The 144179-nt window shown below is 44.3% G+C and overlaps 1 long non-coding RNA gene across 1 annotated transcript; it reads left to right on the forward strand.

Moving 5' to 3' along the window:
* The first annotated feature begins 15265 nt into the window (after positions 1-15265).
* On the forward strand, positions 15266-49356 carry LOC141101383 (uncharacterized). Its single transcript, XR_012234959.1, has 3 exons — positions 15266-15521; positions 16064-16107; positions 48992-49356. It is a non-coding gene; the product is annotated as an uncharacterized lncRNA (long non-coding RNA).
* The last annotated feature ends 94823 nt before the right edge of the window (positions 49357-144179 follow it).

Here is a 144179-nt window from a genome sequence, read left to right on the forward strand (position 1 = left end):
AGTGGGAGATCACAGGACAAGCAAGATGACGGTCCTCACCATACTTGCCAATTGACTCCCTTATTAGCTGGATGATTGGTCCACTGATCACGCTCTCTATATGTCTGATCAGCTGGACATTTTTATTAGTCGAAGAGTTGGTGTGTACTTCTGGTTGAACTGTTGAGAGTTTGCACATGAGCCCACCGACACCTCTACGTGTGCCACAGAGGGCACCGCAGCTGTGAGGACTGGCAGAGGACTACATACTGTAAGCACAGAGATGTAAGTATTTGATTAATGCTAAATTCTAAAATATAAATGTAGGGTTGTCCACCTCTAGGAACATTTTTTTTTTACATAATGGCATGTATTGTGGCCTAAAATTTATTTTTATAATCCAGTTTCATTAAAAAGTTTGCACCTTTTGGATTTTACAGGCTCTTTGTTTCACTGCATATTTGTCATGATCCAGGTTGGATTATGATAGATAAATGCACTAGTAACCTTTTTTTTCCTTCAAGCCTTTGCAAACTGTAAAGCGCTGCGGAATATGGTAGCGCTATATAAAAATAAAGATTATTATTATTATTATTAAGGTAGTTTTGCCCCCGGTGGCCATTAGGGTCATTGCACTGTGGTGATTTCAGTTCTAGTTTTGCCCCCGGTGGCCGGTAGGGTCATTGCACTCTGGTTTCTTTAGTTTAGTGCACGTGATTATCACTAACAGGTGTGATTGCTCTGGTTTAACTATATAGGTGTGTCTTGTTCTCTCACTCACTGTTGGTGATATTGCTCATTTCCAACCAAGTCTGGTGGAGGAAGGAACTACTGAGAGGAGTTCCTTGCAGCTCAGGCAGAGCTTTGGTGTGGTAGCTTCAGGTGGAAGCTGATTTCTGGTGGTGGACTCTGTTGCTGGGAGCAAGAGCAACAGAGCAAAGCTAAGTGGTGTTACCCCTGTTTTGTAACTTTCCTTTTGTGTGTTTCAGTGCAGTGGTGGGAATAGTTTCTGCACCGTCCGTTTCACTAGAAAGGGCTAGGTGCAGGGCGAGCTAGGGTTTTTAGGTTCCTGATCAGCGCCCGGTGCGGAACCGGCCTAGGGATAGTTAGGAGTGTAGAGACACTGACTCAGGGGAGTGCACGAGGTCTCCACGTCCCCATTCAATATCGCAGAGCCCTCCATTGTATCAGTTTCCCTGGTGTTTCCCTTTATTATTTAAATTTGCCCTGCTGGAGGCGGTGTATCCAGTTATACGTGTAATTCTGACATTCGCATGCTGGAGGCGGTGTATCCGGCTGCACGTAATATTATTTAAATTCGCCCTGCTGGAGGCGGTGTGTCCAGTCACACGTAACCATCACAATATTCAACTTTGATGTGATCTGTGGTCATAAATCAGCAAAGAGTCTGTCAAAAAGACTTACAAATTCCCCATCAGACCTTTAGTGTGAGCAAAACATTTAAAGAAACCCAATTTCAAAAATGATTTTTAGCCCTATAAACATACATTTAAACAAAACAAGAAAATTGACCCCAAATGGAGGCCATCCACTTTATCAATGGCCAAAATACATTTAGGGACCTTTTGGTTGCAAATATTTTATTGCTAGTAGTATCTAGTAGTAGTATCTAGCTAGCAGTCGTATCCATCACCCGGTCAAAAATGGCCAGGTTTTGATCTTGTTTTTGTCATGATCCATGCTGGATTGTGACAGATAAAGGCACTAGCAACCTTTTTTTCCTTAAGCTGTGTGCTTAAAGTTTGTTTTGCCCCCCCGGTGGCCATTAGGGTCATTGCACTGTGGTGGTTTCAGTTCTAGTTTTGCCCCCGGTGGCCGTTAGGGTCATTGCACTCTGGCTACTTTAGTTTAGTGCACGTGATTATAAAGCAGGTGTGATTGCTCTGGCTTTGACCTATAAAAGAGTGTCAGGTGTTGCAATCACTGTTGATGATATTGGTCATTTCCAACCATCCTTGGGGGAGGAAGGAGCTAATGAGAGTTCCTTGCAGCACAGTCATAGTCCTGGTGTGGAAGGAGCCACGGAAAGGAGTTCCTTGCTGCTCTAACAAAGTTTGGTGAAGTAGCAGCTATTCTGGAGGAAAGCTGTACTGAGGTTCTGGACTGTTGCTGAGAGCAAGAGCAACAGAGCAAAGCTAAGTGGTGTTACCCCTGTTTTGTAAATTTCCTTTTGTGTGTTTCAGTGCAGTGGTGGGATTAGTTTCTGCACCGTCCATTTCATTAGAAAGGGCTCGGTGCAGGGCAAGCTAGGGTTCTTAGGTTCCAGCTCGGTAACAGGTGCGGAGCCTGTATAGGGACTGTTAGGAGTGTAGAGACTGGCTCAGGGGAGTGCAGGAGGTCTCCACGTCGCCGTTCCCTATCGCAGGGCCCTCCATTGTATCAGTTTCCCTGGTTTTCCCTTTATTATTTAAATTCGCCCTGCTGGAGGCAGTGTATCCAGTTATACGTGTAATACTGAAATTCGCCTGCTGGAGGCAGTGTATCCGGCTGCACGTTATATTATTTAAATTCGCCCTACTGGAGGCGGTGTATCCAGGGTCACGTGTGCCATAGAAATTCGCCCTGCTGGAGGCAGTGTATCCAGTCACACGTTGACCATCACAGTTTTATTCACTGATCCCAAGTAATTCATCTGTTTTTAAATACTTTCCAGAAATAAGGTCTTTATATCTAGTTCTTCATTTTCTGGTGTTTTTCAAGGGGCGTGGCTAACAGGATTTTCTAGGGGCATGTCTCTACCCTGCTTTATCTCATTATCCTGAGAGCACCGTTCCCCTTGAAAAGACCGTAAAAAATTGCACTAAATAAAAAGGCTCATGTCTGGAGTTAAAGAAAAATTAAAAAAAAGCTAATTTATATGTCTTTCCAAGAGGGCGTTGCTCACATGGTTCTGCAGGGGCGTGTCTTTAGTCTTCTGAGCATACTTATCCTGTGAGCCACGCCCCTGTTTTAAAGATCATTAAAAAGTAGCACCAAATAAAAAGGCCCCGTATCTCCGGAACCATAAGGCGAATTCATAAAAAACTGATTACCCAACATAGCAGAAGAAATACATTAGGAGCAAAAATGGACACCTTTGACCTGATGACAGGTCCTCTTTAAAAATGTTTTAATTTATTGTCTTACTTTTATACTTAGAGTTTTGACTACAGCGCCATATGCTTAGAGGTTTTTCTCCGCTTGATTCGTTATTCTAACATACATGACTTGAATGGTAATTTTACCTTAAGACCCCCTGACAGCTAAAATAAACAGGCCACCCATTCATTCTCATATTACTGACAGGGATATTATTCTATTTGTTCATGTTCTCAGGACCGGATAGACCATTTGTGACACGTACACATCTCAACTGGCCTAGGAAATGACCCCCAAGGTATCTTTTCATCCAGGATTAACTACCAGGCACTGGAACTCCACATCTTCTGACCCTCCAACCTACTAAAATCAACACTGGGACTGATGTGGGAAAAAAAAGCCTTTTCCTGAAGAAGGCTCTCCAGAGATCTCTAGGGATGAAACAACTCAAGATCGTATTAAATAAGACTAAGAATCTGTAATTGGGCGTCTTATCTGACTTTACGTCGGATGTGGCCACCATATGTTCCTTTCATCTTAACCCTGAAGAAGGCAATGAAGCTGGTTATCTACTTGCCAACAATGAAACAACGTGTCCTGAAGCTCATTTTATATAATTGTGTTTGCAGTACTTCATATGGCTTGTTCACACCCTCCGTTTTTTTTCCTCATGCGGTTTTTTCGCAGAGTTTTACTGTACTAGGAAACTGAATATGATTTCTAAAATCTCATACACAGGCTGATTATTTCTCCCCTGCAGATTTAAACCATTAAAGTGTTTTTTTTTTCAAAATTTGCAACTTGTCAATTCTTTTAATTGTTTTTGCAAAAATTCTCGTATTTTAGGAAGCGCTTTTCCTGCCAACACATCAGGATTTGCAGCAGAACTTTCTGTTGCAAATCCTGAACATGTTCACGTAGCATAAAGGGCATTCCAGCTTTAAAAGGACTGAGCCACAATTGCTGGGCTATTTGTAATTTTTCCACTCATAAAAGTGAATGGAGAGAGTGGCCACTGTGTGACCACTACTCCATCCCCGCCAGTGCTATGCAGGGCCCTGATCTGCAGATAGATATGACTCCTTGAGGTGGGGCACACATCTGTGAATATGCCATGAGTGTCCGAGACAGGAATACCCCCTTTAAAATACTTGTTTTTTCCCATTATTGTGACTTGAAATAGAGTAATGGGGCGCATGCTCAACTACTTCTCCATCCAAACGCCTTCTAGCTGCAGATGAAGGATCAGGGTCCAGGTATAAAGTGAATAAATGCTTTAGCCTTAACTTAAGATACCCCTTAATGATAGCTCAAGAGGGGAATGCCTTTACATTTGTAGTTATTGGGCTGAAAAAGTCCATCAAGTTCAACCTTTTAGGCCTCTTTCACACATCCGTGTCTCCGTTACGTGTGGTGACAGTTTTCACACGTACCGGAGACACTGACACACGTAGACCCATTCATTCTGTGCCCATGTCAGCGTGTTTCCACGGACCATGTGTCCGTGGGAAAAACATGCTAACATGTCCGTTTTTTACTGTCAGCAAAGGCCACAAAACATCCCGGATACGTGCACACGGAGAGCACACATTGATGTCATCCGTGTGACACGCATCGGCACCGGGGAAGAAGCGCTACAGTAAGCGCTGTTCCCCTGCTGAACACGGCTCTCATCATTCTCCCCTGCTCTGCCGGCGATCGGCATGAGTAGGAGAGAATGATGAGAGTTATATTAAAGTCAGAACGATGACAGCAGGTGGGGGCTTTTGGGGATATTACTCTCATCAACCTACACCTACTGCCGCTAAGAACAGTGACAGTAGAAGTGGCTGATGGGTGTATTCCACAGCCAACACCTGCGCTATAACTAAATAAATGAATGAAAAACCCGGCATGGGTTCCCCCTATTTTCTATAGCCAGCCTGGCAAAACTCGCAGCTGGGGGCTGCAATCCTCAGCTGTCAGCTTCAGCAAGGTTGGTTATCAAGAATAGAGGGGTCTCCACGCAGTTTTTTAAATTATTTAAGTAAATAAATAATAATAATTTAATAAAACGGCTTGTAGTCCCCCCATTTTTGACAACCAGCCTAGCTAAAGCTCACAGCTGGGGGCAGTTATTCTCAGGCTGGTTAAGGAGCCATTGATATAGGCCCCCCCAGCCTAAAAACAGCAGCTCGCAGCTTCCCAGAAAAGGCACATCTATTAGATGCACCAATTCTGGTGTTTTGCCCGACTCTTCCCACTTGCCCTGTATCGGTGGCGATGTCATCTTTGTATGGTCAGATGATATTAAGCCTCGAGGTTAATAATGGACAGGCGTCAATAAGACACCCCCATTACTAACCCCATAGTCACATTGTATGAAACACAGACAACCACAATAAAGTCTTTTAATTGAAAAAATGATGCAGACTCCTTTAATAATCTCAATTAAACCATACTTACAACTTCACCTAATTCCACCGAAGCCCTTGATCTCCTGTAATAAAAGTAAAATAAAAAAAAAACAATATACCATACATGTCTATCCTTCTGTCCCACACCGTAATCCATATCTGGGGAGAAATAGTTTTCAATCTGGACGGTGCCATGATGCAACCGTCTAGGCTGAGAACCACTGGTGAATGAGATGCTGCAAGCGAAGCCTCAGTGACTTCACTGAGACTGCATTCCCAAACGACCTGAACTACAGTGGCCTTAGGACCGTGGGAAAAAGTCAGTGATGAGGTCACGGCAGTTCAAGCTCAGAGTCTTCACAGCAGATCACAGTGAGAGTTTTTCACAGGTTGTAAGTATGGTTTAATTGAGATTATTGAAGGAGTCTGTGTCATTTTTTCAATTAAAGGACTTTTTTGGTCTTTGACCCTTTAGTTTGTTTACTTTTTGCGGAAATGAGACGTAAAATATTAAAAACAAAATTGCTATAATATTTTTATCAATATTTTTTTTTTACCATAACCTTAGCCATACTCCTAGCCTTATCTCTTAATCTAGCCTAACCTTAAATGGGTAATCTAAAATGACTAAAGTGCTTTAGTTAGTTACGCCTTCATGAAAATGAGCAAATTTGCAACTGATTTGCGTTTTCCCTCTGTTGTCATTCTTCTACTGTGAGAGCTTTTATTTCTCATAGTGTACAGCTGATTTCCATGGAGCTTGGCCAGAAGTACCTGCTCAGACCCAGTAGTTACATTCCAGGAGAGGGGTTATCTTCTAATATCCCAGCCACTTCTCTCCAGCTCAATGATTTCTACACAGCTACTTTTCTCCCTTCTCCTACCTCTCAAACCATGACAATAAATCCTATATATCTTGCAGAATCACCAGCCCCACGTTTGTGCCAGAGCAATTTTCTTGATCATGGCTCTCACTGTCCGGAGCTTAGTGTTTGTTCAAATGCCACTGAGAGCTGGATGTGTTACAGCAGAACTTGTGCTGAGCTTTTTACTACTACTAATGCCACGACTCTCCAGAACTGTCTCTCAAGGAGGAGAAGCCTCCCTGCCAAAAAACAAGATGAAAGGAGACTGCATAGATCTGAGCTGCTCAAGAAACAACTTGAGAACATCTCTTTAAGCCTAACCTTAGCTAAGATTAGAAAATGTGTAAAAATATAAAAGCAGCTCATAGTGATGACTAAAGATAATATTGTGCACAGCACAGGATTTAAGACTTACCCAATTGTGATCCCTTATGGATATAATAGGGTGACAGTGATGCGACAAGAATTAGTATCTTTATGATCTCACTCTTCATCAATACATCATAAAACTACAGCACACAGCACATTGGCGCAAACCTTCAATCTGGGAGTAGCCTACGTAGCATGTTGGCACCAGATCATTTTTTTGCTTGCTCAGTTCCCTATAACTTCTGCAGTTCTGTGAGATCCCCCGTCCTTCCAAATACTCAGTGTATTATTCCATTCAGTATGTTAACTCATCATTAACTCTTCAATTAAGACCACCCAGTAAGAGAGTTCACTAGAACTGAGTTTATGCCCTAAAACTTGCCCATTTATTGCCTGGTAACAATTTTGCCTCCTTGTGTTGCTGGCGCTTTATCTATGTGATGTGATTTACAGTACTGGAGTGCATTACTTTCAGTCCATCTGTTCTTACATAAGGATGTTAGCAGCTGGAAACCTTTTTTACAAGCTCTTCCATCCCAGCAACACAATAAAACAATTAGTCGAAGCATTCTCTATGCAACAAAGAGAGGCCTCCAGTCCTGATGAAAGCCGGGGAGCTTTCATATGCCGAGTTTTCCTTTTGCAAATGTAATGATGAGGGTTCTCTATTGTGGGTCAACAATCCCAAGGATTTTCATTTTTTTGGTACTCGATGGCCTGTGATGATCTCTTAATAGCCGTCTTCTTCAGATGGCACACAATGGCGATGTAATTTCTCCGCATTGGCTGCCGATAGGTCATATATCGCAATGTAGTGCAATAATGTGAATCTAATTATTAAGTTAAATTCAAACAACACCATATGCAATCTAGTACAGTTATCGGTGGCGATCTCCGATCTCCGTAATCGTGACTCCTGCGAAATAGAATGACTGACCAAAAAATGCCATAGGCCGCTACTACATCACAGCGTAATGCAGGCGAATGGTTTTGCATTGCGTTCAGCATGGTAGCAGTCAAATTTTGTATTACTTGCTTATTGCAGTACCTTGTGTATCATCAATGGTCAGATGACCTGTGTTGCAAGAGACGTGATTATGGCAGTATACTGCGCCTGCTGTGCCCGGCCTCAGACATTATAAAGCAGACATCCACTCATCGTGGGAATGGGGCTAGGTGAGAATTAACTTTTATGTGCAATTGGGTTTGAATTAAGAGACAATATACTGTGTGTGAAAGGGGTACTGTCATATTGTGTGGGGGGAACACTATGTGGGGTATCATACTGTGGGGGGGACACTGTGTGTGGTGTCAATATGTGTGGGGGGAGCACTATGAGGGCATCATGTGTTGTCATCAAACTGTGTTGGAAACACTGGGGTCACCATAATGTGTATGGCAGGTATATTGTGAACGCTCCATACTGTGTGTGGGGCACTGAGGTCATATTAATGTGTGTAGTGGGTGTATTATGGAGGCTCCATACTGTGTGTGGGGCACTGAGGACATCATAATGTGTGCCGGGGCACAGTGAGGGCAAAATACTGTGTATGGGGGCAAGCTGCAGTGGGGACATTATACTCTATAGAGGGGTATTATGGAGGAATCGTAGTGCATTAGGAAAGTAATGTGGGGGATCATCATGTGTGGAGTATACACTGTGCTTCACTACGTGTGGAGGCACCTTTGGTGCATCATATTATTCGGAGACTGAATTGGCTTCACTAGGGGCACTATTTCTGTTTTAGCGCCCATTAAAGCTGTGGCCAGGCTATGGATATGACTTTGCTGCTCTTTTTCGTGCCTTTCTAAGCTGGCAGGCATGTAGTAAAATAATGGGGCCGATTTATCATCAAACTCCTATAACAAAAAGTCTCTGTGGCCCTTAGCAACCAATTACAGTGAAGGTTTCATTTTTCAACAGAAGATTAAAAAATATAAGTTATGCTGTGATTGGTTGCTAAGAGCAACAAAGAAAACTTTACTATATATATGCACCCCAAGTGGGAATTTGGGATTTATACAAATCTAAAAAGTCTCTTTGACACTTTTCATTCTCTACTCAATCCAAGAGTACAGGCCCCAACCACAGAGCTCCGAGCTGACGATCTGGCCAATTACTTCAAAGAAAAAATTGACCAGATCCGACAGGAAATTATCTCCAAATCCCCTCATACCATGCACTGTCCTCCCTCCCCCACTGCATCTAACTCACTCTCTGATTTTGAACCAGTCACAGAAGAAGAAGTAAGCAGGCTCCTTGCATCTTCTCGCCCAACTACTTGCACCAGTGACCCATTTCCGTCACATCTCCTCCAGTCCCTTTCCCCTGCTGTCACCCCTCACCTAACTAAAATATTTAACCTCTCTCTCTCTTCTGGTATTTTTCCCTCCTCATTTAAGCATGCCATCATACATCCACTACTTAAAAAACCATCCCTCGACCAAAACTGTGCCGCTAACTATAGACCTGTCTCTAATCTTCCCTTCATCTCTAAACTCCTGGAACGCCTGGTCCACTCCCGTCTTATCCGCTATCTCTCAGAAAACTCTGTTCTCGACCCTCTCCAATCCGGTTTCCGCTCTTTACACTCCACTGAAACTGCCCTCACTAAAGTCTCTAATGATCTGCTAACAGCTAAATCAAATGGTCATTACTCCATGCTAATTCTCTTGGATCTCTCTGCAGCATTCGACACTGTGGATCATCAGCTCCTCCTCACTATGCTCCATTCCATTGGCCTCAAGGACACCGTTCTCTCCTGGTTCTCCTCCTATCTCTCCGACCGCTCCTTTACTGTTTCTTTTGCCGGTTCCTCCTCCTCTCACCTTCCCCTTACTGTTGGGGTTCCTCAAGGATCGGTTCTAGGCCCCCTCCTCTTCTCCTTGTACACTGCCCCTATTGGTCAAACAATCAGTAGATTTGGTTTCCAGTACCATCTCTATGCTGATGACACCCAATTATACGCTTCTTCTCCTGACATCACGCCAGCCTTTCTAGAAAACACTGGCGATTGTCTAAACGCTGTGTCTAATATCATGTCCTCACTATATCTGAAACTGAACCTGTCAAAGACTGAACTCCTTGTGTTTCCTCCCGCTACTAATGTACCTACACCCGACATTGCCATTTCCGTCTGTGGTTCCACTATTACTCCCCAGCAACATGCCCGCTGTCTTGGGGTCATACTTGATTCCGAGCTTTCCTTTGCCCCCCACATTCGATCACTGGCTCGCTCTTGTCATCTGCACCTCAAAAACATTTCTAGAATTCGACCTTTTCTTACTTTTGACTCTGCAAAAACTCTTACTGTTTCTCTTACTCATTCTCGTCTCGACTATTGTAACTCTCTTCTAATCGGTCTCCCTCTTACAAAACTCTCCCCTCTCCAATCTGTCTTGAATGCTGCAGCCAGGATCATATTCCTCACCAATCGTTACACCGATGCCTCTACCTTGTGCCAGTCATTACACTGGCTACCCATCCACTCCAGAATTCAGTATAAACTTATTACCCTCACCCACAAAGCCCTCCATGGCTCAGCACCACCCTACATCTCCTTGTTTCAGTATACCACCCTACCCGCGCCCTCCGTTCTGCTGATGACCTGAGGTTAGTATCCTCAATAGTCAGAACCTCCCACTCCCGTCTCCAAGACTTTACACGTGCCGCGCCAATTCTTTGGAATGCACTTCCCAGGTCAATACGATTAGTCCCCAATCCCCACAATTTTAAGCGTGTCCTGAAAACGCATTTATTCAGACTGGCCTATCGCCTCAACACATTAACCTAACCTATCCCTGTGTGGCAGAGCCAAAAGTTTTACCATAACCAGGTTCCCAGCATCATGTTCCCACATGCTTTATGCATCCATTAGCCCTCTGTGTCTGTACTGTTACACACCTAACATTATGGCTGGTCCATACAATCAGGGCAACTGTTACCACCCACCTTTCGTGTCTACCTCTTTCCTCATAGACTGTAAGCTTGCGAGCAGGGCCCTCATTCCTCTTGGTATCTGTTATAATCTATGTGATTATTGTTATGCTGTAATGTCTATTGTCTGTACAAATCCCCTCTGAAATGTAAAGTGCTGCGGAATATGTCGGCGCTATAAAAATAAAATTTATTATTATTATTATTATAAAAAGTCGCTCCTCATGTCATACATTTGATGATTTGCATCTCGCAGTCATTTGCTTGTCCGGCCATTTGTAGACATGCAGCTTTCATGGGCGGCCTCTAGTGTCACCTCATTAAGGCCGATGTATTGACTGGAAGCCATTCAACGCTTCTTTCTGATCCTCGGCCTCTTAGGGGTCCTGCTGATACATAGACTTCAAACAGGACCCTCACTAAGCTCAACGTGCCTCGCGCTGATTGGAGGCGCTAGCAATTCTGCGCCTCAGGCAAACGCCGAATATGTCGTGGTCTCTTGTGTAATGTCCGATAACATGAAGAAATATTAATCCTTTATTTGTTTGTGTAGCAAATAATACATATTACCCATGTAGGAAAGCTGATTGTTTCAACCACCACAATGTCTACTATGTGCGGGAGAGGGGGGTCTTATCTGGATGCTAAGGTCTGGATGAGGGGATCAGCAAGGTGGGAGTGACAGGGAATGTTGCTGAACATTGAGCCAGAAATAACAGATGCTACATGCAGAAATACAGCAGACCTAAAGGACAAATATATTACTTTTTCTGACTTTTTACACTCAGGAGGTCAGATTGCGCCCAAGATGACACTCACACAATACTCCTCCACTCAGTATGATAGCAAAGACGCTCCCACACACAGATTACGATGCCCCATAGTGTCCCTCCAACACATCTTGTTCCCACAGTGATCCTTCAAAACATTATGATGCCCCTACAGATCCCCTTCCACACATCCCCCTCAGTGTATGATGCACACACAATGCCCCTCCACTAAAAATGATGCCCCGGAGATGCTCCCAAATAAACCATATAATGCATCCACAATGGCTCCCTTAGACATTATGATGCTCCCACACAGTATGATGCCCCCTCCATCCACATTATGACACCTTAACAGTGCCCCCCACAATATGATGCTCCTACAGGTATCATGCTCTCATAATTCACCCCACATTATGATGCTCCCAGTGCCCCCACACAGAATGATGCCACTACAGTACACCTCAACACATGATACCGTGAGAGCTCTCCATATTCGCTTATGGAGGCCAATAGTGTCCCCCCTCACCATATGATGCCCCTATGTTATAATTCTCCTAGTTCTCCCCACATCTTTAATGCTGTCATCAGATCTGTGATTTGTTCCTCTCTGATAGTCTGGTATGGGGGAGCCACTGCGCATGACAAACTCCGCTTACAAAGGACTTTCAGAACAGCAGAGAGAATTATAGGTTCCCCCTGCCTAAAATCCAGGATCTTTATGATAAGAGTATTCGATCCCACGCATTGAAAATTTCATCCGATCCCTCTCACCCGGGACACTCCTCATTCCAACTACTCCCTTCAGGACGTCGCTTCAGAGTCCCCAAATGCAGCACCAACCGCCATATGAACAGCTTCTATCCACTCTCTGTTCAACAATTAAATCGTCATGTGTAGACTATATACTGTATCTGTCTTGTTAGATGTTACTTGTTGTATCTGTTGTTATATATTATGTTGCCTCTTTGCCACAAAGAATTCCTTGTATATATGTAATATGTACTTGGCGATAATAAATTTGATTGATTGATTGATTGATATTATGATGCCCTTAGTGCCTCCGGCAATCACTTGTTGGAGCCTAGAGTGTCCCCACACATAGTATGAAACCCCTCTACTCAATGCCACGGGCAATTCCCAGGATGAGCATAGCAGATCTCCACTGTGTGTGGTTGGGATGTAGTAGTTTGTTACACCACACGAGTGGTGGAGTGGGGAGATCATGGCTTCCTGCTCCACCACTAGAATCAGCTGTACTTGCATCGTAAAGCGAGACATGCTGCTGACCTCCTAGGACAGTGGGACAGCTCTACAAGTCCGGCACTGTCATACTGGATGTAGGAGAATTTGAAGGCATGATTCCTATCCCCTCTTATACAGTCATGGCCAAAAGTTTAGAGAATGACACAAATATTATATTTTCACATGATCTGCTGGCCTCTGGTTTTTATGTGTGTTTGTCAGATGTTGTTATCACATACAGAAATATAATTGCATTCATATTATGAGTAACAAAAGGTTATATAGACCGTTAGAATGAGTTAATGCAGCAAGTCAATGTTTGCAGTGTTGACCCTTCTTCTTCAGGACCTCAGCAATTCTCCCTGGCATGCTCTCATTCAACTTCTGGATCAAATCCTGACTGATAGCAGTCCATTCTTGCAAAATCAATGCTTTTATTTTGTCTGAATTTGAAGGTTTTTGTTTGTCCACCCGTCTCTTGATGATTGACCACAAGTTCTCAATGGGATTAAGATCTGGGGAGTTTCCAGGCCATGGTCCCAAAATCTCTATGTTTTGTTCCCTGAGCCATTTAGTTATCACCTTTGCTTTATGGCAAGGTGCTCCATCATGTTGAAAAAGGCATTGTTGATCGCCAAACTGCTCTTGGACGGTTGGGAGAAGTTGCTCTTGGAGGACATTCTGGTACCATTCTTTATTCATGGCTGTGTTTTTAGGCAAGACTGAGAGAGAGCCCATTCCCTTGGCTGAGAAGCCACCCCACACATGAATGGTTTCAGGATGCTTGACAGTTGGCATGAGACAAGACTGGTGGTAGCGCTCACTTGGTCTTCTCCGAATAAGCCGTTTTCCAGATGTCCCAAACAATCGAAAAGGGGATTCATCAGAGAAAATGACTTTACCCTAGTCCTCAGCAGTCCACTCCCTGTACCTCTTGCAGAATATCAGTCTGTCCATGATGTTTTTCCTGGAGAGAAGTGGCTTCTTTGCTGCCCTCCTTGAGACCAGGCCTTGCTCCAAGAGTCTCCGCCTCACAGTGCGTGCAGATGCACTCACACCTGCCTGCTGCCATTTCTGAGCAAGCTCTGCACTGCTGGTAGCCCGATCCCGCAGCTGAAACACTTTTAAGAGACGGTCCTGGCGCTTGCTGGTCTTTCTTGGGCGCCCTGGAGCCTTTTTGGCAACAAGGGAACCTCTCTACTTGAAGTTCTTGATGATGCGATAGATTGTTGACTGAGGTGCAATCTTTCTAGCTGCGATACTCTTCCCTGTTAGGCCATTTTTGTGCAGTGCAATGATGACTGCACGTGTTTCTTTAGAGATAACCATGGTTAACAGAAGAGAAACAATGATGCCAAGCACCAGCCTCCTTTTAAAGTGTCCAGTGGTGTCATTCTTACTTAATCATGACAGATTGATCTCCAGCCCTGTCCTCATCAACACCCACACCTGTGTTAATGGAGCAATCATTGAAACGATGTTAGCTGGTCCTTTTAAGGTAGGGCTGCAATGATGTTGAAATGTGTTTTGGGGGATAAAGTTAATTTTCTAGGCAAATATTGACTTTGCAAGTAATTGCTGTTAAGCTGATCACTCTTTATAACATTCTGGAGTATATGCAAATTGCCATTAGAAAAAATGAAGCAGTAGACTTTGTAAAAATTAATATTTGTGTCATTCTCTAAACTTTTGGCCATGACTGTACTGTTAGATAACTAGACCCAAAAATCATTAAAATGGGGCTTGCAGAGAACGCAAATACTGAACCTTCTTTTTAGGGTGCCAAATCTGCTACAAGAATGGAGGGGACTAATTTTGATCTTCCCTATGGGTATGATGACAGGCCGAAATCATAACTATACAGTGTTGGACTGGGGTGCCAAGGGCCCACCAGTAACATTGACTTTAGGGGACCCACTTTTCACCTGCATATAAAATATTACACTACCGTCATTCACAAATTTACCTATATCCCTATATAATAAACAGTTTGGTTATTGAATGATGCTGCTTGTTTTCTGTACAGAGTGAATTATGCCAAGTACTGCCCGTACAATGGGATTGGGGGCCCCGGCGTGCGCAAGGGCCCACCAGGAGATTACCCTGTTACCCTATGGGCCAGTCCGAGCCTGAAACTATAGGCCAAATGATAAAACTGAAAAATATGCAGATTTTGTCTTTTGAGAAAAACTAGGCTGCCATAGCATAAATCTTCAGTTTTCTTTCTTGCCCGATACATTTTCTACGGATGCTTACTCAGCATATTGCTGCAGAAGTGGCATAGGTTAGCTAAATATAAATCAACATTTAATATATTTTCCATAGAGTATTAAACAACCGATTATGAAAATGAATCTTTTAAAATCATCGTCCAACTGGAATAGGTCCAGGCACCACTTGTGAAATAATTGTATTCTAATTAGGTAGAGCCCCTTAATTGGCCCATAACCCCACTTGTCTTCGAGAAAAACGTGTCAATGCCCTCGACTAAATAGCTGTGTGGAATTGGCGAGGTGTGGGAAAAGTTTGCCAAAAATCTCACAGACCCATTTAGCTCCCCACGCAGACAAGCCTGGTATTGTATACTCGCTGGATTCTCACATTCTTCGGCAGAGTTATCCCTGACACAGACACTAATCATTTACTGAGCTGGTTAATTTTGAAGGACGTCGTTCTTACCATTCTGTGCCGCAGTAATATGTGACATTTTAGCTCGAACAATAACGTTTTCAGATGATGCCAGAGGACGCTGGAGGCTTTACTTAAACTGAAGCAAGACAGATGTGAGCACATTCTCCGGATGCAAACAATGCAGAATTTGCCGAGCAAGAGCGAAATTAGGAAACAAGAAACAAAGAGACGTGTGAGCATCCACGGGTTTTTTTTTTTCCCTTTGTGCGGGGCCTGCGATTTTGCACACATTTTTTATGTTAATTTTTGGAGAGCTGTTTCAGAAAGATTCGACAATGAATCTTTCAAGGTCTATATAGCAATAGAAAAGTCTATGGGCCCGATTTATTAAGAATGATATTTTGTACCTCAGTCTTAAAAAAGTTGTCGGGCCTAAGGCTGCAAGTCTGCAGACACACTATTTTACAGCAGACTTGTGAATCCTCACATTGTGCTGAGTGCGATGTTCCGGATTCTCCAATATCAGTGCGTTTTGTATACTTCTGGCCACATTCCGACTAGACTTCCAAGTGTATGGAGGGAGATAGGACAAGTCTAGCTGGAAAGTGGACAAAAGTATGCAAATTGCATCGGTACAAGTCTGCAGTGACATAGAATGGTTGCTGGTTGGTTGGTGATCAAACACTTATTTCATGCAATAGAATGCAAATTAATTATGTAAAAATCAAACAATGTGATTTTCTGGTTTTTATTTTTAGATTCTGTCTCTCACAGGTGAAGTGTACCTACGATAGAAATTACAGACCTCTCCATTCTGGGTAGGTGAGAAAACTTGCAAAATCGGCAGTGGATCAAATACTTATTTTCCCCACTGAAAAGCACCAAAGATAATAATGGGTATATGTTGCATCCGTTAAAAAAAATGGCTACAACATGTGCGTGCAACACGGACGTGTAAATGAGTCCTAAGAAAGACATGTGTCCAAGCATGCTTATCAATGAATTCCGTTCAAGGACTCCATTGTCTTGTGGTAGAAATGTCATACATTTCATGTAGACACATATAGCATAAGCAACGCTCAACAGAGTAACATCATTTTTTTTTATATCTGAATGACTTCAATTTCTTATCTTGGGATGTTTCTAGCTCAGCTACACCAGAAAGTCATTAGAGAGAGAAACTAGGAGCCTATGTGAACAATTTTATGCAGCTCCATAACTGCCATTATCACAAGGCACACAGGGGCCGAGACTAGCCTTTGTGAACTGGTGAAAACAAAAAATCACTTTGGCAGCTAAACTTTGGTGGAGAATTGTGGTGACCAAGGCCTGGTTTATAGGACCAAGCTTAAAGGGATTGTTTCATTAGAAGATGACCTGTTGTTTAAGTTAGTTTTTTGTGAGGATTTTTTATGAGCATTGTAAGGATAATGTAAAGTATGATGTAAGATTGAGTGGTGAAAGCATACAAACCCAGAGAAAACTCTGAAGTGATGACTAGTTGGTCAACAAGCAGAGATTTCACATACTGAGCTCCTAAATCAGTAAATGTTAATATCTCTGCAATGGAGTCACGCAGCTCAAAACTGAAAAGAATGGCAAAATTGGGGGAGTTTGGGGATTTTTACACCATATTTAACCCAATTTTTTGAGCAAGCGATAGGACCTCTTTACACTGTGATACAAAGAATAATGACTTTAGATTTATTTTTATATGATTGATTGAACAATCATATGTAGCAGAGCTGTGTGTATATGTAGCAGAGCTGTGTGTTTATGTAGCAGAGCTATGTCTGCATGTGGCAAAGCTTTGCTTGTATGTAGCCAAGCTTTGCATGCATGTAGAAGAACTGTGTGTGTATATAACAGAACTGTGGGTGTATTTAGCATAGCAATTCATTCACGTGTATGTAAAAGAGCTGTATGTATGTAAAGAGCTGTGCGTGTACATAGCAGAGATGTGTGTTCATAGCACAGCTGTATACAAAATATGTGTAGGAGAGCTGTGTGTTGATTAAGCTGAGCTGTGTGTATACAGCAGAGCTGTGTGTTGATGTAGCTAAGCTGAGCTGTGTGTTGAGGTAGCAGAGCTGCTGTGTATTTATATAGCAGAGCTGTGGCTATGTACAGCAGAACTGAGTGTGCATGTACTCTGCTTGCAGCAGTATTATGTATACAGTGGGGCAAAAAAGTATTTAGTCAGTCAGCAATAGTGCAAGTTCCACCACTTAAAAAGATGTGAGGCGTCTGTAATTTACATCATAGGTAGACCTCAACTATGGGAGACAAACTGAGAAAAAAAAAATCCAGAAAATCACATTGTCTGTTTTTTTTTTCATTTTATTTGCATATTATGGTGGAAAATAAGTATTTGGTCAGAAACAAGCAATCAAGATTTCTGGCTCTCACAGACCTGTAACTTCTTCTTTAAGAGTCTCCTCTTTCCTCCACTCATTACCTGTAGTAATGGCACCTGTTTAAACTTGTTATCAGTATAAAAAGACACCTGTGCACACCCTCAAACAGTCTGACTCCAAACTCCACTATGGTGAAGACCAAAGAGCTGTCAAAGGACACCAGAAACAAAATTGTAGCCCTGCACCAGGCTGGGAAGACTGAATCTGCAATAGCCAACCAGCTTGGAGTGAAGAAATCAACTGTGGGAACAATAATTAGAAAATGGAAGACATACAAGACCACTGATAATCTCCCTCGATCTGGTGCTCCACGCAAAATCCCACCCCGTGGGGTCAGAATGATCACAAGAACGGTGAGCAAAAATCCCAGAACCACGCGGGGGGACCTAGTGAATGAACTGCAGAGAGCTGGGACCAATGTAACAAGGCCTACCATAAGTAACACACTATGCCACCATGGACTCAGATCCTGCAGTGCCAGACGTGTCCCACTGCTTAAGCCTGTACATGTCCGGGCCCGTCTGAAGTTTGCTAGAGAGCATTTGGATGATCCAGAGGAGTTTTGGGAGAATGTCCTTTGGTCTGATGAAACCAAACTGGAACTGTTTGGTAGAAACACAACTTGTCGTGTTTGGAGGAAAAAGAATACTGAGTTGCATCCATCAAACACCATACCTACTGTAAAGCATGGTGGTGGAAACATCATGCTTTGGGGCTGTTTCTCTGCAAAGGGGCCAGGACGACTGATCCGGGTACATGAAAGAATGAATGGGGCCATGTATCGTGAGATTTTGAGTGAAAACCTCCTTCCATCAGCAAGGGCATTGAAGATGAAATGTTGCTGGGTCTTTCAACATGACAATGATCCAAAGCACACCGCCAGGGCAACGAAGGAGTGGCTTCGTAAGAAGCATTTCAAGGTCCTGGAGTGGCCTATCCAGTCTCCAGATCTCAACCCTATAGAAAACCTTTGGAGGGAGTTGAAAGTCCGTGTTGCCAAGCGAAAAGCCAAAAACATCACTGCTCTAGAGGAGATCTGCATGGAGGAATGGGCCAACAGACCAACAACAGTGTGTGGCAACCTTGTGAAGACTTACAGAAAACGTTTGACCTCTGTCATTGCCAACAAAGGATATATCACAAAGTATTGAGATGAAATTTTGTTTCTGACCAAATACTTATTTTCCACCATAATATGCAAATAAAATGAAAAAAAACCAGACAATGTGATTTTCTGGATTTTTTTTTCTCAGTTTGTCTCCCATAGTTGAGGTCTACCTATGATGTAAATTACAGACGCCTCTCATCTTTTTAAGTGGTGGAACTTGCACTATTGCTGACTGACTAAATACTTTTTTGCCCCACTGTATGTGTCTTGCACTCCACTTCTTTATACCTCTGGGAGAGTTTTAATTAGCAGTAAAAATGTTTTTTTTTCTATTTTCTGCTTTCTAAACATGAACTGCGTCGTAAATTAGGATGCGTCCTACAGGCCAAAAATACAATAATTTTAATAATTTTTGTTCTGCAATAACAATATGGAGACAAACTGAGCCAATATCATCCATACTGAACGCTCAGCTTCTATGTAAAGGTTTTATCCTATGTGCTCCCTCTATATTTATTGCTCTGGGGTGTGACATATCAGTCATTTTATGTTTAGTTGGTTTAACATTTTTCTTTTTTTTATGATAGTCAAATCTGAAATATTTTTACACTTGAGATTTTTTATGTAAAATAAATCCAGCTGAATGAGATGACTCAGTTCTGATACTCTATAAAGTGAAATTGTTGTTTTATGGGACAGATGTCTTCAATCCTTGTAATCCGACAAAATGAGCCCTAAACAAAGACAAGTGTTTTCTGTCAGGTCAAGATGTTAGGCCAAATTCAGACGGCTGTAGCACAACAACGTATTAGTATTATGGCTTCAACAAACGGACCCCACAAGGATTTTCTTAAATGAATTTAGATAGTTCTATGTAAGTGATTACGGTTATACTGCCCCTACTATGCACCCATATTACAAGTTCCAAAATTGGCCAACAGGTCACTGCTTTCTTATAAGCCCTTAAGTCACAAGAAGTTTTCGTATTAAGATTATTCTGATTTTTTTTCCCAGTTTTTGCTTAGCATTTAGTGGAGCCCCCTTCCAGAATTTCAAGGTATATATGTATGGTGCAAGTCAGGAAGGGTTTGTATAGAACGGGATCCGTACCCAAAATAACTCCATATACAGTGGAAGCCAATAGAGATATATAGCCAGACGTTTTCCCCTTAGTTCTACAAGGTGCCAGTGAGTTGAATTCCCCAGGTCAGCCATCTTTGTAGTCCCATTAACCCCTTCACCCCCAAGGGTGGTTTGCACGTTCATGACCGGGCCAATTTTTACAATTCTGACCACTGTACCTTTATGAGGTCATAACTCTCGAACGCTTCCATGGATCCCGGTGATTCTGACATTGTTTTCTCGTGACATATTGTACTTCATGTTAGTGGTAAAATTTCATTCAAATAACTTGCGTTTATTTGTGAGAAAAACGGAAATTTGGCGAAAATTTTGAAAATTTCGCAATTTTCCAACTTTGAATTTTTATGCCCTTAAATCACAGAGATACGGCACACAAAAAACTTGATAACTAACATTTCCCACATGTTTACTTTACATCAGCACAATTTTGGAACCAAAATTTTTTTTTGTTAGGAAGTTATAAGGGTTAAAAGTTGACCAGCGATTTCTCATTTTTACAACACCATTTTATTTTTAGGACCACATCACATTTGAAGCCACTTTGAGGGGTCTATATGATAGAAAATACACAAAAGTGACACCATTCTAAAAACTGCACCCCTTAAGGTGCTCAAAACCACATTCAAGAAGTTTATTAACCCTTTAGGTGCGTCACAGGAATTTTTTTGAATATTTAAAAAAAAATGAACATCTAACTTTTTTTCATAAAAAAAATACTTCAGGTTCAATTTTTTTTATTTTACCAAGGGTAACAGGAGAAATTGAACTGCAAAAGTTATTGTGCAATTTGTCCTGAGTACGCAGATACCTGATATGTGGGGGGGAACGACTGTTTCGGCGCATGGCAGAGCTCAGAATGAAAGGAGCGCCGTTTGACTTTTTCAATGCAAAATTGGCTGGAATTCAGATTGAACGCCATGTCATGTTTGGAGAGTCCCTGATGTACCTAAACAGTGGAAACCCCCTACAAGTGACCCCATTTTGGAAACTAGACCCCCCAAGGAACTTATCTAGATATGTGGTGAGAACTTTGAACCCACAAGGGCTTTACAGAAGTTTATAACGTACAGCGGTACAATTAAAAAATCATATTTTTTCCACAAAAATGATCTTTTCACCCCAATTTTTATTTTCCCAAGGGTAACAGGACCCTAAAAGTTATTGTGCAATTTGTCCTGAGTACGCTGATACCCCACATGTGGGGGTAAACCACTATTTGGGCGCATGGCAGAGCTCGGAAGGGGAGCAGCGCCATTTGACGTTTTTGGCTGGAATTGAGATCGGACACCATGTCGCGTTTGGAAAACCCCTGATGTACCAAAACAGTGGAAACCCCCCACAAATGACACCATTTTGGAAACTAGACCCCCTAAGGAACTTATCTAGATGTGTGGTGAGAACTTTGAACCCCCATGGGCTTCACAGAAGTTTATAACATAAAGCCATACAATTAAAAAATCATATTTTTTCAACAAAAATGATCTTTTCACCCTCAATTCTTATTTTTCCAAGGGTAACAGGACCCTAAAAGTTATTGTGCAATTTGTCCTGAGTACGCTGATACCCCACATGTGGGGGTAAACCACTATTTGGGCGCATGGCAGAGCTCGGAAGGGAAGCAGCGCCATTTGACGTTTTTGGCTGGAATTGAGATCGGACACCATGTCGCGTTTGGAAAACCCCTGATGTACCAAAACAGTGGAAACCCCCCACAAATGACACCATTTTGGAAACTAGACACCCTAAGGAACTTATCTAGATGTGTGGTGAGAACTTTGAACCCCCATGGGCTTCACAGAAGTTTATAACATAAAGCCATACAATTAAAAAATCATATTTTTTCCACAAAAATGATCTTTTCACCCTCAATTCTTATTTTTCCAAGGGTAACAGGACCCTAAAAGTTATTGTGCAATTTGTCCTGAGTACGCTGATACCCCACATGTGGGGGTAAACCACTATTTGGGGGCATGGCAGAGCTCGGAAGGGAAGCAGCGCCATTTGACGTTTTTGGCTGGAATTGAGATCGGACACCATGTCGCGTTTGGAAAACTCCTGATGTACCAAAACAGTGGAACCCCCCACAAATGACACCATTTTGGAAACTAGACCCCCTAAGGAACTTATCTAGATGTGTGGTGAGCACTTTGACCCCCCCAGTGCTTCACAGAAGTTTACAACGCCCGGGCGTGAAAATAAAAAATTCGTATTTTTTCCACAAACATGATCTTTTAGTCACCATTTTTTTATTTTCCCAAGGGTACCAGGAGAAATTGGACCCCAAAAGTTGTTGTCCAATTTGTCCTGAGTATGCTGATACCCCATATGTGGGAGAAAACTACTGTATGGGCACACGTCGGGGCTCGGAAGGGAAGTAGTGACGTTTTGGAATGCAGACTTTGATGGAATGGTCTGCGGGTGTCATGTTGCCTTTGGAGAGCCCCTAATGTACCTAAACAGTGGAAACCCCCCACAAATGACACCATTTTGTAAACTAGACCCCCCAAGGAACTTATCTAGATGTGTGGTGAGCACTTTGACCCCCCCAGTGCTTCACAGAAGTTTACAACGCCCGGGCGTGAAAATAAAAAATTCGTATTTTTTCCACAAACATGATCTTTTAGTCACCATTTTTTTTATTTTCCCAAGGGTACCAGGAGAAATTGGACCCCAAAAGTTGTTGTCCAATTTGTCCTGAGTACGCTGACACCCCATATGTGGGAGAAAACTACTGTATGGACACACGTCGGGGCTCGGAAGGGAAGCAGTGACGTTTTGGAATGCAGACTTTGATGGAATGGTCTGCGGGTGTCATGTGCGTTTGGAGAGCCCCTGATGTACCTAAACTATTGAAACTCCCCACAAGTGACCCCATTTTGGACACTAGACCCCCCACGGAACTTATCTAGATGTGTGGTGAGCACTTTGAACCCCCAAGTGCTTCACAGAAGTTTATAACACTCGGACGTGAAAATAAAAAAATCATTTTTTTCCACAAAAATGATATTTTTGCCCCCAATTTTTTATTTTCCTAAGGGTAACAGGAGAAATTGGACCCCAAAAATTGTTTTGCAATTTGTCCTGAGTAGGCTGATACCCTACATGAGGGGGTAAAACACTGTTTGGGCGCATAGCAGAGCTTGGAAGGGAAGGAGCACCATTTGACTTTTTCAACTCAGAATTGGCTGGAATTGAGATCAGACGCCATGTTGCATTTGGAGAGCCCCTGATGTGCCCAAATAGTGGAAACCCCCAATTCTAACTCCAACCCGAACCCCAACACGCCCCTAACCCTAGCCCTAACCCTAGCCCTAACCCTAGCCCTAACCCTAGCCCTAGCCCTAACCCTAACCCTAGCCCTAACCCTAACCCTAACCTAACCCTACCCCAACACACCCCTAGCCCTAACCCTAGCCCTAACCCTAATGGAAAAATGGAAATAAATACATTTTTTTTATTTTATTATTTTTCCCTAACTAAAGGGGTGATAACGGGGGGTTTGATTTACTATTTATGGCGGTTTTTATGTTTGGCGGCTGTCGCACGCTAAAAGACGCTTTTTATTGTAAAAATAGTTTTTGCATCACCACATATTGAGAGCTATAATTTTTCCGTATTTTGACCCACCGAGTCATGTGAGGTCTTATTTTTTGCGGGACGAGTTGACGTTTTTATTGGTACCATTTTTGGGCACGTGAAATTTTTTGATCGCTTTTTATTCCGATTTTTGGGACGCAGAATGAACAAAAACCAGCGTTTCATGAATTTCTTTTGGGGGGGGTGCGTTTACACTGTTCCACGTGCGGTAAAATTGATAAAGCGGTTTTATTCTTCGGGTCAGTACGGTTACAGCGATACCTCATTTATGTCGTTTTTTTATGTTTTTGTCGGTTTTATGCAATGAAAACTATTTTATATAAAAAATAATTATTTTTGCATCGCTTTATTCTGCGAGTTATAACTTTTTTATTTTTTCGCTGATGATGCTGTGTGGCAGCTTGTTTTTTGCGGGACAAGATGACGTTTTCAGCGGTACCATGGATATTTATATGCGTCTTTTTGATCGCGCGTTATTGCACTTTTTGTTTGGCGGTATGATAATAAATCATTATTTTTTGCTTCGTTTTTTATTTTTATTTTTTAAGGGGTTCGCTAAAGGGGTTAACTAATGGGACAGTTTTATAGGGCAGGTCGTTACGGACGCGGCGATACCTAATATGTGTACTTTTATTGTTTTTTTTTATTATTATTTTAAAAAAATGAATTTATTGGGGAATATTTTTTTTTTTTTTACTAATTTATTTGGCGATTTTTTTAAATTTATTTTTACACTTTTTTTTTAATTTTTTTTTACTTTATTACATAGTCCCAGGTGGGACATCACTGTCCTGTGACAGATCGCTGATCTGTCACATCACAGATCACTGTGACAGATCAGCAATCTGTCACAGGCAGTGCACAAGGCTTCCTCATGCCTGCGCTTTGCAGGCACTGAGGAAGCCAGCTTCCCCAGGCCCCCGAAGGCCCCCGTCGCCATCTTGGATTCGGGGACCTGGAGGATAGGAGCCCCCCGCAGCAGCGCTGCACATTGCGCTGCCGTGGGGGGCTCAGGGAAGCACGGAGGGAGCCCCCTCCCTGCCGATGCTTCCCTTTAACTCCCGGTACACCGCGATCGCGTTTGATCGCGGTGTGCAAGGGGTTAACGTGTCGGGGGTGGTCCGTGACCGCCCCTGACACATTGTGCCGGGTGTCAGCTGTGATAATCAGCTGACACCCGGCCGCGATCAGCGGCGCTCACCACGTGGGCGCCGCTGATCGCGGTAGACGTACTATCCCGTCCCCGGTCATACGGGCCCGGGTACCGTGGACGGGATAGTACGTCTCATGTCAGGAAGGGGTTAAAGGGGGTTATCCAAGAATTTATAAGCAGGTAGTTGCTCACTACCTGCCTGTTCTGCCTGCCGCCGATCTCTGCCAGCACAGATTGGTCATGGACCTCTCCTGCTGATGATTCAGCGGCACATGCTGATTGACAGCCGGCTCCCTGCTGCCTAACTGCGGGAAGCCAGCTGGCAATCAGCCCACTGAGAGAGCAGCCCAGAAGAAGAAGAGCTGCTCTGTTGATGTGGAGCAGCTGAATCCCCTGCAGGAGTGGTCAGTGACTATTCTGAGCTGGCGCCAGATAGAACAAGCAGGTAGCTGCTAACCAGTTAGCAACTACCTGCCTGTTACTTTTTTAATTCATAGTAAAATAATAAACTCTTTGAGTCTTTAAGCAATAATGGCAGTGTATTGTAAAAGTAATCATACAAAACCCTTAAGGGGGAGATAAGCTTGGAAAATGTTCAAAAAAACAGGCTTCCTTTTTTTGTTTCCTCACTTCCACCAAAAAATTGAAAATTAAAAATCTATGCGTAACCCAAAATGGAATCAATAAAGACACAGCTTGCCTCACAATACATCAGAACTCCAGTAGTAGTAGTAGTAGTAGTAGTAGTGGTAAAACACAACAAAACACAATAAAGTTAACAGGTGATTTTAACCACACAGTGAATGCATTAGAAAAAAAAACAAATCCCCCTAAGAATCCACCAAAAAATTCAGAATTTCAGTTCTTTTTTTAATGTAATATATTAAACTGTAAAAAATGGTAATATAAGTATAAAAATACAACTGATCCTGTATAAAGAAACCCAAGAAATAATGTGGCTGAGTTGACAGATGCTTTTAGAAGACAGCTATAAAAGATAGAAAAGTAAGGCTATTTCCTTTTTTGTTATATTGCGTAGGTGGATCTGGGTCGCCCTCCCAGGGCTGTGGGGTACTCGGTACCGGGCCCGATGAGCTTCAATGGGAGATGTCACGGCAGCTGGGACCCGGCCCGTGGCCTTGGGCGCCCATTGTAAAAGGGGAATGTTCAGTGTGCTTATGATGATCAAAGTTTATGAATGAATGAGTCGTGACACCACCTGTGGTGTTCGGCAATGAAGATGTTAAGCTGGCGCTGCAGACAGATCCTCTGGGACAGATGGTGTGGTGCATCAATGATGTTATAGCCCTCCACAGGCAGGGCTGTAGTCCCAGGGCAGAGTAGGTGAAGTGACCCGTAGATGGTGTAGTGTCAGGCGCAGGGGATGTAGCAGTGCCGGGCAGGTTGACGCAGGAATAAGTGGAGGACACCAGGGCGTGTAGTTCCAAAACTTTACTCACAGTCTGTTGTGGTACAGGAGCCTGCATCTGCACCATGTCCTCCGGGTCAGGAGATCAGCCAACTTCCAGGCAAGATGAAGTCCTCCGTTCCAACACTCCGCCAACATATGTGCCTTTTCTGAACGTCTCCCTCTTAGCGCCTTGAGTGAAGTACTCACAGTACTGAGTTACACTGGAGTTCCTCCTGTCAGATGTTCCTATGAACTCTACTTGTATGGCAGGCAGCGGTAGCCTGCTTCGGGGACTCCTTACTACCTAGTCCCGGCTCACTCACGTTGCTGTTGTGCCCCAAAGTCTTGTTTGGGAATAAACTGGTGACAACTACTATTCCTCCGGTGTCTGCTGCAGGACCATTAGTATCCATACAACCTCGGGGACCGGACCCCGGCCATGCGCTTAGAACTGGGAAGGGTTCTGCTCTAACCTTAGTCCTTAGTTCTCTTCTTCTCCTTACGTTCCGTTCTAATCTTTCTTTCTTCTGGAGAATTAGGCTTTCTGAATATCTCTTTCCTGTACCAGCAGACCCAGGTCACTGGAGACTGCTGCAGCACTTCCTTCATCCATCCCACTCAGGAGATCTTCTTTCACAGACTGACCTCATCAGACTCCTGTGACTAACTACCCAAATCCTACACTCTTCCCGCTCTTTGAGTGCAAACTAAACTCCACCCGCCTCCCAGCACGCTTCCTTGTTCCAAGCAGGGAGCCACCAAAGGGTGCTTTGCTACACTACTATGTTGTGTGAGATGAAGGTGTTGGAGCGTGGTCAGGTATCTCCACCTTACCTGGATGGTGGGGTACCACACCTTAGGAGGAGGTGCAGTACCTTTGTGGCGACTGAACCCTCAGGGAAGCTACAGATCTAAATTGAAAAAGTCTTTCAAAAAGTCTTAGCTTTTTACAGCTTGTAAGGCAGCTGCCGGACACATACTTGATGGGAGGTTTGTATCACAGAGGTGGTTGTCATCTGTGATGTAATCCTGGAGTTTGGCTCCAGTGCACACATTGCACTAAGAGGCTTGCTTGGTGCATGTGGGCCAAGTTTTACAGGCAGCCTGAGAGACGGGCGAGTCTGGCTGCCTACATACCCCACCTCTGGGTGTGGTTAACCTGTTAAGATGGAGTCTGTAGCTTGTTACATGATCTGTGTGTGGAGGAAGAAGGCTCTCTTCTGCGTGTTATATCCAGACTGAGCCGGTATACAGGATGCTACCAGCCTCAAAGACCAGGACTGGCTTTCACAAGACTTTGCCAAATAACTGTTTACTTTGTTTTGTTTGCACGGACGGATGTTTATTTTTTCCTTTTCTTAAGGCTGGTTAATGCAGCAGCAATAAACCAGCATGGACTTTTAAATGGATACGCTTCCTCTTTTGCCTCCCGACGCACCCAAGTAAGTAGCATTCCAACCAGCTCCAAATGCAGACTGCAGAACTATGATGTGTGTCCATAGTAACAGACTACAAACAATCCCTGAGTAGTCAGGTCTGACACTCATACTCTTCTATCTGTTCCTGACTTCTTACTGACTGGGATGAATGTGGGGGAGAGAAGGAAAAGGACTATGGCTGCAGAATTGGACTACAGAGTGTTTATTATCTATTACCATGGAGATACATAGGTCGACACAGGAGTTTCATACTCTAAATGATAGGGAATGCTTAATAAAGACTATTTGTAAACTTATTCTATTTTTTTATTTTAGATATATTACATGATGTAGTGTCATAGTACCAATGTGTTCTGACAAGCATTTTTTTTTCTAAAATAAAGGGACAAACAGAGACCCCCAAAACACTACTTACATATATATATATATATATATATATATATGAATTGGGGTCTTACACAGAATATGGAGATAATATTGGGGGGGGGTTATTGATCACTGTGGCAACCCTATACTTACAAATCGATTCTGTAATCGAGCCGCGGGAAAGGAACACGCCATTCCTCTGTACACAGCAGTATACATCCAGGATAATGCATTTCCCCATAACGCTGACCCACAGATCCCATAACAATGCAGAACAACCAATCTAGTGGCGTCTCAAAAAACTTCAAATGATATCTGATCCTTCTGGGAAGACAAAAGTAGGTTAACCAACACTGGAAGCTTGGAAGACTATGGATGTTATGGGCGTAAAGCTGCTTCATCGTCTCCCTGGAATTAAGATATAGCAAAAACTTAGAACAACATCTGGCAAAAAGAATTCCAGCAGCAAATACAAGAACCCGAGCTCAATTTTATGTCAGTTTGGGGATCTTAAAGGAAATGTATCATCAGAAAAGTATATATTGTTTACATCAGCATTCTTTGGGAGCATATGTTATTAAAAATATTTGTTTTTACAGTACACATAATAAACATACGGTCCATCGTTATCCAGCGCACACAAAGTTGAAAATTCTTTTTTTCTTTTGCTATATAGACTAGGACAAAATGAAACCAAAAGGAGATACCCCGTATAGTGGACAAGAAAAAAATAATAATAGGACAAATTTTCAATTTAAATAAAATGACTTTATTTAATCAGAAAATGGCAAAACGGTAGTAGCATACCAGAACATGTGCCCGTATTCGGAGTATATATAAGGTTAGAATCCATATATACACAAAGAAAATCTATATGGTTAAATATACATAAAATAATACAAGCGGTGGACCAAAACAAAGGGAAGTTATGGTTTAAAAAATTATGATCGTATGAACAACATTATATAAAACAGTAACAAGGCCATATGTCATGATAAAAAACCCTCTTCATTTCATTATGATGTTTGGGCCAAAATGCCATTAATGTACTTGGGACAAAAAAAGAAAAAAAAGAAAAAAGAAAAGAAAAAAACAAAAATGAGGGGAAAATTTACCAAAAGAAGTGTGCAGAGAATGATTTGAATATGGTAAATATATGTCACAAAAATCAAACGGGGGTAAATACACCCAGGAGTGAATAGACAAAGTGTGAGAGCGCAAATTGTAGTACGAGATCGAGAACAGCACATATAGTGCTCAATATACAAAATTGTGACAAAAAATAATCAAGGGAGAAGAGGAATAACACAGCACATATTGTACCTATAGTGCAAGTGCAGAAATAAATGAAGATAAAAGGGGGAGTAAAGAAGAGGCCTATACCTTCAGGGTCCAAATGTGAAGCACGCCCCGATGCGCGTTTCGGATTGAGATTATTTTTTGTCCCAAGAACATTAATGTCATTTTAGTCGACATCTTAATGAAATGAACAGGGTTTTTTTAAATAATGTACATATGGCCTTTTATTTAAATTGCAATTTGTCCTATTATTATTTTTTTCTTGTTCACTATACGGGGTATCTCCTTTTGGTTTCCTTGTTTGTGTGGGTTTCACACCTTTTCACAAAGCACCGGTGGTATTATTGGAATATTTGTGAATCATTTTGATACCATACCATTGAATTGCAGGTGTTTTATTCTATCTGAAATTTAGGACAGAATGAGCAGAGTCTTCTCAAAAATATTGTGTTAATAACCTCCATTAAAGATGGAAGAATAGCACAGCATGAGCATTAATCTAGCAGTCAAAATGTATGTCTTTATATTACTTGTTCAAATAGCACTATCACAATTCGCAGAGCTTTACAGATAGCATTATGATGTCAAAATCACTGCTATTTTGAAGGAACCATGATTATAGATTAATATTCAACATGTGAATCAAAAACCAAACACATTTAAAGGGATTGGACATTTTTTTAAAAAGCCATTTAAATATACCCAATAGTGAGAAGGTGTATCACTGCATTCTTCCTCCATGCTGGGATGCCAGCCTAACCACTGCCCCGGCCCTCTACCTTGTCCCCCGGCGTGCTCCTGCTTCCTGTCACTTCCTGCTGTGCATGCTGCACTGTGTCTCAGTGGCGTGCCTACATTGTGTGTGCGCGCTCCCCTGTTGTTAAAGGGGTATCGCGAGCATGGTAAATGCCCCCAGCTTCCAGCTTGGAGGTATATAGTTAATGAATGTTCACCTGCAAGTTGTCTCTCAGCCATTAACCAACTGTATGTTGCCAGGTCCATCATGCCTAGTCTGTTATACTCATTCCCGTATTGTCAGTCCTGTTAGTATAGTATAGTCTATCCTTGTTCCTGTAAACGTTTCGGTCGTGTCCATTAGGGTGACAGCAAAAAAATCGATGTTGGAATTTTGTCCGTCTGGACCCCACAAAACGATTCCCCTTTCCAGATATTGAGATAGCCAAAATTTGAGCTCGATCAAACGACGTTAACCCGTGCCGCTCGTCGCTCAAAGTTTGAAAAAATCCAAATTGAGGTATTTTAAGATTTAGGTATTTTGCATAGTCTGTTAGACTATAAAGAATGTGACAACAACATTGCAGAAATAGCCCTGACCAAATTTTCGAACCATTTGTGGTATTTGAATGCAGAGTTGGTGGGATTATCGTTTTTTGATCCCACCATTACAGACAATGAAAAGTTGTTAATGGCTAATAAATTGCTCAGTAGCACAGATGAACCATCAGAGCACGCTAGGGTTGTAAATCCAAAAGTTAGGAAAGAAAAATTAAAAGAGGTAGGAAGTAACCGACTTTAACGACCTTCTGACAAAAGATGAAGAACAAAAGCAATATGTCCTGCAAGTTGTAAGCAAATGCCGAGCATTATATTCTGACGTTTCAAAAACTACTTTAACAAAAGCTCTAGAATAGATTAGATAACTATGTAAAATTATCAACTCATGTAGGTTAGCGTGCTCTGATGGTTCATCTGTGCTACTGAGCAATTTATTAGCCATTAACAACTTTTCATTGTCTGTAATGGTGGGATCAAAAAACGATAATCCCACCAACTCTGCATTCAAATACCACAAATGGTTCGAAAATTTGGTCAGGGCTATTTCTGCAATGTTGTTGTCACATTCTTTATAGTCTAACAGACTATGCAAAATACCTAAATCTTAAAATACCTCAATTTGGATTTTTTCAAACTTTGAGCGACGAGCGGCACGGGTTAACGTCGTTTGATCGAGCTGAAATTTTGGCTATCTCAATATCTGGAAAGGGGAATCGTTTTGTGGGGTCCAGACGAACAAGATTCCGACATTTTTCCCCCCCCATATGAGATCCGGTCACCCTAGTGTCCATATCCTGAAACAGCATTTGCAGTACTACTATAGTCTCCTACTGTGGGGGCTGAATGATCAGGCCTGAACTCTGAGCCAGTAACCGTGTCTGCGATATCCGTACCCTGTGGCTGCATCGACGGTACCAGAACTGTTTTGTAGGGTCGGTGGGCCGAGCTGGGGGGTGGTCCCTCTCTTTACCGCGCAGAGATAAAAACAGAGACAAAATGGAGGCAGATTCTGGGTGCAACAGGTCCAAGTTTATTTTCGCTCGCCGTCCGCCTGACGGCCTCAAAAGCACACCGCACTTCCTTCAACTCACGGCCCTCCGTTTCCAGGGCCGCTTCTCACACACCGTACGTTACACTGGGGACGTGTATGCATACACCGTCCCCTCTTCGCTCGTCGACGCTCCTGACAGGTCCGTCACTGTGGCCGCCTTAGGCCCATAAACCAACAGCACTTCCACTGATCAGTCATCGTGTCAAATACGGTGTCTCACACCCAGTGCCTCGTCCCTTCTGCGGTTCTTCCTGTCAGGACCACCCCCCTGACGTTCTCTCTCCTCAGTCCCCCTGGTTTAGATTCTCCTCACAGCGCACAGACTGTCGCAGTCCTCCTGTCACTGGAGCTCCCCCTGGGGACTGGAACCTTCTGGAACCCTCCCTCAGTATTCATAGCTCTCCCGGTCCCCTGTCACTGTAACCCCGCCCCCCATGACCAATGGTTTCTAAAGCCCTAAGCTGTTGTCAAGTCCTTTGCTCACACTCCTCCCTGCCATCTAATGGTCAACCCAAGGTACTGCACGTCCACTACACTTTCCTAGCTGTTTCCCCCACTGTAATAACTGACACCTACCTACACTGTGCAAACCTTTCCTTCTTCACTCTGACTAGTCCATCCGTCCGTCAGGTCACCTTCCCTACACTCTCCCTTCCTTTGTCCATTGTCGTCCTCGACAATCGTCATCCCTACCTTCGTCGTTCTGAAGCTACACCTACATTCTGTTGTCAGACCAGCTGTTGAGCCAAACCCACTATCTGCGGGGGCCGAACCATACTGGGAGCACTATGCTCTGAGCAGCCTACTGCTACTCACCAGCGCGCACGCCACATGACAACGTCTTTCAAATTGTGCTAGGTACACCCATATTCTCTCTATGGTGTGTACCTTCCCCTACTCTCCCCTACTGTCACCTTCCACTATTCGATACGCCATGATCGAGGTCTCTTACCTTCCAGATCATTACCAGTGCCCGCCTTCCTCCTTCAGGGGTGTCCGTGGTGTTGGGGACCTGACCTAGGACGGCTGTCTTTCTCACGTCTTCCAACTCATTTTCCTTTCTTTCAATAACATGTCATGGTCGGCGTCCCGGTCTCCCAGACCTCCTCAACTCTTAGATCCCTACCGGATCTCACACTTTCCTTTGGTCCCGCAGACCTTCCCTTACCCGGACCTGTTGAATTTTACTTTGGCATATTATACATTAAACAACTTTATAATAGCACAAGTACCCATTTTTATATTTTTTTTTCATTTTCTTTTGCTCATTTTAAAACCAACATATAACAACATAACATTGCATGTCTTCTTTCTCCCCCCTTCCTTGGACCTGAACACTCCTCCACTTCTCCGTATCCCCGTTCTGTCAAGTTTCAAATCAGCAAATAACATCCTGTAAGAGGAACATATTAAAAACAAACTCAGCACATCAAACATTTTTTTTTTAAAACTAGAACTGTTCTCCAGAACCTGCACTACAGTGCACCGAACTCTCGACAGTCTACTTCACTACGTAGTGGCTAGTAGTGAGGGACCCCACAGCCGTGGAGCCCCCGGGGATACTGAGGGTGTCCATTCAAGTCCTCTTCTTTTCCATGCCGGCCTCTCCTTGAGTGTGGAGCAGGTTCCACACTTCCTGCTCCCGGGCCTTCTTCTTCCTGATCACCTCCGCTACCCACACGGAGGGAACAGCACGGGCCCTGGAGTCCGGTGGGTGGGACTCCGCTGAAAAAGACCGCAAGACAGAAATGGCCGAAGATTTCTGTGGCCCAGCAGCCGCTGGGGTCAGGTGGCAAATGGGGACAACCGGGTCCTCGGGGGCTGGAATCACAGGGCCCGCTAAGTCGGCCGCGGCCGACTCCAGCAGCGGCATAACCGCGGCCTCAGGACAGGCCGCATCCACTACTTCCAATGGAGCTGGAGTAACGGCCGATTTCAACGATGCAGCTGCTATTAGCAGGGAAAGCGCAGCAGCGTCTTCTTTGGGTGAGCTCTGCACTGGTGACTCCGGGCGGGGTAGTTCGGGGACATGAGCGGGGGGCCTCGCTCAGCTCCGCATACACCACGGGGCCCGTGGTAACTAGGCCTTCCGGTGCGCAGGGGGCCGCGTGCTGCAGCAGAATGGTGGAGGCCGCTTGCGGAGGCACTGGTAGGGCCGGGGGTACTCTCACCTTCCCCGGCGCTGCGGCCTCCGTCCCATCATCACGCGGTTTCCCCCGCAGCCTCCGTTTCTTGCTCCACTCTCCTGCGGGCCTTCCCTCTGGACTCGGGGGCTCTGCTGAGAAGTCCTCTGCTGGTATTGGTGGCGTCCATTCTCGCTGACTCCGCTCAGGCTCTGCTCCCCGGCTCAGCATCCCGCTGCCTGCCCGTGGTTCTGAAGATGACTTCTGGTGCAGCTCCATCTCTCGCCGCCATTGCCACTCTAGGCGGCCGATGCCCCGACACCCGCAGCGTCTCATACCGTCCGTTGGGCAGCACTCGAATGGTGTCAGACAGCCGCAGCCAAGTTTTTCTTCTGTGCCACTCCTCCTGCTGGGTGGGGCGTTGGCAGACCTTTCCACCCATCTGCCAGGGTCCAGTACATGGGAGCGTCGGCCTCCGGGCACATACTGCTGTCCACGGGGGTACGTTGGAGGGGGCACCAGTCCATTCAACACGACTGCAAACACTCGGACCTCTCCCCTGCGCTGTAGTAATGCCACCATCTTGCGCAGCATCTGGTACCGCCCCGGATCTTCTGTCAGCACCACTGAGTCACCACAGCGCTCCCAATTTGTAATCCACAGGTAAGCCAGTTGTAATCCACAGGTATTTATAATCCAAGCAGCACAGTCCAAGTCCTTCTCCATCCTTTAAGGCAGGCCTGCCGCAGAAGATGATGTATTAGCGACGGCGATCCTGCCGACTACGCCAAATGTAGAGGTCGGTGGGCCGAGCTGGGGGGTGGTCCCTCTCTTTACCGCGCAGAGATAAAAACAGAGACAAAATGGAGGCAGATTCTGGGTGCAACAGGTCCAAATTTATTTTCGCTCGCCGTCCGCCTGACGGCCTCAAAAGCACACCGCACTTCCTTCAACTCACGGCCCTCCGTTTCCAGGGCTGCTTCTCACACACCGTACGTTACACTGGGGACGTGTATGCATACACCGTCCCCTCTTCGCTCGTCGACGCTCCTGACAGGTCCGTCACTGTGGCCGCCTTAGGCCCGTAAACCAACAGCGCTTCCACTGATCAGTCGTCGTGACAAATACGGTGTCTCACACCCAGTGCCTCGTCCCTTCTGTGGTCCTTCCTATCAGGACCACCCCCCTGACGTTCTCTCTCCTCAGTCCCCCTGGTTTAGATTCTCCTCACAGCGCACAGACTGTCGCAGTCCTCCTGTCACTGGAGCTCCCCTTGGGGACTGGAACCTTCTGGAACCCTCCCTCAGTATTTATAGCTCTCCCGGTCCCCTGTCACTGTAACCCCGCCCCCCATGACCAATGGTTTCTAAAGCCCTAAGCTGTTGTCAAGTCCTTTGCTCACACTCCTCCCTGCCATCTAATGGTCAACCCAAGGTACTGCACGTCCACTACACTTTCCTAGCTGTTTCCCCCACTGTAATAACTGACACCTACCCACACTGTGCAAACCTTTCCTTCTTCACTCTGACTAGTCCGTCCGTCCGTCAGGTCACCTTCCCTACAGTTTCTCAAGTGGCCGTCCTGTCTGCACAGTCTGAATCTGTCCCAAGCGGCCGTCCTGTCTGCACAGTCTGAACATATGTGACTCTCAGATTTTGTATGATTCTATGCCTGATGGAGAGGCCTGAGTAGTCTTGAAAGCTTGCAAATTGTTACCCTCTTTTCAGTTAGCCATTAAAAGATATGAACCACTGAGGACTCTCAATTCTGAATATTTTTTAGGATATATAGAAATCATTGTGACCACCCTATGTAACCCTATGTAAATGCAAGTATGTCCAAACCATTCATTTGCGTGGTTATTTTGGTATTAGAAATGAGTGAATTAATCCCTAAAAAAAAATTAAAATTTGCTGCAAAAATTCCTCAAAATTTTGAATTCTGGAGAATTTGACATTTTTGGGATTTGATTACCACAAATCCAGCAAATCGGCAGCTGTCCGGCTGTCATTTTGCTGTCTTATTTTAAAAGAATTAGAATTACACATTACATTATACTCACCTGTCCTTATGCCACTTCTACAGCTTCCCAGTCATCTGCAACAGGCATTCTTCTGATGCTCCTGTGCGTTGCTGAGGCCAGTTATTGACCTGACATGGTCACTTGAGGTGTCGACACACATCTTTAACGTCAGTAATGGGCTTCACCATCCACATGACCATGTGAGACTTAAAACTGAGGACAATGGATTTGCATGACTTGCCTCACCTCCTGAAAAGAGCTCAGGAAAAATCTAAAGGGTGTTTTACACATAGCGATATCGCTAGCAATATCGCTAAAGCATCACCGATTTGGTGACGCAGCGATATCGCTACATGTGATACTTACCTCTGACCGGCTCCCCCGCTGTCTGTTGCTGATCGTGCGAAATCGCGCTGCTCCATTTCTCGTCGGGCGCTTCCTGCTGGCGCCGACGAGTGACGTGTTGACGCGCGCGGGAGGACGTCAGGATCGCCTCGTCTGAAAGGTAAGTAACGACTGCTGTATCGCTGTGAGATCTGCCTGTGTGGCAGCTCACTAGCGACCATTTAGCGATGCACCAGCGATCCTGACCGGGTTGTATCGTTGTCGGGATCGCTGGTGCATCGCTAAATGTAAAGGGGACTTTAGAGTGGTGCATAGGACCAGGAGATCTTTGGTGGCGGTCAAGATGGCATAGGGATAGGTTAAGGCCTAAGACAGGTGAGAATAAAGTATTTTATTTGTTTTTAACACCTTCCCTCTGTTTATGGGGTATGATGAGAGAATAATTAATATCTTTTAATGGCAATCTGGACACTTTCGAGTCAGACCAACTTTGTTCAGATTTAAAGAAAACCTGTCACCTCGTTTTTAGCTACTAAACTGGTCCCAGTGTGCTGTTACTGATGTAATGTGCATCACTGACATGTTTTTGTCAAAGAAAAGCTCCAAGTATTAGGGTTAAAAACACTTTATATCATTAGGAGATTCCCTCACATACCTTTTCCCTCATGGCACCCATGTAACAAATCCCGCTCGGGCGCACTGCCCATCCGCTCCCCGGGCATGCTTCGTGTCAGATACTCACATATGCTGGAGCGCAGAGTGGAGGGGGACACAGTAGCGTGCATATCGTGCGCGCTCACACATCATGTGGCCACTGACTCAAAGCAACTCCGGCGCATGCGTGCATCTGACATGAGTCTGGGGCTGTACACTCAGTCAGTGCGCATGTCCGGCAAGTGGATGGGCAGTGTGCATGTGCGGAATTTGATACATGGTTGCCGTGACTTCAAGGAAGGTGTAAGAGAATCTGACGGCCCCATACTCATTAGACTTATGTCAGTCAAACCCATCTATGTTGACGGGTTCGGCTGATGGTCTAATGTGTTTTGGGGCACTGGTCTACGGATGGTCAGGAGAGATCTTGATCAGGTATGACCGATTTCAGACAGCCAATCACATTATTCTCTATGAGATAAGACACCGGCCCACATGTCAGTTGGCAGCTTTCTCAAAGAGGACACCGGAGTGCTTGGCATGAACGAGGGCTCCTCTGTATGTGAAAGTTGGATGATATGGCTGTTGGCCAACCGATGGGCCAAAGCATGATTCGACCATGAGCCAATAAATGTGTATGGCTGGGCTAAGAATATCATAATCACCAGTGTGCCAAAGGGCTTGTCTCCAAATCTTGAGACATCTTCTTTAGATTGTTTTATCTAATAGAACACTTGGTAAAAATTGATCAATGTTGACTGAAACATTGACTTGACCATCATGAGACACATATACAGTATGTTGATAGACGATATACACAAAATGAAAAAAACATGTCATTTTCTTCTAAGGATCTTCAAATCTTCTCTAGCATTCTGAAAGTTCCCTCTAGACAGTTTGTTTAAAAATAGGATTTTCACTGGAAAAACTGAAATATTTGCAAATGCCTCAGAAACAGTCTAGTAATGTTTTTTCTTAAATATTTGCATAATCTGAAAAAAAAAAATAAGCAGAAAACATCAGCAAAGCGAGCGGAGATTGGGCACCTACTCTTGGCTCTTACTAAATGACCTGTTGATTGCACTTCATATGACTTTATTTCCCAGAAATCACGGCTGCTAGAGCAGACAGCTCAGCCTGTTCTATGAAAAGAAAGTTTCATGGCCGACAGAATGATGCAACTATAGGTTGTTGGCTTGAACCCCTCCCCACATAGTAACTATTAAAAGATTTACAGAATTACATTTTAATTTGTTATTTTCTTGTACTTAGGTGTAGCTTTATATTAGCTATTTTCTTTTACATAGGGGGCAGTATTATAGTAGTTATATTCTTGTACATAGGAGCAGTATTATAGTAGTTATATTCTTGTACATAGGAGCAGTATTATAGTAGTTATATTCTTGTACATAGAGAGCAGTATTATAGTAGTTATATTCTTGTACATAGGGGGCAGTATTATAGTAGTTACATTCTTGTACATAGAGAGCAGTATTATAGTAGTTATATTCTTGTACATAGGGGCAGTATTATAGTAGTTATATTCTTCTATATAGGGGCAGTATTATAGTAGTTATATTCTTGTACATAGAGAGCAGTATTATAGTAGTTATATTCTTGTACATAGGGGGCAGTATTATAGTAGTTACATTCTTGTACATAGGGGCAGTATTATAGTAGTTATATTCTTGTACATGGAGCAGTATTATAGTAGTTATATTCTTGTAAATAGGGAGCAGTATTATAGTAGTTAAATTCTTAAACATAGGCGCAGTATTATAGTAGTTATATTCTTGCACATAGAGAGCAGTATTATAGTAGTCATATTCTTATACATAGGGGCAGTATTATAGTAGTTATATTCTTGTACATAGGGGGCAGTATTATAGTAGTTACATTCTTGTACATAGGGGCAGTATTATAGAAGTTATATTCTTGTACATAGGAGCAGTATTATAGTAGTTATATTCTTGTACATAGAGGGCAGTATTATAGTAGTTACATTCTTGTACATAGGGGGCAGTATTATAGAAGTTATATTCTTGTACATAGGAGCAGTATCATAGTAGTTATATTCTTGTACATAGGGGCAGTATTATAGCAGTTATATTCTTGTACATAGGGGCAGTATTATAGTAGTTATATTCTTATACATAGGGGCAGTATTATAGTATTATCAGTATTATAGTAGTTATATTCTTGTACATAGGGGCAGTATTATAGTAGTTATATTCTTGTATATGGGAGCAGTATTATAATAGTTATATTCTTGTACATAAGGGCAGTATTATAGTAGTTATATTCTTGTATATAGGGGCAGTATTATAGTAGTCATATTCTTGTACATAGGGGCAGTATTATAATAGTTATATTCTTGTACATAAGGGCAGTATTATAGTAGTTATATTCTTGTATATAGGGGCAGTATTATAGTAGTCATATTCTTGTACATAGGGACAGCATTATAGTAGTTATATTCTTGTACATAGGGGCAGTATTATAATAGTTATATTCTTGTACATAGGGTGCAGTATTATAGTAGTTATATTCTTGTACATAGGAGCAGTATTATAGTAGTTATACTCTTGTACATAGGAGTAGTATTATAGTAGTTATATTCTTGTACATAGTGGCAGTATTATAGTAGTTATATTCTTGTACATAGGAGCAGTATTATAGTAGTTATATTCTTGTACATAGGAGCAGTACTATAGTAGTTATATTCTTGTACATAGGGGCAGTATTATAGTAGTTATATTCTTGTACATAGGGACAGTATTATAGTAGTTATATTCTTGGACATAGGAGCAGTATTATAGTAGTTATATTCTTGTACATAGGAGCAGTATTATAGTAGTTATATTCTTATACATAGGAGCAGTACTATAGTAGTTATATTCTTGTACATAGGAGCAGTTTTATAGTAGTTATATTCTTGTACATAGTAGCAGTATTATAGTAGTTATATTCTTCTACATAGGAGCAGTATTATAGTATTTATATTCTTGTACATAGGGGCTGTATTATAGTAGATATATTCTTGTACATAGTGGCAGTATTATAGTAGTTATATTCTTGTACATAGGAGCAGTATTATAGTGGTTATATTCTTGTACATAGGAGCAGTACTATAGTAGTGATATTCTTGTACATAGGAGCAGTATTATAGTAGTTATATTCTAGTACATAGGAGCAGTATTATAGTAGTTATATTCTTGTTCATAGTAGCAGTATTATAGTAGTTATATTCTTGTACATAGGAGGAGTATTATAGTAGTTATATTCTTGTACATAGGGGCAGTATTATAGTAGTTATATTCTTGTACATAGGAGGAGTATTATAGTAGTTATATTTCTGTACATAGGGGCAGTATTATAGTAGCTATATTCTTGTACATAGGAGCAGTATTATAGTAGTTATATTCTTGTACATAGGAGCAGTATTATAGTAGTTATATTCTTGTACATAGGGGCAGTATTATAGTAGTTATATTCTTGTACATAGGTGCAGTATTATAATAGTTATATTCTTGTACATAGGGACAGTATTATAGTAGTTATATTGCTGTACATAGAGCCAGTTTTATATTTTCAGAGTTATATCTTGTAATAAGCTGTGCATCTGTGTTTTCATCATAGGATCAGGACTGATTTTTGGAAGTAAACAATGAAGGCTCCTACTGAATGAATGAAGCAATGAGCTGTCCAGTCACAAGGAATTGCGATAGAAATGAACTAGGAAAGTTCTATAACTTATTATTACACAGTGTATTTGCTGATACTGTGATTCCCTTAATGTACTGTTGTTTGAAGGCACAAAAAAAGTTAGATTTATTATCACTTAGGGCTCCTGAATCTATGGTAGATATTCACTTGGAGTTTTGGAAATGAAAATCTGACAGCCAATACCTATATGTTTGGAGCGGATTAACAGAATTGAATCCTAAATGTGGAGCAACAGGTTCATGTTATAGTTGTTATTAATGTACAGTCTCTTCTGTCAGTCTTGGGGGCTATAAAACACCAGGTGTCCCGTGTCTCATGTCCCGCTGACATCCACACATAAACTGAATTTACAGTATTAACCAATATGTGATTTAGGACTAGATTTGAGTAATGAGAAACACATGACAATGGGGTCTTAGTGATTGAAGAACACTCTGCAGTCAATGACATGGAAATAAACTGGATAACACAGAGTTTAGCTTCATTTGTGTTCATGTGTCCAAAATTAAGGTTAGCTAGCTCTGGAGGATAACTCTACCCAGCTATGGCACTTTACCTTAGAACACATTTGTATTGTCCAAAATATTATGGCTCATTACACATAGATTAAAATCATCCAAATCCGTCAATTTCGGCAGGACTGGACGTCTATGTAATGTCCAAATCAACAGCTTTCTAGAAATGCCCGTATATATTTGTGTATAAGCCGACCCGAGTATAAGCCGACCCCCCCTAATTCTGCCACAAAAAACTGGGAAAACTTATTGACTCGCATATAAGCCTAGGGTGGAAAATGCAGCAGCAACTGGTAAATTTCAAAAATAAAAATAGATACAAATAAAAGTAAATTTAATTGAGACATCAGTAGGTTAAATGTTTTTGAATATTCATATTGAATCAGGAGCCCCATATAATGCTCCATACAGTTCATGATGGCCCAATAAGATGCTCCATACAAAATACACCCCATATAATGCTGCACAAAGGTTAATAATGACCCCATAAGATGCTCTGTAGAATAATATGCCCCATAAACTGCTCCATAGATTATGCCCCATATGCTACCCTATAAAATGCTCCATAGATTATGCCCCCATAAGATGCTCCATAATTTATGCCCCATATGCTGCTGCATAGATTATGCCCCATATGCTGCCCCATAAGATGCTCCATAGAATAGGCCCCATATGCTGCCATTGCTGCTGCAAATAAAAAAAAATTACATACTCACCTCTAGTCACTGGGGCCAGGTGCTGGTGTCACCGCTGGCTCACGACCCTGGCACTGGCGATATTTACGGATCCTTGCTCCAACGCTGCGTGCCGCTCTGTCTTCCGTGTCCTGTGTCAGTGACTGTAGTATAGGTAATGGGGTGCTCACCACAATAAAGTGGGTGCCCAGGGGTAAGGTAGATACTAATAGAAAAGATAACCCCGGCACACTCGTTTGAATTACGAGAAAACAATGCACATAGCTGCTCTTAATTTTTATTTAAAGCGGACCAAAAAATGAAAAATACAGACAAAATTATCCAACGTTTCGGCTCGCAGGCCTTTATCAAGGAATTATCTGTAATGATAAACAAATCTTTCAAAACCATGCAAATATTCTTATGCACTCGAAAAAAATGATAAAAAAATTAATAATAAAAGGTCCATATAGTACATTCAAGTATCAAAATCAATTACTCATTATAACATAAAAATTGTCAAAATACAGTGAAAACATTTCCACAAGAGAAGATGTACATATACAAATATATTTTTCTCCACCCCAATATATAAGTATCTCATAAGACAAGATTAATGCAAATTGTATTCAATACCTGTAAATAGATAGAAGACAAACGGGTCCTAAATGCTGACTGGATCAACGTTCAATAGTGACCCATAAGAGTCACCTACTACAAAGCAAAAAAACATAGAGAAAGTAGAGAAAGTATAGAAAGTATATATACCTGTGCCACAAAAAAAGGGGACAAAACGATCCAAGATTGTAACATACCTATTCCATAAGTGCATATCTCAGACGTCAGGAGAAAGTGCGGTAGCGTGGTGCGCTGTGGACGCCCTGTGCTAACACCGTCCCTTAAATACACACACAAACAAAATACTTCCGGGTGGAGAGCGGCGTTACCCGCTGTGTACTGCGCACGCGCCACCAAGCCGTCCCTCACCAGACGTAAAAGAAGCCGGGCAGAAGAGGGCAGTGAAGAGCGGCGTTACCCGCAATGTACTGCGCACGCGCCACCAAGCCGTCCATCACCAGACGGGAAAGAGACAGGGCAGAAGAGGGCAATGTGGCCTTATAAACTGCGCACGCGCCACCCACGGACAGCATGAGCGGCCAATAGGAATGAATCCTCCCAGAAGTGCAGTGACGTGATGAACAGTGTTGGAACCTTTTGCACCAAAACGCTGTGACCGGATGCTATTATTAGGTTATCTGAAAGATAGAAATAGATGTTTATAAAATAAAATAACAATCTCTGATAAAAGACTAATTAGTATATAGAGTTTACCAAATAAAGAAATAGAAGGATAAAGAATAAACCAAAATACAAAAAATAAACCAAAATACAAAAAACAAAAAACAAAAAATACCTACACCTACAAGAAAATACCAGCACCTACAAAAAAATATAAATAAAATCCCTATTATTAGATTTTAAATTTATAAATGTTAATAAATGTTAATACACACTAATACAGAGAAAGGAGGGACAATATTAACCTGAAAAATAATCAATGATAAGAGACCTCATATTCTCTATTTAGACCTAATGGTGCTAATGTTTGAAGCGTGTAAATCCAAAAGGATTCACGCTCCTTCAATCTCTTTAACCTATCGCCACCCCTTCTTGATACCTGAACTTGGTCAATAACCTGGTACCTCAGCTGGGCAACAGAGTGGCCACATGATAAGAAATGAAACGGAATGGGTAATAAAGTACGTCCGCACCTGATAGTAGACTTATGCTGTGAAATGCGGTCGCGGACATGCTGGGTAGTTTCCCCAACATATCCGAGACCGCACGGGCACTTAATGAGATAGACCACATATGATGAATCACACGTGAAATATCCCTTAATGGGATAGTGTCGTCCTGTCCTAGGGTGAGTAAAAGAATTCCCTTTAACAACATTAGAGCACTGCAGACACCCCAAACACGGAAAGGTCCCGTTACGGGGTGTGGTCAATGTCCTTTGAATGGGTTCCTTCCTACTCGAACCTATATCGGCCCTTACCAGGAAATTTTTTATATTATTAGGACGTCTGTAGCACATTATAGGTTGCATAGAAAATTCAGAAACATTAGGATATGATTCCCCAAGCAAATGCCAATGCTTCAAGATGCATTGATTAATCAAATGATTGAATGGATGGAATGTGCTTACAAATGCTAATCTGCATCCTTTCTCCCTAGATTGGGTGGGTCCATGCCCACGTTCGAGTACAGAATTGGGATAACCTCTATTCCGGAAACGTTCCTCAGTTTCCTTTAATCTCATATCCCGGACCGATGGATCCGAGACTATCCTCTCGATTCTAACAAATTGCGACCTAGGTAATGCTCGTTTAACATGTTTAGGGTGACAACTATCAAAGTGCAACAGGCTGTTCCTATTGGTAGACTTAACATATAAATCAGTATCAATGGAGCCATCGGACCTTATTATGATCAAAGTATCCAGAAAATTAATGGAGTGACAATCATGGTGAAGAGAAAAAGATAAGCCGGTAATACACCCATTTAAATAATCCAAAAATTGAAAAAGAGTTTCCTCATTACCTGTCCAAATTAAAAAAACGTCATCAATATATCTTTTCCAATATATTCCAAAAGATGTAAATAAATGATAATTATAAACAAACGAATCTTCAAAATGTGCCATAAAGATGTTGGCATACAGGGGTGCCACATTGGACCCCATGGCTGTCCCCCTCTTCTGTATGAAAAATTGATCCTCAAATAGAAAAAAATTTTTGGTCAAAATAAGTGAAAGTAAATCCCTACAGAATTCAATCTGATCTCCTGAAAAGGTCGTATTTTTAGATAAAAAATCAATCATAGCGTGTATGCCTTCCTGATGTCCAATGCTAGTATACAGGCTATTCACATCTAATGTTACCAATCTGCTCCCAGATGGAATGGGCCCAATGGCTTTAATACTCTCTAAAAAATCAGAGGTATCCTTAATAAAAGATTTAATTAGAGGTACATAGGGGGTCAAAATCTTCTCTAACGTAATTGACAAAGGGGAAAGAATAGAGTTAGTAGAGGCGACTATCGGTCGTCCAGGCGGTTTTAACAGATTTTTATGTATCTTTGGAAGGGTGTAAAACACCGGTACAGTGGGATTAGTGTTGACAAGATACTCGCTGAGCTTAAGATCAATAATGCCTGACTGGCAATAGAAATCAACAAATCTCTTAATACACCTTGCTATATCATATGTAGGATTATATGAGATTGGAATATATGTATCAGTATCATTCAATTGAGAAAGAATCTCAGCTACATAATATGACCGATCCATGACAACCAATGCCCCGCCTTTATCGGCTGGTTTTATAACCAATTTCTTATTCTCTTTTAGATCATTTAATGATCTTTTCTCTTCCAATGTCAAATTATTTTTAATACGTAAATGACCCCTACTAATCACCTGTAATGCCTCGTTAATATCACGCTGTACCAGGCTGACAAAGGTCTCTACCGGATGATAAATCCGTGGTGGCATAAAATTACTCACAGACCTCAGTTTCAATGATGATAATGTAAATTTAGCAAACATATCAGTGGTGTCCAAACTCGTAACAGGACCTCGATCAGAAAAATGTGCCCTAAGTCGCAACGTTCTATAAAACCTATGTAAGTCCTGATCCACCTGGAATGCATTAAATGATGAAGTAGGACAGAAACTTAAACCTTTTTCCAATAAAGTCATTTCCGAAGGGGAAAGGTTTTCAGACGAGATGTTATATACGATGTTATCTCTTTGTCTCCTACCTGTGATCTCGTTGTCATTCTCGATTTTTTTTTGTAAAATAAATTACATACTCACCTCTAGTCACTGGGGCCAGGTGCTGGTGTCACCGCTGGCTCACGACCCTGGCACTGGCGATATTTACGGATCCTTGCTCCAACGCTGCGTGCCGCTCTGTCTTCCGTGTCCTGTGTCAGTGACTGTTCAGGCAGAGGGCGCGGTGCGCACTAACAACTTCATCGCGCCCTCTGACCTGAACATCACAGACGGAGGACGCAGAGGACAGAGTGGCGCGCAATGATGGAGCGGGGACAGGTGAATATCGCATATACTTACCCCCTCCTGGCACGGTCTCTGCAGCCCCTCCTGGCGCGGTCTCCGGCAGTTATTCCTTCCTTCAGCGGTCACGTGGTACCACTCATTAAAATCATGAATATGTGCATATTCATGACTTTAATGAGCGGTACCATGTGACCGCTGAAGGAAGGAGCCTGAGATCGTCGGAGAAGCGAGGGGGCTGCAGAGACCACACTAGGGGGGTAAGAATGATCTGACACCCCTGCTCCCCCTCCCCCCGCCGACCCTCTGTTGTATATGACTCACGTATAAGCCGAGAGGGGGACTTTCAGCCCCCCAAAAATGGGCTGAAAATCTCGGCTTATACGCGAGTATGTACTGTAAATATGAGTAGACAATAATAACACATTTTGAGTTTGAAAAAGCCCCCCTCCTCCTCTTCCTCTTCCTCCTCCTACTGCTCTTCCTCCTCTTCTTCTCATCAAAGTTTTTATCCTCTTGATATATTGCAATCATCATATTGTATAGCACTGTGCACTTACAGTTGCTCATTTTGCCTTTCTACAAATCTTTTTTTCTCTTTTCTCTGCTTTATGTAGAAACAGAATGTCTCTTTATCCTGCAGAAATCAATCTTCTCTTCAACTCCAGACCAAGCTACTCTCTTCCTTCTCCCTGCCATAGACTTTTGCAGTGATTGATGACTTGTGCAGAGAAAATTGACCTCTTGGCAAATAGAGCTCAGAAGGATTTATTTCATCTGTTATTAATCACGTGATGTCATAGACTTAATGGAAAAGAGAAAAATTAGATTCATAGAAAGCCAAAATGACCAATTGTAAGTGCACAGTTATATATAATATGATGAGTGCACTATATTAAGAGGATAAAAATGTATACCTTTATTGGACACTGATTGAGTTCAAAGTTCAAATACTTCCCCAGAAATCAAACTTGACTATTATTATTTTTTTTAAGCACCATGTTTCTATGGTTTGTCTGACTTTTACTGTTAGCCAGTGATGTAACATGGCTTTGCAGTGCTTGGGGCTAAGTAAATATTTTGTGTCCCCAGTCTTGTGAATTGTTAGTTCCTTCCACCAGTTGAAGCCCAGATATTGTAATTTCAAGAAAATACTGATGTTATTGTGACACCCCAGAGTCCGGATGTCAGTGACATTGCCTCCCTCTAATGGGTAAAGTCATGCTTGGAGGCAGAAAAGGGACCCCCATGCCAGACAGCATAGATTAAATCACAATTTCCTGCTGCAGGTTAGGAAAAGGAGATGCCTTATAAATTCTGGCCAGCAGAGGGGGTTGGTGAGTCAGCTAGAAGTCAGCTGAGGGAGTTGTCATGGAAACGAGAACAGCTGTGAGCTGTGAGGAAAAATGACAGTTAAACGTGAGGATGTGAGGTAAAAGGATCTTTCTGGAAGATTCTGTCAGTTCAAGACAGGCAGCTGATCTGTGAAGAAGGAAAAGGACACAAACAGAGATAAGAGGCTCTGGGAAAGCTAAAATGCTGCATATTGCAGACCCCTGAGCGAAGCACTAATAGGGAGAAAAGGGACATCAGAGTCCATGGTGGTCAGAAGCTGTATATTCTGATCGCCGAATCTGAAAGTACAGAGAATTGTAAATTCCTGTGCGACATTGAACACCTGAGGGCACGACAGCAGATAAGGAGCCCGGGGCCGATGGTGAAAAGGACGGTACCCGTGGAATAGGCTCATGCTGACAGCCGTACAGGTTAGTGAAATCATCACGCCTTTCGTTGTGGAGAAAGAGAAAAAGCAGGATGGCACTCACCGTTGACGTGAATCAAATCACTTTATTTCACATACACAAGGCATCGGCATAGGCACGGGAGCAATGTGCTGGAAGAAGGACAACAGTCATTTTGCGCTCAATATGCTTCAACCTCTTTAAGCGTACTGAGCGTGAAACGGCTGTTGTCCGTCTTCCAGCACATTGCTACCGTGCCTATGCCGATGCCTTGTGTATGTGAAATAAAGTGATTTGATTCACATGAACAGTGAGTGCCATCCTGCTTTTTCTCTTTCTCCACAATGAAATGTTCTGTTTTTTCAATATGGGATTGAGCACCCGTTCCAAGTGGGATTAAGGTGTTTTTTATTAATGTGAAAAATATATGTGCAGACATTCAGGGTATTTTTCCACACAACGGTGCCGGATATCTATTTTCTCAATTTGTGGAAATCATCACGCAATTGAGGGTCCCAGCATAGTTATATACAGCGGAGAACCATACACAAAGCGCAGAAGGAAGGTCCTAAATCCCCACCTGGCAAGGTGGATCCCCTGAATGCCTCCAGGCGAGCCGGACTCATTCCATCACCTGTATGTGGTACTCCGGACTACAATCACTTTCAAGTAAAAGGTAAAGAAACCGCACCTCTCTGTGTCTTTCTCTCATTTCTCTGCACCCTAATGTTCACAGCCATTTTGACTATTAATTTAACATCTTTGCCCTGGGACTACAGCCCTACCTGTGGAGAGCTATTTTCACCTCAGTTGCGACACACCAACAGTCTCAGGGGAACAACACCGCAGCGCTGGTCACCTCTGACCAGAATACCACAGGTGGCGTCACGTATTTAACCATCCATAAACTTTATCTTCATTTTTACCACCTAAATACCACACAACTTTCCCCTACTTTACTAATGGACGCCTCTGGGCCACGGACCGGGTTGCCGCCGCCATGACACCGTCCCCCATTGAAGTCGACGGGTCCGGTACCGAGTTCTCCCAGGCCCCGCGAGGCGCTCCATCCGCTCCATTATCACAGTTTGGACTTTGACCCCCCTTTTTTTCTTGCTTTTTGGTAAAATAAAAATTATTACATTTTTTTAGGACATGATTTTATTACCCTAGCCCTATTCTCTAACTCTAGACCTAAGCCTAATCCTAACCCTAGCAACTTTTTTCCCAGTACACTTTGGTGCCCAAGGCAACTGCTAACCCCGACCTCACTCTGACGCTGCATCACTTCCGTTGACTTACCTTGGCCCGTGTTCTGTCTTTGTGCAACTCCTGTATGAGCATGTGGACTCCATTAAAGGGTAAGCATGTCTGATAGAAAGCAGCCATGTTTTTCTAATCCTGCACAACCCCTTTAAGCAGTGTTGTTTATTTCTTGAGCAGGGATCTTGTGCTTCTTGCTATAGTTCTCTTATTATGACATTCTTCCGATTTTGACATATGTCCACAAACGCGACTCTCAGCCTTTTGTCTTTCCAGGAACTTTCATGTAGTTCTCTCCCTTATTGGCTGAAGAGTTCGGTTTATGAGGAACGCCTGTAATTTGAAGGTGAAAATGTTAGACCGGTCTGTTATGTCTCCCGTGTAAATGAAAGTCGAAAGATAGAAGAATTAATTAATCATCCGCCACTTTGGAGAACTTCTGAGCAGCCAGATGGGATTTCCTAGAAAACTTAATTGCAGTATTGGACAAAAAAGCGTAAAAGCTCAAAAGAAAAAGTGTTGCTATAAAGATTTATTGGAAATCAGCCGGGCTTAATCTCTGCCTCACATTTTATTCTTTTATGTACTTTAATAAAAAGGAAATTAATTAAATGAAGGACTGGAATAATCAGCTGCAACCTGCATGGGGGATTATGCAAAAAAACATCCCGGAGCAGCTTTCTGTGCAGCAGACGGACACTGAGGCTTTACTTCGGATCACTCTTAAAGGAGTACACCCTTCTTGAAGGTTTTTTTTTCATATAAAGGCAGGAAATGTCCTAAAACACAAAAACAAACATTACTAATTAATTACCAATTAGCTTCCCTGCAAATCTAGTGCAGCTGCTCTGGTGGTCTTCTCTGGTTCCCACCAGTCTTTGTTTACTTCCTAACAGATGAACACATGGTATCAATCCGTGTGACCATAGCAGCCAATCAGTTAATTTTGTAGGGAATCTGTCAGCAGGTTTTTACTATTTAATCTGATAGCAGCATCATATAGAGCAAGAGCGCCTTATTCCAGGGATGTGTCACTTATTAGCCTGTTTGCTGTAGTTCTATGTTTTACCAGCAGTAGATTATCTTTGCAGGACTAGCTCTCACGTGCAGTCCAGTCCTGCTAATATGTGTAATCCCGCCCCCACAGGAAGCTGCCAATCAGTAATGTGGGAGTGGCTATACACAGCTCAGCATTCCGACCTCTGCTAGATCTGCAGCAGAGAGAACAGGAATTCTATCCAAACTACAGCAAGAAGCCCAGTAAGTGACACATTATTGGACTCAGGCGCATTATTGTGCAGCTTTCAAGTTACATAGTGAAAAACCTGCTGACAGATTCCTTTTAACAGGGACTCCTGTCTGTTTGGCAGCAGTGGTCACCTGAATGGACAGCAAATAAATATCTGTAGAAAAGTAAACAAAGACCACCAGAGCTGTGGTGCTGTAGAAAAAGGGGAATGAAGGGGTCAATTTTTGTTTTTCTTATTAATAATAATAATAATAATAATAATGATAATAATAATAATCGTTATTTATATAGCACCAACATATTCCACAGCGCTTAACAGTTTAACAGTTTCAAAACACAAGTCATAAGTAACAACGTTAACAATACAATAATTAAAGCAAAATAAGCCGCCCCTGCTCGTGAGAGCTTACAATCTACAATGAGGTGGGGGAGATACAGAGTACAGGTGTGTATTTACAATGGTGTATTTACAATGATGGTCCAGCCATCTTGAGGGAGTGAGGAATGGATGGAGATAGTGAATGAGCTGCACACGCACACTTACACATAAAATGACTTTGATTAGTGAATGTGATAGGCCGCTTTGAACAAATGTGTTTTGAGGGAGCGCCTAAAACTATGCAAATTGTGGATAGTCCTAATTTCTTGGGGTAGAGCATTCCAGAGGAATGGTGCAGCACGGGAGAAGTCTTGGAGTCGGGAGTGGGAGGTACGGATATGTGCAGAGGTTAGTCGAAAGTCGTTTGCAGAACGCAGCGGTCGGTTAGGCCGATAGACAGAAATGAGGGAAGAGATGTAAGGGGGTGCCGCACTGTGGAGAGCTTTGTGGATGAGAACAAGTACTTTGAATTGGATCCTATAATGAATGGGCAGCCAATGTAACGACTGCCGAAGAGCGGACGCGTCCGAGTACCGATTAGCCAGATGGATGACCCTGGCTGCAGCATTAAGGATGGACTGGAGAGGGGAAAGTCGAGTAACGGGGAGGCCAATTAATAGAGCATTGTAGTAGTCCAGGTGGGAGTGGATCAAGGCGACAGTAAGGATTTTTGTTGTTTCCATGGTGAGAAAAGGGCGGATTCTAGAGATGTTCTTTAGGTGTAAGGCTAGTTTCACACTAGCGTTTATTCCACGCAGCGCACAGCGCTGCTAAGCCCCGCCCCCTGCCGGCTCCCTGCCCGCCCCATCCGGTCATCACCGCCTACTATCGCACATGGACGCTTGCGATCTGCGCACCCTATCTTTAGCATCGGGTGCGCAGATCGTGCGCTGGCCGTGCACTAGTAGGATTTTGGCATGCGCTGCGCACTTTTGAAGGTGCGCCCGTGTGCGCCAAACGCAGCATGTTGCATTTCGGCGTGCCCGGCGCACCTTCGAAAGTGCGCAGCGCACGCCAAAATCCTACCAGTGCACGGCCAGCGCACGATCTGCGCACCCGATGCTGAAGATAGGGTGCGCAGATCGCAAGCGTCCATGTGCGATAGTAGGCGGCGATGACCGGATGGGGTGGGCAGGGAGCCGGCAGGGGGCAGGGCTTAGCGTCGCCGTGCGCTGCGTGGAATAAACGCTAGTGTGAAACTAGCCTCAGTGGCAAGAACAGGTAAGAGTTGTATATGGGATGTGATTGAGAGATTGGTTTCAAACATAATACCCAGACAGCGCGCCTACTGCCGGGGTGTTATTATGGTGCCACCCACGGAGAGGGTAATGTCAGGTTTAGGAAGGTTAGTAGATGACGAAAGCAGAAGAAGTTCAGTTTTGGGGAGGTTGAGTTTCAGACAGAGAGCGGACATGATGTTGGATACCATGGATAGGGGCCTGAGGAGGGAGTGGAAGGTGTCAAAAAGTTTCTTGAGGTTGTTGGATAGTGAGGAGATCAGGGTGGTGAAATAGGTCTGTTTGGCGAGGTGAAGGGCAGAGTTATAGGTTCTTAACATAAATTTGAAGTGGATGAAGTCTTCTGGTGTGCGAGTTTTCCTCCAAAAATGTTCAGCGCTCCTAGAGCTTCGCTGAAGAAGTCGAGTTTGTGATGTGAGCCAGGGCTGTTTTACTCTGTGTTTGGAGGTTCTGAGGGTGAGGGGAGCTACTTGGTCAAGCGTGCTTCTGAGTGTGTCATTGTAGTGATTTACAGCCAGATCAGGACAGGAAAAAGAGGAGCTTGGGGATAGTAGATTTTGGGTTCCAGTACCATCTCTATGCTGATGACACCCAATTATACGCTTCTTCTCCTGATATCACGCCAGCCTTTCTAGAAAACACCGGCAATTGTCTAAACGCTGTGTCTAACATCATGTCCTCACTATATCTGAAACTGAACCTGTCAAAGACTGAACTCCTTGTGTTTCCTCCCTCTACTAATGTACCTATACCCGACATTGCCATTTCTGTGTGTGGTTCCGCTATTACTCCCCAACAACATGCCCGCTGTCTTGGGGTCATACTTGATTCCGAGCTTTCCTTTGCCTCCCACATTCGATCACTGGCTCGCTCTTGTTATCTGCACCTCAAAAACATCTCTAGAATTCGACCTTTTCTTACTTTTCATTCTGCAAAAACTCTGTTTCTCTTATTCATTCTCGTCTGGACTATTGTAACTCTCTTCTAATCGGTCTCCCTCTTACCAAACTCTCCCCTCTCCAATCTGTCTTGAATGCTGCAGCCAGGATCCTATTCCTCGCCAATCGTTACACCGATGCCTCTACCTTGTGTCAGTCATTACACTGGCTACCCATCCACTCCAGAATCCAGTACAAACTTATTACCCTCACCCACAAAGCCCTCCATGGCTCAGCACCACCCTACATCTCCTCTCTTGTTTCAGTATACCACCCTACCCGCGCCCTCCGTTCTGCTGATGACCTGAGGTTAGCATCCTCAATAATCAGAACCTCCCACTCCCGTCTCCAAGACTTTACACGTGCTGCGCCAATTCTTTGGAATGCACTCCCCAGGTCAATACGATTAGTCCCGAATCCCTACAATTTTAAGCGTGCCCTGAAAACGCATTTATTCAGACTGGCCTATCGCATCAACACATTAACCTAATCTATCCCTGTGTGGCACAATCAAAAATTTTACCATAACCAGGTTCCCCGCATCATGTTACCACATGCTTTATGCATCCATTAGCCCTCTGTGTCTGTACTGTTACACACTTAACATTATGGCTGCTCCATACAATCAGGGCAACTGTTACCACCCACCTTTCGTGTCTACCTCTTTCCTCATAGACTGTAAGCTTGCGAGCAGGGCCCTCATTCCTCTTGGTATCTGTTATGATCTATGTGATTATTGTTATGCTGTAATGTCTATCATCTGTACAAATCCCCTCTGAAATGTAAAGTGCTGCGGAATATGTTGGCGCTATAGAAATAAAATGTATTATTATTATTATTATTATTATTATTATAGTGATGAGTGCAGGGAGTCTGCAGATGTATGAGGGTTAATGGCTTGTAAATTTCTGAATGTGTGGTAGGTAGGAGTGTGCTGGGGTGGGCAAGGATTTGGGAGCGTGAAGGAGAGAATGTTGTGGTCAGAGAGGGGAAGCGGTGAGTTATTTAGGTAGGAGATTGAACAGGGCAGGACAAAGACCAGGTCAAGGGTGTTACCATCTGTGTGGCTCAGAGGTTGAGAGCTGTCATGATCCACGACTCGGAAATCATACAACATTGCATTGTTTCTGTTTCATTGCTATGTAATCAGTTTGCCTTTTAGAAGTTTGTCCTCCCTCTCTCCCTGTAGCTCTCATGTAAGTAAATACTGACTTCGTCTTTCTCAGATAGTGTATGTTGATATCTACACAGCTCTGGTTTAGAACTGTCTTTTCAACTATTGTAATTGTGCATAACTACAAGAATTCAGCTGGAAAATAAATCTTCTTCTGGAATCTTCATATGTGCCTCTGCAGTCGAGTTCAGCTTTCTGATGAAATTTCTTTGCGTGAGTACTGATACATAAAGATATCAATAGAAACATTGTCTCAGAGCCCCACACTCGCAGCCTAGTTATGGAGTCAGAATATCATCTACAGCATTTCCAGCCTTTTTGTTTCTCCTGGACAACCCTTTTAGGCATCTATGGCATAGTAAATATGCATTCTCTATCTGATAGGGTCATTTCACATATCAGGGCCTTAATACTTTTTCATCTCATTGAGCCTCGTAAACTATAAATGTCAAAATCTCCATAGAGTTCAATGGACAGATGTCCGTCCTTGTGGAAAGAGCCTAAAATTGAACATTACTAGGATGGGACTATCAGATTTGAGTAACAATATTGATAAGTAAGAAGTAGGGGTAGATCATGGTGTCATTGAAGAGTTAGGTTCAATATAGAGTCACTGCACGCGTTGATTGTATTCAAAGTGAAATATTTTTATTATTATTAGTTGATGGTAAGGAAGTGACAGCTGACGTTTCGGCCTGACAATGGCCTTTATCACATAGTCGCACTTATAGATGAGGGTCTGTGGTCACCAGGTAATGGGTGTCACTGCTAGACAATATTTCGCAAATGTTTGTGGATAATCCGAAGTGGCCAATGATCCTGATTCCTGAGGAGCCAACGTGGAGCAAGTATGCCAGAGGATCATCGGTGGCACAGTGGAGGAAGCAGGCACCGCCGTGCCTGAGCAGTGCTTCATCCACTGCGCTGTAGGGAAGGTGACCTGACGGACAGACTTGTCAGAATAGAGAAAGGAAGGTTTGCACAGTTTAGACAGGTGTTAGTTATCACAGTGGGGGAAACAGCTAAGGAAGTGTAGTGGATGTGCAGTACCTTGGGTTGACCGTTAGAGGGCAGGGAGGAGTGTGAGTGAAGGGCTTGACATCTGCTTAGGGCTTAGGAAACCGTTGGTCATGGGGGCGGAGTTACAGGGAACCGGGAATGATATAAATTTGACAGGAGGGTTCCAGAAAGTTCCAGTCCCCAGGGGGAGCTCAAGTGACAGGAGGACTGCGACAGTTTGTGCACTGTGAGGAAAACCAAACCAGGGGGACTGAGAAGAGAGAAAGTCAGGGGGGTGGTCCTGACACAAAAGTACCTCAGTATAGACGAGGCACCGAGGTAAAGCATACCATATTGAGAGAGACGACTGATCAGTAAAGGTACTGTTGGTTTACGGGCCAAAGGCGGCCACAGTGACGGATCTGACAGGAGCGTCGAAGAGTGAATAGGGGACGGCACGTATATGAACGTCCCCGATGTAAAGTACGGTGTGCGGGAAGCGGCCCTGGAAATGGAGGGCTGATAAGTGAAGTGAATTGGTGAATTGAAGTGCGGTGTACTTCTGAGGCCATCAGGCGGACGGCAAGAGAATAAACTTGGACCTGTTGTACCCGAAACCTGCCTCATCTTGTGTCTGTACGTCACTGCGCGGTATACAGAGGGACCACCCCCCAGTCCGGCCCAGCACTTCTACAGCGCCACCAATGGTCCTCTGGCATACTTGCTCCACGTTGGCTCCTCAGGAATCAGGATCACTGGCCACTTTGGATTATCCACAAACATTTGCGAAATATTGTCTAGCAGTGACACCCATTACCTGGTGACCACATACCCTCATCTTATAAGTGCTACTATGTGATAAAGGCCGTTGTCAGGCTGAAACGTCAGCTGGCGCTTCCTCACCGTCAACTAATAATAATAAAAATATTTCACTTTGAATACAATCAGCGTGTGCAGTAACTCTATATTGAATCTGGACTTCTGGGACTATTGGTTCCTTTTCACTAGCACCGTATACATAAAACCCTTCAGTCGAGTGCTATCCATCCCTATTATCTATTGATAGTTAGTGCACAGTTTTGGTCCCGTCCCCTTTGCTTTTTGGGTAATAAGGAGCTGTTCCTTCACCGGAGAATTAAATTGGTAGTAAGCAATGAGTGAGGAATTGAGGAGCATAACAAGGCTTGTAAGCCTCCTCACACTGGCATGTCAGGCTTTTCAATCTCCAGAAGGAGAAATCTTTCCCCTTAGATCCCATTAAGAAGCCTCTCATGTACCTTAATCAGATCTCATACTTCGCACTGACAAGTGGCAATACCGTGATACACCGCACCTGCAAACTGAGATACATATTGCAAGGCTCATTAAGGGTCGATAGTGACATTCAGGATTGCTTCTTCCAATAGGTGGTGCTAGAGTTCTAGTCCTCTTCCTCTCCAAAGAGGCAAATGGCAGAACTAACCCAAGGCTCCTGGAGGGTTAAACAAATACCAGGCTCCTCTACCCTGGGTGGCACACATAATGAAGACCCCATCACACATGCACCCTTTTATAACGATGACGAATCTGTACAAATATCTCAGGATAATAGTTTAGTTATTCCCTGTTAATGTCATAAAACTTCAAAGAGACTGAGGACAAAATGATGATAACTAACCATGTCGCTACGGGAGTCGGAGGAAATCTGTGCCTGAGGGTCTCTGCAGCTCTATTGATTGATCATTGGTCACGCACTGTTGTAGACATTTCCGACCTGTGCAAAAAAAAGTTTTGGAAAGCACAAAACACTGTGAAGAGTGACAGAAAAACCTCAGTATTAGGTATTCTGCAGGCTAAAAAAGTATCTAAAACCCAGGGAGAAATTTCCAAAATAATAGAATTGCTTCCCTCTGCTCTGTCATTTGTTTGACCAATTGCCGGAAGTGCCATGTGTCCGTAATCTAAGAGCTTTGGGTGCAGACATATAAAATGCACCAGGCATGTCCTATACATATGACCACCGCTGATGTTGAATTTTGCCAAGTACTGCCCATATAATGGGGTTGGTAGCCCGTGTCTGCTGAACAGGGGTCCACCGGGGATTTCCCCTCTTACCCTATGGGCCAGTTCTGCACATAAGTCTTTATGGGAGTTGTATGCACAATATTTAATGGGATTTACAATCCAGACAATTATTCTAAAACTATCTCTCCATTCATCCATATCATTTACATTTCGGTAATTATATGCATGTAACACGTTTATGTGTCTTGTCCGCTCTGATTCCTTTTGTATATTGAAATCTACACACAAGGAAACGATATATTTTTCTTCTGACAAGATGATTGAATATAATTCTGTAAAAATATATTTCTCCTGACTACACAAATTATTACTCCCACTGTTTATCCTCCGGTATCTGGGTCGCTATAAGCCCTGGGATGTAATTGTAGGGAAACCACATTTATTTTATCAGTTTTTATTTGTAAATTGCTGCGGTTTTGTAAAATTGACAGATCGTTGGTATGACACGCCAGAGTTAGAGTACCGTAGGACACAGAATAAAAATGGTCGATGCGCCCACATTTCCTGCAATCTTTATTTTGACATATTTCATCTACTTGATACATAATACAGGCTCCAGCTGCTGCAGAACCTCTTCTCATCTCAGGAAAGGAGAAAAGGAGTAAAGGGGAAGAAAAAAAAGAAAGAAAGAAAGAAAGAAAGAAAAAGAAAGAAAGAAAGAAAGAAAGAAAGAGACTGTTTTGCTGCTGTATAGGAATCTGGGTCAGGCTAATTTATCAGTGTTTTGATTGACAGCTTGGACATCCAATCTGTTACTGAGAGATGCAAGACTTTCTCCAGGTGTTCTCTGTTTTGGAAATTGTCCAGCTACTTAACTTAGCTGTCTGCTGCTGATCCCTGCCAGATGTAATTTGTGCTTCCTGGTGAGTGTTTGCCTGATTGTGTTGTGCTGAGTTCTGATCTTCCGCTACCTGACCCTTTGTACCATGTTCTGACTATCCCTTTGTCTTGTCCTTTTGCTTTGATCTGCTATCTCCTGGTATTTTGACCCCAGACATTGACCTGACTTATGCCTTTCCACTTGGTTATCTATGTGCTCTCTTGGTACTGACCCTGTTACATCTGACTTCTCAGCCTCTTGGGCTGTATGTGAATAGTGACTAGTACCACAAAGGGAAAAAAAATTGAAAGAAAAAAAAGGGTAAAATAAAAAAAAATGAGGAAAAAAGAATGAAAAATAGAAAGGCATAAACAGAATCACAGAAAGAAAGAAGAAAAGAATGGAGAAAGAAATAAAGTTGGAGCAGTCATGCTGATTACTGTTAGTGCTTCTCGAGTACCCGCCATAACCTCTGCCCATATAAAGAAGTACAGAACCCCTGAAACCGTGTTACAGGTGGTCATGGCTTGGGGAAGACTATTGAGAGACCCAGCAAAATGTGAAGACCCAGGGAGAGAGGCAAACCTATTGGATAAATGATGTTGAGATGTGGAGTTAGAGGGGGTGAGCATGTGGCATAGTATTGGTGGTAGTGCTGGATCAAGTGCAAGAAGAAGCCATAATCTGGAAAAAAAAAGGCTGCTTAACGGGAACCTGATATGTCCTCAAACACTATTCACCCGTAGGTATAGGGTTAATCTGTAGGTCAATAGCATTACAACGCAGTTGTCTTACCTGGCTGTCCTCCTTAGGCTGAGTTTCCATTGCGACTATTTGATGTGTTTTTTTTTATACTGTGTATTTTTGTGCGAAAAAAATGTAGTTCTGGGAAAGAGGACAGGGTTGGAAAGAATCCCGCCGGGAAAAATGACCCAGAAAATGCCAAAAAAAGTTACTAAACACTACAACAACAAAAAAGTGAAAAAAAAAAGAAAACAATGAGTCATATGATTTTGTTACTGGGATAATATACTCATGGCTCTTGGAATTCTTCTGTGAAGAAATGAAGATAAATTGCTGGAGCCAAAATGGGCTAGATCCTAAAGGGTTAATTAATTTTCATTGGTTGCATTAGGAAAAAATATTCTTCTGGGATGTAAAAACTTATAAAAAAAATACTTTGATATGGGTCACCTTCGGGTTGTGTTATTCTCGGAAGTCAGTCATGTGTCAGTAAAGGTATCAACAGGGTTTTTTTTTTATTCTTGGTCGTTTAGTAGCACGAAATGTTTGAGATTAAGGACAATAGGATTTAAGTAATCTCCCATGGTCATTGTAGAATGAAGAAGCCAGGAGGACCCCCATATGGACACGGGGAAGGCAAATCCAAGGCAAGCCAATGACCGTGCAAACCACGAGCCACCACTCTGATCACACGAGTGGAAAATGTGGACAAATGCATTAGACCGAATCACAACTTTTGGGGATTTTTGAGTGAAAAAATATATGAAGATACTGTATGCTGCAGTGATTTCATTTTTACACCATCCTAAATTATTCACGAACCTCCAAATACAAGATCTTATACAGTTACATCAATGGAAAATTTAGAGGAAAAATGTACTCCACCTAAACTGGATGTTAAAAAATTACAAAAGAAGGATTACTGACTCTGGAATCCCCCATGGATCTGATAATTTAGATTGTGAGCCCCAAACTGTAAAGCGCTGCGGAATATGTTAGCGCTATATAAAAATAAAGATTATTATTATTACTCCACTGGTCCCACAGTAATGATTTCCTGTCCAACAGTAATGTGACCACTGCAGTCAATCACTGGCAATATCGATCATGTGCTGTACATGCCCACATCACCAGAGACCATTGATTTATTGTGACACTCACTTAACTGACGGACAGGATGTCATCCATTTTACTGCCAGCATAGCGTCCAACTGTCCCGATTTGAGGGCTGAGTCCTGCATCCCGTCATGTCAGGGCTTTTGTCTCTTCATCCTTGCTCTGTAGCTCCTCCTCCTCAAGGGGGGCAGGGCCACTTCTCTCTGTCCAGTGCATAAATTAAATTATATATCCACTGCTTCTCCTTCCTGTGGTCAGTAGAGTTGAGCGAAACGGGTCGGTCAATTTCAAAAGTCGCCGACTTTTGTCAAAGTCGGGTTTCATGAAACGAAACCCGACCCTAGGATGAGGTCGGCCATGAGGTCGGCGACTTACGCGCCAAAGTCGCGTTTCAAAAGTTTGTTTTGCGCTCTTTTTCAGCCAATCAGGATCCACGGACACTGTAGGCAACGTGATGACATAGGCACGGGTCACCACCATCTTTCAGAAGGGCATGCAAGTGATTGGCTTGCTTTGGTGGGCGTCACAGGGGGTATAAAAGGGCGTGCACGCCGACCGCCATCTTACTTCTGCCGATCTTAGCATAGGGAGAGGTTGCTGCTGATTCTGTAGGGAGAGCGTTAGGCAGGGAAGAAGAAAAAAAAACTGCTTCTGCTGCTAGCGATTGTGCCTGTACAACACACCAGTCACTGTGTGTGCAGTGCAAGGGGAGGCTATATTGTGGTGTATCAGTGGTGTTGGTTGTTGGGCTGCCTTCTAAGGCTTCCTGACAGCTGCATTGCTGTTTACCCACTGCTCTGCAAACTGCTTTTTTAAAAGCAATCCCAATTTTTTTTTTTGTCCTGCTGAGGTACTGAGCTGCAAACTGCTTTTTTAAAAGCAATCCCAATTTTTTTTTTTGTTCTGCTGAGGTACTGAGCATGCATTTTTTCACACCATACAGCGGTGTACGCTCCTCACACAGTACCGTGTAACGGCTGTTATCACAGCCACAGTGAAGCTATCTGTGTCACTCTGTGAGAATAAGTCGAGGACATGTTCCGTTCTTACAGACCTGCACTCAAGGGAGATTCCTACTCTGCCCAATTCTACATACACCTTGTAGTTTGTGATACACTAGCCAATTTCTGCCTGTGACATAGCGCTGTGATATTCAGTGGGCCTCACACAATCCAAAAGTGTCCAGTGTCCACAAGTGTGCAGAAATTCAAAATCTCCCTTATCCTCTAGTCACTTTGGTCACAGCTGTGCCATCGAGCCTGTGACAAAGCGCTCAGATATTCAGTGGGCCTCACACAATCCAAAAGTGTCCAGTGTCCACAAGTGTCTGCAGAAATTCAAAATCTCACTTATCCTCTAGTCACTTTGGTCACAGCTGTGCCATCGAGCCTGTGACATAGCGCTCAGATATTCAGTGGGCCTCACACAATCCAAAAGTGTCCAGTGTCCACAAGTGTCTGCAGAAATTCAAAATCTCACTTATCCTCTAGTCACTTTGGTCACAGCTGTGCCATCGAGCCTGTGACATAGCGCTCAGATATTCAGTGGGCCTCACACAATCCAAAAGTGTCCAGTGTCCACAAGTGTCTGCAGAAATTCAAAATCTCACTTATCCTCTAGTCACTTTGGTCACAGCTGTGCCATCGAGCCTGTGACATAGCGCTCAGATATTCAGTGGGCCTCACATAATCCAAAAGTGTCCAGTGTCCACTAGTGTGAGCAGAAATTCAAAATCTCACTTATCCTCTAGTCACTTTGGTCACAGCTGTGCCATCGAGCCTGTGACATAGCGCTCAGATATTCAGTGGGCCTCACACAATCCAAAAGTGTCCAGTGTCCACTAGTGTGTGCAGAAATTCAAGATCTCACTTATCCTCTAGTCACTTTGGTCACAGCTGTGCCATCGAGCCTGTGACATAGCGCTCAGATATTCAGTGGGCCTCACACAATCCAAAAGTGTCCAGTGTCCACAAGTGTCTGCAGAAATTCAAAATCTCACTTATCCTCTAGTCACTTTGGTCACAGCTGTGCCATCGAGCCTGTGACATAGCGCTCAGATATTCAGTGGGCCTCACACAATCCAAAAGTGTCCAGTGTCCACAAGTGTCTGCAGAAATTCAAAATCTCACTTATCCTCTAGTCACTTTGGTCACAGCTGTGCCATCGAGCCTGTGACATAGCGCTCAGATATTCAGTGGGCCTCACACAATCCAAAAGTGTCCAGTGTCTGCAGAAATTCAAAATCTCACTTATCCTCTAGTCACTTTGGTCACAGCTGTGCCATCGAGCCTGTGACATAGTGCTCAGATATTCAGTGGGCCTCACACAATCCAAAAGTGTCCAGTGTCCACAAGTGTCTGCAGAAATTCAAAATCTCACTTATCCTCTAGTCACTTTGGTCACAGCTGTGCCATCGAGCCTATGACATAGCGCTCAGATATTCAGTGGGCCTCACACAATCCAAAAGTGTCCAGTGTCTGCAGAAATTCAAAATCTCACTTATCCTCTAGTCACTTAGGTCACAGCTGTGCCATCGAGCCTGTGACATAGCGCTCAGATATTCAGTGGGCCTCACACAATCCAAAAGTGTCCAGTGTCCAGTATTGTGAGCAGAAATTCAAAATCTCCCCTGTCCTATAGACACCTTGTACCTTGTTTTACATTACTATATAGTTTGTTGGATTTTGTCTACATTTCTACCAAAAATGAGGAAGGCTGTTGGAAGAGGCCGTGGAATTGGGCGGGGGTTGGCAGCTGGTAATGATGGTGTTGGTGGTGGATCTGATGGTAGTGGCAAGAGCAAAATAGGACCGAATGCAGGAGGTGTTGAGCCTGCGTCATCGTCTGGCTCCATAAGGTTTCGAAGGCTTAGTTTTCTAGGAGTTGGCAAACCGCCTTTAAAGCCAGAGCATCAGGAAAAAGTTTTGTCTTACATTGCTGTCTCAGCCTCCAGCTCTATCGCCTCCTTTTCTTCAGTTGTAAAAAGTAAAAGCACTGAGTCGTCATTGGAGGCTCATGTTCATGAACCACACCTTTCCTTGTGTCCTTCACCCCAACCAAGATTGAAGGATGACGCAGGCCATACTACTGATTACTCCATGGAGCTGTTTTCACATACCATGCCTGGATTATCAAGTCAAATGGTGAATTACCCAGGCCAAGATGAATCTGACATGGAGTGCACTGACGCACAGCCGCTGATGGATGATTCTGCTGGTACATTCACTCAGAGCACTACATTGTCCTCGCAGTGTACAGAGCCAGATTCTGACCCTGATGAGACTCAGGTGCCCCTTCCCGCACACTATACCACCATACACGGTGACACAGAGGAAGGTGCACATGACATTGAAGAGGAGGTGATGGATGACCCAGTTGTTGACCCAGATTGGCATCCATTGGGGGAAGAGGGTGCTGCTTCCAATAGCTCAGATGAGGAGCATCCACAGCAGACATCGACATCGCAACAGCTGTTATCTGGCAGGCCCGGAGCACTCCAAAGACAGGTTCCAAAAATCAAAAGAGTTGCTGGACAGCTTGTCCAGAGGGTCAAAAGATCACAGCGTGCTAGGCCGCAAAATGTCTGCCAAAGTAGGAAGAGTGCAGTGTGGCACTTTTTTGAACAAAATCCTCATGATCAGGCCAAGGTTATCTGTAAGAAGTGCGCAAAGACCTTTAGCTGAGGGAAAAATCTGAAAAATTTGAATACCAGTTGCATGCTTAGACTTTTAACCACCATGCACTTGCAAGCGTGGACACAATACCAAACCTCAAGTGCCACATGTGCAACTGATCACAACAAAGGTAGTCAGCAACGCTACATTGTTTCCCCCAATGTAAGCCCACCGGTTAGCACAGCAGCAAATGTTGAGGTGTCGTTGCAAGGCCACAGCAGTCAGGGAATCCCACTGTTGTATCAACGAAAGACTGATTCTAGGCCATCAGAAAGAACACCAACTCCATCACCATCATCAACCCTCTCTCAGTCCGCCCTGTCCACCGCTACTTCCACCATATGCAGCTCTCAAGTCCAGCTCACCCTCCCAGACACTATGAGTAGGTCAAGAAAGTACTCAGTCTCTCATCCGCGTACACTGGGTTTGAACGCCCACATTGCCAAACTAATCTCGTTTGAGATGATGCCCTTTCGGTTGGTGGAAAGCGCAGCTTTCCGGGAACTCATGGCCTATGCAGTACCACGCTATGACCTACCCAGTCGCCACTTCTTCTCTCGCAAAGCCATCCCAGCCCTCCACCATCATGTGAAAGACCACATTGTCCATGCACTCAAGCAGTCAGTGAGCGGAAAGGTGCACCTCACAACTGATGCATGGTCCAGTCGGCATGGCCAGGGCCGTTACGTGTCCATCACTGCGCACTGGGTTAATGTGGTGGATGCAGGGTCCACAGGGGACAGCGGTGGTGGGACAGTGCTGCCTAGCCCACGGTATAGGAAACAGTTGGCTGTAGGCGTTCGACCCTCCTACTCCTCCTCCTCCTCCTCCTCCAGAAGCGAAAGCTCGTCCACAGAGCGCAGTCGTACGAGCACTCCATCTGCAGCTGCCACTGTTGCACACGAGGTGTCCCCCTATCGAGCAGCTAGTGGAAAGCGTCAGCAGGCTATGTTGCAGATGATGTGTTAGGGCGACAGACACACCGCCGAGGTGCTGGCCGAGTACTTGAAGCGACAAACTGAGTCATGGCTGGGCAGTGTACATCTTGAGGCAGGCAAGGTAGTTAGTGATAACGGCCGTAATTTTGTGGCAGCCATAGCCCTTTCAAAACTCAGCCACATACCTTGCTTGGCTCACACCTTGAACCTGGTGGTGCAGCGCTTCCTCAAAAATTATCCGGAGTTAACAGCCCTGCTCCAGAAGGTGCGAAGACTGTGCGCGCACATCCGCCGGTCGCCTGTACACTCCGTTCGTATGCAGAAGCTGCAGCGATTGCTCCACCTTCCCAACCACCGCCTCATTATCGACATTGCAACAAGGTGAAACTCCACCCTGCACATGGTGGAGCGGCTGTGCGAGCAGAGGCAGGCCATAATGCATTTGTGGGAGGATACACGGCCAGGCACTTTGAGAGCAGACATGGAGTTGACAGGTGTGCAGTGGCCGAAGCTGAAAGACCTCTGTAAAGTCCTTCAGTGTTTTGAGGAATGCACACGGCTGGTAAGCGCAGACGACGCCATCCTAAGCATGAGCATCCCACTTATGCGTCTGCTCATGCAAACTTTGACGCACCTTAAGGAGCAGGCTTCTGCAGCCAATGTTGATGAGGAGGAAGAGGAGGAGGGAATCCTTGATGACATTCAGCCATTGTCTGCTCAGGGACCTCTCCTGGACGAGGTGGAGGAAGAAGAGGAGGAGGAGGAGGATGATGGGGATGATTACTTAGGGGAGGAGGATGCATCTTGTGGGACAAGTGAAAATGTTGGCGTTGCAAGGTCTGGTACAGGGTTTGTGCGTGACTGGAGGGATGTGGATTTGCCAGAAAGTGCTCCTCCAACCAGCACTCGCAGTGCATCATTGACACCGGGAACATTGGCCCACATGTCAGATTATGCCTTGCAGATCCTAAAAAGGGACCCCCGCATTGCCAAAATGATGAACGATGACGACTACTGGTTGGCCAGCATCCTGGATCCACGCTATAAAGGCAAATTACAAAACATCATGCCACAGGAGAACCTTGACCTAATATTGGCTAATAAACAAGCAACTCTGGTAAATCGGTTGCTTGAGGCATTCCCAGCACACAGCAGCGGTGATGGTTCTCACACGAGCCGTACGGGCCGGGGGCAGCTTGGCAGAGGTGTTCGTGGTGCACACAGCAGAAGTGGCGTTGGAGACAGGGGTTTCATGACAATGTTGTGGACTGATTTTTCAAGTACCGCTCACACAACTGGTAATACTGCATCGATGAAAAGTGACAGGAGACAACAGTTGTCAACTATGGTTACAAACTACTTTTCCTCCCATATTGATGTTCTCCCACACAGGTCATTCCCCTTTGACTATTGGGCCGCTAAACTGGACACCTGGCCTGAATTGGCACAATATGCCTTACAGGAGCTCGCTTGCCCAGCTGCAAGTGTGCTATCGGAAAGAGTCTTCAGTGCAGCTGGATCAATCCTGAAATTCCTAAAATGAACCATGCATGGGTTTCCAAGGATTTTGTCCCACCTTCCCCTGATGACACATAGGGTGACAGAAAAATGGCTTGCTTTGGTCCACCTCTTCCTGGGACTTGACCTATTTCGCCTTTTGCATCAGCTGTACTATGAGGGGCCCAGTGCCAGTACCGACGCCCTCAAGTGGGCCCCCCTTGCTTGGGCAGGGCCCCAGCATTTGCAATATTTACCTCTCCCTGCTCCTCCGCTGTGTAGTCTGGGTCGTCAAATCCATACTGTGCCTGACACCATTTGAGCCTGCCTCCTGATGTATAGACATATATTTTGAATGTGTACGCTATCCATACATGTTATCTGGGGATACGGTACCCTTTCTAACCTTTGTGCAATCACGTGCAATCCATACTGGGCCTAACACCATCTGAGCCTGCCTCCTGATGTATAGACATATATTTTGAATGTGTACGCTATCCATACATGTTATCTGGGGATACGGTACCCTTTCTCTCCTTTGTGCAATCACATGTAATCCATACTGGGCGTGAGAACGGCTGGCGAGCTGTTAAGCAAGCTACAGCACCTGTGGTTTGCTCACGTAAGTTTTTCATTTTTTCAGGAATGACGGTTAGGCCTAATTCCGGAACTGCGGTTGACCTGCACTTACTGGGAAATCATTGTTCGCGGGTAATAATTGTAATCAGTGATCCCCTTCACTAACGTTGTTCAGCGGGTTATCTGCACCTGTAAGCGACAAACGCTGGCCTTTTCAGTGTAGCGCACATGCAGCCACGGACATGTAAGGGCATGACACACCAGTTATTGGCCAATCTCATGTGCCAGAGCCTCACGTGTCCCTCTAGTAAGCCGGACTCGGACCGCGGGGCATGACGGAGTCTCGTTCGTTAACGGAATTAAGCTTGCAATGTGTGCATCTGTTCTGTAGCTGGCATGGTTGAGGTTTCCCAGGTGGAGTCGAATTTAACCGTAGGCTCCACTCCTGGTGGTGCCCTTCTGGACATTCCTTTAAGGTTCAGCTTTGCAACCATACTGCCCACGTAAAACAAACACTTTGCCTTCATGAACGCTGTTTGGAGGGTCATGACTCGTGGGAATAACGCCACCCAATCAGTTAACCTGCTAGAGAGATCGTTCGTTGCTCCCAAGCATGACATCACACTCCCTAGGAAGAAGGTAATGCCACTGTGGCGACTGTACTCCTGGGGGCGACACAAGTGCACTGATGCCCAGCCACTGCTCGATGAATCTGCTGGTACATTGACCCAGACCACTACATTCCCCTCGCACGCTACACGGCCTGAATCTGACCCTGATGAAACTCAGGTTACCCTTCCCATATACAGTTCCATCTTACACGGTGACAAAGAGGAAGCTGCAGATGAAAGTGCAGGTTCGGCCCACCCGCCATCAGACACACCACCGTACTATCAGGGGCCCTGTGCCAGTGCCGTCGCCAACGAGTGGGCCCCCCCTGCTTGCTCAGGATCACAGCACTTGCAAAGTTGAAATACTGTGCAGTGAGATGGAAGATGGGGACGACGAGGAGTCCAGACAAGTACAGGGATTCCCTAGCGAGGAGACTTGATTGTTTTCAATGTTGGGACAGCAATTTTTGGGGAGCACTATACTCTGGAGAATGATAGATGGGGCCCACCATACACTGGAACATTCCAAAGGTGGACATCAGACACTGGAGCAGCATTTACAGGGCCCATTATACACTAGAGCATTAGAAATGGGGCCCATTATGTTTGGAGCATTATTTGGGCCCATAAGACAGTGGAGCTTCATCCATGGGGACCAACATATACTGTAGCATTATGTGGAGCTCATCATATACTGTTTCAAACATTATATGGGACCAATGATTCTGTATGGAGAAATAGATGGGCCTCGTCATGAGATGTAAAAAGTGAAGTATTTTTCATTGTACTATACCGCTATTTCTCTGCTGTATCGGAGCATGATGAGTTGTGGTATGTGTTAAAGGGGCGCTCTTTCGCCCAGGGCACATGAAAACCTGGAGCCAGCCCTCCCCCCCCACAACTGTAGCCAAATAACCCCCATTTTTCAGTGCGTAACTTGTATTATGAAGTTATTTAAGGTTGACAAGCTTAAGTAAGAAGAATTGATGCTTTTGGCATTCAAATGGGCACTGTTGGTGTGTTTCCTGTCCTCCTCTCACTGCCGACTTTTATTCCCCATTGACTTACATTGGGTTTCGTGTTTCGGGACGACCCCGACTTTTCCCTATAATCGGACGATCTTGCTCGAAACAAAACGCGACCCTAAAAAATCAAAAGTCGCTCAACTCTAGTGGTCAGATCTCTGACTCACATCTCCATGTTTGCTGGCTGCAGCTTTACCAATGAGCCACAGCTTAGAACGATGTAGATAGGAGAATTTGGTAATCATGACCGCTATTGCAGGCAATGAACCAAGAAGCAGATTATACATGTCCATGGAGATACATTGTATATGTTACAATGTATTTATATGGTCCTTGTACACTGAGGTGAAGAAAAAAATTTTTTTGTTCTTATAAAAGTAGTAAAAACAATAAGCAACAATTACAAAAATGTAATTTTCTCTATTGTTGGGAGAATCCACAAACTCAACTTATAGGCAGGATCCTAAACGACTGAGCCTCAAGCTCTGATGATACAGTGCAGAAAATTGTGTGCACTTTATCTGTACTGCAGACCCTGACACCAGAGATATACAGATACATTGTGGACAGCAATCGATTTTTGTTCTAGAGGGAGAATAAGAGATTTTTTCATCCTATAAAATTAGTAAAAAATTATAATGAGAAACACTTGATAATTTATGTTATGTGGAGCCCAAAAAAACACGTAAAAAGCTGTAATTATAATTACCTTTTTAAGTGCAGAATCAAAGCTTTTCTGTATTATAAAAAAAACATTAAAATCGTGGCTTCACATCTGCACTAAAAACGCATCCTCCCACTTCACCTAATTATCATTTCCTCAGTGTCCCTCCTCCCTGCTGCAACTCAATCTTCACCCACCTAGCCTGATTGACATCTCCTCAGTGTCTCCCCTCACTGATGTATTTCCACCCACCTTGTCTGATTGACAGCTCCTCAATGCCCCTCATCCCTGCTGCTGAACGTCCTCCCACTTAGGTTAATTATCACTTCCTCTTTTCCCCACCTCTCTGATGTGGCTGAGATCTCATACTGCTAAATACAAGCTGCAACTGTCAGTCAGGCTTGTTGAGTCTGAATACACTAAAGGCCCCGTCACACACAGCGAGATCGCTAGCGAGATCGCTGATTTTGTGACGCATCAGTGACTGCTGTGTGTGACGGGGATCAGCGACCGGCCCCCCTGCCGTATATCGCTGATCGCGCTTGATCATCTTGGGCCATTTTTTGATTGTTGGTCTCCCGCTGGCCAGCACGCATCGCTGCGTATGGCAGCGAGAGACCAGCGATCAGCGACGCTGCACTCTGGTACCTAAGGTAAACAGTGGGTTTCTAAGAGCCACGCGGCTCTTAGAAACCCGCTGTTTACCTTAGATACCAGCTTGCTCGCTGGTCCTGATCGCTGGAGGGGCTGTCTATGTGACAGCTCACCAGCGATCAGCCTAGTGATGTCCCATCCATGTCGGATCGTTGGTGGGATCGCTGGGACATCGTTATGTGCAACAGGGCTTTAGACTTATGAGCTATTTCAGACTTTTGCAAGACTCATAAAATCACTTAATATCAGGATTATATAGCGATTCTGATAAAACAAATTTCAATCCATGTACAGCAGCCTCATCCGGCCTAAAAAAAATCTATTTACTAATGGATGATTCTTGTATTGTGAAATATACAGGGTGGGCCATTTATATGGATACACCTAAATAAAATGGGAATGGTTGGTGACCCAGATCGTCGCGCTGAATAAGCAGAATGGGCAAAACAAAAATTGGAACAGGATCCTCAGGTTACAACAAACATTATGTTCAGTGATGAGGCAAACTTTTTTGGATGGGCCATTTATATGGATACACCTAAATAAAATGGGAATGGTGACAGTTTTCTTGCGTAGGGTGTCTTGCATTGAAATCTGCCGTAATGACCCGGGTACTGCGTTCACCAGACATCAACACAGTTTCTATCCGCTCCTCACGTGTTAACTTCTGTGACATGTCAATGGCTGTAAACAAAGAGAGACTTGTAATAACTCATGAAAGAATAAAGTTACGTTAAAGTCAAGCACACCATTGTTTTTCTTGTGAAATTCTCAATAAGTTTGATGTCACATGGCCCTCTTCGCATTGGAAAAAGTAAAGTTGGATCCAAAATGGCAGACTTCAAAATGGCCGCCATGGTCACCACCCATCATGAAAAGTTTTCCCCCTCCCATATACTAATGTGCCACAAACAGGAAGTTGATATCACCAACCATTCCCTTTTTATTTAGGTGTATCCATATAAATGGCGCACCCTGTACTGATGGATCCACTTTAGAGAGTACATTTTTTACTAAATGCATATATTTGGGGTTAAAATTAATTTTTGGAATTGGATTTCATTTTGCACAGATTTTTATTTCCTTTTTTTTTTCCTGCACATTCAACTTTTATGTGATCTGCGATCATAAATAAGCTGACTAAATAACATCCTCAGTTAACTCAGTCTGAATCCAGGGCCGGCATTAGGGGCAGGCAGACCAGGCAGCTGCCTAGGGCCACCAGCTAGCGGCACATCACGCAGCCGCTATGGGGCCCCTGTGAGGCAGGGGCGCCTGCTTGCCCCTAGCGCCGACTCCCCCCGCCGCCGCCTTGAACTATACCGGCGTCATAATGCAACAGTGACTGTAGGGCCATCCTCGGGGGGGTGGATGGTGAGCTATATACCATTCTGGGCTGTATTCCATGGTGGGCTATATACCATGCTGGGCTGTATACTGTGGTGGGCTGTATACTGTGGTGGGCTGTATACCATGCTGGGCTATATACCATGCTGGGCTGTATACCGTGGTGGGCTGTATACCATGCTGGGCTGTATACCAGGCTGGGCTGTATACCGTGGTGGGCTGTATACCGTGGTGGTCTATATACCATGCTGTGCTAAATACCATGGGGGCTGTATACCATGCTGGGCTATATACCATGGTGGGCTATATACCATGCTGGGCTGTATACCATGCTGGGCTGTATATCATGGTGGGCTGTATACCGTGGTGGGCTGTATACCATGGTGGGCTATATACCATGCTGGGCTGTATACCATGCTGGGCTGTATACCATACTGGGCTATATAGCATGTGGTACTGTGCTATATACCATGGTGGGCTGTGCTATATACCATGGTGGGCTGTGCTATATACCATGGTGGGCTGTGCTATATACCATGGTGGGGCTGTGTTATATACCATGAGGTGATGGGCTATATACCATATGGGGCTGTGCTACATACCATGTGGGGCTGTGCTATATACCATGTGGGGCTGTGCTATATACCACGTGGTGCTGGGCTATATACAATGCTGTGCTATATATCATGTGGTGCTGTGCTATATACCATGAGGTGCTGTGCTATATACCGTGTGGTACTGTGCTATATACCATGTGATACTGTGCTAGATACCATGTGGGGCTGTGCTATATACCATGTGGGGTTGTGCTATATACCATGTGGTGCTGAGCTATATACAATGCTGGGCTATATACCTTGTGGTGCTGTGCTATATACTGTGTGGTACTGTGCTAGATACCATGGTGGGCTGTGCTATATACCATGTGGGGCTGAGCTATATACCATGTGCTGCTGTGCTATATACCATGTGCTGCTGTGCCATATACCATGTGGTGCTGGACTATATACAATGCTGGGCTATATACCATGTGGTGCTGTGCTATATACCATGTGGTACTGTGCTATTTACCATAGGGTACTGTGCTAGATACCATGGTGGGCTGTGCTGTATACCATGGTGGGGCTGTGCTATATATCATGTGCTACTGTGCTATATAACATGTGCTGCTGGGCTATATACTATGTGGTGCTGGGCTATATACTATGCGGCTGTGTTATATACCATGGGGGGTACATTTTACATTATATTCTATGGGGGAGGCTGTGTTATATAATATGGGGGGCTACATTATATTCTATAGTGAGATGGGCTGTATTATATTCTATTTGGGGCTACATTATATTCTATTGGGGGCTGTATTATATGTATTATATTCTATGGGGGGTGATTGCATCATAATCTGAGGGGGCTACATTATACTATATGAGGAGGCTACATTGTATTCTATGGGGGTCTGCATTATATTCTATGATGGGTTAGATTATATTGTAAGGGGGCTTCATTATACTATGAGGTGGCTACATGATATTCTATGGGGGCTGCATTATACTATATGAGGAGGACTACATTGTATTCTATGGAGGGGCTACATTATACTATATAGGGGGCTGCATTATACTGTATGAGGGGGTTGCCATATATTCTATGGAGGGGCTGCGTTATACTATATGGGGGGCTGCATTATATTCTATGGGGGTTACATTATATTCTGTGGAGTGGCTGCATTATACTCTGGGGTAGCTGCATTATGCTCTATGGGGTGGCTGCATTATACTATATGTGAGCTGCATTATACTGTATCGAGGACTATGGGGAATACATTATATGAAGAACTATGGGGTGCATTATACTATGGGAAGTGAATTGTACTACATGGATGACTATGACGGTGTATTATAGTATATGGAGGACTATGAGGAGTGTATTATACTATATGGAGGACTATGGGGAGTGTATTATACTATATGGAGGACTAAGGGGCACATTATATTACTTGAAGGACTATAGGGTGTAAACTGTAGCTGTGCTGATGATAACATGATACTGTATGGGGACAGATTGATCCATTAGTGATCGTTCTGTCCCCATCATTCTTTCTCAGACGGTGGAAAGAGGCCGGGAAACAAGTGTTGAACGAATTCAATATAGTCGATCACACTCATTTAGCGTCCTGAACTCAGCGCATGTAAATACACCCGAAATGCTTCTGTGTGATGTGCACTATGTTATCATTTTGGGCCCCATTTTAAACTTTGCCTAGGGCCCCACTTTGCCTAAAACCAGCCCTGTCTGTATCCATCAATCAATCAATCCAGAAGCTGAAACTGTGCAATTGAAACCCAATTTCAAAATGATATTTAGCACCAAATTCAAGCATCTAAGTAAAAAAACAAATCCAATAGGTGAAAGGCCCCTTTAAGGGGATAAATGGCTGAAAATGAGAGGTTTCGCTGACTTTTACCAATAGAATGGAAAACAGGGTTGCTTTTACCAGCGGCACTCCTGCTCTTGATCCCGTGGGCTCGAGGGCTGTGCGAGGCGATCACATTTACATCTACATATGTCTCAGTGGGCAGTTAAAGGTCCGTCTGGTGATAGCTAACCTTTCGGTCTGGATGGGGAGCCATCTTTAATGAGAGCTTGCTCTGTCATTGATCACGCTGTAGGCCACTCGTCTCTGGAATGCCGGAAAGTTATGTTAAGTGGGATGCAGCATCATTGTGTTTGGGCTTATTTAAAACCTGAATGCTTTCCAAGCCCATTATTTTGCTGCCGTTAAGCGTCTCCAAAGAAATATTTCTGAAAATACAATAAGTTTCTTGTGTTGTTTGAAAGCCTTTTTTTTTCTCTTTTCCTTTTTTATGGCGAAGCGGTGATTTACATGTGATGTTGCTGCGAGATAAAACAAACCACTGATTCTTAAGTGGCAAAACATTTAATACATCTGGAGAACTCGGAACAATCCTCCATTTATTACCCAGCAGGAGAATTGTTCTTTTGTGTTGTAAGTCTTGTTTTCTCTCACTTTCCAGAATGGTTAAGAGATGCCTTGAAAGTTTTACAGGTTGGCAGCTTTGTCCTTGCCGGGAATGATCCTCGGAGTGGCGGCTCGGGGTGGTTTGACTTCTTACATTTCTCTTCTCCCGGAGTTGTTTCAACATGTGAAAAAGGTCCTGTCTCTACGCACAAGGCCAAAACGCAATATTTCATCACTTATCCTTCTATATTTAACCCCTCCATGACCAGACAATTTTTCCAAGATCCTCTATTTTCATTTTAATTTTCTTTTTTTAAATTTTTCTATTGATATAGCTTTAGACGAGATGAGTTAAAGATTTGAACTACATCATTCCATATTAACATACAGTTTGATTCATTAAGACGAACGTTTCATACTCCATCTTAACAAAAGACATATGATGTACTGATATGTCGTATGCAGGCCAGGGATGGCATTGGGTGGAAAACTGGGCAGTTGCCCAGAGCTCGCATTCCCTTAGAGTCACCCAGCATCCACAGCAGGAGCTGTGAAGCTTCTGATGTGGATACTGTTTCAGGACCTTTGGTGACATCACGACCATGTGACAATGATATCACCACAGATCTTGTGATACGACAGACTCCAGGACTTTTGGTGACCATGGTGTCACTATAGGTCTTGTGCTCTCACAGACCTCAAGACCTTTGGTGACCATGATGTTACCACAGATATTGTGTGCTGAGAGACTTCAGGACCTTTGGTAACCATGATGTCACCACAGATCTTGTGCTCTGAGGGACTTCAGGACCTTTGGTGACCGTGATGTCACTACAGATCTTGTGCTCTCAGGGACTTCAGGACCTTTGGAGACCATGATGTTACAACAGGTCTTGTGCTCTGAGGGACTTCAGAACTTTTGGTGACCATGACGCCATCACAGATCTTGTCCTCTGAGGGACTTCAGGACCTTTGCGACCTTGATGTCACCACAGATCTTGTGCTCTGACAGACTTCAGGAACTTTGGTGACCATGAAGTCACCACAGATCTTGTGCTCTGAGGGATTTCAAGACCTTTGGTGACTGTGATGTTGTGGCGCCTCTGAGGATTCAGTTACCACAGAGTTACTGCACCTCTTCCTGAGGTGTGGTGCCCCACCATCCAGGTAAGTTGGTAAGGTGGTAATGCGGGCCGCCCCAGACCATCAAGAAAATTGCAGATTTTTGGTGTTGCATAATTTGCATGATACCATTGTTCTGGGGTTTCCCTGGTTGCAAATCCATAATCCAGTTTTGGATTGGAAATCTGTGTCTGTGGTGAGTTGGGGTTGTCAGTGTGCTCTTAGTGACACTCCTGTTTTCTCCACCTCTCCCCAGTCGCATGATGTTCCTGACTATTTGGCTGATTTTTATGATGTATATAGTAAGAATAAGTCTGCGTCTTTGCCGCCTCATAGGAGTTATGACTGTGCAATTGAGCTGAGCCCTGGGTGTAAATTTCCCAAGGGTTGACTTTTCAATTTATCTGTACCCAAGCATGAGGCTATGCGATCTTATATTAAGGAGTCGTTGGAGAAGGGTCATATTAGACCATCCTCTTCACCCTTGGGTGCTGGGTTTTTTTTTCGTGGCCAGGAAAGATGGTTCATTAAGGCCTTGTATTGACTATCGTTCCCTCAACAAAATTACTGTTAAATATCAGTATCCGTTACCCCTGATTTCTGATCTATTCTCCAGAGTTAAAGGTGCTTGCTGGTTTACCAAGCTTGACCTCAGGGGGGTGTATAATCTTATTCGCATTAAGCATGGGGATGAATGGAAGACGGCGTTTAATACTCCGGAGGGACATTTTGAGTACCTGATGATGCCTTTTGGGCTCACTAATGCCCCTTCTGCCTTCCAGTGCCTCATGAATGATATTTTACGGGACTTTGTGGATAAATTTTTGATCATCTATCTGGATGATATTTTGGTCTTTTCCAGGGATTGGGACTCTCATGTGGAACATGTTCGGACTGTGTTCCGGATTTTGAGGGAGAATTCCCTGTATGTTAAGGGGTCGAAATGCCTTTTTGGTGTACAGAGGATTTCATTTTTGGGATTTATTTTGTTTCCGTCAACTATTGAAATGGACCCGGCCAAGGTACAGGCCATTAATGATTGGGTTCAGCCCACTTCTTTGAAGGCCCTCCAGAAGATTTTGGGTTTTGCTAATTTTTATCGTAAATTTATAGCTAATTTTTTCTGGTATTGCCAAACCATTGACTGATTTGACTAAGAAGGGTGCTGATGTGCTGAATTGGTCTCCAGAGGCTGTTTCTTCCTTTCAGGAGCTGAAGCGGAGGTTCACTTCAGCTCCGGCTTTGCGGCAACCTGATGTCTCACTCCCGTTTCAGGTAGAGGTGGACACTTCTGAGATTGGTGCAGGAGCTGTTTTGTCCCCAAAAGATCCGGTAACATGTGCCTGTGCTTTCTTTTCCTGAAAGTTCTCCCCATCTGAACGCAACTATGATGTGGGGAATCGGGAACTGTTAGCCATGAAATGGGCATTTGAGGAGTGGAGACATTGGTTGGAGGGAGCTAGACATCAAGTCGTGGTCCTCACTGACCACAAGAATTTGATTTACCTTGAGTCGGCCAAACGCTTGAATCCTAGACAGGTAGGTGGGTCTTGTTTTTCACACGTTTTGATTTTGTGGTCTCTTTTCTTCCGGCCACTAAGAATGTCAAGGCAGACGCCCTCTCTAGGAGTTTCTTTGCTGATTCTCCTATTGTGACCAAGCCTGCTACCATCTTAGGTGAGGGGGTAGTTCTTTCTGCCATCTCGCCCGATTTGAGACGTGCTCTGGAAGAGTTTCAGGAGGACAAACCTGAGCGTTGTCCCATTGGAAAATTGTATGTTCCTGATCAGTGGAGGAAGAGTGTAATGTCTGAAGTTCATTGCTCCGCATTGTCTGGTCATGCAGGTATTTTTGGTACTAGAGATTTGGCGAGTCGGTCTTTTTGGTGGCCCACCTTATCTCGTAATGTCAGGAATTTTGTGCAGTCCTGTGGGACTTGCTCCCGGTCTAAACCTTGTTCTCGCTCTAGTGGGTTGTTGATGCCTTTGTCGGTGCCCAGGAGGCCATGGACCCATATTTCAATGGATTTTATTCCTGATATGCCTGTCTCTCAGAGAATGACTGTTATCTGGCTGATTTGTGATAGATTCTCTAAGATGGTCCATCTTGTACCACTCCCTAAGTTGCCATCTTCCTCAGAGTAGGTGCCCTTATTTTTGCAACAGGTGGTTCGCTTGCATGGGATTCCTGAGAACATTGTATCTGACAGAGGAGTTCAGTTTGTCTCTAGATTTTGGAGGACTTTTTGTTCCAAGCTGGGAATTCAGTTGTCCTTCTCCTCTGCGTTTCACCCTCAGACCAATGGGCAGACGGAGAGAACAAACTAGACTTCGGAGTCTTATTTGAGATGTTTTATCTCTGCTGATCCGGATGATTGGGCCTCATTTTTGCCCTTGTCCAAATTTGCTTTAAATAATAGAGCTAGTTCTGCCACTTTGATGTCACCTTTTTTTGTAACTTTGGGTATCATCCTCGATTCTCTTCAGGGCAGGTGGAGTCTTCTGCCTGCCCAGGTGTTGACACTGTGGTGGAGAGAATGCACCAGATTTGGGACCAAGTGGTGGATAAGATGTCTCTCTTCCAGGAAAAGGCCCAGCGGTTTTCCACCGGCATAGGATCACTGGTCCCCGGTTTAAGGTGGGTGATATGGTTTGGTTGTCATCAAAGAATATCTCTATGAAGGTGGCTTCTCCAAAGTTTAAACCTAGATTTATTGGACCTTGCAAGATTTTGGAGATTCTTAATCCGGTCTCTTTTCGATTGGCTCTTCCTGTTACATTTAAGATCCATAACGTGTTTCATAAGTCTCTGTTGAAGAGATTTGTCGATCCAGTAGTTCCTGTGGTGGCACCTCCTGACCCTGTATTGGTTGAAGGTAATGTGGAATATGAGGTTGAGAAGATACTGGATTCTCGTCTGGCTAGACGGACACTCCAGTATTTGGTTAAGTGGAAGGGTTATGGCCAGGAGGATAATTCTTGGGTCTCTGCATCTGATATTCATGCTGAAATATTGGTTCGTGCTCTTCATCGGGCCCATCCTGATCGGCCTGGTGGCGTGGATGAGGGTTCGGTGACTCCTCAAGGGGGAGGTACTGTTGTGAGCTCATTTTCTCGTTCACCTTTGATGTCCGATGAACTCCCTCTGCTGGTGAAAGGAGGTGGTGAAACTGATTTGGATGGGAGAAACCTGTCACCTGAACAGGTGGATTGCGATTGGACATCCGGAATCTCTGAGTTGATATAAGGCAGCCGACGCCCTGTAGGGTTGCTGGTGATTTCTCTGCTCTGAGCTCTGGCCTCCAGTTCAGTTCCTGTCTTCTAAAGCTAAGCTTTGCTCTGTTATTGTTCCATGAGATTTTGTCTGATTTGCTTAGTTTTGTGTTCTGCCAGCCCCGTCTGGGGCTCTGCTGAATTTCCATTTTTGTCCCTGATCGGTTAAATCTCTTTTGCTCTGTCTTCAGAATATATCGGAGTGCTGATATAGGGATTTTGAAGTCTAGTGACTTCAGGGCCGTTTTTCCTATCAGACGTGTTGGGACATTTTTGGTAGGGTTTTTGCGGATTGCAGCCAGCATCTTTTCTGTCCTTTCCTACCTAGTTAGTTGGGCCCCATCGTTTGCTCTGCCTGTCTTTCTGTCTGTGTTTGTGTTTTCATCTGTTTTCACCGACAATACATGTTGGGGGCTGTCTATTGCTTTGGGGTCTGCTCTGGGGCAGTTTAGATTTTCCCTTTCTTTCTTTAGACTTATTTAGTTCTCCGGCTGTGAAGAGGCATCTAGGACCACTGTAGGAACGCTCCACGGCTACTGTTAGTTGCTGTGAATAGAATCAGGGGTCTGCAATCCGCTAGCTACCAACCTCTCCGGTTTTCTGGACTTAGCTTGCATTTTTGTTTTTCCTCCTCCGGTGACTCATTCTTAACACTACAGCTGTCTGCCGTACAAGTATAGTTCTTGGGAACATCTGTCAGGAGGAACTCCAGTGTAACTCAGTACTAGGAGTACTTCACACCAAAGGCGCTATAAGAGGAGACGCTCAGAAAGGCACATGTTGGCGGAGTGTTGGAAGGGAGCATTCCATCTGACCTGGAGGTTGACTGAGTCCCTGACCCGGAGGACACAGCACGGAGGCAGGCACCTGTTTGTACAACAGACTGTGAGTAAAGCTTTGGAACTACATGCCCTGGTGTCCTCCAATTATTCCTGGGCAAACACACTCTGTACCACTACATCGGGGTACCAGCTTCTACACCGCCTGTGCCTCTCCTCTACCCCTACATCTACACTGCTCTGGGACTACAGCTCCACCTGTGGGGAGCTTCACCATCTTGGCTACAACACACCACCAGTCCCAGAGGATCAGCATGCAGCGTCGGCTTAACATCTCACTTGCCGAATACCACAGGTGGCATCACGAACTATTCATTTAATCAACTACAATCCACCATATCAATTTCCCCATTACTTGGGCGCACAGGGCCACGGACCGGGTCACTGCTGCTGTGACACATCCCGCTGACACCGGCCCGGTACCGAGTACCCCACAGCCCTGGTAGGGCAACCCAACTTGGCATCACGAACAGGATGACGAGACCCGATGCCATCGGGTTCTGTGAGCCTACGATTTATTGAACTTAAAGTTTTTGAAAATGTGCGGAAGACCCAATTTAATAGACTATAAAATGAATGCTAAAAATGGCCGCTGGCACGGTGAAGAAGGGTGTGATAACATGGGAGGTCCTAAGAAAAGACCGCTAACTGTCCTGGGCCTCCCCTGCCTGAATTACTATGCAACCGCGACATGGCCCACCCCCCGAGGGGTTCGTATACTGACTTGGTATGGAAGAGCTGGAAGAAGACGCCGCCCCAAGAAGGAGGAGCGGAATCCAGTGGCGGGAAAGGAGCCGAGACAGGCAGGACGCCAGAACGCCATCTTGGAAGGAGAAGGGAGGAGGCCTGCAGAACGCGAGGAGGTTATGCTGGATCTCCCCGGCGTCATGGCTGAAGGCTCCAACCCAGTGTCCGAGATGAACCGCCAGCAGCTGGAGGACGAAATAGCCCAGCTGACGCGCCGCTTGCAACTGAGGCAGGAAGCGCTATGGACCTTAAATCTGCAGCGCGCCCAGGAGGGGCCTACACCTGCGTTACCCACGACCCCGTACCCGCCGCTGCTGCACTGGATCTATTCCAGGCAGACCCTGTGGAGCCTGCGACCGCTGCCATACCACCGGCGGCGTATATTGTTCCCTCTCTGCCGCCACCACCGGAGGAGTTGTACAAGGCCCTGGGAGCTGAATAGGAGGAAGAAGAGCTCCCGTCCGGATCTGTCTCGGCCACGCCGGTCCCTCCAGATACCCCTGCGGACCCGGAGCTGCCATTAGCTCCACCGCCATCCCCGGTATCCCACCGAGCAGCCTCCACTGCCACTATGCCTGCACCGGAGCAGAGACCGCACCTCCAGGAGGCACCAGGTATATACCCCGGCCCTCCTAATGGGTTGCCCTCCGACTTCACGTTGTCGGAGGCTGGCTTGCGGGAACTCGAAGTGGGGCAGTTGGAAGAGTCAGCTGGGGACACTATGCTGTCGGCGATGGGGAGGTGGAAGAGGTCCCTACTGAGAAGGGTACGGCTGGAGCAAGCGCGCATGATCCGGCATCTTCAGGGCTTGGAGGAGTCTAGGTCGCTTTGGGATATTGACATTGGGATCCCTTGGCTGCAAAGCCCCCGCGTAGCCGCCTACCAGCGCCAACAGGCCGCGGCCTCCCTGGATGTTAGTCTCCGCACCAGGGCAGCGGAACCACCCACCAATGAGGAACAGCTGATGGGCATTGATATGCATAATGGGTTCCCTTTACCACAGCTTCAGTGCCCTAGGCAGTAATCGCACCAGCTGTAACCACCATGCCCTATGGCAAGCAACCAGAAACAGGAGGAAGACACCCAAAGTTTCTCCCCTGGAAGCAGTTCCAGTAACCAGTTTCCAGAAATCCCAGGAGGAGACCACCACTAGCAATCTCAAGCAAAAATAACTCTCGTTACCCAGGAGGTTACTTGCACCGTTGTGCCATTTGTTTTCTATTTGTGATCATCATGGTTTAGTTTTGTTTTTCCAGTGTTGCCCAGTTATATTGGCAGCTTTCACATTGAACTGCAGAGATCATGAACGCTGAATGATCCAGAACTGTTATTGTACATAGTTTGCACCTCTTTAGGTGCCCTCTCTTGGTTTTACATATAGACACTTTGCGAAGATAACGTCTACCTCATCTGGAGCATGACTCCAATCAAAGGACACTGCAAGAGATCCCGGGTGGGAGCGGTGTCCAGCACTTACAAGAATTATTGAAAGTTTTAATGTGAAGTATTTGATAATGTGTCTTATGATAGCTTTCATATAAGCTGTAGGAATGTTTTAATAAAGAGATGAGAGATTTGAGTAAAGAATGAAGATTTGGAAAATGTAGGTGATGAACCAGGTATCAGCGGTTATCACTTTAAGCTAATGACAGAAAGGTAGAAAATGTGAAAAAGGAAAGATGATGAAGAAATAGGTTGATGATGAAACTTGCACTTTTGAATTAAGACTTTAGATAGTTAACTAAGAATTGTTTGCAACGTTCAAGAATGAGTGCCTCTCATATTGATAAGTTTAGATAAGAAATGTTTATCAGCATCATAAAACTTTTGTATGTTCCTGTATTGTCAACTCTGTTTAGTTTGCAGCCCGTGGACGTGCTGTGTTTAACGGGGGGGAGTGTGGGGCCCCTGAGGATTCAGTTGTCACAGAGGTACTGCACCTCCTCCTGAGGTGCGGTGCCCCACCATCCAGGTAAGTTGGAGGCTCCTGACCACGCTCCAACACTTGCATCCCACACAACACAGTAGTTCAGCAAAGCCACATTGCGGCTCCCTGCTTGGAGTGTAGCAGAGGTCCTTTGGTGGCTCCCTGCTTGGAACACGAAACATGCTGGGAGGCGGGTGGAGTTAGAATACATAAAAGAGCGGGAAGGTTTAGGATTTCAGTCAGTTCAGTTTAGCTTTAGTCAGTTCAATTCAGAGTTGGAGGAGAGAAGATCCCTGGGAGAGGGATGGAGGAAGGAGGTGCTGCAGCAGATCTCAGTGACCTGTGTCTGCTGGCACGGGAAAGGAAGAGAAAGTCATTGAACAGAAACCTGATCTTCCATAAGAAGGATAGACTAGTACAGAATGTAGGAGTAAAAGGGAACAGAGGACGTGGGTTAGGAGAGAACCCTGCCTAGAAGTTCTAAGTGCAAGGTCGGGGCCTGGTCCCCGAGGTTGTATGGATACTAATGGTCCTACAGCAGACACCAGTGGAGTAGTGAGCTGTAAATGCACTACTCCCATCTAAGACATGAGGGCACAACAGCAACTTGGATAGTGAGCCGGGACTTAGCAGTGAGGAGTCCCCGAAGCAGGCTACAGCAGTCTGCCGTACAAGTATAGTTCTTGTGAACATCTGTCAGAAGGAACTCCAGTGTAACTCAGTACTAGGAGTACTTCACACCAAAGGCGCTATAAGAGGAGACGTTCAGAAAGGCTCATGTTGGCGGAGTGTTAGAATGGAGCATTCCATCTGACCTGGAGGTTGACTGAGACCCTGACCCGGAGGAAACAGCACGGAGGCAGGCACCAGTTTGTACAACAGACTGTGAGTAAAGCTTTGGAACTACATGCCCTGGTGTTCACCAATTATTCCTGCGCTAACACACTCTGTACCACTACATCGGGGTACCAGCTTCTACACCGCCTGTGCCTCTCCTCTACCCCTACATCTACACTGCCCTGGGACTACAGCTCCACCTGTGGGGAGCTTCACCATCTTGGCTGCAACACACCACCAGTCCCAGAGGATCTGCATGCAGCGTCGGCTTAACATCTCACTTGCCGAATACCACAGGTGGCATCACGAACTATTCATTTAATCAACGACATTCCACCATTTCAATTTCCCCATTACTTGGGCGCCCAGGGCCACGGACCGGGTCACTAATGCTGTGACACATCCCGCTGACACCGGCCTGGTACCGAGTAGCCCACAGCCCTGCGAGGGCGACCCAATGTCACCACAGATCTTTTGCTCTCAGGGACGTCAGGACCTTTGGTGAAATCACAATCAGCCATCATGTGCCTCTAACAGCCGCAGGTGGAGCGGTGCTCATCCTATGACTGTTAACCTGGTAAATACTGCTGTTAATCTTCAACAGCGGCATTTAACACACACCAGCAGGGGAGCGCGTCATTCCACCCTCCCATCGGTGCGCCTGTCATTACGATTTTCCAGTGAATGCCGGCTCGTGGCCAGAGTTCACAGGAGACTGTGATTTCTCCATACACACTGACACACTGCCATATATATCACAAGAAATCAGTTGATCGCAACTTTTAAAAACAGTTTTAAAAAATATGAAAAAAAATGAAAAAAAAATGCAAAAGTTCAAATCACCCATTTTGCCCCATTAAAAATAAAACAATTAAAAAAATAATTTGGTATTACTGTGTTCATAAAAATCAGATCTATCGAAATATAAAGTAAATTAATTTGATCGATAGGTGGCGTAATAAGAAAAAAATCCAGACAGCAGAAGTTTATTTTTAGGTCCAGCATAACATGCAATAAAATGAAGTAAGAGGTGATCAAAACATTGTATCTACCAATACCCAAACCACATAACCTCCCTCTCCAACATCACTGAAGGGAAGCTTAATTGTCTCCTCTCCAAATCGCACCTCACAACCTGTGCACTTGACCCCATCCCATCCCACCTCCTCCCCAACCTCACCACCACACTTATCCCATCCCTAACCCAGCTCTTCAACCTATCACTAACTTCTGGTACCTTCCCTTCTGCTTGCAAACATGCCACAATCACGCCTATCCTTAAAAAGCCAACCCTCGTCCCAACCGCTATGTCCAGTTATCATCCAATATCGCTGCTCTCATTCGCTTCCAAACTCCTGGAGCTGCATGTCCACGCTGAACTTTCCTCCCACCTCTCATCTAACTTGCTCTTTGACAATCTACAGTCTGGTTTCCGCCCCCATCACTCCACTGAGACAGCCCTGTCCAAAATTACTAATGACCTACTTACAGCCAAAGGGAACGGACAATACTCTATACTCCTGCTTCTAGACCTGTCCTCTGCTTTCTACACAGTCGACCACTGCCTCCTACTACAGATCCTCTCCTGATTTGGCATCAAAGACCTCGCCCTATCCTGGATCTCCTCATACCTTTCCAACTGCACATTCAGGGTCTCCCACTTCCACACAACCACCTCATCCCCCCCTCTCTCCTTTGGAGTCCCCCAAGGCTCTGTTCTAGGACCCCTACTCTTCTCAATCTATACACTTGGCCTGAGGCAACTCATAAAGTCCCACGGATTCCAGTACCACCTTTATGCTGATGACACTCAGATCTACCTCTCTGGCCCAGACGTTACCTCTCTCCTCGCTACTCCTCTGCAAATCTCTTCACTGGCTCCCATTCCTTCAACGTATCCAATTCAAATTACTAATACTGACCTACAAGGCCATCTATAACCTGTCTCCTCCTAATAACTCTGAACTAATGTCCCGATATCTTCCCTCACGTAATCTCCGTTCCTCCCAAGACCTCTTTTCTCCTCCACACTTATTCGCTCCTCACCCAACCGCCTCCAAGACTTCTCCCGAATATCCCCCATCCTCTGGAATTCTTTGCCCCAACATGTCCGACTATCAACCACATTCGGATCCTTCAGAAAGAACCTGAAAACCCACCTCTTCAGGAAAGCTTACAGCCTGCAATGACCCTGCTACCTCCTCACCACTACTGGAGATATCACCTCAACCAACACCGGAACTGCTTCGACCCCCCCCAACCTACTGTCTCCTTCCCCATCATCCTGTAGAATGTAAGCCCGGTCCTCTCTCCCCTCTGTATCAGTCATGTGATTGTTAGTTTGTTTACTGTAAGTGATATCTGTAATTTGTATGTAACCCCTTATCTTGTACAGCACCATGGAATCAATGGTGCTATAGAAATAAATAATAATAATATAGATGTGGCAAGTCCCTAGAGGTAACCCCCCCCCAAAAAAATACATCACACCAAGTGAAAGCATATCACTGGAAGATGCTGTCTCTTTGTGATCGGTTAGAGGGGCTAAGCTTTGGCGTAAACACTGATCCAGAAGATGAAGGGCCCATGCAACAGGATCAGGGTTATGTCTTCGTTGTAGCATTTTCTATTTCACATATTATCTTGCTTACTCTCTGGTTGAGTTTCACAGATTCCATTTTTGAACCTTTACATTTGCAGTCCATAGATATAATGTTTGTCTGACCGGCCATTGCTCTATGAGTGGGAGGAGCACACAGCAGCTGTGGGGTCTAAGGTTCACATTCATCAGTAATTTCATTTTACAGAAGATCATTTTTGATATATTGTTAATTAGAGTGTTCCTCTAGATATTTTCCTTGTGAATAGACTGTGGTATAGACTCAATTATGGCATAAAGGAGGCCACTGACAACTGATGGCTGCGGCCTGAGCAATCCTGACACCACCATTAAGATATATGTGCAGCGTAGACAAATGATCTCTTCAGAGAAAACAACCTCAGGAGTAATCTCACTTCCTCCGTCTAGATAAATAAAGTCTAAAAGACTTAAGCAGATTTCAGATGGCCAACATTCTTGGTCCAAGAACGGACCATGATTCGTTGACCATGATCAACAGATCATGATCTTCCGACCGGCCCACCTGAACTCAGGAGACATACATTGCATGAAACGCTTGAGTGCAAGTCATGAGACACATGACTGTTCCAGATATCATGGTCTCTATTCAGGCTATGAAAGTTGAACGTGTTGAAACTGACCTTATTTTTTATTTTTTTAAAAACCAGTATCGAAGTAGAACCGACAAGTGGATTTTTTGGATTGCCAATTTATAAAAAATTATACTCTTTGGGTTCTATTGTCTCCTGATGGCACGTTGAGCAGCTAGATATGGGCAAATAGTACAGAGTTCATCCAAAACACATTGAGAATAGACTTGTTGCTCTGTGTATGGATTTACTATTAAAGGGTTACTGATATCAGGGACATTTATGGTAAATTCACAGGATGTATCACACCATCATTGTAAGGTGCTAGCAGGAACGCGGGATGCAGTGACGAACAGGAGGCAGAACAAGAGTTAAGGGTGTTTTATGCAGAGATTAATCGGCAAACAGTACTCCACGCAGGGAGATTGAGGAAACTTAATGATACAAATACAGGAAAGATGAACAATGTAAATATAACGTTAATAACTATCGGTAAAGGAATGGACCAAACTTATCAGTCTGTAGCTCACAGCCGGTCAGGGTCACATGATTCCACGATGATGATGCAGGTAACACGAGAAGTCTCTGAAGCGATCCCGGATGAAGTCGCAGCAATGTCTCTAGAACAAAGTGGGCGGTTCCTGGCTTTTCCTGATGCGGGCTTCCGGTCCTGGTACACGGTATTGCGCAGGGAGTAGAAGATGGAAAACAATTAGGCCACAAAGTTCTGGAAAGGAGGCCGTAGAGGGGACTTCGGAGTCAGAGCTCTCAGGTGTGGAAGTTTGTTGGGAACTCGGCTCTATATGAACACTGGCTGTGTGCGTAGAAGTGGGTAAGCCATGGCGTCAGCCTGTTGATTGACGTAGAACAGTGGAGACGGAGTCAACCTTCTCCTTGCGTGTTCCCTGTCTTCCCGCCAGAAGTCCCCCTTTCGCGCATTTTATCTCTCCCCCATCCCTGCAGTCAGGTGCAAAGGTCTGCTTTGGTCAGAAAATGGCTTCCCCCCGCAACAATGGTGACAGCCCCGATGGTTCCAGCCCAGACACACAAGAAGCTGCCCCAGCCCGGTCCATTTGCCTACACTACCCCCCTCATCTATTTATAGAATGGAGCCCATCTTGCACCATTAGGAATGGAAAGATGTCAGCAAGTGTGCTGCTGTCTACAATTATTTGTTCCAAAAACTGCCACGTGAGGTTGCCATCTCTCCATTCCCAGTGAGCCACATTCCTGGATAGATGCAGATCATAGTGGAGATTTCATCATACAAATTTTATCTCTTGGTGTCCTCCACATGTCTCCTCTCTTTCATTGCTTACCAGTATTGACCCCAAGCTTCAGATGGTTCCAGAATATAATTTGGGCTAGGTGGTCCTCTAGACTATCTGATACTCACAGGTCAAAGTTACAGTATTGGTCCATATGTCTTCCTGCTTTATTCTCTCATTCATGTTGAATTACTATAGTAACCTACACCTCTGATATCAGGCTTTTTAAGGCCCTCTCAGGTGGCTACAAACCGCCTAAGCTTTCTGTACTGATAACCTGCTTAGTGAAAAGTCAAACTAGCTCTACGATTTCTGGATCCTGCTTCTTGAAAATGTCTGCCTGCAAAGTCAGATATGCTCCATCAATGAGCCTGTCTGCCAACTTGGCACACATCTAATGCCTTGTTGATCAGTCGGGTCTGAGCTCTGACGCCCCATTGATTGTTCAAACCACTGGGCAGAAACTTTAGAGTTTGCAGAGTGGTGTATGGCCCCCATGATTTTCTATTGAGCCTATACACTCTTGGTTTGAGTGATCGGTGGGAGTCTCATAACTTAACTCAGATTCCCATCAATGAGTAATGCATCAGAGGCATAGAATAAATAAAATATTAATAATCTTTCCAAAATTTAATTATACTTTTACCCACCATGAAGTGCCATTCCTTCCGCACACGGATCAGTATTCCGAGCACTGAGACCATAGGTTAAGTTTTTGCTGCAGACATTTCTGCACCAACTCCCAATGAACGCTGAAAGTGAAGGTCAGTTTATTACGAACAATGCGTTTTAGAGTAGAACCAACTCCTTCAATGACTGTTCTTCTCTTTCATCACTCATTGTGAGTTACTGGTAGTGTCCAGAACACCGCATCTTTTTCTCAACGATATTGAGTCTTCTCTTTGTAGAACCTTTGGGTCTCGGAAGTAGTGGCTGGAGCTGCTCCTCAGTGTTCTGCTTGTCCTGCCCAAACTTACCAGGTGATCGGTTGTATTTGCAATGACTCACCGCTTTGTTTTACCTATTGATCCACACATGGAGCTCCTCCATTTATACACACAATTTTATCCCATTCTGAAAGACCTCTAGTAAGGTTTTCTGGCTTGTACAGCTCCTCTAGAAAATCCATTCTCATCTCTCGTCATCCACTATAATGGCACTCCTTGCTATGGTACTACGGTTGCCATTCTTTTCAACGGCAGTCAAAGGTTTGGAAAAAAAAAGTTACAAGAACGTATTAATTCTTTAGCTTAAATGTAATATTTTTAGAGAGCCTCTCTTTAGATTTCAAGCATGTAAACTTTATTTCTCTCTCGTGATAATTAATATGGTAAAATATTCCCGTATTTTTTTTTCTGATTATTTAAGTAAAATTTATATTGTCAACAATAAAATGTTTTGGCGAACGCTCGGAGTCAACATATTAGTCTCTAATAAAGACAAATGTGTCGGCATGGTGCATGGATTCAGTAAATGAACTTTCCCAAATCTAATTATTCACACACATCTCTTGGAAGCCTGGCTGTTGTTTGATGCATCTTCTTGTGAGCCGACCATCTGGAATTATTAAAAATTAAATCAAAACATCTCTCTGTTTTGCTTGTACAATAATTAGGCAGTCTTTGGGAAATCCCTCCGGACAAAACAAAAGGCACAAAAATAATAAAAGATAATAAGATCCTTTAAAGAGTGAACTAGAAGTGACAAAGCACAAAAGGAAATACAACTTCCTGAGAAACTCAATCCGGGAAGCTAAATCCGTCGAATGGCACAATTTTTCAAAATTTCCAAGAAACTCAGAAGTTTTTTCCACACTCATCACTTAAATTGAAGTCAATGGACATATAGGGTATGAAATGGGGTTATGTGCATCATCCCATTATGGATTAGCTAAATAAAAATACGATATCACTGGACACCTGGCAGCATCTCCTCTGTGAGTAGATAATTAAATTAACTAGGAGTCAGCCGATCTACAAGGAGATCAAATGGTCTTTCTGTTTTTCCTCACTAGCAAAGAGGTGCTAATGCATGCAGGGGAAGAACATTGCCCCTAGGTAGACTGGACATCTCCAGAGCATGCCAGGGACATTACATGGCACAGTGGAAATGCAATATTAAGTATAATAATAATAGATAAATGAGATGGGGAGATAGGCCAGTCTAAAGAAATGCGTTTCTAGGCCACGCCTAAAACTGGGCATTAATCGAATTGTCCTGGGTAGAGCATTCCAGAAAATTGACGCAGCACGCAAGAAGTCTTGGAGACAGGAGTGGGAGGTTTGGATTATTGAGGATTTCAGTTTTAAGTCATTAGCAGAAAGAAGGGCACGGGTAGGGTGGTAGACTGCGATGAGGGAGGAGATGTAGGGTAGTGCTGAACGGTGGAGCACTTTTTGGGCAAGAGTGATAAGTTTATCTCCATTGTGATGGTGAAATCCAAAGTCAAACCTATAAAGAATTAAAGAGGGTATCTCATAAATGTCTGACAAATGCGGGTTCTGCAAAGAACACATCCTGTCTCTTACCATCAGAAATAGAGATGGTCAATGATTTCTAGAGAATGGGGAACCTTTCATTAATGAAGCACTCCCATCAAAGTTTTTATCCTATTAATATATTGCAGTCATCATATTATACAGCACTGCGTACTTACAATTTCTCATTTTGCCTTTCTACCCAGATAATTCTTCCATTTTCCATTAGGTCTGTGACTGTCACGCACAATGTGGGAAAGACTAAGTGCAAGACGAAGGGATGAGGGGAAGGAAGCCGAAACACTAGGGAATGGGGGAGTGGCGACCCCTAGGCAGATCTTATAACACCCTGCCTACCCTACCACCCCTAATTTGGTTCCTCACTAATTGCCGAGTAGGAAACCTAAGCCCTGTATATCCCTAGAGCTAGGACCGGGATAGGGAGGGGGAGGGGATGACCACTAGTCAGTCCCCACTGATAACTAAAGCAACAAGGGAGAAAAACAAAGATAGAGGAACTAAGCTAGAGCAGACTTCAGAGTGTTAACACCAAACATCCTTCCTGAGCAACAGAGAGGAAGTTAGCCGACAGCTACACCTCAAAGCCTTCACAAGGGAAATAGTGAATATCACCAGCGACTCCCTGAAGCAGACTGGGAGTTTATAAACACCAAGGTCCAGGTGTGTCACTTAGAGCCAGAGTGAGGTTGCCGCTGGGTCCAACAGTCAGAAGGATTAAGAAGGAGTCTGCAATGCTAAACGCAGAGACCTTCTGCCGCCAGATGTAGAGCGACTGTCTGTTGCATCTGGTACACCGTGACCCGTGACAGTGACATCACGTAGTTAAAATTTAACTAGATGAATCATTCTAAGCTCTCTGTAGAAACAGGAGGTCAATTTTCTCTGCACAAGTCATGGATCACTGTATAAGTCTATAGCAGTGGGAAGAAGTGGAGCAGCTAGGTCAGGAGTTGACTAGGGGAATAATAAATATAGGGACTAGAGACTTCCTGTTTCTACTTAGAGCAGAGAAAAGAGAAGAATTAGCTTAGTAGAAAAGCAAAATAAGCAATTGTAAGTACACAGTGCTGTATAATATGCTGATTGTATTATATTTAGAGGGTAAAAACTTTGATAGGAGTTGCTTCTTTAAAGAAGTACATTGCTATGTTCTATATAGATTTACATTTTAAACGCATAATTTTTTCCAAGTGAACTACCCTTTAACCTCCTCTTATAAAGCTCTATACACAGCACATCAATGTTTTGCAATAAGGACCAAACATGCGTGAACTTTTGGAACTGCTTTATTTTGGCCAGAACATAACAGAACCTCAATGTTTGCCTCTTTAGAAGAAATGTAGAATCTTGATTACTCGCGAATATCAAAGATTGCACCCAGACATGACTCCTTAGTTTATTAGAACCATACTGATGACTACCGGCTCTTTGCCCAGAGCTGATAGACTCCAGATCAATGTGTCGTATCAAGGTTCACTTAAAGAAGCAATGCTCATAGCATTATGATACTTGGACCCAATTATGAAAATTAGCATTAATTGCTGTAGATGGGTTCTTCGTTGCCAAAAGACATTTTTAACCCATAGGAACAATTATACTTCAAAGAGACAAGATATAAAAGGGGGCAAAATCTGATAGCAATCATGGTGGTCTGGCGGGTAGGGGATATTGCCAAACTAGAAGTTGGCACATCAAGTGTTTACAGGCTGATGTTATATAACAACTTTCTTCTGGCAAATTTTTCAGATTTGTGGATGTTTGACAATACAGATATGGGACAGAGGGTCAAAATTCAAGTTCTGAAGACCCCCCCGGTTTAGAAAAAAAAGATAATTCTACAGTGAGTTGGGTTTATTATATGCTCTTGTCTGACTTCTTCGGGCACAATGTTTTTCATCCATATACAATATCTGGGCCCCAAGGAATGATGGGAGATTGGTTGAATTTTTTTGGAAATTAAGGGTTGAGTTATCAAGGGGGAAATATGTTGGTTGGTCGATATTTGCTCATGGCTTGCTGATTATCATCTTGACTGTATCACTTGGCTGAAATATTAGGTCATCTATGATTAGCTTCTAAAATCTATAGGAACTTTTCTATAGTTTAGGAAAAATGTAGCTTAAAATCCAGGGTATAGACAAAGGACAGAGAGCACCCACTGCCCCTGAGTCGGCTATTATGCTCTTCAAGGCTCTCTCACACCACCATATAAATCGGATTAATTCTATCCAACTTATCGGATAGCAAACTGGCCAATGTTATTCAATGGGATAGTGCTGAGGACCTTTTTTTCTTTGACAGAATCTGTCTGGGGAAAAATTGTGATTTCACATTGAAATTGCATGGGTGTGAGAAAAAAATTGGATGTCATACAGAGCCACAGTACGGCATCTGATTTTTGTATGGTTACATTTAAGTTCTGTAATGCAGGAAACTGTAAATGGTCCTGTAGATAATAGCACATGAATGACAAGTGAGAAAACATCATACCACTTTTCTGGATGAAAATCGGACCCATTTTTTTTACACTCACATGTGACCTTAGCATTATGGGGTTATTCCCAAAATCATAATTTGGTCTTATAATAATGTATACATATACTTAATAATGTGTGCCAGCATAACTCATTTTTAAATCTGCCCCGTTTTGCACATATGACCTCCATACTATGCCTCTCCAAGCTCTATTTACTCTCCAGTTGCCATTGGAACTATCCGGCTGTCATTCCAGTGCTCCTGGTCAATCATGCAGAATGCAGTCTCTCTCAGCTGGCTTCCTGCCAGTATAGCTCTGCTCTACCTGTGTCATTAATATACACTGTGTTCTACCTTTACAATACTTTCTCTATGCTTCTGTACAGTCTCCTCCTGCACAGCCCCCAACCTGATATTTAATCAGTATGGGCAGCATGGTGGCGCAGTGGTTAGCGCTGCAGCCTTGCAGTCCTGGGTTCAAACAAAATCTGCAAGGAATTTGTATGTTCTCCCCGTTTTTGCGTGGGTTTCCTCCGGGTACTCTGGTTTCCTCCCACACTCCAAAGACATACTGACAGGGAAGTTAGATTGTGAGCCCCATCGGGGACAGTGATGATAATGTGTGCAAACTGTAAAGCGCTGCGGAATATGTTAGTGCTATATAAAGCTTATTATTATTATTATAGCTGCCTGTGTGTTTTAGGTCACTACTATGTTCGGTAGTCTCCAGCAGAAATAACAGTCCTGCACTCCGTTCTGCTATAACTTCATAATAGAGCTGTTAATAACTAGGCAGTGCAAAGTTGACATACGAGCAGGGCTGAGCTGTGTTTGATACCTGCAGGAGACAAATCAGTGCTGTGAAACGGGAAATGACACTGTGTTGATGCATATGGAAGAAGATAATCCTCTCCCATATGCATCAATAGATGCATGCATATGCATTTGCAGTTTCATGTCACTGATTTATTTGCTGCAGGCATCAAACACAGCTCAGACCTGTTTGCCTCAGCTCTGCTCTGCCTAGTTATTATAAGTTTCATTCTGCAGGCACAATAGAGTGGAGTGCAGGACAGTTGCACTCTGCTGGAGACCAGTTAACGCAGCAATACTGTAAAAGAACATCGGCAGCTAAACTGATGTAGGTGGCAAAAGATCAAATCAGGTTGGCAGATGTTTATACAGTGCACATAAACTAATCTAAGTTTTACACTTAGGGTCCCGTCTCACTAAACGATGCACCAGCGATCCCAACAATGATACGACCTTGTCAGGATCGCTGGTGCCTCGCTACATGATCGCTGGTGAGCTGTCAAACAGGCAGATTTCACCAGCGATCAGGACCAGCAGGTATCCAAGGTACACAGCGGGTAACTAAGCGATGTGTGCGCTTAGTTACCCGATATTTACCTTGGATACCAGCTCCCAGCGTCTGCTTACAGCATCTGCTTACAGCGCAGGGAGCTCGCTGTTCGTTGGTCTCCCGCTGCCACACGCAGCGATGCGCGCTGGCTAGCGGGAGACCAACAATCAAAAAATGGCCCAGGACATTAGAGCATGATCAGCGGGAGGGGGGGAGGCGGTCACTGATACTTGTCACACACAGCAAGATCGCTGTTGCATCACAAAATCAGTGTTCTGGCTAGCAATCTCGCTGTGTGTGACGGGGCCTTTAGATTAGCAGAATGCTAATTCTGTGGTGGATACAGCTGAGCACAGGGTAGCATGACAGAAAGGACACATTCATTAGTCAGATCATGGCTTTCAGGGCAGACCTAAGTCATCAGCTTAAGGTACTGTCACACTTAACGATGTACCAGCGATCCCGACCAGCGATATGATGCGGTCAGGATCGCTGGTACATCGCTAAGTGGTCGCTAGTGAGCTGCCACACAGGCAGATCTCACCAGCGACATCGCTGGGGTCGGGGGTCGCTACTTACCTGTCACACGCGGCGATCCTGACGTCCTCCCGCCCGGCTTGACGCTCGTCGCTCGTCTCTGCACAGGAAGCGCCGCAGGAAGCTGACGACGAGAAACGGTCCAGCCTGTTCTCGCGCGATCAGCGATAACCAGCGGCGTGCGGTCGGAGGTAAGTATCACACACAGCGATATCGCTAGCAATATCGCTATAATGTCACACAAGTTTTAGCGATATTGCTAGCGATATCGCTTAGTGTGACAGGCCCTTTAGAGTAGTGGGGCTTGTCAAAAACACACAGGAGAGGTGGAGGGGTCTGCAGCACTGAAGAGAAGCAAGCTGCTACTGGGAAATCTAGTTTTAGTTTTTCAATAGGACTGCCCATTCAGTTACGTGAAGATGGGTGAACATAGGGGAAAATAGAGATGAAAATACAAATACAAAAGAAACTTAATTTTTTGCTTAATCAATATCTTAAAAATAAGAATGCATTTACTGTACTTTGTGATTAATATTGTAATTGTGGGCATAATCCATTAACATTTAAATAGAGGGAAAAATGCAGGTCATTATGGCATATGAAAGTTACAGAGAATAGTTTCCCACCAGGGATTACCTTGTATGAGCCAGAATGGAGATCGGATGGATTTATACTGTACATGTATTATTTGGGTGGATTATTGAGCTACCTAGCAGACAGCTTCTTTGCTCACCAAAATCATCTGTGATGGCTGCTTCTTTTTGAGAGTGGGTTGCCCATCAGATTTTAAGTGCAGGGTCTGTAGATAAGTGTCTGATACTATTTATTGATCCAAATAATATCTAAGCATAAAAGTAATAGTGATTGGTAAAGGACCCAAGATCTTTACACTGGTCCTCCACTACTTTTATATGGATGGTTTTCCATCAATAACAGATTGCTGGTGGTCCACCACCTGGCACCTCCACTGATCAACTGTTATTATCTCTGGGGGTGGTCAGATGTAAACAGTGCATGAAGCAAAAGGAGGTGATAACAGCTGCTCAGTGGGGGTGCCTTGAAAGCCCAGGGTCTAGATTACTCTCAGTCCTTTCCATACATGTTTCTGTGAGATAAATAGAAAACCTTATGCTTTGATCCAATATCAAGGAGGAGTTGGATCTGTTTGCCAAGTTAGAAGACTTTATCGGTTCTAGGAATCTTTAGCCCCTACTAAGTCATATAAACATGTTATTAATGTTTAGAGTCAATTTGCCAAATTCAAGCTTCAAACATAAAAGAATCAATTCAATATTTCACTTATAACATCAGCCAGATATCCAAGATAATCTTTCCTGCCTGATGTAAATGTGCAAATTACCAAAAGCCTCACACATGTCCCCCTGGTCCACCGATTTTCATAATAATGTATTGCAATGCAGTGATTCCAAAAGCTTAGTAAATTGACCAAAAAATTATTTTCCTTTGAGTAATGATAAATGAACTCATTTACCAATTACAACATGGACATTTAAATTGATATTCAGATTGCTACATGAACTGAGATCCATGTGACAATCTTTATTAAAAATATTCCTATTAAAGGAAAAATTGTTAAAATTGCCAATAGCAAATTGTCGAAATGTCATAAAGATTATTCAATGATGTTATATGTACAATATCATGACAGCCTGATGATGAAGAGTTGACTTTTCTACAGGGATTTTGGGCATTGGAAGAAATTGTTTTGTAGCATTTTAAATTCTCATCATTGCCTTGTCCTAATTTTATGCTGTACTGAATGTCTTATACTGCAACTTATTGATAAAGTGTGGGAAAAGCTTTACAGGGTTATACCCAACTAGTCAAATAGTCCTATAGAGGTAGTCCCCGACTTACATTCGTCCATTATTTATGAAACTGGAATGTTAGAAAACAAACAGCCGACATCTCAGGCTGCTGTCCAGTCACCCTTTTTCCACTTTTTCCCCAGAGGTCACTGCACGTTGTAAGGTCACACTATTGATGTTAGGTGAGGGAGAAGCTAGGTGTACAATAGCGGGAAGAGGATGGGGGAGCCCAAACACTAGGAAAGCGGGGAATGGAGATCCCTAGGCAGATTTGACAACACCCTGTCTGCCCTTACACCCCTAAATAGGTTCCGCACCTATCGCTGTGCAGGAACCTAATCCCTGGCTGCCCCTAGCGATAGACCCTGGATAGTGAGGGGACAGAGTAAGCACTAGACAGACCTCACTACAACTAAAGACAAAGCAGGAAGACAAATGAGGCAATACACTTAGCTTGAGACAACACCAGAGAGCTCCCGTCAGCAATCCTCCTAAAGGCTGCAAGAAGAAGCTAGTCAACTTCTAGCACTTCCAACAGACAGAGATAAATAGAGCTATCACCGGCGCCTTGCTGAAGCGACTAAAGGTATTTAAACATCCAGCAAGGGTGTGTTACTCAGCAGCAGATGGTGGAAATCACCGCTAGGTCTTAGAGGGAGAAAAATATCACTCCACAGCAGAGACACAAGATCCAGAATGTGTCTGCAGAGCCAGGTACAGTGACCTTCTACGTCCAGAACCAGAATGACTGTCTGGCACACCAGACACACCCATGACAACGACGTTAAAACAAGCAGTAATCTCTAAGGCTGGATTTGGCTATAAGTCCTGATCTATTGTGCAGAGTCTGGCGATGTGGAGCTCAACGGTGAAAAGAGGAGAGACACTTATTTCACCATAAATACATTGTACTTTGCAAAATGTCATAAAATATTGCTTTTGTTACTTAATTTAAAGGTAAAACAAATAAAAATTAAAGGACTAGAACCACCACCACCAAACCAGAGCAAATCAGGAGGCAGTGCCTGACCCTATTCAACTACTCTCATATTCCGACCTTGCCGCGGAGGTTGGCACCCTACAGTTGCGTAAGTGGTGCCTCCATTCAATACCGGCTAGCCTTTCTGGCCCTAATAGGCTCTGGTTTTAGAGAGGAAGAATCCAAACAATACTTCACAAGTCTTCACGGTGAAATAATTATTTCTAATAATACTCATACCATATGATCCCAATAGAGAGATAGCAGAATCCTGTTCTCAGGATCAGTGCAAATCCCAGCGATCAGACCCCCAGCAAACAGCACGTTATCGACATGATAGGTGATAACTTGCCAAGTATTCACTCTGCACAATCCATGTTTCTGAAGGACGTCAAAGTCAGCGACCGAAATGTCATACAGTGTATTTTGACTTGTAAATAATATCTGTAAAGCGCTGTGGAAATAATGGCTCTATATAAATGAGTAAAATAAATAAATAAATAATAAATACCATTTTCCACTTTTTTGGAGTACTTGGTTCTTCAAAATTACTTAAGTTGTAGAACCCTATTTATTATCATGTGTTTATTATGCTTTGCTTACATAGTGCCATAAATGCCACAGCACTTTACAAACATCATCACCATCGCTGTCCTCATTGGTGCTCGCAAACTACACTCCCATTCATCGGAATTTGGGAGGAAACCAGAGAACCCAGAGGTAACCCACACAAACATGGAGAGAACATGCAAAATTATTGCAGATGTTGTCATAGAACCATAGACTCATAGAATGTTAGAGTTGGAAGGGACCTCCAAGGTCATCTGGTACAACCGCCTGCTCAATGCAGGATTCACTAAACCATCTCAGACAGATGTCTGTCCAGTCTCTGTTTAAAGACTTCCATTAATGGAGAACTCACCACATCTCGTGGCAGCCTGTTCCACTCATTGATCACCCTCACTGTCAAAAAGTTTTTTTAATATTTAATCTGTCTCCTCCCATTCAATTTCATCCCATTGCTTCTAGTCTTTCCTTGTGCAAATAAGAATAAAGCTGTTCCCTCCACAGTGTGACAGCCCTTGAGATATTTGTAAACAGCTATTAAGTCTCCTCTAAATTTTCTCTTTTGCAAGCTAAACATTCCCAAATCCTCTAACTGTTCCTTAAAGGACATTGCAGACTGGTCACCATTCTGGTCACTCTTCTCTGAACTTGCTCCAGTTTTTGAATGTCTTTTTTAAAATGTGGTGCCCATAACTGAACACTGTATTCCAGATGAGGCCTGACAAAGGAGGAGTAGAGGAGGATAATGACTTCACGTGATCTAGCATCTCTTAATGCAACCCAGAATTGCATTTGCCTTTTTTGCTGCTGCATCACACTGTTGACTCATGTTCAGTCTGTGATCTATTAGTATACCCCAGTCTTTTTCACACATGCTGTTGCTTAGCCCTATTCCTCCCATTCTGTATATGCTTTTTTTATTTTTCTTGCCCTGATGAAAGACTTTGCATTTCTCTCCATTATCAACTATTATGAACTTTTGATCAGGGTCATTTGATGTTTTGGGTTGTCATTATGATTTAAAAAGAGAAAACACAGTAGTTTGACATTAAACGGCTTCACCCAACCACTAACCATGAGTGGAGAAAAAGTTTTGGTGTTATCATTCATATTCTCTGAAAAAAGCCAAGAAAGAAAAAATTCTGTCGGGATATTTAAACTTTTGAGCACAACTGTAGTATAGATCTTTTTGAATCCTCACTCTCTTTTCTAGCGTTAGCTATTCCTCTGAGCTTTGTGTCATCAGCAAATTTAATCAGTTTACCCTTAATTCCTTCATCTTAATAATTGATAAATATGTTGAACAATACAGGGCCCAGGACAGAGCCCTGTGGTTCCTCATGTGAAACATTATTCCAATTGGATGTGCAGCCATTTACGACCACTCTTTTGGTCCGATCACTGAGCCAGTTTTGAATCCACCTGACTGTTGCCGTGTCCATTCCATAATTAGTCATTTTTTCAATAAGGATTGTATGAGAGACTTTGTCAAATGTTTGCTGAAGTCAAGATATACTATATCTACAGCATTTCCCTGATCCACCAATCAGTGATTCTGCCAAACAAGGAAATTAAGTTAGTCTGACATGACTCTTAGTTACAAACCCATGCTGACTCTGTTTAATCACTTCATTCTCATCCAGGTACTTACATACATGCTGTTTAATAATTTGTTCAAAGATCTTTCCTGGTATAGAAGTCATATTCACCGGCCTATAGTTCCCTGGGCCCACTTTCTTTCCCTTTTTGAAGATAGGAACAACATTTGTTCTTCTCCAGTCTTCTGGGACTTCGGTTCTCCGAGAATTTTCAAAGATTATGGAGAGTGGTTCAATAATTTCTTCTGCTATCTCCTTCAGTACTCTGGGGTGAAATTCATCTGGACCTGTAGATGAATTAATTTATGTTAGGTAAGCATTTCCTCACTATCTTTCTGCTTATTGATATTGTGGATTCTTCTATTCCTTCCATGGCACCGTGAAGATCAGTTGGTGTTACATTTACTGTTTGAGAGAAAACAGATGCCAAATCAGAATTTAAAAGTTTGGCCTTCTCAACATCATTTTTTTTACCACTTCACCATTTTCATCCTGCAAAAATCCTATAGCATTCTTGACTTTTTTACTTTTGACATACGCAAAAAATCCTTTCTTATTGCTTTTGACATCTCTTGCAAGCCTTAATTCATAGTCAGCTTTAGTTAATCTGATGTGTACTGTTATGAATGAGTCACCGAAGGAGGAAAAAACAAAAATACCAGCTAAGTCCAGAAAACCGGAGAGGTTGGTAGCTATCGGATTGCAGACCCCTGATCCTATCCACAAGAACTAACAGTAGCCGTGGGGGGTTCCTATGATGCCCTAGACCCCTCGATCACAGCCGGAGAACTAAATAGGCCTAAAGAAAGAAAGGGGAAATCTAAACTGCCCCAGAGCAGACCCCAAAGCAATAGGCAGCCCCCAACATATAATGACGGTGAAGCAAGATGAAAACACTAACACAGATAGAAAGATAGGTTGAGCAAACGATGGGGCCCAAGCTAACCAAAAAGGACAGGATAGAAAAGCAGCTGTCTGCAATCCGTAAAAAACCCTACCAAAAAATGTCCCAACTGTCTGATAGGAAAAACAGGCCCTGAAGTCGCTAGGACTTCAAAATGACTATATCAGCACTCAGGTAAATTCTGAAGACAAAGCAAAGAGACAAACTGATCAGAGACAAAACTGGAACTCAGCACACCCCCAACCAGGGATGGCAGAACTCCAAAAAACAAAGAAAACAAAACAAAACTAATAAGCTCAATAGCAGAGCAAAAACTTATCTTTGGGAAGCAGGAATCAGACTGGTCTCCAAGAATCCAGCAGAGAAATCACCAGTTACTCAGAAGGGCGTCGGCTGCTTTATATCCAGTCAGAAGTTCCTGTTACCCAGTCATCATCTACCAGCTCAGGTGTTTGGTAATCAGCCTAACTACCTTCCTTCACCAGAAGAGGGAGTTCATCAGACATCGACGTGAAGGGGAAAATGAACTCACAACAGTGTACCCTGCAGGTTCTGCAGACAGCATTATATTCTTCTTTAGATATGCCCAGTCTTTCCATTTGATAAACATTTATTTATTTTCCTTTTTAACATGTGTTTAAGTTCTGTGTTCATCCATTCTGATTTCTGACATGTAGATCAGGAGAGCAGACTGTCAGTGTACCACATGTCTCACACTGGTAACGCCCCCTTTCATGTAAAATAAGCTCTGGAGGCAGATTCTCGGGCAGATTTATGTTTGGCCCATAGATCTTAACAACTCATTTACATATTAAGAAAAATGTTGATTTTTCTGGAATAAGAGATCACATTGCAGATATCAAGGTATCGTTTTACTCAGCTTCCTATGACATACATGTTTGTATAAATGGCTTAGGAGGGTTGATCCTACTGATAGATTCCCTTTAAGCCTAATCCTTAAGGAGCTCAACTTTTTTTGTATTTTTTTTTTCCTGTAAAGAATGTTTAAAAGTTTCATAATAACAAAGAAAATTCTACACAAGGAAAATGTCTGAAAAACACAAGCTAATTTTGTTCATTAACACTGTTTATGTGTTTGACTATGAAATAGTCTAATGGTTCTCAACAAAACATATTATTTACAGCAGTCATATGTAACGCATTACCGAGATCACATGGTTTATTTTTTGTAACTACGGATTAATATACTTGGAAACCAGATTGTATTCATAACATTTGCAATGATTCTAACCATAGTGATCTATCTCCAAGGAAGACAGAGAGATTTAAATCCATTGTTATGGGCCCCGGCTCTAGGGTGTTTTTATGTTTTCTGCCCAGAAAACTGATGATCCCTCTGTATACAGCATTATATAAGAATACGATAGTGATGGACACTGTGGAGACAGTACGTTTTTTCCTATGAGGTTTAATTTACCGTAGCTTATTATGGGATCATTGAGCGGAGTCAATCTAAAATTTGTGTTGCACAGTCTAGGTGAATCAACTTCGTATCAATGTGGTCCATAGATTTTTCGTCTATAAAGTTTCTTTCAGGTCGCTCTAACATCTCCACAATATAGTACATTCTTAAAGTCCATTTTGAACAATCATTTTTTTATAAGTTGATCACACGAAGTGTTTTCTGCAGCGCCACCACAGGGCCAATTAAGTATTACACAGTGTCTATTAAAATCGCTGATGTGATTGACACTCTTTGAAATGATTCCCTGCTTTGAATAAAAGATGATTGTTTTGCTTTTGGAACCCCTCTATCATCAATTGACTTGGAAAATTGATTCTGTATACCAGAGAATGTGTAACTAGGGATGTGCGAACGTGCTCGGTGACAGTCGGATATCACTCGAGTATCTGGGTGCACAGCACTCATCGAGCATTGGCTGGTGCTCGGATTTCAAGATGGAATCCCAACCCCTCATGTTTGGCCCCTGTTACACAGCCAATAAGCATGCTGGGATTGCCTGTCAGTCACTGAAATGCCTTATTCATTTTTTTAGAGGCATTACTATGATCGGCTGGCCGTATTACCTCGTCAGGTTGTAATTAGACCGGCGCCACCAAGTTCAGCTCACTGACGCCATTACACAGCTCAGTGACATTTCTGATTGGAGGGAGAGAGCAGTTTATCCAGGCCTTTGTGTGCACAGTTTAACTAATCAGAGTAGTGTTGATACTGGTGCTGATGCTGAACCATCATACTAACAGTCCTTCTAAATGCTAATCTTGTGCTTTGCTGTTTATGTCAAATACAATCTGCATTTAGCCTAGAGACAGTTCCAAGAGAAGGGAGAGTGGCAGAATACAGCCACTAGGCAGGACTTAGGGCTTTGCAGTCGATTGCTAAATATATAGCTGCTGCATGTGACCACAATCTTTTTTTGGAATGGAAAAATTGGCTATATTGTCATCCCTGAGTATTACATGCTTTGTGTTACATTATGGTGGTATATAACACGCAAAAAAAGTAATTTTTTTTCTGGATGTAATTAGTAATCAATAGAGTATTATGTGCTTTTGGTTTCATTTCAGTGGCATATCAGTCTGTATCAGTCTGTCATTGTTAGTTTTGTTCACTGTAAGTGATATTTGTATTGTGAAGTATCCCTGTCTAATGTACAGCACCATGGGAATAATGGTGCTATATAAATAAATAATAGTAATAATATAATGCTCCAAAAAAGTGTTGACATTTTTTTCTGGCTTCAATTATTCATAGAGTATTACATGCTTTGTGTTACTTTTGGTGGTGTATAACACTCCAGAAAAGCAATCAAAAATGTTTCTGGATTCAGTTAGTCATCCATAGAGTATTATGTGCTTTATGTTACATTTTGGTGGTTTATAACACTCCAAAAAAGCGTTGAAAAATGTATCTGGATTCAATTAGTCAACCTTAAAGTATTACGTGGTTTGTGTTACAATACGGTGGTATACAAAACTCCAAAATAGCGTTCAAAAATTTGCCTTAATTCAATTAATCATCTGTAGAGTATTAGGTGATTTGTTACATTACGGTGGTATATAACACTCAAAAAAACATTAAAAAAAATTTTCTGGATGTAATTAGTAATCCATGCAGTGTAACATGCTGAGTGGGTGACAAAGATGGCAGAATCCTGAGGGAGTGACCGGAGAAATATCGGAGCCAGACCATGATTGCGCAAAAGCAGATGTGGCATGAGCTTGTGGTCCAGAAAATGTTGCTTTCCTGAGAAATCAGACTGTTCTTGGGGTTCACCACCTTCTATACGGGAGCAGACGATGGTGCAGGTGACACAGGGGGTTGTTGCCCATTTCTATATGACTGGGGCTCCAGCAATACTTGAAGCTGGGTCACTTACAGCCCAGTCACCTAAGATTCAGGCAGTCTCTCTTTAAAACCATGTGTTCTGGAGTGACTAATAAATAGCTGATTGGCTTTTTAATCATACCCCCAATACAAACTTTCATTTCACATTATACAAAACATATATTTTAAACTTGTAGCTAAATGAACAGTTATAGGATTTGCACAATGTTCATTGGGGGTATTGGATTTTTCAGAATCAAATAAAATCTTTCATACTCACCTGTGAATCCAGCACAGGCTGCCCAGTGTTATAAATGGGCACTAGAAGCAATAACGTAACCATTTACCTGTATCAGGACCGCTGCAGTCAGTGATTGGCTGCAGCAGTTAGGTGACTTGACCAAAGCGCCATTTGTTATTTTCACAGAATGCAAGTCAGGCTCGAGATTTTATTCAGCCTAGATAACCTCTTCATGGCCCAGGTTATTTATCAGTCAGGGCTGGGGGCACAGTTGCAGAGCGTTCACTGAACCTGCGCTGGCACCGGCCCCATGACTGAAATCGGAACGCTGCAAGAGAGAAAAAAGTTAATTCATTCAGCTAAGTGTGGGTGCCAAGCAGGTTAATAACACTATTAACCTGCAGATTAACCCCATTTTTAATCCAAACTGAGTACATTTCAGTAAAAAAAAACCATATAAGGTATCTATATTATTTAAAAGGAATCTGTCACCACTTTTTTGCTACTTCATTGAGAGCAGCAAGATATAGGGACAGAGACCCAGATTCAAGCCATGTGTCACTTACTGGGTGCAGCAGTTGGAATAGAATCTGTGTTTTCTCTGCTGCAGATCTAGCATGGAATGCTGAGCTGTGTATAACCCCGCCCACACCACTGATTGGCTACTTCCTGCTACTCAGTACACTGAGAAAAAGCTGCTAATCTGTCCTGGGGTGTGGTTGGACCGGATGACACAAGATACCTAGTCCTGTAGTGATAATCTCCTGCTGATAAAACACTGATTTTATTGAAACAACACACAGCCTAGTAAGTGATACATCACTGAAATCAGTCTCTGCCCCATATCACAATGCTCTCAGATTACATAGCAGATTCCCCTTCAGTTTCACTGATGCCAGAAATCTGTCTTTTATTAGGAAATAGCAATTTGACAATGTCATATTAATAATACTTAGCAAAACTTTTCCAAGCTGATATTTTCCACTAGTTTATTTATCGGAGAGCTATACATTGTAACACTAGGGGAAAGTCGGCGGGTTTATCCTTTTTTCTTATCCAACCTTCTCTGACATTCAAGCTGAATCCTTAGATTTCCGAAATAATATTGATGACGAGGTATAGTGCGGAATTACACGATCCAATGGAACATACCGTAATTCTAAAAACTGAGTCCAAGCAACAACCTGAAATATTCTTTCTACCTCTCCAATAGTCAAATCCCTACTCAACACATTCCCACCCAATCTTGAGTGATTTTTCTGGAATCATATTAAGAGTATCCCGCACCTTGGACTCTCACTAGTCTGGAGAATGGGGGTCTGGTTATCAGGCGTTGTTCAGCTGTTTCTGCAATTTCTATGGACTTCCATGGGGAGGGTTATACATTGAAGTCATATAGAGAGTGCGGCAGTCAGAAGAACCCAGTTGAGAGTTCCTTAGGTTTCTGAGGATATGGGAATACCCCTTTGAGATATCCAAAACCGCAATGGCCCATGCAAACATTAAACCTATGACCTCATATTTTCTCTTCGATGGGATTATAATGAGATTCTAAACTCTGCCACTAAATTTATGGTTTATGAGCTCAAGAGGTCAATGACTCCAGTAAAGGAGGGAAATCTATAAATGAGGGGTCTTATCACTTGGTGGAATTAATCATCCAAAACTCGAGAGAATCCGTGGGATTCTTCTCACTTCAGGAAATCAAGTTTTGGAGTTTAGAGAGTTCCGAATTTGATGAATCTCCACCAAGTGGGGGAAGGAACCCCCACAGGCGTCTCCTCACCAACCTGAAACTGAAAACCTATGGATTTCAGTCTCGTGTGGGAATAAGTTGTCGAACAGTTTTTGTGAGAAAATTTAAACTCAGCCGTATAATGTTACAAAAGGAAGCGTTTAGTTAAATGAGGTTGCAGAGGTGCCACCAGGGTAGACGGAGCTGATGAAAGACATTGTAGCACACACACACACACACGTTATCAAAGCTTTATGGCTAATATATGGTAATGAAGTGTAAGTGTGCTGGAGAGATGGAAAAGTTTAACTTTTCAAAGTCAATGCAATTTTAGAATTGTGAGTATTTTGTATACTGGAAAACATTAGTGGAACAGAAAAATAGACTTTGTTTCTTTAATCAATTTTTAATTTTTACCACCAGCTGCAATACCAATTCAACATTAGTGTAGAGGAGGCAGTCGTTCCGGGCCCCTGATTTAGAGCGACTGCCACCCTTTACTATAACAGCGTGTATAGGACACTGATACAATTATTCTCTGCAGCGGAGCAAATATATGAAATGTATTATTTATTTTCATATTGTGTGGGGGACATGATACAGTGCAGGGGCTACTAAGGCGTCAATCATACAGAGTGGGGGATACTGTACTAATGGGGCCATCACACAGTATGGAGGGTACTAAAAGAGATTTACTATGGCATGTGGGCTACTAAGGGGGCCATCATACAGTATGGGGGCTACAGTCATGGCAATCATACAGTGTGGGGGCTAATGTGGATGCATTGTACAGTGTGGGGGTTCCAGTCAAATAGGCACACAAGAGTCATTATCTCTAGGGGGCAAAATATAGGTCGTTTTCTAAGGCACTTGCACAGGGCATTTAAGTTTTTAGGGGGCAATTTTATGATCTAACATTTTAGCAACTTTGTAAGGAGCATTATTATGTGGGCCACTAAGAAGAGCACATTTTTTTGTGCCACACAGCAGGTGCAGTAGTTATCGACACAAAAGGCAGCAGTGGCTCATCATTAAGGTGTCAGCAGGATGAGGAGTTTGTGCAGGTGTACCTATGATAAGGGGCTGCCACTATAGCTGTAAAGATGGTTACCTGGTGAGAGATTCACATCTGAGTGGGCCCCTAACCAGGTAACCATGTTTAAAATTACTGTGGCACAACCTAATCGTGGGTATAGGGGAATCTCGGCAGATGAACAAGCTGTAACTGGAAAAAAAAACTATACAACAACTAAGGCCAATATTACCGCCATATGATGACCATGTGGTAGTAGACACCAATTCTGCTGAATATATCAATACAATTGTATTAGGTGACTTACAGGTGACATTCTTTCACTTTTCCCATCTTTTACATCTGTGCCAGACCGCCATGACAACTTTTTGTAGCCATAGCAAAGACATATTTGACTTCTCCCTTTTCACCACTGTCCCCATCTATCCACAATCTGCACAAACTTCTCATCCTACTGTCAACAGAATGCTGCCATATGTGTCCCTATTATTGAACCTGCTGTTTGGCAGAAAAACAGTACTCCTCTTACTATCTCACGTAATAATGCCCACTACTATGCTCCTCACATACTAATAATGCCTTCTTTGTGCTTTCTAGGTCGTAAAATTGTCCCCTAGAAAATGTTAATGCCCTGTGCAAGTACCCTAGAAAACATTGCCTGTTATGATTGAGTCACCGTAGGAGGCAAAAACAGAAATGCTAGCTAGTCCTGAAAACCAGAGAAGTTGGCAACTATCAGATTGCAGACCCCTGAACCTATCAACACAACTAGCAGTAGCCGTGGGGGGTTCCTACGATGACCTAGACCCCTCGATCACAGCCAGAGAGATACATAGGCCTAAAGAAGGAAAGGGGAAATCTAACTGCCCCAGAGCAGACCCCAAAGCAATAGGCAGCCCCCACATATAATGACGGTGAAGCAAGATGAAAACACTTACACAGACAGAAAGACAGGCTGAGCAAAGACGGGGCCCAAAAACTACCTAGATAGGAACGGATAGGAAGGCTGCTGTCTGCAATCTGCCAAAACCCTATCAGAGACAAAAGCCAACAAGCTGATATAAAAAAGGCCCTGAAGCAACTAAGCTTCAAAAACTAAATCAGCACTCAGGTACTTTCAGAAGACAGAGCTCTAGGAACACTGCACACTCCAGCAGGGAGTGGCAGAATCAAAAAGCAAGAAAAACAAAAACAAATCTTAGATGCAAAAAGGCAAAACAGAAAACTTAGCTTTAGGAGAGCAGGAATCAGACTGGTGTCCAAGAGTCCACAGAGAAATCACCCGCAGGGCAGAAAGGGCGTAGGCTGCCTTAAATCCAGTCAGTGACTCCACTCAGCTAATCGTCTTCATTAGTCCCAGGTGCCTGATAATCAGGCTCACTACCTTCCTTCACTAGAATAGGGAGTTCACCAGGCCTCAGTGACGGAGGGGAAAATGAACTCACAACAGTACCCCCCCCTTGAGGAGGGGTCACCGAACCCTCAACAACACTACCAGGGCGATCAGGGTGAGCCCGATGAAAGGCACGCACCAATCTTTTGGCATGAATATCAGAGGCAGAGACCCAGGAATTATCCTCCTGACCATAACCCTTCCACTTAACCAAATACTGGAGTCTCCGTCTAGCCAGACGGGAATCCAGAATTTTCTCTACCTCATATTCCAAGTTACCTTCAACCAATACAGGGTCCGGAGGTGCCACCTCAGGCACAACTGGCTCAACAAACCTCTTCAACAAGGACGTATGGAACACATTATGGATCTTAAATGTGACAGGAAGAGGCAAACGAAAAGAGACCGGATTAATAATCTCCAAAATCTTGTAAGGTCCAATAAATCTAGGCTTAAACTTAGGAGAAGCCACCTTCATAGCAATATTTTTTGATGATACCACACCATATCACCAACCTTAAACTGGTCCTATGTCGGTTGGAAAACCACTGGGCCTTTTCCTGAGAGAGAGATAACTTATCCACCACTTGGTCCCAGATCTGGTGCATTCTCTCCACCACAGTGTCAACACCTGGGCAGGCAGAAGGCTCCACCTGCCCTGAAGAAAATCGAGGGTGAAAACCAAAGTTACAATAAAAAGGTGACATCAAAGTGGCAGAACTAGCTCTATTATTTAAAGCAAATTCGGCCAAGGGCAAAAATGAAACCCAATCATCCTGATCAGCGGAAATAAAACATCTCAAATACGACTCCAAGGTCTGGTTTGTTCTCTCTGTCTGCCCATTGGTCTGAGGGTGAAAAGCAGAGGAGAAGGACAACTGAATTCCCAACTTGGAACAGAACGTCCTCCAAAATTTAGACACAAATTGAACTCCTCTGTCAGATACAATGTTCTCAGGAATCCCGTGCAAGCGAACCACCTGTTGCAAAAACAGAGGCACCAACTCAGAGGAAGATGGCAACTTAGGGAGAGGTACAAGATGAACCATCTTAGAGAACCTATCACAAATCACCCAAATAACAGTCATTCTCTGAGAGACCGGCATATCAGAAATGAAATCCATTGAAATATGGGTCCATGGCCTCCTGGGGACCGGCAAAGGCATCAACAACCCACTAGAGCGAGAACAAGATTTAGACCGGGAGCAAGTCCCACAGGACTGCACAAAATTCCTGACATCATGAGACAAGGTGGGCCACCAAAAAGAGCGACTCACCAGATCTCTAGTACCAAAAATACCTGGATGACCAGCCAATGCAGAGCAATGAACTTCAGACATCACTCTCTTCTTCCACTGGTCAGGAACATACAACTTTCCACTGGGGCAACGCTCAGGTTTGTCCTCCTGGAACTCTTGCAGAGCAAGTCTCAAATCGGGCGAGATGGCAGAAAGAACTACCCCTTCGCCTAAGATGGTGGCAGGCTTGGTCACCACAGGAGAATCAGCAAAGAAACTCCTAGAGAGGGCGTCAGCCTTGACATTCTTAGTTCCAGGAAGGAAAGAGACCACAAAATCAAAACGTGTAAAAAACAAGGCCCACCTAGCCTGTCTAGGGTTCAAGCGTTTAGCCGACTCTAGGTAAATCAAATTTTTGTGGTCAGTGAGGACCACAACTTGATGTTTGGCTCCCTCCAACCAATGTCTCCACTCCTCAAATGCCCATTTCATGGCCAACAGTTCCCGATTCCCCACATCATAGTTACGTTCAGATGAAGAGAACTTACGGGAAAAGAAAGCACAGGGATTCATTTTAGATGTTACCGGATCCTTTTGGGACAACACCGCTCCTGCACCAATCTCAGAAGCATCCACCTCTACCTGGAACGGGAGTGAGACATCAGGTTGCCGCAGAACCAGGGCGGAGGTAAATCTACGCTTCAGCTCCTGAAAGGAAGCAACCGCCTCCGGAGACCAATTCAACACATCCGCACCCTTCCTGGTCAGGTCAGTCAATGGTTTGGCAATACTAGAAAATTTTGCTATAAATTTCCGATAAAAATTAGCAAAACCCAAAAACTTCTGGAGGGCCTTCAAAGAAGTGGGCTGAACCCAATCATAAATGGCCTGTACCTTGGCCGGGTCCATTTCAATAGTTGACGGAGACAAAATAAATCCCAAAAAAGAAATTCTCTGTACTCCAAAAAGGCATTTTGATCCTTTGACATACAGAGAATTCTCTCTCAAGATCCGGAACACAGTCCGAATATGTTCCACATGAGAATCCCAATCCTTGGAGAAGATCAAAATATCATCCAGATAGATAATCAAAAATTTATCGACAAAGTCTCGGAAAATATCGTTCATGAAGCACTGGAAGACAGAAGGGGCATCACCAGGTACTCAAAATGTCCCTCCGGAGTATTAAACGCCGTCTTCCATTCATCCCCATGTTTAAAGTGGATAAGATTATACGCCCCCCTGAGGTCAAGCTTGGTAAACCAGCAAGCACCTCTGACTCTAGAGAATAGATCCGAAATCAGGGGTAACGGATATTGATATTTAATAGTAATTTTATTGAGGGCACGATAATCAATACAAGGCCTTAAAGAACCATCCTTCTTGGCCACAAAAAAAAAAATGGCACCTAAGGGTGAAGAGGATGGTCTAATATAACCCTTCTCCAACGCCTCCTTAATATAGGACCGCATAGCCTCGTGCTCGGGTACAGATAAATTGAAGAGCCGACCCTTAGGAAATTTACACCCCGGGTTTAGTTCAATTGCACAGTCATAACTCCTATGAGGAGGCAAGGACGCAGACTCATTCTCACTAAATACATCATAGTAGTCCGCCAAATAGTCAGGAACCTCATGCGACTGAGGAGAGGTGGAAAAAACCGGAGCCTCACTAAAGGTACACCGGCAACCCCAACTCACCACAGACACAGACTTCCAATCCAAAACTGGATTATGAATCTGCAACCAGGGAAACCCCAGAACAACGGCATCATGCAGACCATGCAACACCAAAAATCTGCAATTTTCTTGGTGGTCTGGGGCGACCCGCATGACCAACTGGGTCCAAAACTGAGGTTTATTTTTAGCCAGAGGGGTAGCATCAATCCCCCTCAAAGGGATAGGCGTCTGCAGAGGTGTCAACGGAAATCCACAACGTTTAGCAAAATCCAAGTCCATTAAGTTTAGCGCTGCTCCCGAATCCACAAAAGCCTTGGCGGAAAATGTGGACAGGGAACAGATCAGAGTAATCACCAAAAGAAACTTAGGCTGAACCCCACCAACAGAAAACGTGTGTGCAAAGCGTTTCTCACGTTTAGGACAAACAGAAATAATATGTGAGGCATCTCCACAGAAAAAACACAGCTTATTACGCCTTCTGAATTCCTGACGTTGCGCCTTAGACAAAACTCTATCACATTGCATAGGTTCAGACGTCTGTTTAACCGGTGGCAACACCTCTCGTGTAATCCTGCGTTCACGTAAACGCCGATCAACCTGAATGGCTAAAGACATAGAATCGTCCAGACCAGAGGGAACAGGAAATCCCACCATAGTATCTTTTACGGCTTCTGACAAACCCTTCCGAAAGAGAGCAGCCAAGGCACTATCATTCCAGGTAGTAAGGACCGCCCACTTTCGGAACTTTTGACAGTACAACTCTGCAGATTCTCGACCCTGGTTCAATGCTAACAGGGTCTTTTCAGCCTGATCAATAGCATTAGGTTCGTCGTACAGCAACCCCAAGGCTTGAAAAAATGCGTTCACATTAGTCAGAATAGGGTCATCTGGATTCAAAGAAAACGCCCAATCCTGGGGATCGCCACGCAGCAAAGAGATGACAATTTTAACCTGCTGCGCGGGGCTCCCTGACGAGTTAGGCTTCAAAGCAAAAAATAATTTACAATTATTTTTGAAACTCAAAAATTTAGATCGATCCCCAAAAAATACATCAGGTGTGGCGATCTTTGGTTCAACAGCATGTGAACGAGCAAGATAGGCAGAAATTCCTCGCACTTCAGCAGCGAGCTGCTCCACACGATCAGACACTTGCTTTATCTCCATTGAGAGAAAAAAAAAAATTCCCCCTACGGCCTCAGAGATATAGAGGAAAGAATATACACACACTTTTTTTTTTTTTTTTTTTTTTTTAAACACAATTCTTTCCTGCTATTGAGTACCCCAGGATCTGCGGTTGGGGGTGATTCTGTTATGATTGAGTCACCGTAGGAGGCAAAAACAGAAATGCTAGCTAGTCCTGAAAACCAGAGAAGTTGGCAACTATCAGATTGCAGACCCCTGAAGCTATCAACACAACTAGCAGTAGCCGTGGGGGGGGTTCCTACGATGACCTAGACCCCTCGATCACAGCCGGAGAGATACATAGGCCTAAAGAAGGAAAGGGGAAATCTAACTGCCCCAGAGCAGACCCCAAAGCAATAGGCAGCCCCCCACATATAATGATGGTGAAGCAAGATGAAAACACTTACACAGACAGAAAGACAGGCTGAGCAAAGACGGGGCCCAAAAACTACCTAGATAGGAATGGATAGGAAGGCTGCTGTCTGCAATCTGCCAAAACCCTATCAGAGACAAAAGCCAACAAGCTGATATAAAAAAGGCCCTGAAGCAACTAAGCTTCAAAAACTAAATCAGCACTCAGGTACTTTCAGAAGACAGAGCTCTAGGAACACTGCACACTCCAGCAGGGAGTGGCAGAATCAAAAAGCAAGAAAAACAAAAACAAATCTTAGATGCAAAAAGGCAAAACAGAAAACTTAGCTTTAGGAGAGCAGGAATCAGACTGGTGTCCAAGAGTCCACAGAGAAATCACCCGCAGGGCAGAAAGGGCGTAGGCTGCCTTAAATCCAGTCAGTGACTCCACTCAGCCAATCGTCTTCATTAGTCCCAGGTGCCTGATAATCAGGCTCACTACCTTCCTTCACTAGAATAGGGAGTTCACCAGGCCTCAGTGGCGGAGGGGAAAATGAACTCACAACAATTGCCCATGTTTTGCCCCCATAAATTAAAAATTCCTCTGTGACGACACAGCATTTTATCTTAACTAACCATACACATTTATTTTCAGTAAGCCAGAAGGAATAGACTGCTATCTATTTGTTGACTTTTGAATTTATGCATTTGTTCTTCAGTTGATCAAGAACCATACATTACTGTTATATGAGTCTTAAATGTTGATTTTTTTATATTTTTGAATGGCTGATGTTTGCCTCTTATATCAGCTCCTGCAACTTATTGTTTCCTATCTTTGCAAGACAGTGATGCAGGATCATTGAACAATGGATGTTTGCTTAATATGTTTAATGACTATTGTGTGGGTCCTGTGGTTTGTGGAGGTTTGTTGACTTTCAAATTATTGGAGTAAAAACTGCAAATTGATTAGTCAAAGAATGCGTATTAACTTCATCATATCTTCCTTTTGACCTCTGGATGCTAGCTTGAAGGACAACAGTTGTGAGTTATATAAGTGGGATGTGCCCTGGTCCATGCAGTTTCGGCTAGGGGACTAGAGCACACACTGACCCCTGTGTCTTTACAGCCCCGTGTGTCCCCTTGGATGGTCACGATAGCGTTTAACATTTAATAATATCCCCTGAGGTATTTTTTGCTACCTTTGTGCCCCGAAAAGAGCTATTTTCTGTTCATGTGTTATCCAAAGAGATCACGGAAGCATATAGCCATAAAAAATGCAACCATTTTATTAAAGTCAATACAAAAGACACAAACATGTACAAAATTAAAAGGAGATGAATATCCAATGTAACACCGCAGAGTCGTATCCAGTATAAAGATAGTGTGCTCGGTGCTAGCACCATACACTTACCCCCCAGGACGAAACTCACGTGAAACGCGCGTCGGGGACTCCAACATCTCAAGGTCGTATGCTTTATTCACCACCCCGTCTTACTGGGATGCCATTTTTCATGTTAGCATGGAGTTCACTTTAATTACTCCTGCTCTATGTATACAGCAACTGTATCCAATAGTTCAGTTCTATCACTATCATTAGCCATTCATCTGGCACTTGCTGCAGGAGCAATTTTGTTTCACGATGATGTTTTTTCTGTATTATACAGGGATATGTGCTGCTGACCTGAAAATTTGCCTTACATGTTAAACTTTTTTTGCTAATATTTATTATCACTTAGGCAAAAATGTATGGAAGCAACTATCCTTTAGCACCTTAATATTGCTCTAGATTTTGTGTGAACTGTACTAGCCCTGCCCACCCTCTTTTTTGGTGGAAATACGTGCAATTATATTATATGGGTCTCACATAGGCGTGATATAGCTGTATTTGTAGTTACTTGAACAAATTTTGACATGTAATGTCTCCCAGATGACGTGTATGGTGCTAGCACCGAGCACACTATCTTTATACTGCATATGACTCTGCAGTGTTACATTGGATATTCATCTCCTTTTAATTTTGTACATGTTTGTGTCTTTTGTATTGACTTTAATAAAATGGTTGTATTTTTTATGGCTATATGCTTCCGTGATCTCTTTGGATGATATTTGTGTTGGAAGAGCCATCTGTTGAGGCCCATCTTTTTGAATTCTTTCTGTTCATGTGGTCTTTGCTGAAGTTTATGACAAACAATAAACTTCTAAAATACTTTGCACCAGAACTAAAAGTGTGTTTATCTTAACTGCTGCAAGAGCAAGTGGATTCTCTGCATTAGTGTAATAACTTTTCAAATCTCTGTACACAGTATAATGACCCCCAAAGCACCACACACAAGAAGATGTCACCACTTCTCCACTATACACAGCATAATGGCCCCCATTACTCTCGTATACACAGCATGAAGTCTCCATAGCTCCTTTAAACACAATGTGATGTGTCCAGAGCTACCATATATACAGAGTGGGCCATTTATATGGATACACCTAAATAAATTGGGAATGGTTGGTAATATCAACTTCCTGTTTGTGGCACATTAGTATATGGGAGGGGGGAAACTTTTCAAGATGGGTGGTGACCATGGCGGCCATTTTGAAGTCGGCCATTTTGGATCCAACTTTATTTTTTTCATTGGGAAGAGGATCATGTGACACATCCAACTTATTGAGAATTTCTCAAGAAAAACAATGATATGCTTGGTTTTAATGTAACTTTATTCTTTCATGAATTATTTACAAGTTTATGACCACTTATAAAATGTGTTCAAAGTGCTGCCCATTGTGTTGGATTGTCGATACAACCCTCTTCTCACTTTTGACACACTGATAGCAACACATAACCCCAAAAGTAAAAGTCTAAGGGTGTCAGATCCGGGGATCGTGGTGGCCATGGCTTGACAGAACCCCTGCTTATCAACCACCGGGGGAATGTTCTATCCAGAAACTCATGAACAATGGTGGTGTAGTGTGGAGGAGTGCCATCCTGTTCAAAGATGACACCTTCTGGAAATTGTGGCACTGAATAAAATTCCGTCTTGTCAAGATACGTGTTTTTGCCGTCACAGACTGCTCCGTGAAAAAAAATGGGCCTATCACTTTATTATGCATCAGGCCACACCACACGTTCACTTTAGGGGTGTTATGTTCGTACAAAACATAGGCATGAGGATATTCAGCAGCCCAAATTCGGACATTATGGCTATGAACATGTTCACAGATATGGAAGGTCACCTCATCACTAAACACAATCTTCTGCAAAAATCTTGCATCATTGTCAATCTCTTGAAGCATATCTGTAGCAAACGTGCATTGTTTGGGTCTATCCCCCGGTTTGATAGCGTGCAACAGCCGCTATTTGTACCCCTAAAACAGAGACGTTTCTTTAACACCTTATGTACTGTAGTCTTGCTTAGGTGCAATTTTCGAGCACACAAACGCACAGATTTTTTAGGGCTCCATAGGTCACTATCTAGTATAGTGGGTCGCCCTCCCAGGGCTGTGGAGTACTCGGTACTGGGCCGGTCTCTCAGAGGGGAATGTCACAGCAGTGGTGACCCGGTCCGTGGCCATGGGCGCTCATGTAAAAAGGGGCTAGAGTGGTGAAATAAAGTTTATGAGTGATTCGTGACGCCACCTGTGGCATTCGGCAATGAAGATGTTAAGCCAACGCTGCAGACAGATCCTCTGGGACAGATGGAGTGGTGCAGCAATGATGGTATAGCCCTCCACAGGCAGGGCTGTAGTCCCAAGCCAGTGTAGATCGGTGTTGGGGAAGAGGGTGCAGTGTCTGGCACAGAGATGTAGCAGTGCTGGAGAAGTTGCAGAAAGAAGGCAAGGACACAGCGGAATGTAGTTTCTTTACCTTTACTTTGTAAGTGCAGTCCAGGGTCCAGATTACAGATGGCACAGGAGCTGATTAGCCTGGAAGCAACTCAGGAATCTCTCTATGCAGATAAGTTGTGTGGTCTCCTCTCTAGCGCTTACTTGAGGTACATGCAGTACTATGTTGCACTGACGTTCCTCCTTCTTCCCTTTTGGATCTACCTCATATGGCAGACAACTGTAGCCTTCTATCTCCTTTGGCTCACATGTCGCTGTTGTGCCTCCGAGTCTTAGAAGGGAATAGAGCATTTACAGCTGCCTATTCCTCTGGTTTCTGTTGCAGGACTGTCAGTGTTCATACAACCTTGGAGACCAGGCTCCAGATCATGCGCTCCAGCTGGGAACGAGCTCTCAACTCTGCTCAGTCCCCCAGCTTCTCTCTCCACATCTACACACTTCACCCTCCTCACAGAAATGACTAATTTTCGCTTCCTGGCCCTCAGAGAGCACTCCTCCCCCAATTCTGGTTCAAAGCTCCCTCTGCTGGCCCGCAGTGGGAACTGTGTTGCATGTTATGGTTAACTGCTAGAGAGACCCTTCATTGCTTCCAAGCCTGACATCACCCTCCCTGAAGGAAGGCAATGCCACTGTGGCGACCATACTCCTGGGGGTGCCACATTCCCCCTAGTGCAATTCAGTACTCCTGGACTGATAAAAAAACACATATGAACATATTAACATATTAACACAAAATGTACAAGATCTAGAGAAAAAAAATGAAAAATACAAAAAACCAAAAGCTCCAAAAATAGTCCAGTGACGATTAGTCCATGCGTCAATGTCCATGGTCCATTTCAGGGCAAATGGTGAACTATGTACAAAAGAAGTTTTTGACCACACCTAGTCCTGTGGCCCAATTGTCCATCAAAACAAACTGGAAAATTCAAAAAGGGGATTTCTGACAGAGTCTCTGTAGGCACAAAACTTAAACGTTACATATATGCATACAATTTAACATTTACATTAACAGATTTATACACGATATCTGAGGGGTGGAATAGCTTGGGTACTACGGACAGACCTACGTAGCTCTGGTGTGGATAAACTGGGTAGTAGCCGTCTACGGACTCTTAGACTCACTATGGGTATGACAGATTCACCACTGGCAAGGCGAGGATTCTCTGGCTCCACTGCTGGTGTGGCATCTGCTACCTGAACTTCCTGATTTTCAGAGTTCTCTTGAGTCACTTCTTCTTGTACTACCAGTTGGGGAAAGGTCAAAACTGGCATGGCTATGGCATTATTCGCTCTAGTCCAATTTGCAGGGAATTCTCCAAGTATAGTGCTGACCTTTTCTTCTTCCTCTATGGGTTGGATGTTGTTTTGCTCTTGCATTCTTTCTTTTAACTGGTCAGGGCACAATTTCAAATGATCCCTTGATACTGCTGCTGAGGTTTCTCCCACATCCTTACTGATAAGGCAAACCTTGGTGTTATCGAAGTTTCATGGTAAGATGGTGTAGGGTTCAGCTTCCCATTGGTCATCTAATTTATGCATCCTCCTCTTCCATTTTAGGACTTGTTCTCCTGGTGACAAGGGAACTGCAGGTGCATGGTGATTGTAGTGCCTTTCTTGTTTTTGTCTTGCCTGAGCTAGACTCTTTTCTTCACACTCTTGTACTCTTTGATATTGTTGCTGCCGTTCTGTATCCCAGTCAGCATCTGGTGATGTTAGCTCAGGTGTAAGGACTCCCATATGCAAATCAATAGGCAACTTGCCAGGCCTCGCTCTCATTAGGTAGGTTGGAGTGCAGTTGGTGGAATTCACAGGAATGTGGTTGTAGAGGTCTACCAGATCTGGCAACTTTTCTGGCCAAAGATTCCTCTCTTCCAAAGGCAAGGTCTTCAGTAGGTCCATCACCACCTGGTTCATCTTTTCACACATGCCATTGGTCTGTGGATGGTACGGTGTTGTCCTGATCTTCTTGCAACCATACAAGTTACAGAATTCCTGTAACACTTCGCCTCAAAGGCTGGACCTTGATCTGTAAGCACTCGCTCTGGATATCCGTGTGGTCTATAAAAGTGCTGTTGGAATGCTCTGGCTGCTGTCCTGGCTGTTTGATCCTTGACAGGCACAACTACCAAGAATCTTGAGTAGTGGTCAACGATGGTAAGAGCATAAATGTAGCCTGAACGGCTTGGGACCAACTTCACATGGTCCAGGGTGACCAACTCAAGTGGTTGTTTGGTTATTATTGGTTGCAAAGGAGATTTCTGCGCAGGTTAGATTGTCCCCACTCCCGGCACCAATTTTCAATGGCTTTCCTCATACCAGCCCAGTAGAATCTCTCTCGGAGCAAGGCCTCCAACTTCTTCCATCCGAAGTGTCCAGCTCCATTGTGGTATGCTTCCAAGACCATTGATGCTTCCTTCTTTGGGACTACCACTTGCCAACCCAACTCATGAATGCAGGCATTGATACTCCTCCGACACAGCTTTCCTTCATAGATGAACAGCCGGACTCTTTCCTTCCATAACTGCTGGGTTTCTTCAGGAACATCCGACTCTGGGCGTGAGTCAGCTTGTGACAGTAGCTCCTTCACCAGGCGGACAGCGGGGTCGCAATCCTGGGTTTCTGCCCAGTCATGATGAGGCAATGGATTTAGGGTGGACTCTTTCATGATAGACTCACTCCTTGAGCACGTTGGGCCGCAATTGGCTGATGGAAGGCAGGTAACTCTATTTCTTCAAGTGCCTCATGGTCTTCTCCTGCATCTGGCAGATTAGGCATTCTGGACAGTGCATCAGCATTGGCATTCTTGTGCCCTGCTCGGTACTTGATGGTGAATTCATAGTTAGACAGCCGAGCCATCCATCACTGCTCCAGTGCACCTAGCTTGGCAGTTTCCAAGTGAGTCAACGGGTTGTTGTCCATGAAGATGGTAAACTTGGCTGAAGCTAATTAATGCTTGAATTGTTCAGTCACAGCCCAGACTATGGCGAGGAATTCCAGCTTGAAGGAACTGTAGTTGTCAGGGTTCCTTTCAGTGGGACGAAGCTTCCTGCTGGCATAGGAGATCACTCTTTCTTTGCCATTCTGTACCTGTGACAGTACTGCTCCAAGTCCCACGTTGCTGGCATCAGTATTCAACACAAAGGGTTGGTCATAATCTGGGTAGGCCTGAACTTCATCTCCTGTGAGAGCCATCTTCAGTCGAGTGAAGGACCTCTCCAGCTCCTCATTCCATTCGAATGTAGGACTCTGCTTTCTGTCCTTCTTGGGCTGACCCACCAGAAGATTTTGCATAGGAGTAGCTATCTCAGTGAAGCCTTTGATGAACCTTCGGTAGTAGCCTACCAGCCCGAGGAATTGACATACTTCATGGAGGTTGCTGGGCTTCTGCCAGTCTCGGATGACAGTGACTTTGTCAGGATCTGGTGCCACACCTTCTGCACGCACTACATGACCGAGGTACTGAACCTTGGGCTTCAGGAGGTGGCATCTGGAAGGCTTCACCTTCAGGCCAAAGTTGGACAAGGCTTCAAACACCTCAGCCAGGTGCTTCAGATGGTCTTCAGAAGTCTTGGAGAAAACAATGACATCATCAAGGTACAACAGGACTGTCTCGAAGTTCTTGTGTCCCAGACAGCACTCCATCAGCCGTTGGAATGTCCCTGGGACAGTGCAGAGCCCGAATGGCATGTAATTGAACTCACAGAGACCCATTGGCGTTGTAAACGCTGTTTTCTCCTTATCTGCCTCTGCCACGGGAACCTGTCAATACCCACTAGTGAGATCCAAGGTGGAAAAATAGTTAGCAGTTTTAAGTGCAGCTAATGACTCCTCAATTCTGGGTAATGGGTAGGCATCTTTATTTGTAATGCTGTTAATTTTTCTGTAATCAATACACATTCTCATGGTACCATCCTTCTTTTTCACAAAGACTATTGGGGCTGCCCACGGGCTACAACTGTCTCTGATCACCTCAGCCTCCTTCATTTCCCGCAACATACCTTTGGCACACTGATATTTTGTTGGGGGTATAGGCCGGTACCTTTCTTTAACAGGTGGATGGTCTCCAGTGGGGATATGGTGTTGAACCCCTTTTGCCTTCCCAAAATCTAGAGCGTGTTTACTGAATACCCGCTCATACTCCTGAGTCACTCGGTAAACCCCATTCTTTTGGTATGAAAGGGTGGAGTCAGTCCCCACCTGCAGTTGCTGGCACCATTCCTCCAGCTGCTTTACAGAGCCATTGTCCTCCCCCTGGTCGGATGAGACCAAGGGCTCTGCTGCTGGTATTGCGTTGTTACTGACAGTAAGCAGCTTAGCAACTGTGGCATACCAAGGTATTGTGGCCTCCTCCTCCCCACAATTCAAGAGGCGTACAGGTACCCTCCCTTTACGGACATCAACTACCCATCTGGCTGTCAGGACAGTGGGCCTGCTATCAGAGTACACTGGTTCTACCATTGCCTGGTAATCTTTTCCTCTGAGGCCTATGGCTGAACGACACCAAATCAACATTTCACATCTGGGGGGTATTGCAATTGGGAAAGAATCACTCACTCTGACACTGCCAATTTCTCCGCCAGAGAGTTCTACCTGCTGTCTTTGCATCAGGGCTCTGATCTCCTTCTGCTGGACTCGTTGTTCACTGGAACCAGCAGTCTCAGTCACCTGTTGCAACAAGACAATAACCTCGGAAAGACAATTTTCAATCACATTGGTACCAAGAGTCATCATTGGGTTACATTCTCGTCGATCAATATCAACAACTATCAGAACTTGAGATTTTAACTCTACTCGACCCACTTTAACAGTAATTTCTTTACTTCCCACTTGCGGTAAAGACTGACCATTACTGGCAACTACTGTGAGTTCATCACTTGGGCCGCGAGTAAGTTCAGAATCAGCCCAATACCGCTTGTAAAGGAAATAGGGCATAGTTGTCATCTGGGAGCCAGTGTCCAGCAAAGCGTTCATGGGGATACTGTCAATTACCACTGGGAGGACCGGTCTCCCTCCAACATACTTAGCTCGCCAGTTCTTTGGGCCTTGTGGTCCTACTCCTGGGGGTTGGCCCTCTGCCCCAGGGGTTGCTCATTTAAATGACAGAATCTTGCGATGTGGCCTGCCTTGTGGCAGTGACGACAGATAGGAAGTCCGTCCTGGTCATAGCGATCATTGCTCCTTCCTCGGAGGGGCGGGATCCTCTTCTTCTTTAGCCACGGGACATCCTCTGGACCGGAGGTGAGCTGGATCTTCTCCTTGGAGGATACCTGCAGGGACTGCATGGTTTTAGCAAGTGCAGCAATACCCTTGGTCAACTCCTGGACCTGAAGATGCAGTTCTGCAGATGGATCTTTGTCTGTGCATCAGCCTCCACAGGGATGGAAGGGAAAGACGTTACTTCCTGGTGGTATGTAATCGCTGGGCGCCTAGGGGGCGCTGGACGGCTGACATTTGGTTCATGCAGCACCCGGATAGCCCTGTCTTTGAAATCAGCAAAGTCTAGGTCAGGGTTTTGTAGGGCTATGATGCGCAGCTGTGCTCTGTGGGTACTGGATAGGAGTCCCTCAATGAATTGCTCCTTTAACAGTCCGTCTCCATCTTTCACACTGTCTGGGTCAATCTGCTTGATGGCTCGCAGCGCCTCCTGCAGTTAAGAGCATAGTCCCGTATACTGTCCTGCGCTTTCTGCTTACACCCAAAGAATCTCATCTTGATTTCAGCTGCAATGCAGGTGTCAAAGGTGCTTCTTAGCTTGGCCAGGATCTTTTTAACAGTCTCTTTATCAGTGTCCTTCCAGGCTTTTACTTCTCTCTGTGCTGCACCTGTTAGCTGCCCAATTAGGATGTTCACCTTCTGGCTTTCAGACAGGGGATACACTTCAAACAAATTGCACAATCTCTCTTTGAAGTCACTCAGGGTATGCGACTCCCCTGAATACTGCGGTAGCCATGCTGCTACCGGTATATAGGGCATGGACAGCGGCATTATGGGGACCGCTGCGGTGGGTGCTATTGGAGCCGCAGACGCGTTGGGCCCTGCATCTTGCGGCACTGAGGGGTTGGCGGGGGTGTCCGCCGCTGCATCGGCACGTTCCTCCGACATTCTCTTCCCCCTAGTTAACGTTAGCGAGGACCCGGGGTTGAGCAGGCTTACAGGCTGCAGCATTGCTGGCTAGATGATCGGGGCTCCAGGCCTCTGCTCCTCCCACCTCTCGCGCGCTGGCCTCTTCCCGCGTGGCACTTCACTTCTTCGCGCTCTTCGGCTGGCTCCGCCCACGACGGCCCGCCTCTTTCGGTTCTCGATTGCGCCAAGCAGCGGGATAATGGCGGCAATGATACAAACAGTCTAATGCACACAGCACAGTCTCTGGCACACAGGACCCAGGGACACCGGGCTCCGTAAATCCTGTTCGTGACGCCAAATTGGGTCGCCCTCCCAGGGCTGTGGGGTACTCGGTACCGGGCCGGTCTCTCAGAGAGGAATGTCACAGCAGCGGTGACCCGGTCCGTGGCCCTGGGCGCCCATGTAAAAAGCGGGTAGAGTGGTGGAATAAAGTGTATGAGTAATTTGTGACGCCACCTGTGGCATTCGGCAATGAAGATGTTAAGCCGACGCTGCAGGCAGATCATCTGGGACAGATGGTGTGGTGCAGCAATGATGGTGTAGCCCTCCACAGGCAGGGCTGTAGACCCAGGGCAGTGTAGATCGGTGTTGGGGAAGAGGGTGCAGTGTCTGGCACAGAGATGTAGCAGTGCTGGAGAAGTTGCAGAAAGAAGGCAAGGACACAGCGGAATGTAGTTTCTTTACCTTTACTTTGTAAGTGCAGTCCAGGGTCCAGATTACAGATGGCACAGGAGCAGAATAGCCTGGAAGCAACTCAGGAATCGATCTATGCAGATAGGTTGTGTAGTCTCCTCTCTAGCGCTTACTTGAGGTACATGCAGTACTATGTTACACTGACGTTCCTCCTTCTTCCCTTTTGGATCTACCTCGCATGGCAGACAGCTGTAGCCTTCTATCTACTTTGGCTCACACGTCACTGTTGTGCCTCCGAGTCTTAGAAGGGAATAGAGCATTTACAGCTTCCTATTCCTCTGGTTTCTGTTGCAGGACCGTCAGTGTCTGTACAACCTTGGAGATCAGGCTCCAGATCATGCGCTCCAGCTGGGAACGAGCTCTCAACTCTGCTCAGTCCCCCAGCTTCTCTCTCCACGTCTACACACTTCACCCTCCTCACAGAACTGACTAATTTCCCTTCCTGGCCCTCAGAGAGCACTCCTCCCCCAATTCTGGTTCAGAGCTCCCTCTGCTGGCCCGGAGTGGGAACTGTGTTGCAAGTTATGGTTAACTGCTAGAGAGACCCTTCATTGCTTCCAAGCCTGACATCACGCTTCCTGGAGGAAGGCAATGCCACTGTGGCGACCATACTCCTGGGGGTGCCACAATAGCCTCTACAGACTCGTCATTGACTGATGGCCTACCAGAATGGGGATTGTGGTGCCCCTGAGGCTCAGTTGCCACAGAGGTACTGCACCTCCTCCTGAGGTGTGGTACCGCACTATCCAGGTAAGGTGGAAGCACCTGACCATGCTCCAACACCTGCACCCCACACCACAAAGTAGTGTAGCAAAGCACCTTCGGCGGCTCCCTGCTTGGAGTATAGCAAACATCCCTTGGTGTCTCCCTGCTTGAAACACAAAACGTGCTGGGAGGTGGGTGGAGTTTAGTTCGCACCAAAAGAGCAGGAAGAGTTGAGTCAGTCAGTCTTTCATTCAGTGAGTGAGTGAAGATGTAGAAGGACGGAGTGTGAGACAGAGAAGATCCCTGGGAGAGGGATGGAAGAGGGAAGTGCTGCAGCAGGCCACAGTGATCTGGGTCTGCTGGCACAGTAAAGAGACAGAGGAAGCTTGATTCTCCATTGGAAAGAAGGATTAGCGTGGAACGTGAGGAGAATAAGAGAACAAGGACCAGGGTTAGAAGAGAACCCTTTTCAAGTTCTAAGCGCAAGGCCGGGGTCCGGTCCCCGAGATTGTACGGATACTAATGGTCCTGCAGCAGACACCGGAGGAATAGAAGTAGTGACCACTTTATTCCCACACAAGACTTGGGGGCACAACAGCAACATATTAGTGAGCCGGGACTTAATAGCAAGGAGTCCCCGAAGCAGGCTACAGCTGTCTGCCATACAAGTAGAGTTCATAGGAACATCTGACAGGAGGAACTCCAGTGTAACTCAGTACTAGGAGTACTTCACTCAAAGGCGCTATAAGAGGAGACGTTCAGGAAGGGCACATATGTTGGCGGAGTGTTGGAAGGGAGTATTCCATCTGGCCTGAAAGTTGACTGAGTCCCTGACCCGGAGGACACAGCACGGAAGCGGGCACCTGTTTGCACAACAGACTGTGGGTAAAGCTTTGGAACTACATGCCCTGGTGTCCTCCACTTATTCCTGCGCCAACCTGCCCAACACCGCTACATCTCTTGCGCCTGACACTACATCATCTAAGTGTCACTTCACCTACACTACCCTGGGACTACAGCCCTGCCTGTGGAGAGCTATAACATCACTGCTGCACCACACCATCTGTCCCAGAGGATCTGTCTGCAGCGTCGGCTTACATCTCTATTGCCGAAAACCACAGGTGGCGTCACAAATCACTTATAAACTTTCACTACCATCAGCACACTGAAACAACCCCTTTTACAATGGGCGCCCAGGGCCACGGGCCGGGTCCCAGCTGCTGTGACATCTTCCATTGAAGCTCATTGGGCCCGGTAACGAATACCCCACAGCCCTGGGTGTGAGGGCGACCCAAATGCCATCGGGTTCTGTGCCTGAGATCTGTTGGACTTAAAACTTTTGGAAATGTGCTGAAGACCTAATTTGATAGACTGTGAGATGAATGTTAAAAATGGCCGCCGGCGCGGTGAAGAAGGGCGTGACAACCTGGGTGGTCCTAAGAAAAGACCACAAACTGTCCTGGGCCTCCCCTGTCTAAACTTCTATGTGACAGCAACATGGCCCACCCCCCGAGGGGTTTGTATACTGGCTTGGTGTGGAGGAGTTGGAAAAAGACGCCGCCCCCAGAAGGAGGAGCGGAAGCCAGTGGCTGGAAAAGAGCCGAGGCGGGAAGAAGAATGCCAGAACGCCATATCGGAAGAAGAAGGGAGGAGAATCTCCCCGTTGAATCTCCCCGGCGCCATGGCTGAAGGCTCCGACCAGGCTTCCAGGATGAACTGTCAACAGCTGGAGGAAGAGATTGCAAGGTTGACTCGTGAATTGCGGGTGAATCAGGAGGCGCTCTGGAGGAGGAAGTGGCAGCACGCCCTGGAGGGGTCTACACCCGCTGTACCCCAGTTACCGGTACCCGCCATCGCTGCACCGGATTTCCCCCAGCCGAACCTTGTAGAGCCTGCGACCACTGCGACCCCACCGGCAGCATCCCCTGCAGTCTTTCCGTCACCACCGCCACTGTGTGAAGCATTGGGAGCTGAAGCGGAGGAAGAGGAGCTCGCGCCTGGACCTGACGCGGCCGTGCAGGTCCCACCAAGAACCCCCGCAGACCCGGAGCCGCTATCTGCTCCACCACCGCTGGCACCTGGACCTGCTACCCCGGTGGATACCCCTGCAGCTGCCCACCATATCAGGCCTGCACCGGAACCGCAACACTGCTGGGAAGCACCAGGTATGCCCATCATCCCTGAAGTTAGGAAAGCCACTGGGTGACCGCAGGCTACGGCGGCTGGACAGGTGGTGCTGGACCTGGTTTGGGACCGGGATATCAGTCCCCGAGGGGAACCACCTGAACCCCTGACCGTGGTGCCACGGTCCACAATGAGCAGGGGCCGGTTCCGGGAAGAGGAGGAGGAAACAGAAGCCCGATGCCAGGAGACCCTCCGCCATTTGGCGGCCGAGCAACGGGAGAGAGAACAGCGGTGGTTGGCTGTGCTGGGCCCTGATCTGGACCGCAAGGAGAGAGCCCGTGCTGGTCACTATGGGTCCCGGGACTCGGCAGGATGGGGCCAGGTCCTTAATGTGAACCACGGGCGAGGGTTCGGTTTCATCGCCGACCCTACATGGATCTCCGACCTGTTCTTTAGCCGGGAGTCTCATCTCCGGAAGGGACACCCCGCTCGAGACTTACAGCTGGGGGAATCTGTGACTTTCACGCGGCATGAAGGACTTCGTGGCTGGTACGCTTTAAACGTACGTCAGATACCCGAGGACTTTCTCGCCACCTTTAAGAAAGAAAAGGCCTGTGCTTCCCAGGTACCTCCCACTGTGATCACCAAAACTGTGTTGGTACCCATGCCCATAAATCAAGCTGTACCAATCCAGTGTCCCTTGGTACAAATTCCTACTGAAGACCAGCGAGTCCTCAGCCCCTAAAGACACCCAGAGTATCTCCCCTGGAAGCAGCCCAAGCATCCAGCTTCCAGAACCCCAGGAGGGGATAACTAACCCTAATAACTAACTTTGCTACTTTGGAGGATATTTGCACCCTTTGTTCTTGTTTTCTATTTTTCTTTTTGGTTATCATGTTTTTGTTTCTTCCCACTTGTTGCCCAGTTTGATTGGCAGACTTTGCACCTGAACTGTGGAGATCATGGACACTGAGTGATCCAGAACTGTTAATGTATATAGTTTGCACCTCTTTAGGTGCTCTCTCTTGGTTTTACATTGGAACCTGCCTTGGAACAAGGACTACCTCGTTATAAGGACATTTCCAGACATGATGGCCGGTCCAATGTCTATTCTTTGCACTTGTTGATAATGCTTAGTATTTTTGCATAAGAAACTAGGAAGTGAAAGTATTAATGACATATTTCATAGGGTTTAATTGAGACAGACATACAGTGAATGTTTTACAATGTTTGAATAAAGATGTGAGAATTGAATAAAGATATGCAGATGACGAATCTAGACAAAAGGAAAAGCGAGTAGAAAATGTGAAAGATAACAGAAAAGAAATGTGTTGCTAGAAAATGTGTTACTCAAGCTGATAGTGAATTTGCTTCTATAGCACTTTAAATTAGGTAGCATAACTTTAAATATAGATAGACAGCTAAATTGTTTGTAACGTTCAAGAATGATTGCCTCTCATATTGAGATTAGATAAGAACTGTTTATTATGCATTACAAAAATTTGTATGTTCCTGTATTGTCAATTTTTGTTTTCTTGCAGCCCATGGACGTGCTGTGTTTAACAGGGGGGGTATGTGGCGCCCCTGAGGCTCAGTCGCCACAGAGGTACTGCACCTCCTCCTGAGGTATGGTACCTCACTATCCAGGTAAGGCGGAAGCACCTGACCACGCTCCAACACCTGCACCCCACACCACAAAGTAGTGTAGCAAAGCACCTTCGGCGGCTCCCTGCTTGGAGAATAGCAAAGCACCCCTTGGTGGCTCCCTGCTTGGAACACGAAACGTGCTGGGAGGTGGGTGGAGTTTAGTTCGCACCAAAAGAGCGGGAAGAGTTGAGTCAGTCAGTCAGTCTTTCATTCAGTGAGTGAGTGAAGATGTAGAAGGACGGAGTGTGAGACAGAGAAGATCCCCGGGAGAGGGATGGAAGAGGGAAGTGCTGCAGCAGGCCACAGTGATCTGGGTCTGCTGGCACAGGAAAGAGACAGAGGAAGGAAGATTGATTCTCCATTGGAAAGAAGGATTAGCATGGAACGTGAGGAGAATAAGTGAACAAGGACCAGGGTTAGAAGAGAACCCTTTTCAAGTTCTAAGCGCAAGGTCGGGGTCTGGTCCCCGAGGTTGTACGGATAATAATGGTCCTGCAGCAGACACCGGAGGAATAGAAGTAGTGACCACTTTATTCCCACACAAGACTTGGGGGCCCAACAGCAACATATTAGTGAGCCGGGACTTAATAGCAAGGAGTCCCCAAAGCAGGCTACAGCTGTCTGCCATACTAGTAGAGTTCATAGGACCATCTGACAGGAGGAACTCCAGTGTAACTCAGTACTAGGAGTACTTCACTCAAAGGCGCTATAAGAGGAGACGTTCAGGAAAGGCACATATGTTGGCGGAGTGTTGGAAGGGAGTATTCCATCTGGCCTGGAAGTTGACTGAGTCCCTGACCCGGAGGACACGGCACGGAAGCGGGCACCTGTTTGCACAACAGACTGTGGGTAAAGCTTTGGAACTACATGCCCTGGTGTCCTCCACTTATTCCTGCGCCAACCTGCCCAGCACCGCTGCCGTGACATCTCCCATTGAAGCTCATCAGGCCCGCTACCGAGTACCCCACAGCCCTGGGTGTGAGGGCGACACATTTTTCTCCACCAAACTGCCGGTTTCCTTCAACTGCTTATCCCACCGACTAAGGTTATTCCTATGTGGTGGCGATTCGTTATAAACGTACCGATATTCACGTAGCACTTTGGTCACGAATTCGAATTTAGTGAACCACAGAACACACTGAACTTTCCTCTGTAACCATCCACATCTCGACTGGCATGGGCTGCTCTGCTGTATACATGGTGTTACGTCATCATCTGCGCATGTGCAAGTGCTGCCACATCATCCTACAGAAACTGGGAGGGTTTTCCTTTTATTTGGTGCAGATTTCACATTTCTATTGTCTTATGTTGGATCATTAGAGTTTACACTCTCCAAAAGAGTGAAAGAGAGGACCTCACTGACCATACAAGCTTACACTCTACAGGAGAGAGAGAGGACCCCGCTGACCATAAGAGCTTACACTCTACAGGAGAGAGGGAGGACCCCGCTGACCATAAGAGCTTACACTCTACAGGAGAGAGAGGACCCCACTGACCATAAGAGCTTACATTCTACAGGAGAGAGGACCCCACTGACCATACAAGCTTACACTCTACAGGAGAGAGAGTGGACCCCGCTGACCATAAGAGCTTACACTCTACAGGAGAGAGAGAGGACCCCGCTGACCATAAGAGCTTACACTCTACAGGAGAGAGAGAATTATCCTGTAACACTGGAGACAGAAAAAGACTCTGCTGCACCAACTGTGCTCCAGTTGCAACTGCTGACCTGTGATGGTCCAGGTACTGACCAACACTGTACATGGTATGATAATCTGCTAGATGTCATAACTGTGGGGCATTATGGGGAGGTCGCTCTATGCAAAAAGACATTAGCCCGCTCACTAATGCGTAAGTAGTTTGGGAAATGGTTTTGCCAAGTTTTTTTGGATGAGGAACGGCGAATCGAAACTCATAGTGTTTAAATTCATTTGAAACCATGAATTTCAGGAAGTACAACTCAAATGTGATCCTCCATGAATTACTCTGAATAGCTCTAGGTCCGATAGCTTCCATATACACAGCAATATGTCTCCACAGCTTACCTATACACGGTATTGTGGGGAGGTTGGCCTGACCAATGAATCTGCTTTCAGTGAGAGGCAGAGGGAATAGCTCAGTGTAAGAATAGAAGCACTGATGAGAGAAGAATAGGGTGCCGTACTGAGTGTGACCATAAGATGGAAGTGGGGAGCACAGAAGAGAGTAGTTATGTAACTGCCACAGGTCAAAGTCACTCTCATTGGTCAAAGGTGACTGTCAGGTGACAGTGGGCGGGGCTATCTAGGCTGGTAGTATAAAGGCTGAGGGAAGGTTCCAGAAGGGTCAGTCAGCCAGGGGAGCTCACTGGATAGGAGGTTCTGCTGCGCAGGGAAAGGCAGTGGAGAACCTCAGAGAGGGCCTGACAGTAAAGACGGTCATGGGTGGTGACCCAAAAGTACAGTAGCATCAGACGGAGACAGTCTGAGCGAATTAAGGGACAGTGTACTCTGAAGGGTGAAGCGCTGTGGTGGAAGTGCCTAGGGCAGCCACAGTGATCAGAACCGCAGAGGACACCACGACGGTGACACAGAGCAAGTAAAGGTACCCGGGTCTGTCTGAAAAGAAATTGTCAAAAGTCCTGCCATGAACTGTGGAAGTCGTCAGGAGGGTGGTGAATAAACACAGACCTGTTGAATGTAAGCTCCTGTTTCAGTCTCCAGTCTGTTTGCTTCAAGATGTGGGTCACCCCCCCAAGTTCTGTGGGATCAGCACACCTCTCCCACCTATCAGCAGCAGCACCACTGCATCATCGCCTCATCTCCCTCAGCCCTGCCCTAACCCTACAGTATGATTGTGCACAAAGCCCCCTATAAACAGAATAAAGCCCTCAAAGCCCCAATCAACAGAAAAATGCCCCCACACAGTATGATGCTCCTAACAGTAGTCCTCATACATGCCTCCAAAGCCACTCTGTATGCAGTATAATACCCCAAATCCCCCTATTCACAGTATAATAACCCCCCAAAACTTATACACATTATATTAGGCAAAAGTCTCCCTATACACAGTGTGATGTTATAGTCATCACTCAGTATAATGGCCCCAAAGTCCCCGTATACGCAGAATTATCCACTACACTATATGATGCCCGCATACAGTATACCGTGCCTCACACTGTACGATGTCGCGCACAGCTTCCTATGCACCCTATACACAGTAGGAAGCCTCCCTATACACTGTATGATGCCCCCATAACTTCCATATAGACAGTGATGAACCCTGTAATATCCAAACGTTATGAAGAATTCAAGGTAGTAAACTTTAGATATGTTTTATTCTTCGTCCTCCAGCACACAGCATAACAGTTGCATTCCCATGCTACACAGAAGTGAAACTGAAACTTCCCTTCTCATCCCTCTTGTCTCCACCCCCCAAGTCCCATAAGTCTGGCTTGCTTAAAGAGACAGATCTAATTATTATACATTACATCATCCCCTCTTTTTTTTTTTTTTTTTTTTTTCTATAAATAACCCATATTACTGATAAATGCAACAACATGAAAACGTCCAAAGAAATCATATGTCCGTTTTGTCTTATTTGTTCAATTTCAAAACTAGAGAAACAAACAAAAAACAAAAAAACAAAACAAAACTGTAATTACACTTCTTCAATAAGCCTCGATGGAGCTCTTCTCTCTCGTGTAGGATAACGTCTGGGCTCATTGAGAGGGTTCATTATTGATGGACCAGCTACCTCTTGTTGGTCCTCTCCACCATCGGATACCAAATCTTCCATCAAAGAGAGTTCATTGTCATCATTCTGCGGTATGACTTTAAAATATGAAGAATTTCGCGTTATGGAGTGTCCATCTCGTTCAGCTGTGACCATGCTGCCTTTCCTTTTAGTAACATAATATTTTGCAGGACCATATACAGGTGAGGTCTTGTTGGTTGGTCTTTGACGTACCACCACGACATCCCCTCTTTCGATGGCACTTGACTGTGTCCTTCGCCTTCTGTCTGCATAACGTTTCATGGCTTGTTTGTTGGAGAAATCTGTGGATCTCACTGAGGAGTCACTCGGTCGGGGATGGCTGGTCACATCAGGGAGACGTATACGCAGGGTTCTGCTGAACATTAAATGAGCTGGAGCAGCATTAGTAGTGGAGTGTGGCGTATTGCGGTAATTACGCATGAATTTGTATAATGACTGTTTCAGTGGGATGTGCTCCAGACTCGCTGCCTTGATACGTTTCCCCAGAGTGCGCATAAAACGTTCCACAATTCCATTGGCTTGCGGCCAGCAAGGTGTGATTTTCCTGTGATTGAATCCCAAGTATTCAGAAAATTGTGTAATCACATGTCCATTGAATGGAGGTCCATTGTCTGTTTTGACCACTCTTGGAATACCATATGCCGAGAAAATGTCGTCCAGCTCTGGTATAACATTATTAGCAGATGTTGAAGAGATAAATGAAATCACAGGGTATCGAGAATATTCATCAATTGTTAAGAGAATGTATTGGCCATTTGGCAATGGTCCATATACACTCACTGGCCACTTTATTAGGTACACCTGTCCAACTGTGTGTTAAGACTTAATTTCTAATCAGCCAATCACATGGCGGCAACTCAGTGCATTTAGGCATGTAGACATGGTCAAGACAATCTCCTGCAGTTCAAACCGAGCATCAGTATGGGGAAGAAAGGTGATATGAGTGCCTTTGAACGTGGCATGATTGTTGGTGCCAGAAGGGCTGGTCTGAGTATTTCAGAAACTGCTGATCTACTGGGATTTTCACGCACAACCATCTCTAGGGTTTACAGAGAATGGTCCGAAAAAGAAAAAAAATCCAGTGAGCGGCAGTTCTGTGGCCGGAAATGCCTTGTTGATGCCAGAGGTCAGAGGAGAATGGGCATACTGGTTCGAGCTGATAGAAAGGCAACAGTGACTCAAATTGCCACCCGTTACAACCAAGGTAGGCAGAAGAGCATCTCTGAACGCACAGTGCGTCGAACTTTGAGGCAGATGGGCTACAGCAGCAGAAGACCACACTGGGTACCACTCCTCTCAGCTAAGAACAGGCATCTGATGGCTACTTTCAGCAGGATAATGCGCCATGTCATAAAGCTCAAATCATCTCAGATTGGTTTCTTGAACATGACAATGAGTTCACTGTACTCAAATGGCCTCCTCAGTCACCAGATCTCAATCCAATAGAGCATCTTTAGGATGTGGTGGAACGGGAGATTCGCATCAGGGAAGTGCAGCCGACAAATCTGCGCCAACTGTGTGATGCCATCATGTCAATATGGTCCAAAATCTCTGAGGAATGCTTCCAGCACCTTGTTGAATCTCTGCCACGAAGAATTGAGGCAGTTCTGAAGGCAAAAGGGGGTCCAACCCGTTACTAGCATGGTGTACCTAATAAAGTGGCCAGTGAGTGTATATCGACTGCCACTTCCTCCCAGACAGCAGTGGGTAACGGAGACATTTGTAATGGCTCTAAGGTTGATGATGGAGTGATTAATTGACAAGTAGAACAGCGTCTAATCTTTTCTTCCACCAAGTGATCCATATTTGGGAACCACACTTTTTCTCTGAGTAACTTCTTTGTGCCAACAATTCCTAAATGACCTTCATGTGCTATCTGTATGACTAAGTTACGCAAAGTCTTAGGTACAACTAGTTTGGTACCTCGAAGAATGAGGTGTTCTTCAGTGACTGATAATTCCTCACATACGTTTGAGAATAGTTTTAACTCTTTCAGATCAATCTCAGAATCAGGAAATTTTTCCTTTTGAATTTCATGCCACCTTCGATTTTGGATGATTTGTATTAGGGCACAGAGTGTCTTGTCTTTTGTTGTTTCATTTATAAATTGATCAAGAGAAAGTGCTTTTGGCACGGCATGATCTGTAACAAAACGTAGGTATTCTTCAATGGAGGAATGCACAGGTATATCATCATTAGTAGGATGTCTTGAAAGATAATCAGCCGGATTGCTGTATTTTCCAGGTTTGTGAACAATGTTATAGTTGTAGTCCTGTAGACGTAGGCCCCATCGTTCAATTCGTGCAGGCATTTTAGCTCTGGGATTTCCAAAAATTGTAAGAAGTGCTTGATGATCTGTGACAATGGTGAAGGGAGCTCCATAGAGAAATAAGTGAAAGTGTTCACATCCCCAGACAACTGCCAAGCTTTCTTTTTCAGGTTGAGAATATTTTCTTTCAGTGTTTGTTAAGCTCTTACTTGCATAAGAAATGATGTGAGGATTTTGATTGTTATCCTTGTACTGCGCTAGAATAGCACCCAGTCCCACGGGACTGGCGTCCACAATCAGTTCAGTTCGAAGAGCTGGATCAAAATAAGCCATAGTGGTTGTCAAGCAGAGTTCATTTTTAATTGTTTCAAAAGAGGCCTGACAGTCTTGAGACCATTGAAAAATACAACTTTGTTTTGTAAGTTCCCGTAGTGGATTTGATTGTTGAAAAATTCGGAATATATCTAGCACAGTAACTTGCCATTCCAAGGAAAGAACGCACTTCACTGGCATCCTGTGGAATTGAGGCTGTTCTGATAGCTTCCACTTTCTTGGGGTCTGGTTGTACTCCTTTTGCAGAGAAGATGTGACCATAGAATTCTAATGAACCCTTGTCAAACTCGCACTTCTCTTTGTTTAAAGTGAGTCCAGCAGAAAGCAGACATTCGAAGATAGCATATAGAGCACGATTATGCTCAGCTTGAGTTTTACCAAAAACCAATATGTCATCACTGTAATTAAAGGCATTTGGGATGTGTTGAATGACACTCCTTATTGCATCCTGAAAAATTTCTGCTGCTGAGCAGACTCCAAAAGTCAATCTTTTATATCTTCTGAGGCCCACATGGGTGGAAAATGTGGTCAAGTATCGGGACTCTGGACTCAGTTCTAATTGATGATATCCCTTATTGAGGTCGAGCTTTGAGAAGACGGTGGCTCCATTTAATAAATGAATAATGTCATCAATCGTAGGTGAGATATGTCTTTCCCTCTGGATAGCGGTGTTGGGCAGGCGCATGTCAACACACAGTCTCACTTGATCAGGAGTCTTTGGTTTTGGAACTACCACAAGTGGAGAGACCCACGGAGTGGGACCAGTAACAGTTTCAATAACGTCCTCATCCATGAGCAATTGGAGTTCCTTTTCACCTTCTGTCTCAGGTGAAATGGAATACGCCTGTGAGGCTGGGCTACTGGACGAACATTGTCATCCACATGAAGGTGTACTTGAGAGTCCTTTAGTTTTCCCAAACCACTAAATAGGGAGGGAAAGCTGTTCACCATAGTTTGTACATCCATATCCGCAGGGTCAGTTATGGTATGAATAATCTGGATGAGCCCTAGCTCCAAGGCAGTGTGATAGCTGAGAAGACAGCCTCCCGATCCTTGTAATGTGTGGAAAGTGGTTTTCTGCCTGTTTTCTTTATATCTAATTTCAGCATCAAATTGTCCCATTATAGCTAGAGGTGTTTTAGATCCATAAGGAAAGATTTTAGTCTGCACTTGTTGTAAGACTGGCCTTGTTTTCAATTGTTCATATGTAGTGCCATCTATGATATCCACTGAAGCTCCTGTATCTATTGTAAAGGTAATGTCAGTGTTGCAGATTGAGAGTGTAACACAGGGAGACTGTACTGAACCAGTGACAGAGGTAGTGAACACATAGTTCTCAGTCGCAGACATTTCTTCTGTGTCCTGATTTATCACTTTTACCTCTGCAGATTTTGTCATAGGCAGCGGAGGCTTGTAGTGCGCTGATTTGCAAACAGCTGCAAAATGATTCCCTTTTCCACATTTACTGCAGGTTTGTCCCATAGCTGGACATTTGTTCTGGTGGTGAGGGAAATCCTGTCCACATCTATAACATTTCTTCTGTTTCTGGGCTTGTTTGTCTGGTAAATTTTTCTGTTTGAGATTATGCACATGTAATTTATCCCCATTCTCCATTACGGTAGCCTGATGATCTGCTATTTCTATAGCACGGGCCATTTTGAGCAAATCATGTAGAGAGATATCCTGCTGCAGAGCCTTACGCCTTAGGTTATTAGACGAGCAGGTGACAATTATTTGAGTTAGGATTTCATCATCTACATCTGTAAAGGCACATCCATGTGCTAACTCTTTCAGCCGTGTGACATAAGTGTCTATGGACTCTTCTGGAAGCTGCTTGGCAATCCTGAATTTATATCTTTCATAGCTGATGTTCTGTTTGGGGTTGAAGTAGCCAGTGAGAGCTTTAGTGCAGTTGTTGTATGTGTCTGTTTTTGCTGCAGGTAACGTACTGTATATGTCATATTCTCCTGGGCCTGCACAATGCAGGAGCAAAGCTCTCTTTCTTTTCTCCTCCTTTATGTCCATGGCTTCTAGGAAATTCTCAAATCTGTTTAGCCATTTTCTCCAGTTATGGGAGAGATTAATGACATCAGTCATATCAAATTGTGGGAATGTGTGCAAGTAGTCAGCCATGATAGAGTCTCTCAGTGGTGCTGGCGTGTGAAGCGGTAAAATAGAGTCCGTACTCACAGCAGTAGGTGATTATATCCCATCCTCGTCGCCAGTTGTAATATCCACACGTTATGAAGAATTCAAGGTATTAAACTTTAGATATGTTTTATTCTTCGTCCTCCAGCACACAGCATAACAGTTGCATTCCCATGCTACACAGAAGTGAAACTGAAACTTCCCTTCTCATCCCTCTTGTCTCCACCCCCCAAGTCCCATAAGTCTGGCTTGCTTAAAGAGACAGATCTAATTATTATACATTACAAACCCCATGCTGTTTAATGCTTCCACAGTCCCTGAAAAAGTACTATTAAAATAAAACTTAAACATCATATACTCACCTAATCTCCCAGATCTAGGCAAGTCTGGTGGCAGACAGCGTCAGATTTCTGGTACGAGGACATCATCATGGCTCTTGACCCCACCTGTGACTCCTTCAGCATGTCACCCTGCTGTTATGTAAGCTGTAGACCTAAAGTGATTTGCGGCCTACAGAAAGAAGACAGTGCAGAGTGATGGTCGCTCTGGATGGGTCCATCCAGTTGAGGGGCCTGGGCCAACCATCCCCTCTTCCGCCCACTTTTTTCCTCTGGTAACAATGCTCCTGTGTCTATGCATTGCACAGCCTCTGATTTCAATGTTCATTGTGCAATGCTTCATTCCTCCTCTGGTGGCAAATGAATTGTTGGTATGTTTCCAAGTCCCTAAAACATTGCAGTCAATTGCTAAAAATCCCATCAGCAGGACATCATCTGCCCTGCAAACAAATGTAGACAGGAAAATGACTTCAAATAACATAGAATAAAAAAAAATAAAAAATAATAATCTTGAATTAGGAGGCAGGGGTCCAAGTAAGAGAGTGGGGCAGTGCCTTGTGTCTGTAGTTTACTGTATTTGTAAATACGATAAATAAATAAATAAATTAAAAAATGACAAGGGGTCACCCTTTATTAATAACCAGTGAAGGGAAAGGAGACAGCTGGGAGCTGATCTAAATATGCTGGGAAACAGAAAATATCCATGGACATTCCTAACCTATTAATATCAGCCGCCAGCTGTCTGCTTTGCGTTTGCTGGTTATCAAAAATAGGAGCATCCCAAAGATTAATTTCAGTGGACATTACACAGCCGACATAAACCCCACAGTCCCATTACTCCAATTTTTACAGTACTACAGTAATGCTGGTCTTATTAGTCTGGGAAGGGGCTAATTTCCTATTAATATCAGCCCCCAACTGTCTGGTTTGCCTTAGCTAGCTATTTAAAATAGGGGGGACCCCACTTCTTTTTTTAGGGTTTCTCTCCTATTTTTAATAACCAGCAAAGCAAAATCAGACAGCTGGGGGGCTGATATTAATAGGCATCGAAGGGCCATGGATATTGGCCTCCTTCCCAACATAATAACTACAGCTCAGAGTTGATTGCTTTCCCTTAGCTGGTTATTAAAAAGATAGGGGGCACCACACATCATTTTTTAAATTATTTTTATTTTATACACTGTCAAGCCGCTTAAACCTTTCAATAAGCTTTATTAGGCTGCCTTACCTGAACAGTGACCCGGACGTTACGAACCCCAAAGTTTACCGATCGGGTTCCCTGATGACAAGTTATTCAAGACAGTTTGCAGGCAAAGGCCTCATGTAATAATCTTCTCTCATGTACTTTTCTTTCCATTCTTCATAAAACTAATTGGCCATGTTATTATTGGCAGGAAATAAACTGTAATGTTATTTCCTTGACAAACATACAATACCAGATAATTTTTTTTTCTACTTAATAGCAGGTCATACAAAAAAATGCAACTTCTTTGTTAACTTGAAGCAATCACTTAAAAGTTTTGCTTAATTCTAATGTACTTTTCAAGAGATATTCTGAGATATTCTTCTATTATTATCTATTTGCAGCATGAACAACTTGTGAGCTTAGAAACTGATGTTGGAGAGGAGAGGCAGAGCTCACAATATTCGTTCTGGTTCACCCGCAAGGTCTAGATGGGGTTGAGGTCCGAACTCTGTGTGGCCGGTCATGTTCTTCCATCAAACTTCCTCAAATCATGTCTGTATGGACTTTCTGCACTAGGAACATTCATGAGGAACAGAAAAGGGCCTTTTCCAAAACTGTTACCACAAATCTGCCCACAATGTCTTGTTCTGAAACTTTAAGATTTACATTAATGGAACTAGAGAGCCAATGCTGACCCCTGAAAAACAAGCCCATAGCATTGTCCCGCCTCCACCAAACTGTACAGCGGGCACAATGCAGTCAGGCGGGTAACGTTCTCCTGGTATTAACCAAACCCAGGCTTGTCCGTCAGACGACAGATAGAGTAGAGGTATTTGTCCTTGCATAGAACACGTTTCCTCTGCTCCTTAGTCCAGTGGTGGCGGCTTTACACCACTCCATCCAAAGCTCGGCATTGTGCTTGGTGATATAAGGCTGCATGCAGCTGCTCAGCCATGATGCTCCTGGCTGTTTGTGCTGATGCTATACCAGAGGAGGTCTTGGCTCTTCAGCTATGGATTCAAAGTTGGTGACTTTTCTGCCCTCTGCTCATCTGCACATAATCCCCCCACTCTGTAACATTAAGGGGTCTCCATTTCATGGCTGAGTTGCTGCAGTTAATTCCACCTCTCACTAATATCACTGATGGAGCAAGAAAAATGTAGGAGCAAGAAATGCAATAAGTTGACATTTTACCCCAGTGGCTCCTATTAAAGGACCGCGCTGGTTTGAGTGAGCTCTGCAACACCGGCCATTCGGTCACATGTTAGTAAAGGCAGGCGGGATGGCAGGGGACTGGAGATTACATACTTATATAGCGGGGGCTGGGGCCAAATGTTATAATACACAGGGGCGAGGGGCCAGATGTTATACACCAGGGGTGAGGGCCAGATATTATTCACTGGGGTGAGTGGCCAGATTTTTTACACTTGGGTGAAAGGCCGGATTTTAAATACGGGGGGCTTGGGGCAGGTTATGGGTCGCCCTCCCAGGGCTGTGGGGTACTCGGTACCGGGCCGGTGTCAGCGGGATGTGTCACAGCAGCGGTGACCCGGTCCGTGGCCCTGGGCGCCCAAGTAATGGGGGAATGTAATGGGGGAATGTAGTTAGATGAATAGTTCATGACGCCACTTGTGGTGTTCGGCAAGGGAGATGTTAGATTAGATTAGATTAGATTAGATAAACTTTATTGATCCCGGAGGAAATTACAGTATTACAGCAGCAGAACAAAGATCAAGAACATTACAAGAACAATACACACTTTACAAAATAAGTCTATATGGACAGCAGATGCGGATAGACTGGTACTTGTAACTCACCAATTCCCCCCCATACACTTTGAACTTCATTTAGTCTTGGGATGCTTTACACTTATACATTTGTTAAACATCCCCACAGCTGTCGGAACAAACGATTTTCTATATCTTTCCTTTTTACACATTAGTTGGAGTAGACGCTTGCTGAATGTGCTCTTTTGCTTCGCAAACAGTTCATAGAGCGGGTGTGTATTGTTGCTCATTATAGCCTTGCATTTCTTAGTAATTCTATCCTCTAATACCTCCTCGAAAGTCCTGAGTTGTAGACCCACCGCCGCACTAGCCTTCTTGATAAGTTTATTCAGCTTATTCGCGTCAGCTGTGCGCACACTACTACCCCAGCATATAATTGCATCAAAGATTGCACTCGCCACAATGGATTGGTAGAACATTTCAAGCATTTTGCTACACACATTAAACGACCTTAACTTCCTTAGGAAGTAAAGTCTACTCATCCCTTTCTTGCAAACCTTCTCCATATGGCACCTCCAATCAAGCTTGCTGTCCAGGTGAACCCCCAAATATTTGAAATTCTCCACCATCTCCACATCCTGACCATCAATAGTGATAGGTAAGCAATCCTTCATGCACCTTCCATAACTCAACACCAGCTCCCTGGTTTTCTTTACGTTGAGTTCTAAATGGTTAGCCTGGCACCAGTCAACAAAGTCCAAAACCACCCTTCTGTATTCCTCCTCCCCCCGGTCTCTCTCAATACCTCCGACTATCACTGAGTCATCAGAGTACTTCTGAAGGTGACAAAGGTCTGATTTATACTGAAAATCAGCTGTGTATAACGTAAAAAGGAATGGCGACAGCACCGTTCCCTGAGGGGCTCCAACACTACTCCGCACACTATCCGATACGGCCGCCCCCAACCTCACAAACTGTGGCCTGTCCGACAGATAATCAATGATCCAATTCACTAGTCCCTCATCAACCGCCATTTCAACCAGCTTTTTACGTAATAATAGTGGCTGTAAGGTGTTGAATGCACTGGAGAAATCGAAGAACATGGCACGCACAGTGGTTCTATCATTGTCCAAAAAGGAATGTACTGTTTGTAGTAGATACGCTACAGCATCGTCCACCCCCAGACTCTGCCGATACGCAAACTGAAGGGGGTCCGTAAAAGCAGACACCCTCGGACACAAGTAGGCAAGTACAATTCTCTCCAAGGACTTCATCACATGCGATGTTAAGGCCACCGGTCTATAGTCATTATGGGAGCTCGGGAAGGTAGTCTTGGGAACCGGCACCAGGCAAGAAGTCTTCCATAGAACTGGTACTCTCTGTGATTGTAAGCTCCAGTTAAACAGGTGCTGGAAGACAGTGCACAACTGATTCGCACACACTCTGAGGACACGTGGACAGATACCATCAGGCCCTGCTGCTTTACCCATGACCAGCTTACTAAACTGTTCCCTCACATCATTTTCGGAGATCAAGAAAGACTCCGACTTCCTCCCCCCAGTTGATATTGCTCGTCTCTCCCCGGCCCTCTCCTCTGTTGACATGGCACATTTATTGTTGAATCTGTTGAAAAAAACATTCATTTCATTAGCCATGATCAGCCCCCCACCCCCCTGATCTGACCTTGCCTTAAACCCAGTCAAAAGCTTCATTCCAGCCCACACTTCTCTGGAGTTGTTATGTGACAATTTATTTTCCAATTTAATTCTGAATGCTTCACGGGCAATCCTAATTTTCCCCTTTAAGTCTCTCTGAACAATTTTCATTTCCTCCTTGTCCTTCCTTTCAAAAGCTTTTTTTTTCCTGTTTAGTAGATGTTTCAATTCTTTTGTAATCCAAGGCTTATTGTTTGCAAAACACCGAACCTCATGAATAGGTACAATATTGTCAGTACAAAAGTTGATGTAATCAGTAACTCTCCTGGTAACCTCATTAACATCATCATTAGGTTCCCTGGCACATAACACCTCCCAGTCTGTGCATTCAAAGCAGTCTTGTAAAGTCTTTTCAGCTGCCGGAGACCATTTCCTTATCCGTTTAATTGTCGCTGGTTGTTTGCAGACAACTGGTTGATAAGCTGGAGACAATAGTATGAGATTGTGGTCAGATTTCCCCAGGGGGGGCAATGCAGATGATGAGTAAGCATCCTTAACACTGGCATAGAGGAGATCCAATATATAATTGTCCCTTGTAGAACATTTGACATATTGATAGAATTTAGGTAATGAGATCTTGGCTCTATTAAAATCCCCAGAAATGATAGTTAGAGAGTTAGGGTGTTTCGTCTGAAGCCGGGCAATCACCCCAGACAGTACATCCCCAGCTGCCTCTGGATTTGCAGATGGTGGTATATACGACACCACTGCAATAACAAGAGAGAATTCTCTAGGCAGATAGTAAGGCCTGAGGCCCACTGCTAATAGTTCAATGTTTGGGCAACAATGTCTCTCCTTTACTGTTACATGCCCCTGATTACACCATCTGTTGTTAATGTACAGTATCACTCCTCCACCCTTCTTCTTACCGCACTTCACTCTGTCCCTGTCAGCCCGAACCATTTGAAACCCCGGTACCGATATACTTGAATCCGGGACGTCCTCATGCAACCAGGTTTCTGTAAAGCACATGAGACTGCATTCCCTGAACTCCTTCTGGGTCTTACTCAGAGCCAGCAGTTCATCCGACTTGTTACCAAGCGATCGTACATTACCCATGATGATGGATGGGACTGCAGGTTTAAACCTTCTCCTCCAGGACTTGGTCTTCTTGCCTGCTCTGCAACCTCTGAAAGGTCTCCTCATTTCCCGTGGAACATGTGGTATTGCAACTGCTGGAGAAGACTTTGTCCTGCGCATTTCCAGAAGACGACTCCTTGAATACACTACTCGATTAGCGACAGACCTAGGGACAACCATCCGATCAGTGATTCCATCCATCCCGGGAGACCTCTCCGTGGCATACTGTATACGGTGCTCTCCGCTGAGCACATATGGCTGTATCACTGACACAGGCTGTGGGCAGCAGCATACATCCGTCGGTAGTATTAGCTGAGATGGACCATATTGCGTACCCCAAAGTGGCCATGCCAGCAGGGGACTTGTGGGTGGTAGTGGAGGATCCGGGTAAAAACCATATGCAGTGTGCCCAGCGGCAGTAGAAAGTGTGGGGGTGTGCTGCATTTTCCATCCCACAGCAGACCAGCGTGCAGGAACGTCGCAATCCACGAGATGAAAACGTTGCATAGATCCAAGGTTGAAATTAGAGGTCCAAAAAGACATCAGGAAAGGTATAAAAGACTGTAACAAACAAAATAAAATAAAATAATAGCTGCTGCAATGGGCTGCCACTAGCAAGGCGCCCTATTGTCTCCACAGTCTGGCAGAGAGCAGACAGGCACGTCTGCACACCTCTGAGTCCAGGAGATAATGTTAAGCCGACGCTGCATGCAGATCCGCTGGGACTGATGGTATGGTGCAGCAAAGATGTAAAAGCTCCTCACAGGTGAAGCTGTAGTCCCAGGGCAGTGTAGAGGTGGTTGGCATGGGGATGTAGCAGTGCTGGAAGGGCAGGAAGCAGACAAGGCACAGCGGGGTGCAATTTCTGTACCTTTACTTGATAACTGCAGTCCAGGGTCCTGATTACAGATGGTATTGGAGCAGGTTAGCCTGGAAGCAACTCAGGGATTCTCTCTCAGCAGAAGGGCTGTGCAGTCTCCTTCCTAGCACCTCTATATGTGAAGATCTCCTAGTACTCTGTTCACTGGAGTTCCTCCTGTCAGATGTTCTCAAGAACCTCACCTGCACGGCAGACAGCTGTAGCCTATCTCGGGGACTCCTCTCTCCTGAGTCCCGGCTCTCTATCCAAGCTGCTGTTGTGCCCTCAAGTCTTTGATGGGAGCAGGGCATTTACAGCCTCCTACTCCTTTGTGTTGTGAGTTCATTTTCCCCTTCACCATTGAGGACTGATGAACTCCCTCTTCTGGTGAAGGAAGGTAGTGAGGCTGATTACAAAGCACCTGAGCAGAATGATGATGACTGGGTGACTGGAATTTCTGACTGGATATAAGGCAGCCGACGCCCTTCTGCCTTGCGGGTGATTTCTCTGAGGGATTCTTGGAGACCAGTCTGATTCCTGCTCCTCAAAAGCTAAGTTTTTCTGCTCTGCTTTTTGCATTTGTGTTTGGTTTTGTTTTGCCTTGTTTTTCTGATTTCTGCCTTTCCCTGCTGGGTGAGCTGAATTCCTTTTTGCTCTGTCTTCAGAAAATACCTGAGTACTGATATAGTCTTTTTGAAGCCTAGCGTCTTCAGGGCTTTATTCCCTATCAGTCTGTTGGCTCTTGTTTTTGAGAGGGTTTTGGCGGATTGCAGACAGCAGCTTTTCTATCCTGTCCTATATAGTTAGCTTGGGCCCCATCATTTGCTCAGCCTATCTTTCTATCTGTGTGTGTTTTTTCATCTTGCTTCACCGTCATTACACTGTGTTCCAAATTATTATGCAAATGATATTTTTCTCTGATTTTCCTAAATAGTCGGTACAAATGACAGTCAGTCTAATAAAAGTCATCACCCGTTAGAGTATACATCAAATTTTATTGAAGAAACCTCCCAATGATAACAGTATAATATCCAAAATGAATAAAAACTCAAATTGCACTGTTCCAAATTATTAGGCACAGTAGAAATTCTAAACATTTGACATGTTTTAAAGAACTGAAAATGCTCATTTGTGGAATTTGCAGCATTAGGAGGTCAGATTCACTGAACAAAAAGGATATTTTGGAGTTAAATAGCTTAACAGGCCAAGTTACATGTTAACATAGGAACCCTTCTTTGATATCACCTTCACAATTCTTGCATCCATTGAAATTGTGAGTTTTTGGAGAGTTTCTGCTTGTACTTCTTTGCATGAAGTCAGAATAGCCTCCCAGAGCTGCTGTTTGGATGTGAACGGCCTCCCACCCTCATAGATCTTTTGCTTGATGATACTCCAAAGGTTCTCTATAGGGTTGAGGTCAGGGGAAGATGGTGGCCACACCATGAGTTTATCTCCTTTTATGCCTATAGCAGCCAATGACTCAGAGGTATTCTTTGCAGCATGAGATGGTGCGTTGTCGTGCATGAAGATGATTTTGCTCCTGAAGGCACATTTCTGCTTTTTATACCATGGAAGACAGCTGTCAGTCAGAAACTCTGTATACTTTGCAGAGGTCATTTTCACACCTTCAGGAACCTTAAAGAGCCCTACCAGCTGTTTCCCCATGATTCTGGCCCAAAACATGACTGCTCCACCCCCTTGCTGACGTCGCAGCCTTGTTGGGACATGGTGGCCGTCCACCAACCATCCACTACTCCATGCATCTGGATCATCCAGGGTTGCTCGACACTCATCAGTAAACAAGACTGTTTGAAAAGTAGTCTTCATGTATGTCTGGGCCCACTGCAACCATTTCTGCTTGTGAACACTGTTTAGGGGTTGCCGAATAGTAGATTTATGCACCACAGCAAGCCTTTGAAGGATCCTACACCTTGAGGTTCGAGGGACTCCAGAGGCACCAGCAGCTTTAAATATCTGTTTGCTGGTTTGTAATGGCTTTTTAGCAGCCACTCTCTTAATCCAATGAACTTGCCTGGCAGAAACCTTCCTCATTCTGCCTTTATCAGCACAAACATGTCTGTGCTCAGAATCAACCACAAATCT

The sequence above is a fragment of the Dendrobates tinctorius genome, unplaced genomic scaffold (assembly GCF_039654945.1).
Source record: "Dendrobates tinctorius isolate UK_male_01 unplaced genomic scaffold, ASM3965494v1 ptg000116l, whole genome shotgun sequence".
Classification (NCBI taxonomy): Eukaryota; Metazoa; Chordata; class Amphibia; order Anura; family Dendrobatidae; genus Dendrobates; species Dendrobates tinctorius.